The 144,179-nt window shown below is 43.2% G+C and overlaps 1 protein-coding gene, 1 long non-coding RNA gene and 2 other non-coding genes across 4 annotated transcripts; 2 read left to right on the top strand and 2 right to left on the bottom strand.

Moving 5' to 3' along the window:
* Positions 1 to 5,079: 5,079 nt before the first annotated feature.
* On the bottom strand, positions 5,080 to 5,216 carry LOC126030520 (small nucleolar RNA SNORA67). Its single transcript, XR_007503130.1, has one exon. It is a non-coding gene; the product is annotated as a small nucleolar RNA SNORA67 (small nucleolar RNA).
* Positions 5,217 to 20,129: 14,913 nt separating this feature from the next.
* Positions 20,130 to 32,412, top strand: LOC126008121 (uncharacterized). Its single transcript, XR_007495517.1, has 2 exons — positions 20,130 to 20,197; positions 32,338 to 32,412. It is a non-coding gene; the product is annotated as an uncharacterized LOC126008121 (long non-coding RNA).
* A 3,650-nt stretch (positions 32,413 to 36,062) lies between these two features.
* LOC126032347 (U1 spliceosomal RNA) lies at positions 36,063 to 36,233 on the top strand. Its single transcript, XR_007503853.1, has one exon. It is a non-coding gene; the product is annotated as a U1 spliceosomal RNA (small nuclear RNA).
* A 9,228-nt stretch (positions 36,234 to 45,461) lies between these two features.
* Positions 45,462 to 110,071, bottom strand: HLF (HLF transcription factor, PAR bZIP family member). Its single transcript, XM_049772545.1, has 4 exons — positions 109,913 to 110,071; positions 107,454 to 107,789; positions 53,507 to 53,727; positions 45,462 to 46,034 (listed from the first exon to the last, which is right to left on the bottom strand). Exons 1-4 carry the CDS (start codon positions 110,016 to 110,018, stop codon positions 45,819 to 45,821), a joined length of 879 nt encoding a protein of 292 aa, XP_049628502.1. The 5' UTR covers positions 110,019 to 110,071; the 3' UTR covers positions 45,462 to 45,818.
* Between the last annotated feature and the right edge of the window lie 34,108 nt (positions 110,072 to 144,179).

Genomic DNA, 144,179 nt, shown 5'->3' on the forward strand with positions numbered 1-144,179 from the left:
TGTACTGTCTGCTTGGCCAGGTTTTATTTAAAAAATTTTTTTTTGCTTTGTTTTGTTTGTTTTTTGGGCCATACCTGGAGGTCTGGCTCTGCACTCAAAAATCAATCCTGGCAGGCTCGGGGACCACATGAGATGCTGCAGATCGAACTCTAGTATGTCCCCAGGTTATCTGTGTGAAAGGCAAATGCCCTACCACTGTGCTCCAGCCCTCCTTGGCCAGTTTAAATGAAGTTTTAGTTTATTTAAAATTTTTGGGGGGGCCAGCGAGGTGGCGCTAGAGGTAAGGTGTCTGCCTTGCAAGCACTAGCCAAGGTAGGGACCATGGTTCGATCCCCCAGTGTTCCATATGGTCCCCCAAGCCAGGGGCGATTTCTGAGAGCTTAGCCAGGAGTAACCCCTGAGCATCAAATGGGTGTGGCCCAAAAAAAAAACAAAAAAAAAATTCTTTTTGTAAAAACATGAGTATTTAATTTAGTTATTGAAAAGCACCTAGGTATTTTTGGAATAGTTTAAATAAGCATTTCTATACTTGCAACTTTATTGTAATTTGGGGAGGGGGGACATTGCTTTTTTTTCCAGCAGTTTCAGGGAACTCAGGGGATCATTCATGGCAGGCTCAGGGATGCTAGGGTTTGAACCTGGATTGACCATATGCAAGAAAGCAATTTATTTTGCTATATTTGTACTATAGCTCTGAACCTACTACAACTTTTTTAAAATTCAAATATAAATAAAATATTTTTAGTACAGTTTTCTTTTTCTTTTTGGGCCCTACCCTGTGACACTCGGGAGTTTCTCCTGGCTTTGTGCTCAGAAATCGCTCCTGGCTCAGGAACCATATGAAATGCCAGGGGATTGAACTGAAGTCCGTCCTAGGTCAGCTGTTGGCAAGGCAAATGCCCTACTGCTTCGACACTGCTCTGGCCCATCAGTACAGGTTTTTTGTTTTGTTTTGTTTTGTTTTTGTTTTGGGTCACACCCTGCGGCCTTCAGGTGGTTACTCCTGGCTCTGGTGCTCAGAAATCTCTCCTGGCAGGCACGGGGGGACCTTATAGGATGCTGAAATTCAAACCACTGTTGGTCCTGGGTCAGCCGCTTGCAAGGCAAATGCCCTACAGCTGCACTCTCTCCTGCACCAACAATCAGTACAGTTTTAACATCTGAGTTGAGTTATACTGTGAGTATAAAAATATGTACCAGATTTCAAAGATTGGATAGCACAAGAAGAAAATACATAATTAGCTAAGTTTACATTGGTTGCAGATTAAAATAATATTTTATATATTGATTCTATTATACATATTCTAACATAGAAGGCTGAGACTGGAAAGATAGTACAGGGTTAGGAGATAGCTTTGCAAGCATTTAGCTCCAGTTCCATCGGCAGTACTCCTGTTTTCCTGAACTTCTCCAGGAGTGATCCATGTGCATAAAACCTGGAGTAATCCTTGAGCAATGCTGGGTATGGTCCCCAAATCCAAAAAAGTGGATAAAGAATAAAATGGGGGCCCAGGGAAATTGTTCAAGTGGTAGAACTTATGTGTAGCATGTATTCTTATGTGTAGCCCTGAGTTCTGGGACAGGTGGCTGGGCTTAAGCACTGAATCAATAGACCCAGGTTGTCAAGTTGAGAGTCACTAGAATTGGTAGTGGTACTGTACCATGCTCTGCAGCATGAGATTCTGATACAAATGTAAAAAGTACATTATTATCTTATTTATTTTTGTTTTATTTTTTGTTTTGTTTTTGTTATTGTTTGATTTGGTTTGGTTTTGGACCATACTCAGCAGCTTCCAGGGATTACTCCTGACTCTGTGTTCAGACATTGCTCCTGACAGGTTTAGAGGCACCATATGGATGTCGAGGATCAAACCCAGGTCGGCCTACTTGCTGTGCTATAACTCTGGCCCCATACATTATTATCTTATTAATTGTTAACTTGGGTTTGGGTGGTACTCAGCAGCTACTCCTGGCTCTTTGCTCAGAGGCAACTCTTGATGGTCAAACTTGGAGATTAAACTTGAGTCTCCTTTATGGAAAACACGTGCTTCAGCCTATTGAGCTATGAGGAACCTTTCTAGTTCCTCACTTTTCTTTTACTAATTTTCTTCCTCTTTTACTTCTCTCTCTCTCTCTCTCTCTCTCTCTCTCTCTCTCTCTCTCTCTCTCTCTCTCTCTCTCTCTCTCTCTCTCTCTCTTTTCAGCTGTTAGGCTTTACCTAGTAGCCACAACAAACATATGTGGTTGACTTAAATATCTTGCAAAAATAATTCAGCTGCTGCTTTATCTTGGAGAAACTGACAAATTTTACATCAGGAGCAGCCAGCTCTGATTTACACTTTGAGGAATATTCTCGGTGGAAAGATGAGTTGGATCTCAGCTGGGGAAAGTTACACTAGTTAGGAATGATGGCAATAGTTTAAGTGGGAGCTATAGACAGCCCTGCCTTAAGCTTGGAACTTCAGGAATAATTACAGAGATGTTAAGGAAAGTTAATTTAGAGCATGCATCAAAATCACCTAGAGGGCTTGTTGAAACAGATCGCTGTGTTTTAATAGAGACAGGTTCAGGAGAAGGAGGGTGGAGTCCAAGCATTTTTATTTCTTACTAATTTCCAGATGCTACTGTTGCTGTTGATGAGATCTGCTAGTTTTACTCCAAGGGGACCTCTCTTCAGCAGGGTTTGGACATTAGTAGGATGCAGCAAGAAAGGAAGAAATTGTGGGGTTCTCATTCTGGCTATCCAGGTGGAGAGGAAATGGGGAATAAGCTTGTTGGGATGAAAAGACAGGGGTGATGGGCAGAAGCAATAGCACAGGAGGTAGGGTGTTGTTTGCCTTGCACATGGCCAACCTGGGTTCAATCCCCAGCATTTCATATGGTCCCCCAGCCTGCTAGAAGTGATTCTGAGTGCAGAGCCAGGAGTAAGCACTGAGTACCACCCAGTGTGGCCCCAAAACAATAAAACAACAACAACAACAAGATAGGGATGTATTGATATTGAGGTCTTCCAGAAGAGATGTAGAATGAGTAGTTAGATCAATGAGTCTGGGAAGTTGGAGAGTACAGCAAATAGGGTGCTTGCCTTGCAAGTGGATAACAAGGGTTATCCCGAGCACCTCATATGCCCCACCATCAATCTCAAGCATTACCAGGAGTAATTCCTTAGTACAGAGCCAGGAGTAAGGCAGGAGCACAGCCGATGTCTCACAAAAGCAATGAAGGGGGGAAAAGTAAGATTGAGAAAAAGTGTTGGAATTGCAGCAGCAAGAGATATTAGAATAGAGTTGGCAGTTGAAGCTCTAAGCTTACTAAGTGTGCTCAGAGAGACCTCGAGGAATGTGAAGAGATCCTGAAGAGTCCAGTGGAGGGAGCTTTGTTTTGATCAGCTGTTTTCCAAAAAATAACAAACTCTTGAATGTCTTCTTCAAAGGGGTGCTTACTCAAGTCTCTGCATGTAAGACATGTTTACCATTCACCTAAGCTATCTCCTTAGACTTCCCATTTGTCATTTCTTTTTGTTGTTGATGTTTTGTTTTGGGGCCACACCCAGCGAGGCTCAAGGGACCATATGGAATGCCAGGAATTGAACCTGGGTCCGTCCAGGGTTGGCCGTATACAAGGCAAATGCTATCATTCTGGCCCCACCATTTGTCATTTTTAAACCTATCTTTTGTATTTGATTACAGAGAGGTGACAGTTTTGTAGGCTTTATATACTTCTTTATTGGAAAATGGTTTGTTTGGGGGCTTAGGGCCACACATTTTTTTTTAAAATAATAAATGATGAAGCTGGATGGCGGTGGATGGTGATGGGATGCATGGGGGCCTTTTCCCTCCAGCTCAGGACCATGTGGCTCTCCCCTTCAGCTGTTGGGGTGGCAACAAGGAGAAAATCCATTCACAAACAGGCTTCAGGAAATATCAGCTTTATTCATGCCCTATCTCCACAATTGTGGTCTATCATAACCATTTACGCTGGTTTTCTATTCAGCCTACATTGTACTTTCTTCCTCAGCCATCTCCTTCCTTGCTTCCTCCTCCATGCTGCCTCCAGGTCCATCCTTCTCTTCGGGTTAAAGACCTTATCTAACCTTTCCAAGACCCCTCCCAGAAATGGGAGGATCTATTAGCAGGTAAGATTACACCGGAGGAAATGGGGGGTGTGGTTACAATTTTGATGTTCAGGTCTATGCTCAGTTTGGTGCACAGGGGTTGCTTATCGTGTGCTCAGGGATCAAAACTGGGGCTACCACATGCAAAGTTTGCATTCCAACCCTTTGAACCATCCCCCATCCCCTCAATATATTTAAGGTTTTAGTTAAAGATTAGCTTGACTACACCAATAAGACAGAATAGTACACTTTATATTTTGATTGTTAGTAAAATAGGCTTGGTCAACTAACAGAGACATTTTGAGACTTAGCTGAATTCTGTATGCAGTGGGATTCTGATAGTTTTTTTTTTTTGTGTGTGTGTGTGTTGGGGCCAAACTCGGCAGTGCTCAGGGGTTACTCCTGGCTCTGAAATCAGAAATCGGTCCTGGCAGGCTCGGGGGATCATATGGGATGCTGGGGATCGAACCTGGGTCTGTCCCGGTTGGCCTATCACTCTGCCTTTCACTCCAACTGGGGGATGCTGATAGTTTCTGGGAAAATAGATTTGTTGAGTTGTCAATTTGTCCCTTGCCAGAATACACAGGAGCAGCCCAATAGAGATGAGTCATTCCGTCATTTTTTTTTTTTTTTTTGGATTTTGGGTCACACCTGGCAGTGCTCAGGAGTTACTTCTGGCTCTATGCTCAGGGGACCATATAGGATTCCAGGATTTGAACCACCAACCTTCTGCATGCAAGGCAAACGCCTTACCTCCATGTTCTCTCTCAGGCCCCGAGACTAGTCATTCTTGCTGAGAGCACCTTCTAAGGTGGTGTTTTTGCTAACTAATCCTTTTTTGCTAAGGAGCCAAAACAGGTTTACCTCCCCTGGAATTTTTTTTTATGGTAAAAAAAAAAGAGAGAGAGAACTTTAACATGTTGAGATGTTAACCCTATCCATGAGACACATTTGTATAAGCACATGCATGTAGGCAGCCGCAGGCAGGCAGAGAAACGAAAACATCTCTCCCGCTAAGGCCCGAGGCATGCACATCTTCTTCCAAGTTGCTATGTTCCTGAGGAGCACTGGCAGGCCCCTTGGAGAGGGAATCACTTTGAGTTACCTCCCCTGGAATTTAAATGTTTTGTTTGTGTGTTTGAGATCAGCAGAGATCAGGACTTTCTCATGGCTCTGTGCTAAGGGATCACTCCTAGGAGGCTCAGGGGTTCCTATATCATTCTGCTCCCAGCACACTAAGAGTGTCTCTGGTCCCTGGAGTGGTTGCCACACTGACAACAACCAAAACCCAGTTTTGAATTTAGGGCAATGAAAGGAACAGAAAGTAAAATAGTGAGAATAGCAGGGTGTGTGATAATGCAAGGTGTCTGTCGCCCATGCCACGTATGTGTACCACTCAAAATGGTATAAACCATTATTACAAAAAATGAATAACTCACATCACTTAGGTATGTGAAACCTGAAATTCTTACTCTATCACTGTGGTACATTTGTCCTCCTATTCTCTCCAATGCCAGTTTCACACACCTCAACTTTCTTATTCTCCTCTCTTCTCTTGGATTAATTCTGCGGATCTACCAGAGGAATCTGCATCTCCTTTCTCTTTCCCTTCTAGGTCATAGGTGCAAGTCTCCTCCTTCCTCAGACAGGAGATTTATTAGTGGCCCCTACTAACAGTGGTCCCTCCATAGCAAACACACCCTTTCACATGCCCTTGCATGTGAAATAAGCCTTCTTAACTGGCTCATTCCCACTTAGACAAATTAATGCTGGAACTTTACCAGCCAGTTCAACGATTTCAGTGGTTCTGTCCTCTGCTATTCATGCTTTCTTCCAACTGATTTTCCCTCTCCACTTTTTCTCTCCTCAGATATTCCCCTTCCCTCTTGCACCCGTTCAGATCCAGTTCTTCCACTTTACCATATTTATCACTTTTCCACTCCATATTGTCTCTGCCTAAAGGTCCTCAGGTGGTCTTCTCTGGCCTCACCTTTCTGTGGTCTCTTTTTGTTTGTTTGTTTGTTTGTTTGTTTGTTTGGTTGGTTGGTTGGTTTTGGGCCACATTTGGCAGTGCTCAATGGCTACTCCTGGCTCTGCACTCCAAATCGCTTCTGGCAGGTTCCAGGGACCATATGGGATGTGGGGGATTTAACCCCCATCTGTCTCAGGTCAACAGTATACAAGGCACACACTCTATCACTGTTTTATCACTCTGGTCCCCTAATTTGGTTCATTCATACTGAAGTGCAGGTAATGAACATTTTACATATGTGGCCACAGGCTCCAAGAATTCTAGTATCTGTGAAGCTGGACTGATGGCAACTGTGGGGCGTGTCAGGCTACCAGGCTGTAGAAGACCAAAGGATACAAGGAGGCTGCTTAGCTCTCACTCTGAAAAGACCCAGAATTCTCAGCTCAAAGACTAGCATACCTGGAGTATTTTGTTGGTTAGATGACTCCACAGAGATCAGTGGAAAGTGGTTAAGATGGCAATTTGAAAACTAGACATTTTTGATAATACATTGTAGAAACTCTGGATATAGTTCTAGGTCATATATTTGTTTGAATAAAGTAAATCTGCAAAAGTTTCTTTTCCTGGCTGTGTGCTAATTTTGAACCTCCCTCCTCTGATGTTTTCTCTTTACTTTTTAACCTTTTGATCTGGCTAGCTCACTTAGGCACAAAGGTTGTGCCTAAATTCCCCTGGTTGAGGCTGGAGAGATAGAGCACTTGCTTTGCACAGATTCAGTCCCCTGAGCATATGGTGCCCTGAGCATAGCCAGGAGTGATCCTTGAGCTCAGAACCAGGACTAAGTCCTGAGCACTGCTGAGTGTGGCCCCAAACCAAAAATAAACAAATAGATGAATAAATAAACAAATTCCCCTGGCTGAGCTGACTTTTCCTGTGTCCTTACTGGAAACAGAGCATGCTATGAAAGCCCGTCCCACAGTTCAGGAAGATGACTGGTTTCCCCTTTTGGTTAGCCCACATGTTCCCCTCTTCAGCATTGCGTTAGAGGGACATCTGGGGCATGGGGTCAGTCAGTCACCCAGACTGCGGGGATTACTGTGATTTATATTGGAAAGTCTTGCTTCTTAAGAGTCACTCCTGAGTCAAAGTCGTTTATGATTTGAGGTTGCTGTTTCAAGTCCTCTTTCCCCGTAAAAATCTCTCCTGGATGATGATGGGGTCTGTGGGTGACTGGGAAGAATGCTTTCAAGTCTGTCCCACATCCTGCTTCGATTGTTCCTGAGGGGGGCAGGGGGCGCAACCCAGCACAGCCTTTCTGACCCCTGAAACTGACAGTGATCTCTGGAATATTCTTCTCTGGTTTGCTCTTTGCCTGAGCTATCTGGAGACTGCCATTTTGCTTGCATTCTGCAGATAGCAACCTAGGTTAGTTAATTGCACTCCATGTAGATTGACTTTTTTCCAGCAATGCCCTTAGGCCTGGGAGTTCTCCATTAGTTTCCCTCTTTCAAATAAATTCAGTTCCCTCCCACAGATCAATGGAGCTTGTCGTCCCTCTGGTCTGCCTCCACCACTACGGGTACTGCAGGGGGACTGAGACCTTTTCTCCACAGTGGCATCTTTGCTCTAAAAGTGGGTGCTGGGGAGAGGGCTTTAGAAAGTCTCTGTCTTCTCAGCTTGTCCTCCCCAGCATGGGATTTCTACCCTGGGACTCAGCTGGGCCATGGCCAATTAGGGCTTCAATTTTTAACTTTTCTGTGCCTGGAACAGTTTCCATACTAAAGTGGGAGCTGGATGAGACTGCATGAGATTGATACCTGGCTATCTGGAAGAAAACTTTGGCAAAATAATGTTGTGGGGGGACAAGGCAAAACTTTTTTTTTTTTTTGGTTTTTGGATCACACCTGGCAGCGCTCAGGGGTTACTCCTGGTTCTATGCTCAGAAATTGCCCCTGGCTGGCACAGGGGACCATATGGGATGCTGGTATTCGAACCACCAACCTTCTGCATGAAAGGCACACGCCTTATCTCCATGCTATCTCTCTGTCCCAACAAGGCAAAACTTAACTGCAGACTGGGACTATTAAGGGAAGATGGACTCCCAACTCCCAACTTCTCAGCTGAATCTAGTACATACAGATAGAGCTTCATAGGCAGTGGAGTTCAAGGGCAGGGGCATGGACTAGCTATGGCTCAGATAGCACCAGTATTCTCATGATATGGTAGACATGTATCACTGACTTCAAGACAAAACTGAAGATATAGAAATTATATAAAGAAAGCACACTCCTTCAAATGGTAAAAAAATAAAAAATAAAATAAACCAAGATGGCAGAAATTACTGTCTTTTTAAAAGTGTCTTGTTTTTAAACAGAAGTTATGGGCTTATATAGATCAGTTGAAGAAGTAAGTTGAAATAGCAAAAAGAAGTGGGTCAATGGGAGAGGAGTTCATTCTCAAGGCTGTTCAACTGGTAAATCATCAGGGATCAGTGTCAGATTTTTGTAAATCTTAAGATAATGTCATCAAATAACATCTGTCTCCTGGAGGTCTATGTAAGAGCCTCAGAAGAGACCTGTCCAGTGGGTCTTTTTCTCTTCCCCAGTATTCATGATGGTACCTAATTTAAACTTAAACACAATTCATGAGACTATCCCATGGAATCTCAAATGCTTGCTGACAATCTGTCAATACCTGCTTCCATTTCTATGGGAATTGGGATATCCAGTCTAGCCTGGCTACTTTCTACTGAGTAGGGGCAATATGGAGCAGACAATTTATAATGAAAGAGAGATATTAAAAAAAAAAAAGGATAGTATGGGATCCGGAGAGATAACACGGCGGTAGGGCATTTGCCTTGCATGTGGCCAATCTGGGAGGGACCCGGTTCTATTCCCAGTATCCTATATGGTCCCCCAGCCTGCCAGGAGCAATTTTTTTTTGTTTGTTTGTTTTTTGGGTCACAGCCGGCAGTGCTCAGGGGTTACTCCTGGCTCTAGGCTCAGAAATCGCACCTGGCAGGCACAGGGGACCATATGGGATGCTGGGATTAGAACCACCGACCTTCTGCATGAAAGGCAAACTCCTTACCTCCATACTATCTCTCTGCCCCTCCCAGGGGCAATTTCTGAGTGCAGAACCCTGGACAATGCTGGGTATGGCCCCAAAACCCAATCAGTCAATCAATCAATCAATACTTTAAAAAAATGATAGTATGGTATTAATATCCAAAGAGAGTAGAAATGAGAGCCAGAAGAACCAGTCCATTGTAGAAAGCTTGTAACAAAGAGCAGTGATTGCAGATAGAGTAAAAAGGGATCTATGACAAAGATAATTGGAACTGATCACTCTGGACAAAAACTGGATGCTAAAAGGGGCATAAAGTGACATGCGTGGTATTTCTTCATTAACAATAGTGCAAGCCAACATGTTAAAAGGAGAGAGACAGTGAGAATGAGAGAGAGAAGAAGGAAGAGAAGGAGGGAGGGAGGGAGGGAGGGAGGGAGGGAGGGAGGTAGGGAGGGAGGGAGGGAGGGAGAAGAAAATTGTCTCCCACAGATACAGAGAGTCAGAGAAGAGGGAAAGGGGGTGGGAAATAAGGGACATTGGTAGCAGGAAATGTGCACTGGTGAAGGGTGTTGTACATTTTATGACTGAAACTCAATCATGAACAACTTTATAACTGTGACTCAAGTAAAGAGTTTATTTTATTAAATATAAAAAATAAAAGAGATTGGGCCCGGAGAGATAGCACAGTGGCGTTTGCCTTGCAAGCAGCCGATCCAGGACCAAAGGTGGTTGGTTCGAATCCCGGTGTCGCATATGGTCCCCTGTGCCTGCCAGGAGCTATTTCTGAGCAGACAGCCAGGAGTAACCCCTGAGCACTGCCGGGTGTGGCCCAAAAACCAAAAAAAAAAAAAATAAATAAATAAATAAATAAATAAATAAAAAAAATAAAAACTAAAAAAAAAAAATAAAAGAGATTGAAAAATAACTGGTTCTTTTGTAGCAATCAATCTAGCGCACAAAAGGGCACTGTTTGGTTTTGGGATTTTCCAATTATTTCAATGATTTTTCCTCTGCAAAAAAAATAAGTGCAAAAAGGCAGATCAGATTTGGAAACTGAGGCATATCAGAAGATCTGTATCTACTCTAATATTCCTTCCAAATGGCCTGGATCCAATAAAACAATTTGTAAACCTATCCCATTCAACTGCTAACTGTGTTGTGTGATGGTCATGCTTATTCAACAATCTGTACCCAAGTGGGTAGCTGGCTGTTAAGTTTTTCTCTTACCTCCTTTTATGATGGTTTTAGGTTTTCTTGAATTAATGTCCCCATTTAGCACATTTTCCACTTTGCATACAGAAATTTGATAGCTAGTTAAATAATGTCTGTTTACAGGCCTAAGGAGATATTTTACAGGGAGGGAAAGTACTTACTGTGCCTGACCCATTTTCAATCCCCCAATATCTCATATGTCCCCCCCAAGCCTTGCAAGGAGAAACCCGTGAGTACAGTCAGCGAAGAGCTCCAAGCACTGCCAGGTGTAGTTCCAAAACCAAATACATAAATTATGTCTGTTTATACTGTTATTTTTTCCTGTGAGAACTGCCTACTATCTTGTTACTCTATCTTTCTGGAAGTCCCACCTCATTTTCTTTTTTTCCCCTTTTCTTATTTTGAGGATCAAACCCAGGTCTTCATACATGTGAGTCATATACTGTATTACTGAATCACATCCCCGAACAAAGTCCCTCTTCATTCATCTTTTTATAACTCCCCATAATGCTTCTCTGAAGAGCAGCAGAAATGTTAACATTACAAGTAAGTCCAACCCCAGCCAGCAGTAAGGTCTCTGTGCTACCCCTGGTTCTGTTTGCTCAGAATAAGTTAGTAAGCTAACAGTAACTGTCTCAGAGAGTTCTGATAAGGACAAATGAGCTCATTTAGGAAAAATGTCTACCCTGTCTGCATGTGCATCAGGCTCTCTCTTAACCAGGTCTCTCCTGTTCTTGTTCATCTCTCTGTGATGACAGTGTTGCCACAAGGGGGCACCAAGAACCTGATGGACCTACAAAGCACTGGTAGGACTTCATAGGTACTTTTCCAGACATCAGTAGATTGAAGTTGAAGACACTTTTGTTTGTTTTGTTTTGGGGCCATACCTGGTGGCAATCAGGGGTTACTCCTGGCGCTGTGCTCAGAAATCGCTCCTGGCAGGCACGGGGGACCATATGGGATGCTGGAATTCGAACTATCATTGGTCCTGGATCAGCCACTTCCAAGGCAAATGCCCTATCGCTGTGTTATCTCTCTGGCCCCCTGAAGACTTTTTGTTGTTGTTGTTGTTGTTGTTGTTGTTGTTGTTGTTGTTTGGGGGCCACACTCAGAAGCACTCAGGGGTTACTCCTGGCTCTGCACTCAGAAATCTCTCCTGACAGGCTCTGGGGACTATATGGGATGCCGGTTTGTTTTTTTGTTTTTGGGTTTTTTTTTCTTTTTCAGCTAAAGATAGAAATTCAAGACATTTTAAAAACATCACCAGTTTGTTTCCCCTAACAAGAGCTTCTTGAAGCCCCAGGGAGTTTTTTGTGAAAAGGAATGTCTCGTTCTACTTACTGGGTTCTGCTCCTCTGTACAAGGTGGCCTTCGAAGAGCTGGGAGGACACAAGGATTTTGCTAAGGAATAATCCAGTTTAGTAAGCTGGTATTTACTCATTGGTTGTGTGTGGAGCACCAGGGATTCCAGACAGCCAGGATGGGGTCATGCTTGTGTGAATAACTCTTCTTAAAACAATATTAAAAAAATTAATAGGAAGCTCTTGATCTGGCAGCAATAGGCATGTGGAATCTATCAGATTTAATTAATTAATTAATTAAATTAATCTACCAGATTAGTCCCTAGAACACTGCTTGAAAGGGTATCAAGCAGGGCCGGAGAGAAAGCATGGAAGTAAGGCATTTGTTTTGCATGCAGAAGGATGGTGGTTCGAATCCCAGAATCCCATGTGGTCCCCCAAGCCTGCCAGGAGTGATTTCTGAGCATAGAGCCAGGAGTAACCCCTGAGCACTGGCTTGGGAGCCTCTTTGTTCAAGGTTGACTATAGCTTTGTATATCTTACAACTAGAAATGTCCTGCATTTGGGACACACAGGAAAGTGGAGGGCTGAAGAGCCTGGTAGAAGGCAGCTGCAAAGCTGGAGACAAGTGGCAGAGGATCCGCTTCTTGGCTAATCATAGCTTTGGCTTCACACATCTCATAGGCCATGTGTCACTCATAGGTGCTTCCTTGCACCACTTCACCCATGTTTCTTCACATCATGTCCTTCATCTCTCTTGAGTAGAGGTTCCTGGTCTGGGCTTTAGACTTGGTTCTGATTCCTTGGGAGTCCTAACCTCAACAGGGGGCAGGGCACTATTTTTAATCAGGATTTTCTAGCTCCTGTGAAAACTAGAAAAGAAGAATAAAGATCCACAGACTGTCAATGGAGATAGATCTGATCCAGGAAGGGAGAATAAGGAAGAAGATTTATTGATAAGCTAATATTGCTGGCATGATATCTATGTTCCTGGCTCATTGCTGAGACTACATAAACATATAATAATTTCTCTTGAGTAGAGGTTCCTGGTCTGGGCTTTAGACTTGGTTCTGATTCCTTGGGAGTCCTAACCTCAACAGGGGGCAGGGCACTATTTTTAATCAGGATTTTCTAGCTCCTGTGAAAACTAGAAAAGAAGAATAAAGATCCACAGACTGTCAATGGAGATAGATCTGATCCAGGAAGGGAGAATAAGGAAGAAGATTTATTGATAAGCTAATATTGCTGGCATGATATCTATGTTCCTGGCTCATTGCTGAGACTACATAAACATATAATAATTTCTCTTGAGTAGAGGTTCCTGGTCTGGGCTTTAGACTTGGTTCTGATTCCTTGGGAGTCCTAACCTCAACAGGGGGCAGGGCACTATTTTTAATCAGGATTTTCTAGCTCCTGTGAAAACTAGAAAAGAAGAATAAAGATCCACAGACTGTCAATGGAGATAGATCTGATCCAGGAAGGGAGAATAAGGAAGAAGATTTATTGATAAGCTAATATTGCTGGCATGATATCTATGTTCCTGGCTCATTGCTGAGACTACATAAACATATAATAATTTCACACATACTTATATTTTTTATAAAAATATGGGAGATGAGAGAAACAGGACAGACTTAAATGTCACATCATTTTTACAGGTTTTGAGAATTTTCACAAAAAAAATTAATTACTTCTTGTGTTTTTATGAGACTTTGGTTGATTTTCAGAGTTTGGAAAGTCAATCCTGGTGGGTTTTTTTTTTCTTTTTTGGAAATTTTATGGCCTTTATGGAATTGTGGACAGTCAGAAGTCATTAACTACTCTGGTGGAAGTTGGAAACAAAGGGTGAAATTCTATTTTCTTTCTCTTCCACCTCTACCTTCTCCTCTACCTCTTCTTCCTTTATGTCTTCCTCTTCTACCACCTCCTCATTCTTCTTCACCTTCTCCTCTTTTTCCTTCTCTTTCTTTTTTTCCTTTTTTCTTCTCCTTTTCTTTTTTTATTTTAGACTTTAGTGCCACATCTGGTGGTGCTCAGAAGCTATTCCTGGCTCTGAGCTCAGTGGTGACCCTTAGAAAGAGTGACCTCAAAGAAACCTATGTGGTGATGGAGACTCAAACCAGTGCTATCAACATACAAGGCAAGTGTCTTAATTCCTGTGGTATCTCTCTGGCCTGCTGGGGAAGTGCTTCTAAGAAGCCAAATCAGATTGTTCACTCCTTGGCTTGTGGTCACTAAAGCCTGAGTGTTGTCTTTTGTTTGTTTGTTTGTTTGTTTATTTTTTGGTTTTTGGGCCATACCCAGTGATGCTCAGGGGTTACTCCTGGCTGTCTGCTCAGAAATAGCTCCTGGCAGGCACGGGGGACCATATGGGACACCGGGATTTGAACCAACCACCTTTGGTCCTGGATCGGCTGCTTGCAAGGCAAACGCCGCTGTGCTATCTCTCCGGGCCCGAGTGTTGTCTTTTTAATTTAAGGAGATGTGCCTCAACCAGTTGGTATGGGTCTGGAGTAGCCATTTGGCTAATTATGCAGACCACTCTTCAGTGGGGACATGTGGTGGCAGAGATCAAATTCTGGGCATCACATGATATATGCCACCACTTGAATATCTCCGTGACCTCCAACTTTCCATCATTGCCAGTTAATCTTTCCTGAAGCTGACAGCCTTAAGATGATTTAAGGCTTTACTCATTTTTTGCTGATTAAATTTAATTTGCTTAATGCTAGTCATTGTTCCAAGATGTCAATTTTGAATACTGACATCAATGCATCAGCTGATTTTGGGTTTTTGTTGTTGTTGTTGTTGTTGTTTGCTATGAGTTTCTTTTTGTGTTTGTTTGTTTGGGGGCCATACCTAGTGGTGCTCCAGGGTCACTTTTGGCTCTGAACTCAGGAATTACTCCTGGTGCCCAGGTGGTGCTCAGGGCACCATAGGGGATGCTTAGAATTGAACCTTGGTTGACCACTTAAAAAGCAAGTGCTTTACCCACTACAATATTTCTCTGGCCCCCAACTTCCATTTAAGTTGAGACAAGACTTCACAGAGCCCAGAGCCACCTGCTGCAGTTCCCTGAAAAAACCCTCCAGAGGGCACATCTTGTTCATGAATAGTTTTGGAATCTTTATTTCCAAATTGTGTGTCTAGTATTTCAAAATTTACCAGCAAGACTTTTTCTAAAAGAGTGCTGGTTATTTATGCCCAATTTATTTGCAGCAAATTTTCCTATTCTTTATTATTACCTATTTCTTTACTATTCCACATTATTGACTTCTTTTTTTTCCCCTTTGTTTTTGGAACCATACCTGGCAAAGCTCAGTGGTTCCTTCTGACTCTACTCAGAAATCACTCCTGGCAGGCTCAGGGACCCTATGGGATACCATAAATCCAAACTGATTCAGCTACATGTAAGGCAAGCATCCTACCCACTGTATTACCACTCCAGCCCCACATCATTTACTTTTTAGTGAAATATCAAGGATGCATCATTGTCCCATTTTGAAAATCGAGGCAAAATGGTTCTATCCTCACATTAAGAACAATAGTTTGGGGGGGGGGGGAATTAATCTAAAACTTTCATAAAATTGCCCAAGACAAGGGCTTGTGAAACTCACCATCCCTTTTCACTTGAGCAATGCTGCAAAGATAAGCACTGCAAGAAATTCCTCAGATTCATTTTGTGTTTCATTTTGAATGAATTTTGGGGGGTGGGGTTCAGCCGCACCCGGTGATGCTCAGGAATTACTCCTGGCTAGGCCCTCAGAAATCGCTCCTGGCTTGGGGGACCATATGGGACACTGGGGGATCGAACCACGGTCCATCCTAGGCTAGTGCGGGCAAGGCAGATGCCTTACCACTTGCGCCACTGCTCTGGCCCCTGAGTGAAATTTTTAGTTGTTACACATTCAGGAACTTTTTACCATTACCTAATTTGTCACAACCTCCACATTCAGTTATGCAACTCCCTATGGGTCACAACCCACAGTGGAATAAAGCCAAGGATTCTGGGGGAGCATAGTGGGGAGAAACTGGCTTCACTGCAGGGGCTGGTTTCTATTGGGAACATCAGAGACATCAAGCAAGCACCTCTCAATATATGGGGAATGGCATTGGGACTAGAGCTATTTATCTGTGCTGGGGTTCAGCGCTGGCATTCTTGCTTTGTTGTTGTTGATTTAGTTTAGTTTTATTTGTTGGTAATTCTGAGAGCACCTAGTCAGTAATTTATAGGCAGAAGGAGGAGAATCTGCCCATCTTACCCCTTAGAAATAGCAGTTAGTGAGAGTCACATGGACCAGTTCAGATGAAGCAAGTTCAGAGCTGGAGCCTCAGGGTAGGTGCCTGGACTTTGAATTGGGCCAAATGTGAAGTCACAGGACACCCAACTCCCCTTCCTAACTTGCTGCCCACATGTGGGAGGACTGGGAAGGAACAGTGGCCCCAGAAAGTGACATTTAGGTTATGTATCTAATTACATAGAGGTAAGATCTCAGACAAGTCAATTAGTATCTTTGAGTTTCACAGAAATGTTGAAATTAAACTAATTATTCTTCTAGAGTAGGTCTGAAAGAAAAAGATAATAGTGCGTAAGTCACTTTCTCAACACACTAGTTGGGCAATTGCATGTTGTTGGCTGTGGGTTTCTTTCTCGGAGCAATTTCCCCTCTTTCCCGCCAGATGGCGCCAGAGAGCAGTGCCACCTTTCCCTAAGCTTTTTTTTTGGGGGGGGGGGTATTTTTTTGGCCACCATTGGGGCGTGGCATAGTTTTCTTCCTCTCTGCAGTACTCAGGCTGGCATTTAAAAACTAGTATTGCACATAGACTTTGTGTTTTTAATCCATCTGCTCCAGGAAGAACTGTGAAACTCAGAAATACCTACTGCTAGCCAAACACCCATTTCTCCAATAAGATTTGTCAGTCGAATAGTCTCTGGGATAGAGCCAGGCAGTCAAGCCTTTAAAAGAAGTGAAGCAAGACTTAATTAGGATATTTTGGTTTTTATTGAAGGGAGGTGAGGGAGCAGGCATTCACCTGGCAATGCTTGGGGATTGCTTCTGGCTCTGTGGGGGTGAGCACTTGGGGGACCATATGAGATGTCAGGGATCAAACTCAGGTCAGCTATGTACAAAGCAGGTGTACTATCTCTCTCTTACACCTCTTTTCCCACTTATCTCTATAATAAATCAGAAGATCCAGGAGGAGTACAAAGCATTATCACTGACTTCTACAAAGCTTGACCATTTTTCTGGTGCCTAGTTCAAACTCGAAAATTCCTACATGCAAAGCCAGGTTCTCTTTCATGCAGCCACATCCCCAGAAAGAGCTCAGAGATTCGAAACGTTGATCAGGTGAAACTGGACTGATGGGAATATGCTGTGCAATCTTGGAAAAATTACTAGGTCTCTTTAAGACTCACATTTTTCATCTCTAAAATGGTTGCAACTGTGATAGCCACTTCAAAGGAGTGTAGCAAAGATACATAAGTTATTACATGTACCTACATTAGAGTTCTCAGCATAAAACGTGATCCAGAGTAAATATAAGTCACATCTGACTGTTGAGGATGTGAACCTTAAAGTCAGATAGTAGAATTCTGATTCGGCTCTTTGATGTAAACACTGCATGACTTTGCAAAAGTTATGTAAATTCTTAGTGCACAACAAGGTCACAATAATAGGTCAAAAGCACAGTGAGGGGAAAATGATCCATGTTGTGTTGAGTTGGTAAGAGACCTTGAGCTAGGAAGATGGATACACTGATTATGGGTGTTGTGTTGAAATTAGTACACGAGATATCAGTAACAGTACTGTAAGTCATAAAAATTTAATTTGGAATGTTAAAAATATTTTTTTGAAAGAGAGTACCAAGACTTAGGGGCAATACAGCTAATACAGAACTAAAGGCATTTGCATCCACAAAGCACCACCAGGGGTCACTCATGAGCCCAGAGAAAAGACCCTGAGCACTTCTGGGTGTGGCCCAATAGATCCTCTTTATCTCCAGAAAGAAATGAAGTTGTAGGACTGTCCAAAAAATAAAAAAATTGCAGAAATGTATTGTCAATGCCCCATACATTTTATTTTAGTCATAACTCCTTTTCAGATAGAGATTTGAGTGTACCTGCTCACAACAAAAATCCACCCAGACTTTTTGTTTAGACACGTCATAAAATCAGAGCAGAGAAGGGAGGATAGAAATAAGAGGTTTAGATCACTTCTGGCTTGCTAGTGATGGGTCACAAATTAGCTCAAGAGCTTCTTAGCCAAGGCAATAAAGAAAGGTTGCATGGAAGCTTTCAGGGCGCCAAACTAAAAGCAGAATAGTTCTAAAAACTCAGCTCTGCCGGTTCTGAGGAACAAAGCAGCTCCAGGGGACAGACAGAAGATGTGTTAAGTTCTAGCTGTCATCTTGGAGCAGAGGAATGAGTGAGTCCAAGAAGGAAAGCTGGGGCCAGTGAGATGCTACAGTGAGTAGCTCACTTACCTTACATGCTGCAAACCATGGTTTGATCCCTGTCTCCACATCATATGGTTCCCCCGAATCATGCCAAAAGTTATCTATGAGCATAGAATCAGGATAAAGCCCTGAGCATCACTGAATGTCGAAAGGAGAAGGCAGAGGAAGAAGAAGAGGAGGAGGAAGAAAATAAGGAGGAGTCCTAAACTAAACAGTGCGGGGTATGGCTAGAAAGCTAGTACAGATGTTAAGGCAACTCCCTTTGCATGTGGCTGGCCTGTCTCAAATCCTTGGCACCATATATGGGTCACCACCTCCACCCTTCACCTCCCCACATCACCGGGAGTGATACCTGAGCACAGAACCAGCAATAGGCCCCAAAACAAGACTGGATGTGGCCTAACACTCTCTCCCACCACCACCAAAAATCCTAGATAGAAATTTTCCAGGTGATTGAAGAAGACTGAATTTGTCCCTGGTGGGCACATCATGCCCATCCGTCTATAGAGCAGCTACTTGGCTTTCCTTCTTTTTATTCCATCCCCTGCTCGCTTCTTTTGTGACTGTGGTTAGTGCGGTGATGGTGGGAAATGTACGCAGGCTAAGCTGGGATGCTTGCAAGGGGCGGGAAGAGGGGCTCAGAATTGTCGGGGACTCACCAAGGTTTGTGTTCCCTTTCTTTGTAGTAGTGAAGCCACTTTCTGGTGGTAGCGCTGACTGGCGGTGTTCACGCAAGTGCCCACCAGGGGTCGCACTTCCAGACCCTGGCGCTAGCACATCATTGTGTTGCATGTCTCCTCACCACCACAACCACCACCCAGGGCTTGTGCTCTGTTTGTTGGTGGTGCAACCAGAAATTCAAAAACCTCCCTGCAATGTCAGGATTAACTCATCGCAGAGCTGCCAGGATTGTGCTGAGCACATGTGTGAAGTGGGGGAATGAATTTATGAGCGCAAACTTGCAAGGCCTGGGCTCTGGTCCCTCCCTGAACTATTCTCCCATTAGGTATTGAAATATTGGGGCCTCCTGCGGGATATTCTGGAGGTGTGCAGAAATGAAACTCCCTTTAGGCTGATGTGTCTGGAGTCTGGAGTGAGGGCAGGGTGGGGGGTAGGACACCCTGTCAGGGAGAAGCAGCTTTGATGGAGAGCATCTCTCCATTGTTTTTACTGTAAAGATCCTAGAGAACTGGGGGCCTAAGCAGCAGCACAGAGGGTAGACACTTCTTACACGTGGCCCACCCAGGTTCATCCCCCAGCATCCCACATGGTCCCCCAAGCCTACCAGGAGTGATTCCTGAGAGCAGAGTCAGGAGTAACCCCAGAACACTGCCGATGTGGCCCCTCAAATTTAAACAAGACAAAAAAAGACCCAGACAACTGTCTGGGAGTTATGTCATACATCTTCTCAACACTCCCTGTTCCTTTCTTCTTGCTCCTCCTCACTTTTTCAAATTCTTTTATTCCCTCCCTCTCTTCGCACCTTCTTTCTTCCCTTTCCTCCCCCAGTCTCTTCTGTCTTTCTCTGCAGGAGGCAGGTGGGATAAACCTGGCAGAAACCCATGTATCTTTCTGCTTTAGCCACCCAGAGGGGGCAGTCTTACAGAAGGATCCAGATTCCTACCTCCCCTTGGAACTTTGTCCTAAATAAACCTATATACAGAGACAGCTTTGCTGTTCTGAGGTATTTGTGCCCAGGAGGCTGAAAATGAGCTAATTAGTGATGGCAATTAGGCTCAGGTTCCTAAACACCCACTGGTGTTCTGGTCTGACTCTGCAGAGATTGAGACATCACCCATCTTCAGAATTTAAATCACCTTTGGACTCCTCCTGCCCACTCAGGACAGCCACCAGTGACACAGCAACCCAGGCCAGTGGCTCCTTGTAAGACTCTCCCAGGGGCTGGCTGATTCCTGGCACATTTGCATTGCTATCCTAGCAAATCTGGGGCTGTCCGGTCAAGTGGAGGTATTCTAGCTGCTCTGCAAAGCATGGTGGGAAGGACAAGGAGTGGGAGAGACAGCACACCTGGCTTCCATGTAGCACTGTCACAGAGTTTGGAGAGTTTGGGTAAGTCACTTCTGCTTTCTGGTCCTCAGTGTTTGCATCAATGTTTTGTTTTGGGGTTTGATTTTTGTTTTTGAGCTACACCCAGCAGCTATCAGGGGTTACTCCTGGCTCTGCTCTCAGAAATTGCTCCTGACAGGCTCGGGGGACCATATGGGATGCCAGAGATCAAACCATGGTCCATCCCGGGTCTGCCATGTACAAGGCAAATGCTCTACTGCTGCGCTATTACTCCAGGCCCTGCACCAATTTTTTTTTAAAATTGTACATTTGGGACGAAGGCACTTGTTTTTGCGTGCAATCCTCATCAACCCTCAGCACTGCATATCATCCCCAAAGTATGGTCAAGAGTGATCCTGGGCCCGGAGAGATAGCACAGCGGCGTTTGCCTTGCAAACAGCTGATCCAGGACCAAAGGCGGTTGGTTCGAATCCCGGTGTCCCATATAGTCCCCTGTGCCTGCCAGGAGCTATTTCTGAGCAGACAGCCAGGAGTAACCCCTGAGCACTGCCGGGTGTGGCCCAAAAACCAAAAAAAAAAAAAAGAGTGATCCTGAGTTAGGAGCAAGCCCCAAATACTACTAGGTGAGTCCCCCCCAACAAATAAAAATACAGGAATCAGAGAAATAAGGTGCTTGCCTTGCACATAGCTAAACAGAATTCCATCCCCCTGCACTCCATATGGTCCCCTGGAGTACATTGATGAGTGATTCCTGAGAGTAGAGCCAAGAGAAAACCCTGAGCACTGCCAGGTGTGGTACCCCCAAAATAAATAAATGCTCCCTCAAAATACAAAGACAAAACCAAAAAAAATGTACATCAAAAAATATATATATATATATTTTGTTTGTTTGTTTGTTTGTTTGGTTTTGGTTTTTGGGTCACACCCGGTGGTGCTCAGGGGTTACTCCTGGCTGTCTGCTCAGAAATAGCTCCTGGCAGGCACAGGGGACCATATGGGACACCGGGATTTGAACCAACCACCTTTGGTCCTGGATCGGCTGCTTAAAAGGCAAACGCCACTGTGCTATCTCTCCAGGCCCTCAAAATATATTTTTACATGTGGATTTTTCTGGGCAAAGGATTGAGAACGAATGTTATTTTCTTACATTGGCCTGTAACCAATGATGGTTTTAGAATGCCAGGTCCTGTGGGTTGGCAAATTCTTTGTTGTTGTTTGTTGTTTTTTGGCTACACCTGGTGACACTCAAAGGTTACTCCTAGCTCTGCACTCAGAAATCACTCCTGGCTTGGGGGACCATATGGGATGCCGGGGGATCGAACCAGGTCTGTCCTAGGTCAGCGCTTACAAGGCAAATGCCCTACCGCTTGTGCCACCGCTACAGACCCTGGTTTAGCAAATTCTTTTTTTTTTTTTTTTTTTTTTTTGTGATTTTTGGGTCACACCTGGCAGTGCTCAGGGGTTATTCCTGGCTCCATGCTCAGAAATTGCTCCTGGCAGGCACGGGGTGGGGGTGGGGACCATATGGGACGCCGGGATTCGAACCGATGACCTTCTGCATGAAAGGCAAACGCCTTACCTCCATGCTATCTCTCCGGCCCCGGTTTAGCAAATTCTAATCACCCACCTTTGTGCAGATTTTTAGCTCTGTGCATCTAGGAATGTCATAGATCTCACTGTTCTTCTGTTCAGCAAGCTTCTCTTGGGGATTGGGGAAGGGACTGAGTCCCCTGCTCCAGCCTTCTAAGGAAACCCAACTCCAAAGCGGAAATGTTAATGAGGTGCCTAGCATATACTAATGAGACAGACTCAAGAACACAGAATACCTGGATGTTTTTGCAGTTTTTTCTCCTGGCCTGGTTGGGTGCAGTGAGGGGGGAGGGCAAGAACTATTGAGAGGGATAGGAGAGAGAACTCTGTGGGAGAGAGTTTACTTTGCACATGTGTGGTTCTGGGTTCCATCTTCAGCACCAGGGGGGGCGGGGGGAAAGCAAAAATAAATGCTGAGAAACTAGGGGATTTGGATGGATATCCCTTGGGGTTTACATGGGGAACATGTTTTTCCAATAATCTTAAAGAACTCAAATTCCCTCTGACCCTCCCCTTTCACCCCCTACCATCAGGGGCTCTCCAGCCTGTGTTTTAATTGAAAGCACCTTTGGTCTCTAAATTCAACAAAGACAGGTGCAGGCTTTCATGGTCACCTCCAAAAGTCAGGTCTCCATCGCTTAGCACTCACCAACCCTTTTTACTCTTTTCACCCCCACCCCAGCCCTTCCTTTGGGTACCACTAATCTGTTCTCTGCATCTTAGAGTCTGTGCTTATTTTGCTGGGGGACTTACTTGGTTTCTTTATCTTTCACTTGGGAGCAATTTCATAGTGTTTGTCTTCCTCCCTCCGATGTGTTTCACTTTGCATCCCAGTCTCCATTTCCATGCATGTTGTCACCGATGTCCTGATGGCTCTTTTTGAAATAGAAGAATAGCGTTTCTTTGCATATGTACACCATGTCTCCTTTCCAAGTCGTCTGTCAGTGAGTTCTTGGGTTCTTTCCCTACCTCAGCTGTTGGAAATAACTTTGTCATGAACCTGGGCTGCATATGTCTTTCTCACTCAGTAGTTCTGTCTTCTTTGGACAACTACCCAGAAGTAGAATAGCTGGGTCATGAGGTATTCCCTTTCTTGAGTTTTTGAGGGCTCTCCACACCATATTTCCTTTTGGGGTGGGGGAGGCCCAGAGGCCTGGAAATGCTCAGGAGCTATGTCTGGCTTAGTGATTGCCGTACAGGTGCTTGGAGGACCACAAGATGCTGAGGATCAAATCCAGGCCTCCCACATGCCATGTGTGTTCTTGTGGTCAGGAAGCTTTTGACCTGATTTTCCACCTTATTTTCCATAGTGACCATGGAACCCATTCACATTTCCACCAACTGGATCTGAGGGATCCCCAAGCCCATAGATTCATGTGAACTGATGAAGGGTCTCCTCACTGTATGTCAGCTTTCTCGGCAAGAAGTCCCCTGCCTTGCAGGTGCCCAGGGATCTCACAGTCCCCCTTTCCTCTTCCTGAGCTGAGTTCCCTGGGCCTTTTTCCCATCCAGCACACATAGACAGTAATAGCTATTTTTTTGTTTGTTGGTTTGTTTGTTTTTGGGTCACACCTGGTAGCATCGTTCAGGGCTCTATGCTCAGAAATCGCTCTTGGCAGGCTTGGGGGGACTATATGGGATGCCAGGATTCGAATCACCGACCTTCTGAATACAAGGCAAATGCCCTACCTCCATGCTACCTCTCCTGCCCCAGTAATAGCTATTTTACAATGGAGGAAATGGTGAGTCAGATTAGGCCAAACAGTTGATCCAAGATCATTATTGTGACCTAGAAAGTTATCCGGATACTTTTGAAATAATCATAAAGATTTGGAGAAGAGAAATAAAGAAAAAACAATCTTTCTACTTATTTATTTGTTTGGGAGTTTAGAATTATACTCAGAAGTGCTCAAAGGCTATTTCTGGCTCTGTGTTTAGGGATCTCTCCTGGGAGTCCCCAGAGCACTATTTGTGGTGCCAGTGATGGAAGCAGGGTCAGTTGTGTGCAAGCAAGTGTCTAAATCCCTGTACTATCTCTTCAGGCTACTCTTCCAAATATAACATTCCATCAAAAAGTTCTTCATCTTGGGAAAGAAACAATAGTGCAATGGTATAGCTCGTTTGCCTTGCACTCGGCTGACCCAGGACGGACTTTGGTTCCATCCCCGGTGTCCCATATGGTCCCCCAAGCCAGGAGCGATTTTTGAGCACATAGCCAGAAGTAACCCCTGAGCATCACCAGGTGTGGGCCCCCCCAAATAAAAGTTCTCCATCTGTGGGGGGAATGGAGTAGTGGGATACTGGGGGTTGGGGGGTTGAACCCAAAAGCCAGGACTGTGGCAGGACTCCACCCTGTGGGGAGACCCACCATATCCCTGCACATGATTCATCTGCCTCTGGTTCATTCTAAGCATGCCCACCTCAGGCAGTCATTCATGCCATTTTACAAGATTCATGCCATGTATGCGGTGAGTTATAGTTATAGTGTGCTACATGCAGCTCTAGGGAGAACCCCTGATTTTATTTGGGGCATGCCCCTGGTCTTGCCTGGGGCCTATGGGTCAAATTTCAATTCTTTTAACTTAAAGAGAGAGTGAGAGAGAAAAAGAGAGAGAGAGAGAAGGAGAGAGAGAGAGAGAGAGAGAGAGAGAGGGAGAGAGAGAGAGAGAGAGAGAGAGAGAGAGAGAGAGAGAGAGAGAGAGAGAGAGAGAGAGAGGGAAAGGGAGAGGGAGAGGGAGAGGGAGAGGGAGAAAGGGAGAATCATGGAGTTGCTGAGGTTAGAACTGGCACCACCTTCTAGCTCATCCAGGCCGCTTGGAAGCCGGGAGAGATTTATAAACAGCCTCGCCACTGGCCCCTGCCAGAGCTATCACATTCAAAACCCCAGTGCATGCGATTCCCATTGCCTTCTCCTAAGCCTGCAGCCTCTAGAAGCAACTGAATGTAATAAGCATAGTTTAAGTGCTGTGTCTTTCTTAATTAAAATCCATTCAGAAGGGGATGCCAGAGTTATTTTCGTCCATGTGGCAGAGGAAGTTCCATTGGATTCATTCTGGCTTCTAAACAAAGTTCAAGGGAGGAGAGGTATGTGTGTGTGCATATGTGTGTATGTAGGCATAACCCTACCTACATACATGTACAAAGACATTTGGGAGTACATGTACACAGATATTTGGGAGAGTTGCCCAGAAATGCCTAGTTGGTTCGATAAGAATTTTCAAAGGAGTCTGTCTGAACCCCTGGGAATTTCTTCCTATAGTCCATCAGGCCAGTGAACAACCCTGGCATCCCCCCACAACCTTGCAAGCTGGTTCTGAAGACAGCCCCCCCCATACACACACAAGGCTTCTCTTTGTGGGGTGCTGCTCCAGCTCTCTCAGCAGAGGCCCCACATGCTTGGCAGCTCTCCTTGGAAAGACAGCACTGCCAGAGCAGCTGTGTCAGCCCGGCTTCCCCAGAAAAACACCTCAGGAACGCCAGCAGGGAGCCCTCTGCTAACCCAAGGGCTTCTTTCCATGGGACTACTCCCAAGAGTGAACCTCCCAGGAAACCACATCCCTGGGGGGGGGGGGTTTAGAGGGGGGAGCTCAGTATGGAAAAGCACAGACGAGTGGAGGAGAAGACATGACACACTGCAGCCAGTTTCTGAGATGTTCCCTGCAGTTTGCTTTTCAAGGGCAGGAGTTAGTCTCTGTGTGGGAGGACAGTTGGCTGAAAGATGAAGGCCTTTGGGGGCCTGCTTTTCATTTCCAGCACATTCTTCTTTCCCATCACCTGGCTCTGAGCCCTCTCACTGCTTATAGTATGAAATGTGTCTCGAGCTCTTGGTAATTGATAGGACTTATTTTTTTTGTGGGGGCGGGGGGCATACCTGGTGATGCTCAGGGTTTACTTCTGGCTCTGCACTCAGGAATTATTCTTGGCTGTTCTCAGGAAGCCATATGGGATGCAGAAGACTGAACTCAGGTCAAGTCAGGTATAAGGCAAGAGCCTTAGCTGCTGTATTACTACTCCATCCTCATGGACTCAACTAATCTAGCTGGATCATCACCAGCAGCCTCTCTTATATTGTCACTAAGAAAACTGCTATATGTAGAGTTGAGAAGAGTGATAGGGGCTGCAGATAGGACAGGGGTTAAGGTGTTTGCCTTGCAGGCAATTTGCCCTGGTTTTATCCTTGGTACTACATGGCCCGCAGAGCACTGCAGCACTTAGTTCTGTAGGTTACCAGAACCCCAGGATATCTGGCATTAGAGGGCCTGAATAGTATCAGATCCTCTGGCTCTAGCACTGAACAGCCAGTTGAGAATCACTGGGATCTTCTGAGTGCTAGATCTTCTGAGTGCTTTGGAAAGTCCCCCCCCCCCACCCAATGAGGGAGGTAGATAGGATATAAATAAAATATCTATGAAACTCAGCACCCACCAAGAAAGTGGGAGAATATTTACGGGTTTGAGATGAACCTCAAGAAAAAAAAGGCTGGGTTGGAGAGATTGCATGGAGGTAAGGCATTTGCCTTGCATGAAGAAGGATGGTGGTCTGAATCCCAGCATCCTATATGGTCCTCTGAGCCTGCCAGGAGTGATTTCTGAGTGTAGAGCCAGGAGTAACCCCTGAGTGCTGCGGGATGTGACCCAAAACAAAACAAAAAAATAAAAATAAAAATAAAAAAAAGATAGGGGCCAGGCAGTAGGATGTTGGCCTTGCATGAGCTAACCCAGGACGGACCATATTTCGATCCCCCAGCATCCCATGGTCCCCTAAGCCAGCGGTGATTTCTGAGCACATAGCCAGGAGTTACCCCTGAGTGTCACCAGGTGTGGTACCCCCCAAAAAAAGGAATGAAAAAGATAAAAGGCAAAGCAAGAAGTTGCAGACGTGGGTATTTCTGCTTCCCAACTCAGGGTCAACTGTTGGAATGCTAGAGGTGGGAAGGGAAGAAAGATGTTCAGCAGGCGGTACAAGCACTTTGGGCCAGAGTCCCTTGATGTGAGATATAGAGGATGGAAGAGAGGAATGATGAAAATCAAACTGAGTATTGGGCAAACTGAGTGTTGTTTCTGGGTGCAGGAATTCACCTTTGTACATCAAAGGTAGACAAACCCAAAGTTCTAAAGGAAATGGTGTGCTCCACTTTCTTGGCTGCTACTCAGAAGCCAGAACTGCCCACAGCTTAACACAGAGCTGTGCCTGGCACAGGGCTGAACCTACCCCCTTTCCTCAGGTCTACAAATTCCACAGCCAGCCCAACAGTCTGCAGGAAGAGAAAGTGGAGTGCTGCTAAGCAGATTAAGTCTTTTAGACTGGAAAAGAAGAAATTAATTTTAATTGGCCAATTAAGTTTTCTGCAGGCTCCTAATGAAATCAATTGTTGATACAATGGAGAGCTAGCTACCTTCCCTCTCCCACCAATAAAATGCAATATAAAATGTTTGACTTCTTTATAATAATGCCCCCAATACATACATAGATTTGTTGCTAGTAGATGAGTCATTTTCACAATCATGATCTTGGAACTTCATATCCAGTCGAACTAATGATTCTAAGCCCAGTGATTTTCAACCATTTATATTGTCACCATTGGGTAAGGACATGCCACAGACCTATAGCCAGTAAAGTCCAGGGATGCTGCCAGACATCCTGGGATACCTAGGACGATTCTCAGATTAAAGATGTTTTTGGCCTATATTCCAATGGAGATGAGGGGAGGAAGCGTCCTGAGACTAACAAGAATGGGGAGTTCATTTCTGCTGTCATACTTGTCAAAATGGACTTGGACCAGAACCTAGTTGATCACAATTTAATCTGGAAAATACAACTGGCAAATCTTAACTTGCCAACTTGCCAGAGACCGTCTCAGGGGTCTTCATTTCAGAGTGCTCGGGGAGTGAGGTGGATGAGCCAAAGATCTTAACAGAGAATCAAGATGAAATTCAGCTCACCATGATCAGGGAGCACCAGGGTCAAATTCAGGTCAAAAAGCCTCTTTTCACCTGGAAAAGAAAAACATGTCCAGTAACTACTATAAATGAAAGGAAATAATCTTTTCTTGAGTGTCACATAAAAAATCATGGCAGTGGAGCCTGAGCACAGTGGTAGGGCATTTGGTAGGGTTCAATCCCATGCATCTTCTATGGTCCCATGAACTTGCCAGGAGTGATTTCTAAGCACAGAGCCAGTAGTAACCTCTGAACACTGTGTGTGGCCCCCAAATCACATCAATAAAAAATTTGGTGAATCGTGTGTGATATAAAGAAAAAGAAATAAAAGTCTGTCATAGAGGCAGGCTGGGGAATGGGAGAGAAACTTGGAAAATTGGTGGAGGAATTGGCGTTGAACATTGTATGCCTGAGACTCAACCATAAATAATTTTATAATTATGGTGATCCTTCTTTGTGAAGAAGTAAAGGAGTGGTAGGTTAAACTCTTGTTTTCTTTTTTTTATTTCATTTTTTGTTGTGCTGGGGATTGAATCCAGGGCCCTCACACATGCAAATCAAGAGTTCTACTACTAAGCCCAATTTATAGATAAAACTTTTTAAATGAATCTAATTTTTTTTTTTTTGGTTTTTGGGCCACACCCAGTGACGCTCAGGGGTTACTCCTGGCTATGCACTCAGAAGTCGCTCCAGGCTTGGGGGACGCTGGGGGATTGAACCGCGGTTCGTCCAAGCCTAGTGTAGGCAAGGCAGGCACCTTACCTCTAGCGCCACCGCCCAGCCCCTAATTTTTTTAATATAAGTAATTTTTGTGTATGTGTGGTGCTAGGGATGGAACCCAGGGCGTTGCTAAACTTGTGCTCTCCTATTGAGCTAAACGCTGTCCTCAGAAGATTGCATTTTTTGTTTGTTTGTTTGTTTGTTTTGGGGTCACATCCGGTGACGCTCAGGGGTTACTCCTGGCTATGTGCTCAGAAATCACTCCCTGCTTGGGGGACCATATGGAATGATGGGGATCAAACCACGGTCCATCCTAGGCTAGTGCTGGCAAGGCACACACCTTACCACTTGCACCACTGCTCTGGCCCCAGTAGATCTCATTTTAAGAGAAAATATATAGAGCTGAACACAGGTTTGTTACAATAATTAAAAAGGAGATGACAATTCTATGTTCTTGCTTTAAGCACAGCGAGTTTGTCAATGACTGACTTGGTTTTTGCATATTAGTCTTCAGTAGGACTTAGTTGTTGGATTTGTCTACCTTTCCGGACAATTAGGAATTTTAAAACACAAGGGCAAATTTGGTAGAGATAATAAGACATCCCATTTCTGAAAAAAATAAAAAAAATCCAGACATTGCAATACAGATCAGGTTTTGATTTCTCTTTAGCATTCTAGAACCATTCTAAAGTCACCACTCTTTACTACTCCCACAGGAACACAATCAAAATTTCTATTGTATTTGGTAAGACTTAATTTTTTCCATCTGCATAAAAAGAGAAAATGGCCAAACAACAGAGGACATCGACATTAGCACTTCATTTATTTCTGTTGTTGTTGAGTGGTTGACATATTGTAAGATGATAGATGATCTAAAATAATTTTTCAAAGCTTATCCCTAAGCATTTTAATCTTTTCTGAAATTTTATTTGATTATAATTGAGGTAAGATGATCCTAATAGTGCTAATGTTTACAGTATTGATATGTAATATGCTAATGTTGACAGTATAATATGCAAAGTTAATGCACCTCATCATCGCCAAAGTGCTCAAGTCACTACACCAATGTCCTTATTCAAGATTAGTATTTTTAGAGCCAGAGAGATAGCACAGTGGTAGGGCATTTGCCTTGCACACTGCTGACTTGGGATGGGCCCATGTTGGATTCCAGGTATCCCATATGGTCCTTCAGCCTGGTAACCAGGATCGATTTCTGAGCACAGAGCCAGGAATAATCCCTGAGCGCCACCAGGTGTGGCCCACAACCCCCCTAAAAAATACCCCAAAGATTAGTAATTTTTTAAAAATCTCTCGAGACAGTAACCCCCATTCTTCCCTTATTATCTACGCTTGGTTGGTCAGCCCTGCTGCCTATCTAGCCCAGTCCTAGGTGTACATCTGTCTGGGGATGTTTCTGGAGAAGGTAAGTCTCATTGCTCTGGTGACTGAGTGCAGGTCTGTGCAGTAAGGCAGCCTACATGAAATCACAGTATCAAATACTGGTTCCATCCTGCTGTGTGGTTGTTATGCAACCTATACAGTGCTAGGGAACAACCTTCAGAACCTCATATGCAAGGCACATGTAGCACCATTTGAGCCACACAACCTCCTCCCAGTTCCTTTTATTTTTCTTTATTTTATGATTTTTTTAATCTCTAAAAAAAAAAAAAAGCAATATAAAATACAGAAATTCCCTGAAAAAAATAAGAGCCTGGCTTGAATGAGTAGGTTTGGAATCCATGAATTATGTAGTCTCGGCCACATACCCCCCAGGTGCTGACAGCTTTGGGAGTGGTGGTGGTTACATGGTAGACACATGTGAGTGGTAGAAGCCAGCTGTGGCAAATGGAGTTCTTGGGGTGGAGGCAGCTGAGGTTCAGCAGGAGAGCTGCTGCCCAGCAGGAGGCTTGAGAGCATTTTACAGGGAAAGCAACACTTCGGTTCAGCTTGAAGAACACGAGTGTCTGGACTCTCAGAGCCTGTGTTGAGGTCAAGAGGTGGTGGGAGAGGCAGTCAGGCTTTAAGCCTCCATGTCTGCATCTGCCACCAAAAATCAGATCATCTCTGCCTTTGGAGTCCACATAGAAAAAAGCAGAAGAGGAGACAGAACATTGGATAATGCTGGGAAGTCAGGGGTTGCCATGAGGCTGAATGAGTGATGGTACATCAGGTCCCTGTCCTCCTCTGGATGACACAGTTCTTGTGTGAAAACAGTAAGGATTGACCCTATGAAATTTCTCTCTCTCTCTGTTTTTGGGGTAATTTCTGATGATGGTCAGAGGACAACTGGGTACTGGGAATGAAACCTGGGATTCCCACATACAAAACACATTCTCCAAGTTTTTCAATCATCTCTCAGGCCCCAGATGAAATAGTCCCATAACAGACTCTGACCTGACAGATACAATGGGATCTTCAAAGCAATGAGGGGTAGGTTCAATGCATGGAAAGGCACCTTCCAGCTCACATAGTTTGTTGAATGGGGAGCTCTTAAGAGAATCAACCATGGCTATGCAAGGCCACAGTTAGTGGACAGTAGAGGGAACTGGAGAGAAACACACAGGAAGTCAAACTTTTTCTATGCATTCACCTTCCTGGAGCCTTGAATCTTAGTCTCCCCTAGAGCCTTTCCCCATTCCCCGTTTCCTCCATCCCTGGACTCACAGCTCCCTACTACCCAACACTGGGAGGGAAGAGGGATAGAAATCAAATGAAAAGCCTCTGGGCACACAGACAGCTCACCCCCAAGGGGCCCACTGTGAACTATGAGACCAAGGGAATCTCATCTCCTTCCCACTCTCCTACCTCCTGTGTTCCGGCTTCAATCACTTTTCTTCTATTTCTGAGATTCCTTTTCATTCAGAAGGAAGAAAGGCACTTTGGTCTCTTCACAAGGCTTTTGTATGTGCCTGCTTCCCTCTGTAATGTTGGGGTTTGTGGGGGCGGGGGCCGGAAAGAAGAGTGGAGGGATTTCTAAAATGCTGCGGGGCAAAGGTGAGGTGTGACAGCTCTTGGTCAGGAACCTCATGTTCTGGCCCTTAGAGCTGTGATGAGGAACATGAGCAAGAGGCTGCAGGAGGGGAAATTTCCCTCTGGGAAAGGGTCTGCTGAGAGGAAAGTAACTAAGCTTTCCTCTTGGGAATAGAGTCTTTGATCTCAGTGGTGGTGGATGCTAAATGATGTCCCAGGATGCAGACTGGGAGCAGGAAGTTAGAGGCATTTAAAAACTCTTAAACATGCATTAATGAGAGCAGAGGAAGTTGGAGCTCCCCACTTTGTTTGTGGGGAGTCCCAGAGGCACAACTCAGGTGTCTCCTGAATGTTAGAGCTCTAGTGTACAGGCCCCCTCTCCTTTGAACTTGGACACATCTCAGTCACAAAAGCTGTTGTCTTCTTTGGAATGGGAACATTCCTGCTGCAGCATTGAGGGTTGCTTGCAGCAGTGTTCAAGGGACTATGTGGTAATGAGGATCAAACCAGGGACTTATACAGGCAAAGCACATTTTCTGAGGTTCCTCATGGCCTTCAGTGTCCCTTTTGACTCAATACTGAGCAGCTGGCAGGGACCTTGAGATGCCGATGAGGGGCTCATCCTTAGGGTAGTGGTGTGTGGACATGTCAGGTCTTTAAAATAGCATGTGTAATTGCATTAGTTTCCTTCCTAGACTTCAGCCGCCTCCTGTGAACAGTTGAGGGACATTGGTGTTGGGAAATTATATGACATTATATGACTGAAACTTACTCATGAACAGCTTTGTAACTGTGAATCTCATGGTGACTCAATTTAAAAAGTTATACATATATGTCAAGAAGTGGTTGAAGTGCTGCAATTGATCTGAGAGTTAGGGGTACTACTAAAAATATTGAAGTCAGATGAGCAAAACAAGCATTCTATTTTTATTTTCAAAATATGTTAACTTGATGCCCAAACAGGATCAGCTCCATAGACACATTCTTTTCTCGAACAAGATGTAAACCAAGCTGTGAAAGATCAGGGGTTCACAAGCCCACTCAACAGAAAGCTGGCCATCTTGGGAGAGCACAGGCCAACCCCCACTCCACCAAAGCCTGCTGCTTCCATCACCTAGAATCACCATTTTCCTGATGGCCCTGGCTCATCACCCCTCTACAATTCCCTAAAGGGACACCAATCTGACCAAGCTTCAGGTATGCCACTTTGGGGGCTGATATCACCATGGCTTTTTGTAGTGAGTGTGGCCACTCTCCCCCAATATCTTCCTTCTTCAAGGAGACCTGACAGCTGAGTACAGGTTCTTAAAATTAGCAATATCAGTAATAGTGCTTTGAATTTCTGAACAGTTTCATTTGTTTGATGCTGTCCTCCATATAAGAAAACCCCAGTTTAGCAAAAGGACAGCTAACAACAAGATCTTACTAAACCTTCTACCACTGTATTAATGACTTCATTTTAGATACAATAATTTCATAAATGTACTTGCTACTCTACTTTTACAATTTTTTCTTCTTTATTTTATTTTTTAAACTTTCTTCTCTTCCTTTTTCTTTTCTTTCTATTCTTTTTCAGTTACTTGGCTTTCACTTATCTGGAAACAAATATATTATGGTCAACTATGTCAACTATATCAACTCCTCACAAAGCCATGAAGGGTTGGTTGTGTTGTAACAGAGTCACCTTTCATCTCCCCAGATTGCTATGGAGATTGTCTGGCCATTGGCATCCTTTATAAATTTCTCTTAGCCGCTCCAAAAGTGCCAACTTTGGGGAGGTGCCACACCCATTGGTACTTAGTGTTTTTTCCACTTCAATGCTTGAGAGTCTTGGAAGATCTCAGGGGACCTTGCAGTGTTTGGGATCAAGCATAGGTCACTTGTATATAAAATACAGCCTCATCCCTTTAGGACTATTTTTCTGGCTCCTTAAGTGCATGCTAATTTGGGATGGTCTTTCAAAAATAAGTGGTGCTGGGTGGAGGGAGCATCCACAATACACCACTGTCAATTCATCTCAGAACAGAGTCTTGAAGATTTAGTGATGGTTCTTAGGGGCCAAATTTCATGTTGTAGCATGCACGAAAGACTGGGGTTGAATCCAGTTTCCATCAGCAAAAATATATGATTTCACACTGTAAAATGAAGGTAGTAGATGAGCAATTCTCTAACAGCCCTCCCCCAAATCCATGTCCTCTTGTCAAATACATTAGGAGAGAAGCTATGAAAGCAACCAATACAATATGAAAGAACCACCATATTGAGTGGTCTCTTCAGGCTTTTTTTATGTTACTTATTACCTTATTTTTATTTAGTTTTGTGGGTTTTTTAATTTGTTTTTTTTTTTATTAATTTGTTTGAGGGGGAGATACACCCTGTTGTGCTCAGAGATTACTCCTGACTCTATGCTCAGGAATAACTCTCAGTGCCTTCAGACAACCATAAAGAATGAATGCAAGGCAAATGCCCTACCTATCACTCTGGGCCACTCATTTTGATTTTCAAAGCCCAGAGAGAGATCACTGATTGTAGTCACATCCTTCAAGAAATTGATTCATCTCCTGTGAGGTCAAGGCAGGGGTTGGGGCTAGTTCTATTTCATGAGCTTAAAGGTCTATTTCAAAAGATGAAGTCATGCACAAAGAAAGTCACCTCTAGAAAAGTTCAATATTCTGTCTCTGTTAAACATATTCCACATGGTGACAAACAACCTGATTTGAGATTTTCAAAAATATAAATTTAGCTAAATAGATCTTTCTGCTATTTATCTAGTTTCAGCTCTACCCATCCACCCCACCCAACCCCCTTCATGGTTTTGCTTTAAACCTTAAGCCAATTTTCTTTCTTTCTTTCCTTTTTTTTTTTTTGAGCCAATTTTCTAATTCAAATTCTAATTCAAATGACTTACCTCCATGCTATCTCTCCCGCCCCATCCAAACTTTTGCTTAATTTTATCTATGAAGTTTCAAATCAAGTCCTGAAAAATAATCCCAGGGTGTAGTTTGTTTGTTCGTTTGTTTGGGCTTGTTTGATTTTAAGATTTGCTGAAAATTAAATTACCACCACATCCAATTAAGTCCATTTAGAGCATAAATAAATATCAATCTCTGACATCATTTCTATACAGTTAGTCAACGTTAGAAATAAGAAAATGAGCATGGAGACATTGGTCCTTTATTCTTCTTTATTTGGGGTGGGGGTGGGAGATTTGGCCTGAGCCACATCCAGCAGTGCTCAGGTGCTCAGGAGTAACCCTTGGAAATTATCTACATGGTGTTGGGCAGGCATCCTTAAATTTTTTTCAGTCATGGGCCAGAGAAAAGGGACAGAGTATAAGGTATTTATCTTGTATGTGGCAAACCCTAGTTGGCCTAGTACCACTTGTGGTCCTCAGAGCACTACCAGGAATGATCCCAAAGCACAGACCCAGGAATAAGTCCTGACTGTCGGAAATAGCTCAAACACCAAAACTCTTTCCACTTGAGACCTCTTTTCACCTGAGAAATTTGATGCATCCAGGTATAAAAGTATATAAAATAGATTTACAAATGAAACATTTACTGATAATAAAGTTAAAAGAAATGTATTTAAAACACATTTTAACACTTTCCATGATCACCATAGTTAGCTATGTGTCCCCATATGGATTCATTACTTACAATTTACTTCATTCTTTCATTGGTAGGGCACCAATATCCCGTTTCTGTCTCCCTAGATTTGCCATTTCATTAAACCTTTGCTTTTTTGCTTTTTTTTCCTCCTCAAAATTTTGAGCCACACACAAATGATGCTTCAGTGATTACTCCTGGCAAAGTGAGAGGGACCATTTGGGGAGCAAAACCAGGCTGGGTTTTTGCAAGGTAAGTGCCCTACCTGCTGTACTATCTCTCCAGCTCCTAAAGCTTTGCTTTTTAAGGTCAATAATTATTTACCAAAACATTTTAATATATGTAGGTGGTTTGATCAATTGTAAACCAGCAATAAAGCAAACATCAATTATACTGAGTTCAAACATTTAATGATTTGAGGAAATAAAAATAATTATCTCATTCTACAGATAATAGCTAAAAATAAGATGGAGGTAACCAATACAAGACTTTTAAGCACAGAAATATATTACATTAGGCTTACATTCAATGAGAATAAAGAATAATTAAAAAAATAAACAAGTGATATGCAAAAATTCCAATTGCATTCTTTTCATGGAATTTAGTAAGTATCAAATCATCAGGGGGTTTATAGTTCATTTGCAACATTTTAAAAGTCATGGAGTGGTGGAGTGGTTTATTTTTAAATGTCAGTATGTATAACAAAGCAGCTATTTCATCCTTTGCAATTATTTAAACTTGTAATGAAAAATTTTAGATGTCAACTTTAAAATGTGCAATGTAGGTTCATGGTTTAAAAAGAATTTTCCAGAGTCTAAGTAAAAGAAAAACGCTGCAAGACCAATGATCCAAAAATTGTTAGGCTTCCTTTTTATGTGATTATCTGAATATCTGGGTAGGGTGGCCAGGGCAGAGAGGGAGGCTGGGAGAACAAATAAAACCAAGAAAGCTGACCTTAAAGTTAGTATTCCCATGTACCCACAGGCAACTGGACAGCTTTGGGCAGAATTTAAATGTAGGGTAATAGTAAGTGATAAGCTGAAGGTCCAACCCAGCAGGCTGAATAGAAGTCTCAGGAGCATACTAACCTGGCAGGGGCGATACCACAATCATGAAGGTGGTTTCCTCAGGGCGAGGCTCACCCATTGCACTCCAGGTGTGCTGACCTCTGCAATTTTTCCAAATGTGGGAAACTCGACTGCATAATTTGTAGTAGTGGGGAAAAAAAGAAAAAAAAAAAAGTCATCTCAGGAACACTGTCCAGAGAAAATAGTGTCGGATCCAGGATTTGGGTCTGGATTCTGACAAAGAACTATCCTCCACTTCAGTCTAAGGAGGAGGTTTACAGAGAGGCCAAGACTTTGTATAAAGATACAGATGTTAGAGGAAGTTTCTCCTATTGGAATTGACTGACCACTGCAATGACAATTGTCTTGTAAAGGTCTAATTTAAAGAAATGTTTTTTTCCCTGACATTAACAGTTTAATGACTCAGAGATCAGGTGTCTTCATGCTTGGGCAGAATCTCTGCCTAAGCCAAGAGAAGCAAAGGGATCATGGCAAAGCTGAGGGTGTCTAGAGGCCCATGTCATATTCCACTGGGAAGAATTCACACCAAACACAAGAGAGGCTGGAAAAAGTAGTCTAGGTGAATGTTCCAGAAGAGAAGGCAATGGATTTAGCAGACTGCTCACATATTTCCTTTTTATTTTATTTATTTTTTTTTTTGCCGAGGGGGGTGCGTCCACCATCTCCAGTGATACTCAGGGGTTACAGCTGGTTCTGCATTCAGGAATTACTCCTGGCTCGGGATGCTGGGGATTGAACCTGGGTCAGGACCCATGAAAGGTTAAGTGCTTTCTCTGCTATACTATTACTTGGACTCCTGCTCACATATTTCTTACTCTCATCATGGATGAGGTCAGCTTGAACCTGAGTCCACAAGTGATCAGCAAGAAAATCATCATCAGGAAGACTAAAGCAGGCCTAATGGCAGATAGACCAATCAGATAGAGCCTTGGGAATAGCCTCTGATATCTCTGTGTGAGAAGAAGCAACTTTTCTCACCTGGCAAGGGTCACTTCCATTCAGTCCCTTCAGAAAGTAAAATTCACTCCACTCTCATATTATAGACAATGTCGTTAAATACAAGTCATAATTTGGGGTTGAGAGATAGCATGGGGGTGGGGCCTTGGTTGATGCCTAAGCACCACCAGGTGACAGTTTTAGTGACCCCTTAAACTGTGCTGGGTGGTCCTGTTGATCCCTAGTGCTGCAAGGCCTGAGTGACACTACAATTCTCAGACCCTGGCAAGGAGCCATGTGGCTGACTGGCTGCATTATCACTAGAAATGGTCCCTAAACTCCCTAAACACTGCTTGGGAACCCTCAACCTCAAGATAATATTGGTAATGCTTCATGGACTCTATGTGTGGGGAAAAAAATCAATCTAATAAGATTTAGCTCATGAAGTAAGCCATTCTCCATTCTGTTAACTTCTCCTTAAAAGAGATATAGCTTAAGTCAAGTATATGCTGAATAAAAATGTGTCGACTTGGGGCGTTTGTCTTGCATGCTTCAGACCCAAGACAAACCTGGGTTCAGTCCCTAGCATCCCATATGGTCCCCCAAACCTGCCAGGACCGATTTCTGATTACAGAGCCAGGAATAACCCCTAAGTGCCACTTTATGCGGCCCCAAAACAAAACAAAACAGAATATGTCGACTGAAACACACAATACCTGATCTGACTCTCTTGTTAGGCAAGAGGGATTTGCTTTCACTATTAATGAAAAATCTAAATTCGCTGAATTCCTATTGGATTCTGGGCACTTATATGTTTTTCATGGAGGGTCTCACTTCATCCTAACAATAAGCCTATGAGGGGAGATTATTATGTGCAAGTTTCACATATAAGACTCAAGGTAACTATATGAATTTTCTAAGGTCACAAAGATGGTGAGTAACAAAATTAAAGTTCAAGTCCAGCCTTGGCTACTCCAAATTCAACGTCCCAACCACAGCCATTGCCTTTGCTTTGCTGAGTACCTAATATATGCAGGAGGCCATAGAGGTAGTTTCCAACATTAACTCTGGACTTAGGTTTTGTATCTGGGTTTAAATTCCACTTAACTTCATGTCCTGTGTCTGTACTTCTCCTGCAAAGCAGGTTAAAAGCAGACCCTAATTCAGAGAGGAGGAATTAAAAGAAGTGCTTCAGGGCTTAGTAAGAATCATTTTCCTTTTTTTTTTTTTTTGGGGTCATACCCGGCAGTGCTCAGGGGTTACTCCTGGCTCTATGCTCAGAAATTACTGGCTCAGGGGACCATATGTGATGTCCGGATTTGAACTACTGTCCTACTGCATGCAAGGCAAACAGCCTTACCTCCATGCTATCTCTCAGGCCCAAGAATCAGTTTTCTATTGTGCTAGGCTTTAGAGGTGGCCAAGAAGTCAGATAGAGGGAGTTCTAGACCCATGTCCGTCCCCCCCCCCCCACTTCCTTACACTAAAGTCCAAATTAAGTAAAGGAAGTGACCCAGCTTCCTCACTTGGGCCTTTTCAGTAATTTGTTGCCAAGAAATCATCTATACAAAGGTCAAAGGTCAATCATTCTCACCTGATTCCTGGCCAAAGGCACCAAGAGAGATTTCTAACCAGTGATTTTTCGAAAAGGAAAAGGAAAACTGTGCTTTTAAAAAGAAGATTGTGATTTTGAAGTGTATGTTGCTTTTCACTTTTTTTTTTAATGTAAATGAAAGAGGGACCAGAGAGATAACAGAGTGGTAGGGTGTCTGCCTTGCACACAGCCAATCCAGGACAGTGGTTGGAATGCCAACATCCCATAAGGTTCCCCGAGCCTTCCAGGAGTGATTTCTGAGCGCAGAGCCAGGAGTAACCTAAGAGCCGCTGGGTGTGACCCAAAAATTTAAAAAATATGTAAATGAAATGAAGTCACAGGAACAGCATGTGTTGGGCCTGGGGCCTTTCAGGGTCATCCAGCAGCCACACAGCTCCATACCAGCAGCTCTATGGCATGAACCAGTGTTAACATCAGATGCCCAAAGATAATCCAAAGATAACCTTTGTTCCTCCTCTTCTTTTCCTTCCCCTTTTTCTTTTTCTTCCTTTTTGGCCACACCCAGCAGCATCCAGGGGTTACTCCTGGCTCTGCTCTCAGAAATCTGGCAGGCTTGGAACTATATGGGATGCCAGTGATTGAACCGGGTTCATCCCAGGTCCAGAGCATGAAAGGCAAATGCTGTACTGCTGTGCTATTTCTCTGGCTCTCTTTTCTTTTTATTGATGATTGCTCTAAGGCCCCACATACCTGGTTATAGTGACCTCCAGAAGGTACCACAGATCCCAGATAGCAGTGGCTCTAAAATGTGTGGTGATGCTGGGGACTGAGGGAACTGATGCCAACAATGCAGGTGTTAGAGCAGTGTCAGTTCCCTATTCAGAAACAATTTTAAGGGCTAAGATGGCTGTACTTATTCCTCTGAGAAAGGGAAATATTTGGTGATGAGAACCGAGTGGAACCCAAAATATAACAACTCCATCTAAACTGGAAGGGGCCACCCATGCTCATGCTCCCTCCCGTCTCCTCCAGAGCAGAATTGTTCTTTGCCTTGTTCACAGGAAGCAGAGTGAGAAATACTGAGGAAGAAAAATTGTCCAAAGGCTGGAGTGGTAGCACAGCAGTAGGGTGTTTGCCTTGGACGTGGCTGACCAGGATGGACATGGATTTGATCTCAGGCATCCCATATGGTTCCCTGAGTCAGGAGTGATTTCTGAGCTCAGAGCCAGGAGTAACCCATGAGCACCAGATGTGCCCCCCAAACCCCCCAAAATAAAAAAAGGACAAAGAAAAATTGCTCGGGACATACCTATCTGGGGTGTCCCTCAGCAATTCTTTATGGAGAGTCTATCATGTACCTGCTTTGCCCTTTTGTCCTCAGAGATGGATGCTCTTCCTGCATCTCACAGACAGACTTGAGTTCGAAATCCAGAAGATTCCACTCAAGGGCATAGTTACTGAGTAGTAGATATGAATGCAGAATCATGGACCTCCTCATGGAAGCCCCAGTTCTTGAGTCAGAGAAGTGGGTTTCTCCAGTTGGCCTGGTTCTGCCAGGTACTGAGCACCCCAGGGTGCTACAAATGGCTCCCTGCACCAGAACAACCATAAAGCACCACAGTCTGTTTCCTGAGGGATAAGGGGGTCTTCATTCCTTTTAGCATCACAGGTTCTTTGGTGGGATGAGGAGCACTGTGGACATATCTTACAGAAAAGTGCATGCAGAACTGCGTCTATTTTCAGGTAATGATAGAAGGTTTCTCTGTGGATCTCCCAAGGGCCATGAATTCAAAGGCAGATCAAGTTCATAACTTCTTGGCTCTAATGCTGTAGTCACACCTGGGAGTTAGCTAGAAGCTTATTACAAGTTCAGATTTTTGGCCTCTTCCCTGACCTGATTCAGAGATGCTGTATCTAGAGTCCTATGGTTCACAGTTGGCTTTTGCGTTAAAGAAAAATGGGGGGGGGGGGTGTGTTTGTGGGTCATCCTGTTCCCAGGGAATATTCAGGAGACCATACAGAGAGAGGGATCAAGTCTGGGCCTCTTACACATAAAGCCTGTACTCAGCCTATTATTGAGTCATCTTTCCTACATCCATCCAACATGACTTTTCCATATTCAATTAGAAAAATCCTTGGGCAGTTGCTGGGAACCAATTCTCTATAGGAGGCCCATGCGATGGACCAGAATGCATCCAGCACTTCCCTGTGAAGTTGGGTAAACAGCTTTGCCTTTCAAGAGTTTCATTTTTCATTTCTGCAAAATGGGGGTCAGAACTGTCTAGATCACATAGGGTTGTTATGGGCCTGAAGAGCAAATATTTCATATAAGTGTTTAGCAGAGAGTAAATGCACAAACTCAGTAAATATTCATTTATTGATGAGTAGACAGTGTTACCACTCCTTCATCTACCTAGTGGCACTAACAGTGGTGTACGGTTTCTTGGTGCTGGGGACAGGCTAATTTCTAGAAGGTTGTCACAAAACTACATGAAGAAAAGGGATAGAGTTTATTAAACATTAAGAATATAACAAGACAAAATTGGCCATAACAACAAACATACCACCAGTATCACAGTGCACAACAAACTGACCTCATGAGAACTGGTACCTATTTAACAGTCGCCGTCTTAGTGGTGTTGCCATATAGATAATTGTGGATTATTGTCATGTCTGGTCAGATGCTCCAAAATGAAAGAATTCAATTCTTGAGTTAAATATTCTCTCTTCTTCTCTGTGTGTCTCTCTCTTATACACACATACACACACACACACTCTCTCTCCTCTCTTTCTCTCTCTCACTCAACCCTCTGAAAATGTACTGACGTTAGCTGCCAAATCGAAAAGATCAAGACCTAGGATAAGGCATTGCTCATTTTAATAAACAGCAAAGGCTGAAGAGATAGCACAGCGGTAGGGTGTTTGCCTTGCACGCAGCCAACCCAGGATAGACCCTGGTTCAATTTTTGGCATCCCATATGGTTCCCTGAGCTTGTCAGGGGTGATTTCTGAGCGCACAGCCAGAAGTAACCCCCGAGCGCCACCTGATGTGACCCAAAAACCAAAACAAACAAACAAAAAATCCAAAAAAACACCCTAGCATAATAATAGAGATACTGAGGCAGACCTTCTCTTTCCAGTGGAGGACTCAAGAGTCCCAGAAGGAAGCGGACTAAGAACAAACAGGGACCACTAGCACACTGGTGTTCACCTCCCACCTCTCTCCATTCTCATTGGCAGGCTATCTCTATCACTGAGAAACTGAAAAAAAGTTTGGGTGTTTCCTAAGAAGTAATAAAGGGAAGGATCTGAGATGAAGTAATTTGGTTTTTGTTTTAAGTAAAATATCACTTTACATTTTACAAAATAATCTGTTGTTTCACCATTGGGCAGGCAGGGGGAGGGCTCCACTTATGACTCTGTCAAACAGACTGCAGAAAACCACTTGTTTATTCCCATCCCAACCAAAGCCAGAATCCCCTCAAAAAATATAGACCTTCTACCTAGAAAGGTGGCTCCATAGAGGACTGCTGTATCTGAATTTTTTTTATCACATCCAGCAGTGCTCAGAGATCACTTCTAGCAGAACTCAGGGGACCATATATGGAGTCAGGAATTGAACCCAGGTTGGCCAGGTATAAGACAAGTGCCCTACTCCATGTACTATAGCTCTGGCCTGGTCTGCTATATCTGCAAACAAATGTCTACCAGTCTTCTCAGAGGTCTGAATAATGAGCAGTCACATCCTCAAAAGGAAGAAACCATCACTCACAGCTGTCTGTTGCCCTGACTACTTCCACAAGGATCATGTGCAGGAGAGGCTAGTCAATTTGGTCCTTCTTTCCAAGTCCAGTCCAAAGAAATGATGGCCCCTTCAGGAAGTCTGAGGCTGCTCATCCCCAGTCTTGTTGAAATGATGTTGGCATGATGTGATTTTAATTCATTTTTAATGGTCAAGTAATTCATCTTTGAGAAATGGTTATGATCAAAAGGTGAAAAATGACAACAGGATTCTTAAAATAGTTGCATTCTGCAGAACTCATTTGATTCTGGTTGATGGAAGTCATTCCCAGCTAGGCCCTGACTTCCCACACACTTATTTCTAGCTAAGGGTTGCTGGCTACAGCAGCAAATTCAAGAAAGAGTATTTTTGTTTGGGGAAAGTGACCCATGTATAAGGCACCTGTATAGACTCCAAAGTTTAAGCTATTTTTTTTTTTTGTTTTATTTTCTGGGCCATACTCAGCTGTGCTCAGGGCTTAATCCTATCTCTGCTCAGCATCAGTCCTGGTAGTCTCTAGGGACCATATGTGATGTCAAGGGTCAGATGCATGCAAGACAATTACTCTATCTGCTATATAATCTTTCTGGCCCAGTTTAAGCATTTTTTTTGAAGACGAGGTAGGTTTTGGAAACCTCTTCTGGCAAAAAAAAAAAAAGAGTAAGTTTTATATGATCTTTTTATTTCTTCTACAGAAAACACTTGTGATGCTTATTTGATACAAACAGCTTAATTCTAAGAAAGACTAGTGCTCAAACACAATTTCTTTAGCTACTATTTGACATGTCACTGAACTGGGATGGTCTATGGTATAACCCTTCAGCTGTTCTCCACTTAAGCTATGACTAGCTTCTGTTATTTTTTTTTTTTTTTTTTTTGGGTTTTGGGCCACACCTGTTTGATGCTCAGGGGTTACTCCTGGCTATGCGCTCAGAAATCGCCCCTGGCTTGGGGGGATCCAACCATTGTCAGTCCTACGCTAGTGCTTGCAAGGCAGACACCTTACCTCTAGCGCCACCTTCCCGGCCCCTAGCTTCTGTTTTCAACACAGCCAGCCTCTTATCCATATGAAAAGACCAGCTCTGCAACCCCTTGGGTCTCTTTTCAAATATCAGTTGTTCAATTCTGCTCACAGATGGCCAATGTCATGTATTATTTGTTGAGTTATTTACCTGGACAATGTATTTTCATTCCAATCCTTTTCCTTGCTCCCACTGTAATCTGTAGCTTAGGACAAATGCAAATCTATAAGAACAGCCTAACAGTCATCTTTCCAAAGATCATGATACTATGAGAGAAATACTGCTGATGAATTGACAAGGAGACCACCAGGCCAAGAAGGAATTAAAGAGATCCTGAAGGTAGGAAACTCGAAAATCCCATTGATAAAAGGTAATTTAATCTAGCACAAAAAAATTTCTTTGCAATAACAGCAGACTCTCTTGACATTACACAAATGAGTAAAACAAAAGTACAAATCATCTTTGAAGTCAAAACACCTGTCAAATGTTATGAACCACACACATAGCACCGATAATCAACCTTGTACTGCCTAAGACGCATGGGCCCACAGAGAACAGAATTGTTTGGGGTATTTGCAGTGTTACTCCATTCCTGGAACTCATAATTTTGAAGTGAACATTTTTGTGGCAGATGCTTTTCCTAATAAAACACTGTATCCTCCAATAAATATTTGACTAGCGTTCATGTTGTGCTTTTTTTGGGTGACGTTAACTGACTTCTTTCTGACACCTAATAGAAAAACAAGAAAGCTCCTTCTATACTTTGGAGCAGAACTCGTCACAGCAAGCCTGGATACTGTAATAAAATTTTAATTCCAAGCAGAAAACATGCTGATGTGTTTGTAATGGGCTTAAATATTAAAAACTTCCAACCCCCCCAAGCACTTCTTTTCTCTGTACAACACTGATGAATATATATCTTTGCTATATAATTCGAAAACATGGAATAGTTTTCCTTTTCTCTTTGCTATATATAATATATGTCTTCCAAAATACACGGTCAGTATTTATATCTGAAAAATACTGTACAAAAAAAGAACCTCCTATATTTACTCTGTATAAACATTAAACAATTTGATAGTCTCTCCTTTTGGTCTATAGTAAACATTTAAATTGATTGGGTCAACCACAGTTTGTGACAACAACACCATCCCCTTCTGAGATACACCAGTGTCTTTTACATTCAGTTTTCAGAAGTCCACTTGATAAGAGCACATTATGTTCAAAAACAAACAGAATAAGAAACATAAGCTTCAGAATCATTAATTTATGAAGCATTCAAAAATGACACCACTAGGAAAAGGGGATCTTACAAAATATCAACTTATTAACTTAACTGATTTTCTTTTAAAAACAGCAAGGTGTAATTCACAAAAATATATATATTACAAAAAACAGGGAAAACGAACTTGAGAGTCACCGAATGGACTCTCGAGGGTTATGGAAAACTAGAAAAGTGGGAGGTAGGGTAGGGGAGCTGGAGGAAACAAAACCGAACATACCTATGTCCAAAACTGTTCCAAGTTGCATTTCTGGCTCATAGACTGAGAAAGTAACCCCTCCTTTTAGACCTGGCGTTGCCCTCTGCTTCCCTGACCCGGGGATATTCTGGGCATGCTCAAATGCATTGCTTTGATTTTCGGTTTTTAAAAAGACGGTGAAATTCTTAGGTAGGGAAGACATCCTACGTCCACTAGTAATACTCAGGCAGCATGCTCTAGCGTACAATAGGATTATTGCTTTAGGTACAGACAGTGCAAAAAACACACTCTGTGTTCTAGGATAGTACTCTTACTTATCTGGGAGGGGGGTGGTTGGTAGAATTAAAAGGAAACTTAGTCGATAGCAGTAAGTATGGGATCTAATTCATCTAAACAGCACTTCAAATTTGAAGACGAGGATCACGGAACCGAAGAGGAGGAAAGCAACCTATAACTGAATAACTGCAGTGTAGTGCTAAATTATTCTGTGCACCTCATCAGCATGTTTAAACTTACAGATTAAACTGAAACAAGAGTTTGCAGTGTCTGGAAAAAAGGAGATAGATTAAAAAAATTGTTATCAGGGTCCTGCTTAGAGAATTCCAAGCCGAGGGGGCCCGGGAGAGGGCAGAGAACCAAGAGGAGGAGAAGCAACGTGGAAAAGCGCGGGAGTGGAAAGTAGGGGTGGAGGTGGCGGAGAAACCCCACTTGATGGAGGTCTCCTGAGTCCAGTAAAAACATGGGCACCTTTCTTTGGGGTGGGGGCACTGACAGAGGAGGGCCTACCTGCATGGGGGCGCGCAGACCCCGACCACAAAACAGGCGCACAAGCACGTGGACACGCACACAACACACCAAGACGGGAGTGGGTCGCGTGGATGCCTCTGGTAAAGTGCTGATGTCAGAAAGGTGTGTTTGGGGTTCGGTGCGGTGTCCCGGGCCAGGAAACGAACCGTCCCCATGCTCGGTAGTCCTACAGCGGCCCGTGGCGGGCCTCGTACTTGGCCAGGATGTTCTTGCACTTGCCCAGCTCCTTGCGCAGATCGGCCACCTCCTGGCGCAGCGCCGAGTTCTCCTTCTCCAGGAAGGATGCTCGGATGGCGATCTGGTTCTCCTTGAGCCTTCGGGCGTCGCGGGAGCGCTTGGCTGCCATGTTGTTCTTTCTGCGCCGGGCCCAGTACTTGTCATCCTGCTCATTAGCCACACGAGGAAAGAGACACGAGGTATTAGATTTCAGCAAGCAGGGCTCTCTCCACTCCTGTGGCCTTGCACCACTCATTGTGCAAAGCTGAGACTCTGATCTGTGGGGTGCAAAGGAGCTCCCACTCCCGGGCAGGGGCACACCTGCCTGCCCACTCCTGTGACAGGGGGCAGGGGCAGAACATGCAACCCGGGAGAGAGCTGGGGTTTTGCATTAGGAAACCAAAGAGCTCATGCCATGGTTTTGTTTTTTCTTGTTTTGGGTCCACACCTGACTCTGTACCCAGGAATTACCACTGGCGGTGCTCAGAGGACCAACTGGGATGCTGGATATAGCATAAGGGTCAGTTGCAATCAAGGCAAGCAACCTACCAGCTGTATTATCAATTAAATACCTTCCCCCCTTTTTTGGTTTATAGGCCACACTGGATGATGCTCTGGAATTAATCCTGGCTATGCGCTCAGAAATCTCCCTCAGCAGGCTCAGGGGACCATATGGTATGCCAGGAACCGAACCACTGTCAGTCCTGGGTTGGCCATGTGCAAGGTAAATGCCCTACCGCTGTGCTATTTCTTTGGCCCCAATACCCCCTTTTTCTTTTTTAATAAAAGAAATAAACCTATCAATGTATTGGTTTTCAACAGATATGCCAAGACTATTCAATATAGCCGTGTCTTCAAAGGATGCAGAAACACATGCAATTTCTACTGACAATAATAAGCAAAACAAAAAAAAATAACAAATGGTACTATATCTAATTTTTTGTGTGCAAAACTTAAGCAAAATAATGAAAAGATACCCTATTGGCTGGAAGACATTTTTGCAATACAATACCATAAAAATAGTACAGGATATATACAGAAAAGGATATATCCAAGATATATAAAGTTCTAAAGTGATTCACATCTTAAACAACAGCCCCAAAGTTCCTTTTTTGTTGTTGTTTTGTTTTTGGGCCACACCTGGTGACGCTAAGGGATTACCCCTGACTCTGTGCTCAGAAATAGTTCTTGACAGGCTCAGGGGACCATATGGATGCCAGAGATTAACTCGGATCCGTCATTCTGGGTGGTCTGCGTGCAAGGCAAACGTCCTACCACTGTACTATCACTCTGGCTTTTTGCTAAAAATTGTACTTGATTAAACCGTTTCTTTCACGGGATCTTTTTTTGCCTTTTTGGAATAAACTGATACCTGACTATTAGAAGATAATCAGGAGTCCTCAAACTTTTTAAACAGGGGGCCAGTTCACTGTCCCTCAGACCACTGGAGGGTCTGACTATAGTAAAAACAAAACTTATGAATGAATTCTTATGCACACGGCATATATCTTACTTTGCAATGAAGAAACAAAACAGATAAAATACAGTATGTGGCCCACAGGCCATAGTTTGAGGACCACTGAGACAACTCTACCAGTTACTCATTTAGTTGTACCTATCATTGATGGAGCCATTCTGCTTCTAGGATTTTTATCCTACTGCAAACTTCCCATGTGTACACATAGATGCAAGCACCCAATCTTTACTGCAGTATTGTTTATAATGGGGGGGAGGAATGATCAGGAGATTTAATAACTACATTATAATAGAGACATACAAAAGAATGCTCTGCAGCTGTTATAAATAATGATCCAGCTGAAGCAAAAAGATGTTCATGATATACTACGATGGGGTGGGAAACAATGGCAATTTGCAGATAAATATTTATGGCCTCATCTTGTTTTGGTTAACAATTTGTCATGTTCTTCATTTCTCATATAAAGAACTTCAGAGAAATTCATTTCAAGGTATTAACACTGTCTTTAGAGTGGGGGACCGAAGGAGAGCAGTGAAGTAAGAAGAGAGCCTTTCTCATCTTCTACATGCTGTTGAATTATGAGAATAGCATATACTGGTCTTGTACACTTTGGTAATTAAAATCAGAAATGAAAAAAACTAAACCAAGCTTCCACATGCTGCCAATCCATATACTTGTATTTGATGTTCGAGTTTAAATAATTTACCTTAATTTCCTGTTTAACTATGCTGCAGGCCTTAATTAACCCAACTAATATTTAACTGAGATCAACGTTGAAAGAATTTCTCCTTCTCCTTCTGTGCCACCCCCTGGAAGGAAATCTTCTGTGGAAGAAAGAGAATCATCAGTCTTATTTCAGACCTTCCTAATTCTTATGGTGTCCATTGGGGAATTTTGCAAACTCCCTTTTCTCCAAACATTTTACAACAGCAAATTCCTCCATTCCAGCAAGATGAACCACCTGCAGTTTGTGTCTCCGAGTGGCGGATAGGTAGCTACCCCCACCCCCAGGATTCCAGGGAGTAGTAGGTATTTGAGGAACAGAGTTGACACCAAGACTGCAAGAAAGACTCAAGATCGGTGACCCAGCCTCAGATTGGCCCATGACACTAAGCAGACAGACATGTGTCCTACACAGAGATAGAAAGATGGCTCAGTGGCCATCTTTTAGCCCCTGCTCTAGAGCAGGTGCTGATGCTTATAAAGTGTTTGCTGGTTTATTATACATATCATTACCATATGTAATATAATGGAAAGTAAACAAAGTCCTTGTTTATCTTGAATTTGGGGAGAAGGCACACCCACTAATACTCAAGAGTTACTCCTTGCTCTGCACTCTGGAATTACTCCCAGTGGTGGTGTGGGCAGGGGAGGGACCAGCAGAAGCCGGACTTCCCAAGGTCTCAGAGCATATTATCAACAGTGCAGCTGCCGTTTCTGTACAACTTTGATGGCACACCAGTTCCTACACCAATGCCAACCACCCTGTGTGAGTATGCCTGTCACATGCCTCACTGTTCCTGGGAGTGCATTTTCCGGAATCATCTACTCAAATCTGCAGGCAGAAATACAGGATCAAGGAAAACAGAGAACTCTTAACATCAAGTTTTTGGGGTTGGAGCGATAGCACAGCAATAGGGCATTTGCCTTGCATGCAGATGACTCAGGACAGACCAGGGTTCAATCCCCAGCATCCCATATGGTCTCTCGAGCCTGCCAAGAGTGATTTCTGAGTGCAGAGCCAGGAGTAACCACCGTGTGCCACTGCCGGGTGTGGCCCCAAAACATGCAAACAAAAAAAATCAAGTTTCTGGGAAAGGCTTAGGAAAAGAGGACAGGAGTGGTGGTGAAGTGTTTTGCATTTTAGACCAGGAAATGAGGGAAAGGGGTCAGGGAGTTGGATTAAGAAGGATCAGGGACCCCCCATCTGACTTCAAGGTAACAGCCCATTTCTGTTTAATAACTAACTTCTCCTGTTTCTGCTCTCTGAAAATTTTAATTGTTATAATGAAATCATTAGACTTATTTCAGACCTTTATAATTCTTACGGTGTCCACTGGTGTCCTTATGTATCCATCAACATCCTTACAATGTTGCAGTGCCCTCACCTCCCTGAGATCACATGCCCACCACACGTAAAGATGAGTTAGGAAAAATTGGGCAGTGAGACTTCTCAGGGGGAACAGGGGAGCTGGGGATGGTTGAATGAAAGAGGAGGGCTGGGCCCGGAGAGATAGCACAGCGGCGTTTGCCTTGCAAGCAGCCAATCCAGGACCAAAGGTGGTTGGTTCAAATCCCGGTGTCCCATATGGTCCCCCATGCCTGCCAGGAGCTATTTCTGAGCAGACAGCCAGGAGTAACCCCTGAGCACCGCTGGGTGTGACCCAAAAACTAAAAAAAAAAAAAAAAAGAAAGAAAGAAAGAAAGAAAGAAAGAAAGAAAGAAAGAAAGAAAGAAAGAAAGAAAGAAAGAAAGAAAGAAAGAAAGAAAGAAGAAAGAAGAAAGGAAGGAAGAAGAAAGAAAGAAAGAAAGAAAGAAAGAAAGAAAGAAAGAAAGAAAGAAAGAAAGAAAGAAAGAAAGAAAGAAAGAAAGAAAGAAAGAAAAGAAAGAAAGAAAGAAAGAAGAAAGAGAAAGAAAGAAAGAAAGAAAGAAAGAAAGAAAGAAAGAAAGAAAGAAAGAAAGAAAGAAAGAAAGAAAGAAAGAAAGAAAGAAAGAAAGAAAGAAAGAAAGAAAGAAAGAAAGAAAGAAAGAAAGAAAGAGGAGGGCTGTGCTTAGCTAGGAAAGCCAACTGTAGCCTTTCATTACCCCTGATTGCATGGGGAGGGGGAAATAGGACAATGACTGGGGCTGCCCTAGATCTGGTACCCTTCTCTTCTCTAACCGTAGTGCAGATGCTGTGTGGATACTTAGTTCCCACACCCAGCAAGCACTCACTCAGTTTCAGTTCCACCCCTCATCTTTCTGAGGATCTCATGTTTTACACTACTTCAACTGTCCTTCACTCACATATTAACACCTTTTTTTTTTTTTTTTGGTGGTGTTGGGGGCCTACCTAGCAGTACTCAGAGCTTATACCTGGCTCTATTCCCAGGGATCTTTCCTGGTGGGGTTCAGACCATACTAAATGCTGGAGATTGAACATGGGCCAGTGCATGCAAGGACAAGTGTCCTACCCACTGTATTATCTCTTTGGCTCCCCACATACCTTTTTATCTCTCTCTCTCTCTCTCTCTCTCTCTCTCTCTCTCTCTCTCTCTCTCTCTCTCTCTCTCTCTCTCTCTCTCTCTCAGGGATCTTTCCTGGTGGGGTTCAGACCATACTAAATGCTGGAGATTGAACATGGGCCAGTGCATGCAAGGACAAGTGTCCTACCCACTGTATTATCTCTTTGGCTCCCCACATACCTTTCTCTCTCTCTCTCTCTCTCTCTCTCTCTCTCTCTCTCTCTCTCTCTCTCTCTCTCTCTCTCTTCCCTCTCTCTCTCTCTCTCTCTCTCTCTCTCTCTCTCTCTTCCCTCTCTCTCTCTCTCTCTCTCTTTCCAAACAAGGCATTCCTTGAACGTGGGAACAATATCAGCACTCACTCACACTGGCATCTTCATGACTTGGCATATACAAGCATTTGCAAAAAACTTGTTCAGTGAATCAATGGATGTTTTAAAAAGTGTTAAGATATCAGTTATAAGACCAGAAAGATGACTTAATGGGCTGCACTTGTGTTTTGTTTGGATTAAAAAGTTCTTAGCTAGGAATCCCAGACTGTCAATCCTGAATTCTCCCAGGAGGCACAAGCAAAGGCAAATGAATGGCCCAAGAGGAAGGGATCACAATCATCAACTCATTAGATTTGCTTTCTTCATGCTGAGGATCAGACACCTCTCTTGCCCACCTTTAGCCCACTCCTCTCTGTCAGCAGTGAAAGATGTTCCAGCTCTGCTTCTTGCTTTACACAGGCCTGTGGTCTGTGGCCTGAGGCTTTGCTCATAACTGCAGTTAACTAAGTACCCGTAGCATCAGAGTATTTCTGCCAGCTTCCCACCTGCATATGAAAAGGTCAGGCCTGTCTGTGGCAGCAGCAATATGCATAATTCCAGCCCAGAAGGCTTTTGCCTGGCCTCTTGGTTGCTAGGGTTACCCAGGCTATTAAGTAAACTGGCTCTTTCCTTTGAACTTTTAAGTTTGGAGCCCCTGTGAAGGTTTGGCTGGAAGTTTCATCTACTACTCAGCGGTCTCCATGGAAGAGAAAACCCATGCTGAGTGGGCTCCCTGATTTCTTTGCAGAGATGCGTTCTAAAACACGCAGCATGGAATAACTAAGAACACAGGATGAAGGAAGCTTCTAGAGAGAATGAGACATGGTGACCCATCCCCCAGCATGCTTTCACAGGGCGGAACTCACCCAGTCTGTGGTCACAAGGCCCATCTCCAGCAGCCTGATCAGCGGCTTGGAGACTAATTTTGTGGCTGCTGTTTCCTGGCGGCTTTTTCCTCTGTAGATGCTCAGGCTGACAGCTCTCAGTCTGTCATCCCCTAACATGCTTCTTAACACACTGTGACCTTTCTGGAAGATGCAGGGACCAGGCTGGGCCCAGCCCTAACCAGTGTCTATCTAATTTCCTCATCTCCATCATTTCTCTGCAAAGTGGCAGCTTTGATTTAAAGCATCTCTAAGATCCCTGTTGACCCAGAGACAAGCATCTAACCCCACGGGGACAGGGAATGTGGTCAGCTCAGGTCTGTGGCTGATGGAGGTGGTGGAAATCAGGCAGGTCTTTGCCCTCCCATACTCCTTCTAGTTTAGACAAGCAGAGGCGACTGGTTTAAATCTGTTCTGGAACAAGGTTCCAAGATCTCATTTCCCCCCAGCCTGGGAAGCTCTACCACTTTGAAACAAACATATTTAGGTTTGGGAAATGGGGATCAAAAATGAGGAAAGGACTAATGGATGGCTTGGTTCCAAGGAGTTGAATGTCCGTAATCACATCTCTATTGTCTCTAGGAGTGGAAAGGAACATAAACTAAAATGCTAAGCAATAGCTAATCAAAAATGGTTATATTTTGGTTTCAGTGGACAAGGCTTACATGTGGAAAGGATTAGCTTTCTAAGAGACTGTACAATGTGCTACATTCATTTAAAGCTCTATCTGACTTCCTATGTTAAAATGATTTGCCTTTATAAATTAGATGTCCCCTCAATATAGTAGGGGAAAAATATGAGAATTAACCTTTGATTGAGAATTTCATGATTTTGTTTGGTTTGTGGAGGCCCACATCTGGTGATGCTCAAAAATTTCCTCTGCTTAAAGGACTATATGGGATGCTAGGGATTGAATCAGGGTCAGCCATATGCAAGACAAATTTCTCAACTGTTAGACTATTGCTCAAGTCTCATGTTATCCTTCCTTGAGCTTTAGAGTGAACAAACTGCTTCCCCTTGCTGGTCCTCCAAAAGTGGCCATGTGGAGAGAAAGTCTTATCTAGGCACTCTTCCCTAAGGTCTAAGGAAATAGCAGTGATTAACAATCAATAAATTCCCTAAGGAATGGCATCCTTTAGAGGACTGAGTTTATTTATGGACCTTTGCCAAAGAATCTCTCCTTCAGCTTTGAGTTTGTTTCAATTTTGTTAGGTTTTTATAAGTTTCCCTGAAGAAAGTAGCATCCTTAATGGGTTATCAATCACACGAGTGGGTTATTGCCTCTCTTTATTCTGGTGTCATCAAGCCATGAAAGGTAGATTTCAGGGCTGGCATGATACTACAGGACTAATCCTGCTTCAATCCCAACTACCATCTGTGGTCATCTTAAATTGAGTTTAGAGCCAGGAATAGCTCCTGAGCACCATCAGTTGTGTCTCAACCCTTCTCCCTGCCCAGCCAAAAAAGAGATTTCAGAGTTACCTAGGAAGCAATCCACTTTCCTAAGGTCTCCACTAAGAACAAGGTTCAGAAAGCATCAGGAATCAATGAACTTTGAGATCTTCTTGGGTTCATTGGGACACACCCAACTGGACTCCTGCCTCTGTGCTCAGAATTACTCCTGGTGTGCAAGGCAAATGCCCTACCAACTGTACTATCACTCTGGCCCCAGGTCAGTTGCCTTTTCACCTGCCTTTAAGCCCACCCTCCATTCACCCAAATCCTCATTACCAGTTCCAATTTACCTTCAGATCATCAGGGATGAAGACTTTGCGTGCTTTCTTAATCATGGGCTGTGGCTTCAGTTCCTCTTCTGAGAACTTGCGTTTCCGAGGATCAAACATTTCCTGCCCAGGGATGCTGGAGAGGGCAAGGTCAGCTGGGTCAGGCTCATATCCCACGGGGACCTGGATGGTGTCAGGATCGATGGGACTTGGTGTATTGCGGTTTGCTGGCAGCAGCTGACCTGGAATAACACATGGATTGCATGTAATTCATATACATCCTAGAAGTTCCACTCCATAGCAACTTGAGATGCTCCAGGAGGAGTGTCAGGAATTGTCCAACAAGGCCTGTGCAGATCCCAACCTGCCTGTGGTATTTAAGGGACCATGCAATGTTGTTGAGCATTGAGCTCCAAACCTCCAACATGTAAAACATGAGCTCAGGCCCGTTAAACCATCTTTCTGTCCCAGGAGCATTTGTCTTTTTGTCTTATAGGAAGACAGATTCATCTTCTCTGAAAAGCCTCCAATGTAGTTGGCTCTGGTTCTGGCATTTTCTTTTCTTTTTTTTGTTTTTTTTTTGTTTTTGTTTTGTTTTTTCGGTCACACCCAGCAAGGGCTCAGGGGTACTCCTGGCTCCATGTTCAGAAATCTCTCCTGGCAGACTCAGGGGACCATATGGAATGGATGCTGGGATTTGAACCACTGACCTTCTGCATGCAAGGCAAATGCACTACCTCCATGCTATCTCTCCGGCTCCAGGCTCTGGCATTTTCAGAAAAAGCAGGGCTGGCACTCTTTCTTCTAGCACATTCATGAAGCACCCACTATGTGTCAGGCATGCTACCAGATTCAATGGAGAAATACCCACTATTCTGAATTTTTATTGCTAAAGATAATAATAACCTCATTTCCCAGGCAAGTTAGGGCATCAGATCAAATTACCAGCCAGTGAGAATATGGAATTTGGAAGATGGAATTAATTGCCCACTCAGGTGCTATGATGGAATCACACTCATGGGCTCCAAGATTTGTGTATGAGAGTATTTGTATGTGTATATGTTTGTGTGTGGTGTGGCAGAAGTAAGTCATATATGACACAGAGGTGTTCAGGAATGTTTTCTAGAGATGATCTGAAAAGTTGCCTCTTGATGGGAACAGTAATTAGTGGCAAGGTCATCCAGGCACTAAGATGACACAAGCTTATGTTTCTGAGGATTGGTTCTAGAGAGCTGAGGCCGTGAGGCAGAGCATAAGCTGGAATAAGAACAGGTGTAGGATCCAGAGATGTGGGCGGTGGGGACATTATAAAAGGCTCTGCCTATCATTTAAAGATTCTCAGCATCAAAGTGACAGCAGAGCTCAAGTTTGGCAAGAAGTCGCAGGCAGCAGAAAGAATGGAGTGAAGGGGAAAGACTGGAGCTGGCAGGCAGCGCCCAGGCTCCCAGGCTGTGGGGAAAACCTAAGTATGCCTACACTGAGATTGACAACAGGGATGGTTCCAGAAATCCCTGACAAACTACAAGGACATACTAGAGATGCCCCTTTCTTCCTTTTCTTTTCTTTTTGGAGTTTTTGGGCTACATGCAGCAGGGCTCAGGGGACCACATGCAGTGTTTAGAGTCGAAACAGGTGCAGTCAGTACAAGACAATTGCTTTAACCTCTGTACTATCTCTCCAGTCCCTGGAGATAATCCTAACTTCCTGAGTTTCTAGAGCAGCGTTTCCCTAAGTGAGCAATACTGCTTTTCTCACAAGACACTAAAAATATCCAACAGGTCTGTAGTGGTCTGGATGCAATTGAAAGTGGTATTTTTTGTTTGCGTAAAGAAGTTAGATTTCCAGGTCCTTGCTAAGTTATCTTTTTTCCTAAAAAAAGAGGATTTGGGAACTGTAGTTAGTTCCATAGGCTAAATCCTGAAACACAAATATCCATAGGTTTATTGCATTTCTGAACATGTCTGACTGAGAACATGAACCTAATAAGAACACAGTTTATTTGGGAAGTTTTCAGTCTTCTAGCTTCATCTGAGTTTTACATAGCTGTGTTCACATCCAAAGAATGAGGGTACTGCTTCTCTGTTGGGTCTGTTTTCCTCCTCCTGTTCCTCCTCTCCTCACTGCCAATAGTTCAACAAATATGTGAAGTATCCTTTCTTATTTTGTTAAATCCTGCCCCTGGTTGAAGAATGAAGCCACTGATGGGCATCCTGGCTAACCTGTGAGCTCTTATGCATCTGTTTTCCAGAAAGCCAGGTGGGGAGTCTGCAAAATAACTGTTCTGAGTGACCTGTTAGGTCTTCTCTCTGCTTTGTGTTCTCTTTGTATCCTTTTCACCAAGGAGAATGCAGAGGGATGCCATGTATTGGCAGAGGACTAGTTTCTCATTAGCCAGGCTGCAGCTTAGCTCCAGCTCCAGAGCCTGCTGAATTCCAAACCGGATGGTTTCAAGTTAGATTTGATCTTGTGCCTCTTGACACTGTCTCAGAAAATGAACCAAATCTGAGTCAAATGGGGATTTTATTTTCCCTTTAGAAACTCTTTGAACTAAGCTTCTAACATTCAATCTTTAACAGCTACTGTTGTAGCACTTTTCCCAGCATGTGTGTGTGTGTGTGTGTGTGTGTGCGCGCACGCGCACGCGCACACACACACACACACAATCAAACACACTGGTATGTGCACCTTCTACCTCATGGAAGCATCTCTTATTATTTCCAAAATCTAACCCTGCCAAGTGACTTTACTTCCTTCCTTAGGAGTTCAGCATGATTTTTAATGCTCTAGTCTTGATTGCTTTATAAATTTTTTTTGGGGGGGGGTTTGGGCCACACCCGGCGTTGCTCAGGGGTTACTCCTGGCTGTCTGCTCAGAAATAGCTCCTGGCAGGCTCGGGGGACCATATGGGACACCGGGATTCGAACCAACCACCTTTGGTCCTGGATCGGCTGCTTGCAAGGCAAACGCCACTGTGCTGTCTCTCCGGGCCCTATAAATGTTTTTAAGCTTCTTCAGCTTCATACATATACAGACATACACACACCCTCTACCAGATCATCATGGTCTTTCATATTTTATTTATTTTATCTCCACCCTGACTGTGGTGTCTGCTTTGGAGTTCAGCCTCATCTCATGGCAGCCCTCTGAGAAGCTGAGCTGTGACATTCATTCATGGACATTCTAACAATAACATCACATTTAGGCAGAACCCTTCTCCACTTTCTTTCTAGTCCTTTCTTAGAACGCAAGTAGGTCAGCCCTACTCTAACTAAGCTCAGAAATCGCTCCTGGCAGGCTCGGGGGACCATATGGGACGCCGGGATTCGAACCACTGTCCTGCATGCAAGGCAAATGCCCTACCTCCATGCTATCTCTCCGGCCCTTAAAATTTTTTTCCTCATTTTTTTTAAGGCACTCTTTCTCTCTAAAGATCATCCCATTATGTTTATAGTGTTGGGGGTTGGGTAGGGGGTGATCTAAACCACTCTTGGTGATGCTCAAAGCTTATTTCTGGTTTTGTGCTTTCCCGACTGAACTTAGGGGAACCTATCATGCTGAGGTGGGACCAGCATGGGACCAGCCCCATGTTTATATTTTCTACAGAACTGATTCTTCTACACTCAATTTTAGCCCACCCCCATTCCAAAATGTCCACAATATCATTAAGTTATAGGAAGGAGAATCTTGATTACTACTTCTGTAGATTTTAAACATTTTTTTAAATTAATTTTTGTTTTTGGGACATACTTGGTGATGTTCAGGACTTACTCCTGGCAGTATGCCAGGGATCCCACTCAGGTCAGCTGTGTGCAAGGCAAATACTCTATCCGCTCTGTTTCTATTTCTGTATCTATTGCTTTTGTTCTGATTTTCAACATTTCAATATATAAAATTTTCTAATTTATGAATGCATGGTTATATTTCTAATTTATTGTACCCTTTTTGAATTTTGGGGAACACATGATGGAACTTAAGAGACCATGTGGTAATGTAAATCAAATCCTGCCTCTGCATAGGCTCAGTAAGCTCTTTCATTGTCCATTATCCTCTATTTTTATTTATTTATTTATTGATTGATTGATTGATTGATTGATTTTTGGGGGGGCCACACCCAGCGATGCTCAGGGGTTACTCCTGGCTGTCTGCTCAGAAATAGCTCCTGGCAGGCACGGGGGACCATATGGGACACCGGGATTTGAACCAACCACCTTTGGTCCTGGATCGGCTGCTTGCAAGGCAAACGCCGCTGTGCTATCTCTCCGGCCCTATCCTCTATTTTTTAAAAATACCAAAAACATTGCAAATTTTAACACAAGTAGAAATGTATCCAGAGTGTAAAAGTATAGAGCCAAAAAGGTTGTACAGGAGGTAAGACCCTTGCCTTGCATATGGCCGACCCTGGTTTGATACTCAGCATCCTATATGATCCCTGAGAAGAGAGACAAGTTTAAACCCTGAGTACAGCTGGATGTGGCCAACCTCCCCACTGACAATAAAATGTGTGAAAGTTTAGTTCTTCCTCACTTAAAACACATCTCATGGTTCTTCCCATCTTGAATTGCAAGATAGATATGAATCTCTCACAACTGGTTCTTAGATATAAATATTTAACCCAAATAGTAAGACTTTACCCACAGATCCTACATAACTTTCTAAAAAACCACACACAACTTCCAATACTATTAACAAAATATATATTTTGCTCATCTATGTGTTTATTGTTGTGGGGGGGGGGCACGCTTGGCCATGCTGAGGCAGCCCAGCCATAGAGAATCTCCACCATTTTAGTCACATCCCCAGGCAGAACTTTGTTCTTTTTAAAGGGTTTGTAAGATTTCATAGTTTGAGCTTACAATATAAAATATAATCAATCCCCAACTGATAAATTATTAGATACTTTTATAAGGGCCATTCTCAACGATATTCTCATAGTATAGCCTAGATTTGCTGCTTGGTAATGGCTGGGCTGAGGCTGGCAATGTTGGAGAATACAGGACATCAAACTCAGGCACATCTAAACTTAGTATAAACTCAGGCATGTATGGAAACAACCCACATGGCCAACTATGGATCCAGAAGATGCCTTACATATACAAATAGAATAGTATATTGCAGTTCTTTTCTTTTCTTCTTTCCTTCTTTTTTTTTTTTTTTTTGTTTTGTTTTGTTTTTGGACCATCTCCCTGAGGCACGCAGGGGTTACTCCAGGCTCTGCACTCAGAAATCGCTCTTGGCAGGCTCTGGGAGACTATATGGGATGCTGGGGATCAAACCCAGGTCGGCTGCATGTAAGGCAAATGCCTAACCTGCTGTGCTATTATGCTGGCTCTATATTGCAGTTCTAAGAAAGAACAAAATCAAGCAGTTTGTAGCAACATGAGTGTAACTAGAATATATGCTGGGGGCCAGAGCAGTAGCACAGTGATAGGGCATTTGCCTTGCATGCGGCTGACCCAGGACAGACTTGGGTTTGATCCCAATGTCCCATATGGTCCCACGAGCCAGGAGCAATTTCTGAGCACAAAGCCAGGAGTAACCCCTGAGTGTCACCAGGTGTGGCCCCCAAACAAAGAAACAAACAAAAAAACAAATAGAAAAAGGAAAATATGCTGAATTAAGTCAGTCTCCTCAAAACAAACAAACAAAGCCAGGATAGATACAGAGAGCTCGCTTTCATATGAAAACATAATGGTACACAGCAAGGTAGCAACAAAGGACCAAGAGCAATGTAATAAAATAATTTATTTATCCAATTGAGCTTGGGGGAATGGTTCGAGAAAGAGAGGGGTTTTGGGATCCTTGGAAGAAGGAGGTGGGTACATTGATCATGTTTATGATGTTGGAATCATATACATGAGAAACTATTATAAATAGTATTGTAAATCACAGAACGTCAATTTTTACAAAAACCAGGCATTACACTACATAATGCCATATCCATAGCCTACGAGTATTTGTGTCTATTGTTTTTGGTTTTTAGGCTATAGCTAGTGGTACTCAGGGCATACTCCTGGCTTGGTGCTTTGGGATGCACTAGATTGTACTTTGGGGACCATGTAATACCAGAGACCAAAAGCAGGGATCCCGCATGCAAAGCATGTGCACTTGCTCTTTGAGCCATGTCACCAAATTTTTGAAGATTCATAGCAGTAGTACTTATAATGCAAAATTCCTGTAGTTTAAATTTTTAACTGTGTTGCTAAAACATTAATCTAGTCTGATACAGCCAAGCATTCTCTTTTTTTTTTTTAACTCTATTTATTGATTGATGGGTTTTTGAACCACACCCAGTGGTGCTCAGGGGTTATTCCAGACTCTGCACACAGAAATCACCCCTGGCAGGCTGGGGGAATATGGGATGCCAGGAATTGAACCGGGTCTCTCCTGGGTCGGCCACATGCAAGGCAAACACCCTACTTCTATGCTATCTCTCCAGCCCCACTATTGTTCTAATTTTGAGTATTTCCTCTATAACAAGTGAGACCAAATTCTTACATGTTTTTTTGATATTTATTCCTTTTTCTGTTTTCCAATTCTTAATATTTTCTGTCCCTTTTGAAATGGATTTTATTATTTTGTTAGAACATTTTATGGCCTATAAATATAGTTTTACTCTTTTATTTTTAGAAAGTTTTCTTCAAGAATGTTGTTTTGGGGCCGGGTGGTGGCGCTAGAGGTAAGGTGCCTGCCTGGCCTGCGCTAGCCTTGGACGGACAGTGGTTCGATCCCCCAGCGTCCCATATGGTCCCCCAAGTCAGGAGTGACTTCTGAGCTCATAGCCAGGAGTAATCCCTGAGCGTCACTGGGTGTGGCCCAAAAACCACACACACACACACAAAAAAAAAAGAATGTTGTTTTATAGAAAAACAAAGTTTTTCACTATTAAAGAGATCTTACATTGTAAAATAATATCTTTAAAACTTTTTAATGACTTTTAAATTTTATATCTTCCTTCAATTATATTTCATTATTCATGTGTCTGATATATAAATTTATATGCATATTACTCTATGACTTTTCTCTAATATAAAAATGATTGATTTATATTTTTAGAATTTTAAGTAATCTAGAACATTTTTATAGATTCAGTAAAAGGGACTTAAAACTTGACAAAATCTTTTATTTTTTAAGTGCAGTTTTGTTTTTGTTTTTGTTTTTGTTTTTGGGCCACACCCGGTGGTGCTCAGGGGTTACTCCTGGCTGTCTGCTCAGAAATAGCTCCTGGCAGGCACGGGGGACCATATAGGACACCGGGATTCGAACCAACCACCTTTGGTCCTGGATTGGCTGCTTGCAAGGCAAACACCGCTGTGCTATCTCTCGGAGCCTTAAGTGCAGTTTTTGGGGCCATGTGTCATGGTGCTCAGAGCTTACTCCTGACTGCACAGAAATCATTCTTGGCAGTGCTTGGGGACCAGATGGGATACTGGGGATTTAGCCTTGGATAGTCATGTGCAAGGCAAATGTCATGGTACCTTCTCTCAGGCCTCTTAACGTTTGACAATTACCTTAATATGACAATATTAATATAGAGTGATACTTGATAGAGAAAATCCTTTCCCCCCTTGGTGTACTTTCTAGAACATTTTCTTGTTATATTTAACATTACTGGGATTTTATATGAAGAGTACACAAAAGACATAGGTTAATTTGAGAACAACTAATTTCTTTAAATTTAAATTGGGGGGGGGGATTTTAGGCCACACCCAGTGCACTCAGAAATCATTCTTGGCTTGGGGGACCATATGGGATGCTAGGGATCCAACCAAGGTCCATCCTGAATCAGCCATGTGAGGCAAATACCCTATCGCTGTGTTTTGGCTCTGGCCCCTAAATATTTAAAGATTTAAAAAAATATTAAATACTCATATTATTGATTTTACATTAAAATTGTAAATCATCTCATTATATCTACCAATTCAAAAAAATTTTTTTTGGCCAAACCCAGTGGCACTCAGGGGTTACTCCTAATTCTGCTCTCAGAAATCACTACTGACAGGCTCAGGGGACCATATGGGATGCCAGGGATTGAATCCATGTCTGTCCCGGGTCAGCCACATACAAGGCAAACACCCTATTGCTGTGCTATTGCTCTAGCCCCTACCAATTCATTTTATAGTTATTTGTGTGTGTGTGTGTGTGTGTGTGTGTGTGTGTGTGTGTGTGGTCTAAGTCCTCTAAGCAGTGCTCAGGAAGGCCTCAGGACTTCTGTGAGTTCTGCTGACTTGGTTAGACAATTGTATAGGAACTAAGGACATGATGCCTGGGTCCTGTAGTCCAGTGGATCACTAGGAAGTAGTTCCATGCTCAGGCTGTGGTACAGGGAAAACTTTCATGAACTCATGTGGTATGTCAACGACTGAACCAGAGTTGGGTGTAATTAAGGCACATGCCTTAACTCTTTATGCTAGTTCACTGGTCCAGTTTTCTTCACTTTAACCCTTTGTATTTTTCCCCTTTAACTTCACCCTTTTAATATTTTCTAATAGTTGACACTATGTCTATTTCCATTATACTTCCTAGCTATTGATGGCATATAAGAAGATAACTGTTTTTGAAATACTGGATCTAGGCTGGGCTCGTAGTTTTGCATATATGAAGCCCTGACATACATCCAAACCACAATATTTATTTTTATTCTAATTCTTCTACATTTTAATTAAATAATCTTTTTTTTTTTTTGGTTTTCCGAGCCACACCCGTTTGATGCTCAGGGGTTACTCCTGGCTAAGTGCTCAGATATTGCCCCTGGCTTAGGGGGACCATATGGGATGCTGGGGAATTGAACCACGGTCCTTCCTTGGCTAGCGCTTGCAAGGCAGACACCTTACCTCTAGCGCCACCTCGCTGGCCCCTTAGTTACATAATCTTATCATCTATGAACATCTATGAACCTCTATGAACAGTTGTTTCTTCCATTCAGAAGTACTCATTTTTACCTTTAAAAAAAATCTGTTTTAGCTGGCTCTACAAATCTATGAATGAAAAGGATGAGATTAGAGATTAGAGATCTCTGTTGAACCCAAATAGTAATAGAAAGAGCTCTATGTTTCACACCATTCCATGAAGGTTTGTTTTGAGACTTTTAGTAGATATAGTTTAACAAGCAAGGCAATTCCAGCCCTTCAGCCCCATTGCACTAAGAGGTTTGCTTTTAATCAGAAATGATATGGTTCCTCAAATGCCTTTTTTAGATGATTAAAATGTGTTTTTGTCCTTCACTTGTCTCAACTTGGGGGGAGGTATTTTTGTTGTTGCTGTTTCTGGCTACTGTTGTGCTTTCTTTTTGAGGCTTTCTTTCAAAGACCCAGAAGCTAGGTAGACCAGATAAACCTTATAGTCTGCTGAAACATTGGGGTTTTTTTTCCTCCCCAGAAACATCACAGGGGAAACCTCCCCACTTCCAATTTCCGAAAGCTCTAGTAGTCATATGCATGACCCATAGCAACCACCAGCTCATTTCCCTAACTCCTGGGAGTTACTATATTTTTCAATACTGGCATCCCAGTAAGAACACACCAAATGAGATGTGAAATTATTATAGAAGCCACCTAAACTCAACAAACAAAACCAAGTAATAAAATGTTCAACTAGCAACAAATAGCTTAGTAAATCTTTAGACAATGACTTAATGAACCCATTGTGAAATATGACCAGTTTTCAAATTTTCTTTTAATGAAGCTTTTTATACTTCTATTTAGTTGTAACAAGTAATATTAAGAAATTATTTGTACCTGCCAAAGAGCAATCCCAGGAGAGGGTAGGAAACTGGGAACAATGGTAGAGGGAATATTACACTGATGGTGGGATTGGTGCTAGAACACTGAATGCCAGAAATAACTGTATTATGAGCAACTTTGTAAACCACGGTGTTTAAATAAAGACTTTATTATTATTTTTTTAATCCTGATTAAAGTCACTTCTAGGAGCCCCAGGGAGGATTTCTGGGGGAAAGGGCAAAACAAAGGCTGCAATCTGGAAAGAGATTAGAAGTTACTTTCATATTCCAACTGCTCGTCCACTTCAACTTTTGTCACACATCAGTTCTGACCAAACCACCCCACTGAAGGTTCTTGTTTTTTTTTTTTTTTGGTTTTTTTTTTTTTGGGGGGGGGGAGGGGGGGTCACACCCGGCGGTGCTCAGGGGTTACTCCTGGCTGTCTGCTCAGAAATAGCTCCTGGCAGGCACGGGGGACCATATGGGACACCGGGATTCGAACCAACCACCTTAGGTCCTGGATCGGCTGCTTGCAAGGCAAACGCTGCTGTGCTATCTCTCCGGGCCCAGGTTCTTGTTCTAACACATGTTATAAGACTGATGTATGTCATGTTCAGCTGATAAGCTGAATGGAACAGCAACAATCTGTGTTCTGTGTTCCTTCCTCTCAAGCCAATGATTTATTTCTTTCATTAATGACTAAATCAAGAGCAAAAAAAAAAAAATCCAGACTAACTGCAACACCTCCAATCTTTCTAAGGGACTCTTCCTTGGCAGTTAAATAAACAAAGCAATTGATTGCAGTGATAATGTCAGGACCAATACCAGAGTCGAGTGCTGATCACTGATCTAGTGCTGAGTCTTAGCTAGTGTCCATCCATCATTCTCTAAATAGGAAGACAGGAAAAAAAAATAGGAAGACAGCACTTGGTTTGGGCTAAAGCATGCTCTATTACAACTGATTGGTGAAATCTCTTGAGATTTCAAAATTAGATGTTTAAACAAACCTGAGAACTGTTCTACAGAACTGAATTTACCACAGTAAGGAGGAGGATGGTTGTGGATTGGTAGGTTGAGGAGATGAAACCTCAGATGATGAAGAAGGAAGTGTACCCTAGTGGAGAGTGTGGTTTTGGAATGCTATATGCATGTAGGACCTGTGAACACTATTATAAATCACGGTGCGTAAAATTAAATAATTAAACAACAATTTTGTGTCTGATCTTTCTCTCCCGCTCACTCTTTGTCTTGACTTCCCACTTTCCATCCCAGAGAGTCCTAATTTGGGCTCTGCAATAGCACCTGCCCACCCACCCCCTACCGATCTCTAGGCACCCACTACTTTCAGAGGAAAGATTGTCAGCAGGACTTACAGGCTCATTCTCTATTTTCAAACCCCTACTTCTGAGAACTACACAGCACAGGCAGTCTATTAACTTAGAAGTCTATAGCCACACTCTGAGTGAATAAAGCATGCTCATAATATGTAGAGATTTAAATAAAAGCTTCACAAGCATAGTATATGGGTAGGGACTATCTGGAATCAGAAGCCCACTCTTTAGCCTCTATTCAGATCATTTTGTGTCCCAAGGAACACTCTGCAAAAGTACCTATGTCCTTATGGCTAGAGGTTTTCTATTCCTCACCTCCTATTCCACTTTCCTACCCTTTGACTCTGAATGACCTTGTGACTTACAATGGTCAACTGAAAACACATAGCAAGCAAACAGGATACTCAGTCCCAAGGCTGCCTCTCAAAAGACTGGGTCCCTTCTTTCTAGCACTTCTGCAGTTACCATAAAAACCTCAATCTAGCTTATTGGGGAAGACCAAGTAAGAGTAGGTCCAAATAGGGGCCAGAGAGATAGCATGGAAGTAAGGCATTTGCCTTGCATGCAGAAGGTCGGTGGTTAAAATCCCTGCCAGGAGCAATTTCTGAACTAGAGCCAGGAGTAACCCCTGAGTGCTGCCGGGTGTGACCCAAAAACCAAAAAAAAAAAAAAAAAAAAGTAGGTTCATATCATATAGGTCAATATAGGTCAGCCCATCACTTGATCCCTAATTAAATTATAAGTTAAGATAGAAAGGGCAGACCTGGGTTTGAATTCTGATTCTGCCAGGATATACCTTTGTGTCTAAAGACCAAGGACGAAATACTTACGATTGAGCAATAAGTCCTTATTTAGGTACGCTCAGGACTGGTGAAAGTGAGGCCAACACTATCAGGGCAACAGACAAGTGATGTACAAGCAAAGCTATTGTGCTTGGCAGATGCTGAGCACAATTAACAGGTAATCTGATCATTATTGTAATAGGAGGTTTCTGTTTTCTGTTTTAATGGACAGGGTAGTAGTTGAGTTGGGAGTGAGTCAGACCTTGATTTGAATTCTGATTCTGTGACTGGTATGCCTTTGTGTATAAGGGATTGGAAAAATAATATCTCTCATTTATTTATAAAAGCTATTTTTATGAGTGAGGACTACTAGTCCCTGTGTATGTGTGTGTGTGTGTTTGTGTGTGTGTGCACGCGCGTGCGTGCGCGTGTGCAAGGAGTGATGGGAGTGGCAATGGTAGCCTGGTGTCAGGGACTGAGCCATGGTCATATATAAGGCATCTATCCTGCCCTCGAGCCACAACAATCTTGTAGTTGTTTCCCTTTTTAACTGCTCTTCTGAGTTTTAGTTTCTTTATCTGCAAATGGAGATTACGATAGCTCCCCAATAGGGTTGAGCAAGTTGTGAATGAACTCATGGATCTATAAATAAAGTGCTTAGCACAATGCATAGTACCTAGAAAGCACTCAGTGCATAAACACAAATTCAAGATAGAGACACTATGATCACAGTAAAAGCAAATAAACGATATTTCATGTCCGATCCTCCTAATGTACTACCCCCAACTTGTGTCCCCACACCATGTAGTCTCCACACCCCTGGCACGAGTCAAAAGTGTACACCTAATGGGGGCTGGAGAGAGAGGACAGGTTCTGGCCTTGCATGAGGCTGATCCCAGTTTAATCCTGGGCTTCCCCTACGGCTTGCTGAGCATTGCCAAGACAATTCCTGATCATAAATCCAGAAGCAGCCTCTGAGGACTGACAGAGGTGACCTCGAACTGTCACATAAAAATGCAGACTTAATGGGGCCAAAGCGATGGTGCACTGGTAGGGCGTTTGCTTTGCATGTGGCTGATCCAGGACGGACTACAGTTTGATTCCTGGGCGTCCCATATGGTCCCCCAAGCCCAGAGAGATTTCTGAGCACATAGCCAGGAGTAACCCCTGAGTGTCACTGGATGTGGCCCTAAAACCAAAACAAAACAAAACAAAGCAAAAATGCAGAGCATTTCCCAGATCAAAACTCTCCCAAAACTATCAACGGTCACACAGGGTAGCATTCAGAATCCTTCCATTCAATGTGCCCAGCAACTTGGCCTTCTTTTAGTTCCTTGCAGCACCACCCCCAAAACATAGTACTCAGGGGACCCAGAAGCACTTCCAGCAATACCTGACCTATTAGGCTGGACTATTCAATGTTCAAAACCAGAAGTTTTGAAGAGTGGGGTTCTGGGGTTTGAACTTGGGTCCCTGTATATACAAGACACATGCCCATGATCCCCAGAGTTATCTCCCTGTCCCTATTTTCCAGGTCAAGTAAGTATCATATTCTTTTATCAACTCTGATTTTACTATACCCCAACTCACTACCACTTAAGCCATTCAACCCACTCAAGCCATACTAATCAAACCATTCTGTTTAATTACCTTTGCAATTTATCTGTCTGATAATTACACAATTAGCTTTCATATTTGCTTAATGCTTATCATCACCTTCCTTCATCTCACACATAAGCTCCAGGGAAAAGGTTGGCAACTTTGTCTTATTTGTTTACTTTCAATAATACTTTTAAGATGCTGTATTAAATGTTGCCTAGAATATTTTTCTAGCTTCCAACAGAAGAGAGAGAGAGACAGAGAGACAGAGGCAGAGAAAGACAAAGAGAGATGGAAAGTAGGAGAGGGTTTAGGAAACTAAAGAAGGAACATGGGGGGAGGTGCAGAGAGATAGCATGGAGGTAGGGAGTTTGCCTTGCATGTAGGAGGACAGTGGTTCAAATCCCGGCATCCCATTGGTACCCCAAGCCTGCCAGGGTATAACCCAAAAAACCCCTAAAAACCAAAAAAGGAGGAGGAGGAGGAAAAGGAGGAAGAGGAGGAGGAGGAGGAGGAAGAGGAAGAAGAAGAAGAAGAAGAAGAAGAAGAAGAAGAAGAAGAAGAAGAAGAAGAAGAAGAAGAAGAAGAAGAAGAAGAAGAAGAAGAAGAAACACGGAAATTATGAAGAAAGGAGGAAAGAAAGGAAAGGAATGGGGAAGGAAAATCCAACAGGTGAGGGAAAAAGAGAATGAGATTGGAAAGGGTTGGATATGGTTCAGAGAAGTACCTCCTGGAGTCCATCATTTTAGGACCTGGTAGGATCCTGGAATGTTTTAAACATGCTTCATATAAGCAGACACACATAGGAACACATGAACACAGGTTACATGACCACCGCAGATACAGATATACACACCTACTCTCATGCCAAATTTGATAAGGGACTCAGGAGGTACTGCTTGTGGTGCTGGAGACACTGAGAGGTGACTACAAATGTCATGGGTATCCACGCAGCTCTTCTCTAAAAGCTCAGTTCACTAGTGCCAGCTGTTGCCAGCAATTTGGGAGGAACAGACCTCTGGAATGCCAAGTCCATCCACTGCTTAGCCTCATCCAGGACTGCCTCTTGAGAAGCCAGTGAAACACAGGCTCCCCAAGCCAAGGGGCAGGGGAATGGGAGAACTCTGGCTCTCTATCAGGATTTTTGGTGCATTCCCATTCCTCACCTGCACAGCAGCTGTGGGAAAGCTCAGTGATCCCTGTTTATATCGATAGAAACAGAAGAAGGGAAACAATACTTAGACTAAAAGCAATCAGGCTAAGGTTGCCTAATTTGTATGTACACACGCCCTTCCTTTTGACTTTAAAATTAGAGGGTTCTTCCTATTGGGAAAGTGACAGTGATGAGGGTGCTGGGAGCAGCTCCCAGTAATATTAAGCCCGGTGGTTCTGGGGTGTCCATGTAGTGCCAAGGACTGAACTCAGAGACTCTATCACTTGACCTATCTCCTCAGCCCCTAAGACTTAGATTTTCGTCATGAGAGTCCTTGAGGCAAAACAAAGATCTCTGTTCATCCCCAAAGAAGTCCCTGTTGTGTATGTAAACATTTTATGGGATTATGATGTTACTGACCCTACCCTAGGGTGAGACCTGGCATTCTGCCCCCACCCTAGGATGGTACCTGATTCTGTTCCCACCATTGGGTGGTACCTGATTCTGGGGGGTAAAAATAAGGGTCTGTGGAAGGCGAGGGGGCTTTTGGCTGGAACTGATGCTGAGGCTTTGGGCTTCAGTCTTGTCCACCGAATAAAACTAATATTTCCACAAGCCTGACTGTCTGCGAGCTGTTTACCCACTGCTTCACCTCAGAACTGCCGGCTGAACAGAGTGGCAGACGTGTGCTCTGAGCTGGAGGGGAAAGACCTCATCCTCCATCCCTCCATCAGTCAACCTCTTCAGAGGCTGACTTGCAACAGTCCCTGCCTCTTTTTATTTATTTATTTATTTTAGTTTTTGGGTCACACCCAGTGATGCTCAGGGGTTACTCCTGGCTATGTGCTCAGAAATTACTCCTGGCTTTGGGGACCCATATGGGATGCTGAGGGATCCATCTAGGCTAGTATGGGCAAGATAGATACCTTACTGCTTGCACCACTGCTCCAGCCACAGGCCCTGCCTCTTAACTGGGACTCAGAACCCAACTTAACCCCCATCCCAAGCCATCAGTTCACCCTACAAAGTGGGGTCTGTTTGTGTCCCATGGGTTTTAAGTGTGTTCTTAGACCATAGGTAACAATGCTCAGGGTCACTTTCAGCAGTGACAGACACATTAACACTGGACTCTGGCCTGCACAGGGCCTGTCCTTAGTCTCCTGACCTCTCCTGGGCCCTACTTCATAATCTCTGAGAGAGAATAAGAGTTGGGGAGTCAAAGAGATCAGTCCTGGAGCACTGTGGCAGAAATATTAGGAGGGGGGGTTTCCAGTTGTGTGATGCCAAGCCCAGACCCTTTCTACCCCTCTATACTATTCTCTCCAAGATGCAGAAGAGAAAGAATCCTGCAGATTTTTCCTCTCCAGCCTAACTAGTTCCTGAACAACAAAGTCCTCCCCCACCAAAGAAATCTGAATAGCCACCTTTCATGGACAATTGCTGCAGGCAATCATGGGCCATCACCCTCATATCCCTCTTCCTCTCTCACCTCTTCTTCCTCCACCCTCCTCTCTATGTCTTCCTTCTCCCAGGGCCAGCCTGTGCTCAGGACAAAGCTGTATTTCACAAAGCCAGGGATAACTCAGTCAGGGCATCTTCCCATATTCCTATTCAGTACTGATATCTTTTCTTTTCTTTTCTTTTCTTTTTTTTTTTTTGGTTTTTGGGTCACACGTGGCAGTGCTCAGGGGTTACTCCTCCTGGCTTTACGCTCAGAAACCGCTCCTGGCAGGCTCAGGGGACTATATGGGATGCCGGGATTTGAACCACCGACCTTCTGCATGCAAGGCAAATGTGTTACCTCCATACTATCTCTCCAGCTCCTATCATGTCTCTTCACATAAACCTGTACTTGATAAGTATTTCATTGCTGAGAAAGCACAAATGAAGGGGGTGGGGCAGTCATCAGGGGTGCCTACCTTGAAAGTCTGGGAACTCAAGTACATGCACTGGAATTGCCTGGTCCCTGAGCACTGCCAGGATATAGCTATGGATGCACCTGAGCACCGAATGTATAATCCTTCTGCTCTCCAGCACTGCCAGCCTAAGCAGCACTACTAGGCCTGACCATGAAACTACCCTTCTTGGATGCCAAGTGTCGCTAGGAGTGGTGGTCCCTGCCCCTCTAAGAGTTTATGAGCCTCATCCCAATACCCTAGAATAAGCCTAAACCCATCATGGCTTCCAGTGTGCAGTCCTTATACTCACTTGTCAAGCACAGAAATAATGTGCTGTGCTAGATAGGAGCAATTATGTTGCTGTAAAGGTGCTGTTCCCTCCCTTGGCTCCCACCCTCCTCTAGCTGAAGCCCTCTCCCAGCCTGGGAGGTCACCCGGGCTGACCCTGTGTCCGGGACAAGCACTCTGCCCTGGACAGTACACCCATGCCCCAGAATGGCCCTGACTTGACTCGGCAGCTCCCAATTTGGCAGGGACTGGGCTTGGATGACAAGGCCTTTCATTCCAAGAGTGTTGATCATCACACCTCTTGCCAACAGTGTCAGCAAGAACACGCCTGCTGGCCTGGGGAAGGCTGCGGGACAGACGAGAGAGGAGCCCTTGAGAAATCCCTGTAGAGGCAGGGGCAGAAGCATCCACTGGTGGGCACAACCTTGGTGGCCCACTGCCCTAGGTGCCACTGCTGAGGCAGGTACCGGCCCTCCTCTCCACTGAGTTGTCCCAGCTTCTGAGCACAGAGAAGCAACATGTGAGGTAGCAGAGTTTGAGGCACAGGAGACACAACTCAGGTCTCACCACATACCTCAGAGGTGAGTCAGAGGGTTGTGAATGGAAAGCAAGAGTCTCTCCTATCTGTTTCCCAACCATCCTTTCATTCAGTCCCAAAGTCAGGGCACCAAGGAATGAGAAGACTCCTCTCTCAGACCCAATATTTCCAGGGCAAAAGCCTGGGAACCAGAGTTTCTATTCCCACAGACCACAGCTTGCTCCAGCCTTTCGTACCCACACAGTCCCATGCTTCACCCCTTGTTCCTCAAAGGGTGGAGGCCTAGAGCCTTCACAGCTGTGCCAGGGAGTTTGGCTCGTTCCTCCCTGTAGCTCCAGGCATGAGGAGGTAAGCAGAGTGAAAGAGTGGAGAGGGGAGAGGGCATGGTCCTGGGCATGCCCATAAGATACACAAATGATGCTGCCCAAGGAACGGGGTGGAAGGTAAAAGGGGACGCTCATGTTGCTCAGCATCGTTTTGCAGTTGCAATTCCTAAGCTTCAATTCTCCTGTCTCACAACTTTTCCATAAAGCTCGGGTCCTTGGACACGTTTCACAACAGAGGATGTGAGCCACTCAGTAGTTTATTGAGAGGCCTGTAGGGTAGGGAAATTTTCCTATACATGGATGTACACGGAATCTATTATTCTGAGTGAAATAAGTCAGAGAGAGAGAGAGAGAGAAAAACACAGAATGGTCTCACTCATCTATGGGTTTTAAGAAAAATGAAAGACACCCTTGTACTAATAATTTTCAGACACAAAAGAGAAAAGAGCTGGAAGTTCCAGCTCACCTCAGGAAGCTCACCACAAAGAGTGATGAGTTTAGTTAGGGAAATAACTACATTTTGAACTGTCCTAATAATGAGAATGTATGAGGAAAATGGAGAGCCTGTCTAGAGGACAGGCGGGGGTCGGGTGGGGAGGAGGGAGACTTGGGACATTGGTGATGGGAATGTTGCACTGGTGATGGGTGGTGTTCTTTACATGACTGAAACCCAAACACAATCATGTATGTAATTAAGGTGTTTAAATAAATTAAAAAAAAAAAAACAAAAAAAAAAAAAACCATTTTACCAAGAGGGGAAACATACCCCTGGCCCCATTTTATGGCAAACCTGTACCATTCAAATCAACACCACCAGACTCCCAGAATCTTTAATTGCTTGAGTGGGTGAAAATGTGTATGTAGCCTGGTCGTGGGCAGTTGGCCACTCTCCAAGTGTTGCCACTGCTGTACTGAATCCCATCCTCTTTGGATACCTGCAGGTGACATTTTCCTTTTGCAGGCAGTGGAGAGAGTGAAGAAATGACCAACTTGACCCTGCTGGCTTCTGTTGCTGAGAACCCTGGCACCCACCACACAACAAACACCAGCGCTGTGTCCGAGCAACAACAACCCTTCCTCCTTGCCTAGCCCCCGAAACCAACTCCATACACAGAGCGAAAAAAAAAAGCCAGGATTGTTTGCAAGCCCTTGTTTTCGGATGTCTATGAATAAGTCTCAGGTACATCTGCGGTTCTGTGGCTACTCAAGGAGAGCCACAAGAATGTCTTCCTGCCCTAGCTGAGTTCCCTACCCGAAGCAGCCCAAAACAAACATTTCCGCAAGCCTCCTGACCTGGGCTGCTGGCCAGTGTCCCTGTCATTCTTTCACATCAGGTTCACACAGAGTCCAGGGCTGACTGGAGCACAGCTGGCCACTGCCCCTGGCCTTGCTGCCAGTTCCACAGTAACTCAGCCTCCCCTCAGGGCCCATGGCTACCATTTCTTTCTCTGAGAGGTGTTGGGCCTCTCAATTCACTGTTGCTTCTTTCTTACCAGAGTTCTACTTCCACCACACATCACATGCATGGCAGGGAGGAATGAGGCTGTGGGTGGCCCAGTCATGGTGATTCCTTCTGCCCACACAGCAAGGGGGGGGGGAGTGTAGAAGGAAATTGGAGTCACATTCTTGCTCAGTGGTACAGTGGTGAATTCTCCAGAGAGTTGGGGGTGGGAGAGTGGTCATCAGAAACTGTCTGGCCAGGCACTGGTTTCTTTACAATTGCAATCACTTCCTTCTGGAAGGAATCACTGGGCCTTCTGACTCATGCAATCTCATCTGCTCACAGGAGTCACTGAATTTTTCTTTCTAGAACGTCTCTATCATGATCAGAGTCTATTTCCAGAGTGACTAAGGTAACTGTTTCCCAGTCCAAACTCTACCTGAAAGCCAAGGACTCCCCTTCTACACCCTATCCCCCTCAGCTAGGATCTTTGCTTCCACCTTCATGCTCCTTGTTCTGCTCATGCAAACCTGGTCTATCTTGGTTCAGATCCTAACTTTGCTGGATTCCAGGAAACTTGCTTCATGTACACCTTCCCTTCTCTAGCTGTGTTATAAGCCATCAAGACAGAATTCAAAGCCTTTTCTCCTGGCAGAATGTGGGTAAAAATGGCTTCTAACTTCTCTCACATAAAATCCAGTTCATAGATGCTGATCTAGAATTCTGATCAGACTGTGGGACTCTATAGTTTTTAAGCAAGCACCTACAGTCAAGCTATGTAAGAAATCTCCCTGGTCCCAGACCTTTCTAGTTTCCTGCACGACGACAATTAACAAGGTCTTGTTGACTAAAACATTCATTTGCTTAACAAATATTTATTGAACACTTACTATGGTTTAAGCTCTGAGAATAAATCAATAAACCTCCATCTCTGGGAGCTGGCAATCTGGAGGTGGGGGCCATTAAGCAAGCAGATGGTATGAGCGGAGGAATGTTAAGTGCTATGAAGAGAGCTTTGCTTAGGGAGCGAAAGGTTGGGGTTCAAAGGTAAATCATGAATCTATGTCCTTGCAGGGAGCATCAGAAAATGTTTCTCAGAGAGAGCTGGCAGCTTGGCAAGTCTTAAAATTGATCAGCTAAGTTGATCAGCTAAAACTGATCAGCTAAAATTGATCAGCTAAGGACAGGGGGAAGGGGGAAGGCAGAAGAACAATACATGAATCTTGAAGGAGTGAGAGAATTCATGTGTTTTCAACTGAAAGTAGTTGATCAGCTGGAGCTCAGCAGGCAAGGAAGAGACTAGAAAAAGAAGCAAGTCTGATCTTCAAAGAAACAGTCAGCAATTAGTGAAATACCATTATGGCCACCAAGTGGAGGAGGAAATGGAAAATGGGGTGAGTTACTCTCTTGACCCAACTGAGTATGGGGGAAAGAGAAACAGCGAGATGGATTCTTTTTGGTGTGTGGCCTGGACAAGGAAAGGGATGCAAAAGAAGTCAAGTTCAGAGTGAAGCAAGTGTATTCAGAGGGAAAGATAGTGTTTGATCATGATCAAGTTTGATCAAGTCGATCAAGTCTGAGGTGTCTCTAGAGGTCCCCCAATGATAAAGCTGGATGCAGTTTTCAACATTAGGATGCAGATCTCAACATTAATTGAGGCCTAAGATTAGTTGAGGCCTAAAATTCAGAAAAACAACCATAACTAGATATAGATGTAATAACCTTGAGATTCCTCCTGCCCAAGAGAGAATACAGAAGAAATTCAAAGACAATCCATGAGAGGAATACTGACATTTTAAGAACAAGTAAGATAAAGAAGATTCTAAGGTAGATACTTTGGAGAGACCCAAAACGTAGGAGATAAAGGAGATCTTGGACAAGTTGGTAAAATAGGATTGGCCAAGGAGATGGTTTGTCTAATTGTTAAACCTTCATGACAGTCACTGCACCTCTTAACCAAGGAGCTACCTCCATTAAACAAGTGAGAAACACTATGACTGGACAGACAAGGTCAATTTAGCTCAAGGTCAGATAGCTAGTGAGCTGGAAAAGCCCATATTAAAATTTGGACTGACTTCCAGACCCTAACTGTGTACTCTCCTCCTTCACCTGTCCACCAGCAGAATGAATGTGCAAGGCAGGTGTGCAATCATTTCTTTTAAGCCATATTCGCCTGCCCTCTCCACGTGGCAGGAACCTGGGGGTTCTCACATGCTTCCTGGAGACTCTTTACTTTCCATTCTCAGTGGGAGGACTCTGTGGAAGCATCCTTATGCTTTGACTAACAGCCTCCCAGAGAGATTGCTTTTTGCTGATTATTGGACCAGCTGCCTAAGGTTCTCACAGCATCTTTATATTTGAAAAATCTGGGTCTGGCAAGTGTATGTTTGGAGGCACTGGCACTACAAGATCATGAGCTAGGTAGTGAAAACATCTACAGAGAGACTTGGTAGACCAAGATCTGAGATATCTGTACCATAGGCTATGCAAAAAACATAGGATAAGAAGACGCTCTATTAGTTAATGATAATTCTGAACAGTTCTGAAAATAAGTGTTGCTAGGCAATAGGAGCTGCCTGGGGGGTTGTGCTAAGTCAGGAATATAGATTCGGGGATGGGGGGGAGAACCAGCTTAATTCCAGGGAGTCAGCGGGTAACTACACGAAATGGATTCTGTGCCCCAGGTGTCTCATTTGGGAGGTGAGCAAGCTCTTGATAATGCCAGCCTCTGCAGATGTGGCTGGGCACTTTAGTTTCAGGGCGGTCTTCAATGTCTGTGTCCTGCATGCATCTTGGTAAGGAGTTATCACTTTCTCAAAAAATAAAATTACAGATTGATCTCCGTCACTGAAGAAAGAGGAAAGGAAAAGACTAGAGCAGACACTGTTTATGATTCTAACAGGATTTATCATGCCATGAGCAAGCATCTGGTTTTGATGTTCAGAGACAAACCAAGTCCTGGGAAAGCTGAAACATGGATCCTTCAAAAAAAAATGGTCAACTGACCACGGGTTGAGAAAAATAATCAAACTGGAGGGACTTTAAACACCATCACGAGTTCTTAGTCATTTGGAGTGCAGGATGGGTAGAGGGAGATGCAGGTACACTTCACACACATTTATGAAAGTTAGTTTAATCATACAGTTTCCTAACATACACTAGATTACTCTTCTAGGCCAGACAATTTCTTAGAAATGTGTTGTTTCAGAAAAAATTGAAAATTTCCAGCTTGCACTAAGATTAGCCAAGCTAACCCCATCTGGCTGCTCCCTAATGTTGTCTATGGAGAAATCTGTATGGAACAAAAATCTCTCTATTTCCTGGGCATGAGGCAAGGTCTGGGTACTTATTGGTTAAACAGATGCTAGATATTAAGTCATTGTCAAACCTTCATCCAGGTTCTTAACTTTGATCTCTGATTTCTCCCTTTAACAAGGCCCAAGAGGACCACCCAGGAGCAGGAAGCCCTACCAGTCTTCAGTCTTTGGGTGGACTAAGAGTCTCCCAACACCTCTGAAATCCTTGGCCATTCCAATATGCTGACAACTGTTCCCAATCCACTCAGAATTCTTAGCACAAAACTCCTGATCCTTCGCGAATCCTGGAAGGGAGTGGGTTGATAAGAGCAACTGGAAAGATACAAGAGACAGTATTCATAGCTGGGAGTGGGCAAGAGTCATTTCCTCCAAAAATGAAAAGAAACACACTATTAGATAAAGACAACCTCCATAGTGTGTCTATGTGTGTGGGTGGGTGGGTATGCATACCACACAGCTAACTAAAGATACAATCTTTTGCAGCAGCTCAGTGGACAACACAGAGAAAATTAGGAGAAAGCATGCCTGGAGGAGAAGGATCTAAGTCCTGAAAACTGGTGAGCATTTTCTGAAAGAGTGTGAAGATCAAAGGTCAGAAAATCTCTGTAGATACCTCTTAGTAGAGGTTTTGTGGCAATGCAGGGCCTGATGTTCTCCATCTCCATTCAGGAAGGCTAACCAAAGCAAGGGCAAAGAAACTTTGAATTCTCCATGCTGTAAACTGTGTACCAATGTGGAGATTCATCATGCTCAAATAAGAAAAAGCAGTATTGACTTTTCATAAATACCAACTTTGCCTACTTCTAAAGGATTTTTAGCTATGCTAGGCAAAATCAACTAATCTGATCTGGAAAACCTGTAAAAAGAAGAAACAGATGAGAATAAAATAATTACAAAATTATTTTTGTAATTTTTTTTGTAATTTATAATTACAGTGTGAAAGCACCAATCTGCACCGATGGTAATGCCTTGATGATTTAATCGCACATTATTTTCATCAATTCAAATTCATCTCATGGCTATGTCCAATTGGAAAAAAGTCTTCCAGTTTAAAAGGCACTTCAGAAGAAGTAGGTTATTCTATTTCTCCCAACTGACACCATCACGGGGAGAACAGTTTGGATCTAAAAGGCTCCAGCATCATCCTTTTATAGCAGCAGCTCTGAATTTGACACCATTTGATCCAAAGATGGCAACCAATTTACTACCTTGGTTAGGACCAGAGTCACCTGTGGAGCTTTTCAAAAACACAATTTCTCAGCACCCTTCCCTTCTCATTCAGAAATCTGAAAATAGGGGTCTTGATTCTGTATCTACGTATTTAATGAATGAGGTAATAGCCTTGTCACATGTCATAGCTTTTGTGGGAGTATAAACACAGAACATTTTATGAGAGACTATACATTCTAATCCAGAAGCCCACATCTACAAATGTAAACTTTTGTTATGGCAATCAAGGATGAAAATGAGTTATTTATGGCAAACATAGACAATGAGAGTCAATGAAACTGGTAGATCTATAGGTACTAATATGAAAGGATTTCTGAAACACATTCAGTAAAGAAAAAAAAAAGTAAGTTGCGGGCCAGAGTGATAGTACAGTAGGTAGAGCACTTGCCTTGCACACAGCAAACCCAGGCTCAAATCCCCACACCTAATATAGATTTGATTCTCCAAGCCCTACCAGGACTGATCTCTGAGTGCAGGGCCAGAAGTAAATCTTGAGTACAGTTTTTGGGTGTGGCCCCCAACAAGCAAACAACAAAAGTTAAGTTGCAGAATGTTACCTACAATAGACACCTATATCCATATTATGTTTACTATTCTATGTATAAAATGCATAATGTGTATATTGTATATTTGCAAACACAAAATTATCTAGAAGAGTATTAAAAGAAATACACTAAGAGCTAGAAATAAGATACAGAAACTCAAGCTGTACACCTGTGTGGTTCTGAAGACATTTTGTTTTTGCAACTAAATATCTTTAAGAGAACTTATTTTTTTGTTTGTTTGTTTGTTTGTTTGTTTTTGGGTCACACCCGGCGGTGCTCAGGGGTTACTCCTGGCTGTCTGCTCAGAAATAGCTCCTGGCAGGCACGGGGGACCATATGGGACACCGGGATTCGAACCAACCACCTTTGGTCCTGGATCGGCTGCTTGCAAGGCAAATGCCGCTGTGCTATCTCTCTGGGCCCAAGAGAACTTATTTTCAAGATCTCCAGGAATCATTCTCATGCTCAGGCTCTCACCAATCTTGAGGCAATAGACCCTGTGTATGTAAATAGCCAATCAATTCAAGTGTAAAGGAGAGCTGCCCCCAACCCACTGAGACTATTTATGTGTTATGCCTTTGATCTGCCAGAAGGTGGCACCCCCTGGAGAAATCATCCAGTTTTTCAGCCAAAATGTTACAATCCATTTTTCACAAACCCAGGTATATTTCATTTCACAATATTTGTTATTTGCCTATTTGGGGGAGTCACTCCAGGGTTCTCAGGGGACCATGTAGTGTCAAATATGAATATCTGGGGCTCCCCAGATGCAAAGAATATACTTCAGCCCTTTGAACCATCTCTTTGGCCCAAGTCTTTTATTTTTTTATTTTTTTTTATTTATTTTTTTTTTTTTTTGGTTTTTTGGGCCACACCCGGTGACGCTCAGGGGTTACTCCTGGCTATGCACTCAGAAGTCGCTCCTGGCTTGGGGGACCATATGGGATGCCGGGGGATCGAACCGCGGTCCGTCCTAGGCCAGCGCAGGCAAGGCAGGCACCTTACCTCCAGCGCCACCGCCCGGCCCCCAAGTCTTTTATTTTTGAACAGAAGATTCTTTCCCATTGTTTCTCTAAAGGGATACACATATACATTTAGGCATGTGCATTTTTGTTTTTGGTTTTGGTGTATGGATGACCTTTAAAGGCTCTCAGGGGGTTACTCCCCCCACCCCCACTCAGGGGTCACTCCCAGCAGTGCTTGGGATAGCACGTGGTGCTGTCTAGCAAACTTAGGTCTTGGGTCCAAAGGACCTTCAGCCCAAGGCCATATGAATTATGTGTATGGTGTGATGCTATGCATCAAAACCATGCATTCACACATTCAAGGCAAGTATTCTAACACTGTCCGTCCCTGGCCCCCTAAATGCATTTTTTCCTCATAGAAATCTACTGGTCATTCATTATTCAGACACAACACTAGGGAAATATTTTCTCAAAGAGTTAGCTGGCAATGCTAGCTCAGACCTCCCACCTTCTCCTCTTGTGCTATTGTCTGTTGTCTGGTTTACTGGTTTCTTTATCTTATATTTGAGTCAGTTCCCCCAAACAGGTGACAATCATCCACAGAGAGCATCTTCCCTTCTGCATGTGGCCATACCTTTAGCCCAAAACAGGAAACAGAGGGTTATAGGGCAGCCCAGGGCAATTACCAGGAGTTTTCCTACCCTCCCACTAACTCTAATTTTCTGGAAGTGGGTGTGTTGCCACAGCAACTGTCAACTCATATCAATTATGCCGCCTCTATAACCTCCCAGCATCTTCTTTAAACATACCACATTTGTGATAAGTATCTTGGCTGCCCTGAGAAAGCAGAGCCCCAGGCCCTTTCTCTGGACAGGAGGGAGTTTATCCCGTTGTGGTTTAATTACCATATATGCTTTTGTGTTTCTCTTTAGTTTCCCGAGTTTTTAAAATTCCAGTCCCATGTCTTAACACTGTGAACGAATTATTTCCTGTGCAAACTGAACAGAAATTAACTCAATAGCAGTCAAGAGAAAAGTGAGTCACTTACATGTATCCTTCCTATTGATATAATTTTTGCTCATTCTTCAAAGATGCAATTCAAGGATCATTTTTGACCTTTCTCTTCTCCACTCATGTGGACTATTCTTGCCTTCCTAGTCGAACCTCATACGTACCCTGTAATACTTCATTCACAATAATATGCCCATATCCTTGACATTCATTAACTTTTCAAGCTCAAAAGTAGGCATCTTCCTTGTTTTTTGAATTCTGAACACCATGTAAGGCCTTATCAATATCTGGTCCTCAGTCAATGCTTGGTAATAAAGTAAAGATATGTTCGTTTGTTTGAGGGTCTCCATTAATTTGAAGCTATCTAGCAGACATGAAAGTAATAGTTACATTTCATGTCTAAATGTAAGTCTTTTTAAGGGAGAGACCCCAAGTGGTTCAGTCCTACATTTTGGCACCAGCCTCTTTGTTGTCCTAGAGGAGCTTCAAGAGGCCAGGGAAATAGTACAGGGATTAGAATATGTGCTTTACATGCTCCTGACTCAGGCTTGATCCCTATTAGCAAGAATGGGCCCCAAGGCTGCCATGTGAAGTCCAGAAGGCCACTGAGCACTGCTAGCATAGCCCTGGTATTCCCCACTGGCAGTTTCCAACCAAGCAGCATCACATCCTCAGGCACTAGCAGTGAATCACTCACCCAGTAGATTGACTATGTCCAGGAGTGGCACCCTGGCTCTGTGAATATCACCCCTCCAAAAAACCCAGAGCCTAGAAGGTCCTTGGAAGGGAACCTTTTTCATGTGGGGGAGGCACCTTTAAACTCAGAAGATGAGTCCTTTCGGCCAGTCTGACATCTGGTCTACACTCGGAGAAAAGAGGCCACATCCTCGCTCACATGGGGATCTATTTTTGCATCCTGAACTGCTGAAATTTTACTTGTATGACTTGCCTCACACACAGGAAAGGGAAGGGAACTAATATTTACCAAGAATGGCTGCATGCCCTGGGCTGCCTCACATACAGAGCTTCCCAGAAGATCCTCCCCCACGTTTTGAATCTGCGAGAAGATCTCACCCAGCATGTCTCTGAAAAGCACATGGAGATGAGCAGAGTAAGCACCTCCTCCATCTCCCAAAACGCAGGGCAGATGCCCGGTATCACCACCAACTCATACCCTCTCCTATGCACAAACCTTCCAGGTTTATGATGAATCAGATGGAATCTAGGTGCTAAAGGCTGAGACTGTCTTGTCTGAGCAGTTCTTATATTTTTGAGACCTGTAGAACAGATCCTGTGTATTGACAGTAACCTAAGACACTTCCAGAATGTCCCTAAATCTTACTGTACCCCTGTGCCAACCATTTCTTGATGCTTTCTTTGAAAGTCTTCTTGAAGTCACTATGAATGGGAGAAAACTACAAAAGTATAGAATTCCTTTTGTTTACTTATTTTAGGGGGGTTTGGGCCACACCCAGCAGTGTTCATGGGTGTGCAAGGGTCACTTCTAGCAGTGCTCAAGGAACCACATGTGGCATCAGAAGATTGCAACTGGGGTTAGCTGCATGCAAGGCAAGTACTTTACCCCCTGTGCAATCTACCTGGCCCAAGATTTCTTTTAAATAAAATCCCTCATGTTCTATAAATAAAACCTGGTTCGGGACTTTGAGCCTCTCCCTGTCTCCAGAACCTGCACAGGCTTGCTTGCATTAGAATCTGGCTGATTCTAGTCACCCCATCATCTTCTAGCCACATACACAGAGGCTCCCAGGCCATACATGTTCTGGGTAGTACCAACACCCAGGGGTTCTTCTGATCCTCCCTCTAGGCACAGGATCTAGGGAATGATCCAGTTTGCCAGCTAGGAGTCCTGCTTCCTCCCACATTTTACTCACTTCTTTGGGCCTTGGGTTTCCTATTCAATAAAAGAAAAACATGGCAACAACAGTGCTTAGATTATAATCACCTCACAGTACCCAAAGGTAGTTTTTATGACGTAAGACACATAAACCACCTAGGCTAGTCTCCAGACTAGAGACAGCTCCAGTAGATAATAACAGTTTCCTTTCCTTACCCATTCTAATGGATATCCTCCATATTCAGAGAAAATGGAATTGTTTACAGGTGGATGTCCAAATGTCAAGTTCAATAATCAGGAGAGAAAAGGCACCTGGAGATGTTCCTGGCCTGTCCTAAAGGTCCTGGTATGTGCTGGCATCATAACATGCTTCTGAAGGTTTTAGGTTGAAAGAAGTTCTTCAATTTTGCCCCCCAGGGCACTCCTAGTGGAGCTCATGAGAACCATATATTGCTGGGAATGACCCTGGGCCTCTTGCATGCAAATTATGTGCTTTTATGTTTTAAGTAATCTCCCCAGACCTTCTTTCATAATGGTTTTGTGTGTTTGCTTTCCTTCTTCCACAAAAGAAGATCTCACTAGAGTAAAGGAGAACATCTAGAAAGTCTGTGCCAAGCAGTGGCCCACCTGACCTGTGACAAAGTGTAACAGAGGAACGCTTACATTGGAATAAAGAAAACTGGCCTTTTAAGGATAGACTCAAAATAGGTTTATTTATTTATACATAATGCTAGTTGGGACTAAGACCTGAAAACTCAGACTTGGAATTTTTCTAAATCCTCAGGAGATAATACATTTCTGTGTGTGTTCAGTTTATTAACCCTTAGAATTTATAAATTTGCCATTGATTTGCAACACTATATAAATTTTGGAGTAGAGTTTCTCACCTTTCTGTGTGTACTAACCTTTTAAAAAGTCTCCCAAGACTACAACTGAGTGAATAGCATTTAAATGTCTAGTTATGTTTATATATAAAGATCTATATTAAATATATAAACTGTCCTGGATGATAGGAAGAAAAGTGTTTGCTATGGCTTATTCCCACCCACCCCCAGCTATGGCTTATTTTTATTTGAGTGGGGAACCAGTTGGAACTATACCTGGTGGTACTTGGGCACTACTCCCAACATTGGGGGAGCATGTGGAACTGGGGATCAAACCAGGGTTTCCCCTATGCCAGGTAGGCACCTTTATACCTTTACCATCTCTCTAGTGACTTTTTAAATTTTATTTTAATATTTAAAATATTTCTCAAAATAATTTTCAGGCGCCTCCATTGTCTGGATTATTTCCTGAAATATTGGGTCTAGAGGACGACTATGCTTGCCCTGCAAGGAGAGCTGCTGTTTCCATGAGGTTCTGCATGAGGTGCTATAAAGTTCAGGCTATACCCAAATGTGGGCACCCAGAAAGTAGGGGCTGAGCATAAGCTCTGTGAATGAGGTGTTAAAGATATCAGATGTCCAGGGACTGAAGACAGGAAGAGAAGCTCAGAGGGCTAAAGGACATACCCTGTCTGTTCAAGGAACTGAGATTGATCACTGCACTTTGTACTCCGCACCCCTATGCAACACTGGAAATGGGCACTGGTAGGCCCAGCAGCCTTCTGTGACAGGGTCTGAGCACTGAACTGTCTAACCTGGTTGGCTGTGTATGGTCCCTTGAGTAATGCTCTTTGCCCCACCCTCAAATTACTCCTAGCACCATATCACATATCAGGTGCAGTGAGCGCCCACCAACAGCACCCCCACTGTACTATTCCATGGTTCGCCACAACTGCTACAGATGCAGCCCATGGCCTCCCTGTCTTCAGTACAGTCAAGTGTGTTTTAGTGACCACAGTTGCTGGTTGGCTGAAGTTGAGCCCCCCCCGCAACTTTGCATGCTGACGAACTACATAGAGATGCATACTCAGACCTCTATTAACCAAATTCTACAGCATTCCCTCCCACTCCTGTACCCAGCCCAGCCCTAAATCTGCCCTGTTCCAGCCTAAAGTATGAATCTAAGAACTCTTAAAAATTGGTTATGTTTAGTTTTGTTTGGGGACCACTACCTGACAGTGATCAGGAATAACTCCTGGTTCTGCACTCAGGAATCATTTCTGGCAGTGTTCAGGGGACTATGTGGTGCCAGAAATGGAACCCAGGTATGCTGCTTACAAGGAAAGTGCCCTACCTACTAGATTTTGCACTGGCCCCAAATTCTTAGAAATTCTTAGAGAGAACATGCAGAGAGGAGCTCTGTCGACTTCCAATTATGTCTCCATCATTGAAAGATGAAAAAATTGGGTGGGAAGTGTGTATAATTATATATTTTTATCTGTGACCATCTAAATCATATATTGTGTTTATGCATTTTATCTGTGACATCTAAATGTTTATATAAAAACACTCTTTGTCTGAACCTATTTATTAACCTATCAAGCACCAGTCAAGAGGCTAGAGCAATAGTACAGCAAGTAAGTTGCTTACTTTGCATACAGCTACCCCAAATTCAATCCATGGCATCCCATATAGTCCCCTAAGCATCATCAGGAGTGATTCCAGAGTGTAGAGCCAGGAATTACCCCCACAGGTGTGGGGTGTAAAAAAAAATAAAGGCAAGGGGAAATGGTTCAAAAAACTGCAGCATATGATTTGTATGCAGGCTGCCTGGGTTCCATCTCTGGTACCACACGGTTCCCCAAGCACTGCCAGGAAATGGCCCCCAGTACACTGAAGCAGGAGTAGCCCTGCGCATTGCTGGGTGTGACCCAAACTCCATCCTGTTTTCCAGAAAGTCAAGTGTTCACAGGGAGAAAAGCAGCTCGATTGTAAGCAAGCACAGGCCTGCTCACTGCCTCCTGGGATCACCCTGATTCAGCTGTGCTCTAAAGGCACTCATGTCATTGTGTCTCTTTGCAAAGACACCTCACAGCAAAGAACAAAACCTGCCAATACCATCAGAGACATGAGAACAGACAAGCACAATCTTCTTAAGGAAGGCAATGTTTCAAAATTCCTCCATTCAGTCACCATCCCTCATACTTAGGTGCCACTGACAAAGACTGTGGGCCTGGCCACTGAGAACTGGGCAAAACAGAAAGTCAACAGGTGCCTCCATGAACACATAGACATCTATGCTTTAGGGGTTCCCTGTTCCAGCAGCTGCTTTAAGCAAAACTGAAACATTCCAGAGAAAGAAGACCACACTAAGCAATGTCAGGTCCCAGCCCACAACTGGCTGATTCTCCAGGTAGCTCAGGTACAATAACCCGAGATATAGCTTTCTTGTCATTCTCAGGCACGTGTGTGCTGCTTCAGTTGATTATAAAATCAAGTTCCATTCCCTGGATACATTCTCCAAGTGAGGACCATGGGGAGAATCTATGAGGGGTGTTTTGCTAAGTGGCAAACGACACACAAGCAGGTACCATGGCCAAGAAAGCAAACTGTACACTTAAATGCTGAGCTCAGACCATCTCAGTCATCTGTTGGCACTCTGTCTATTATAAGAAACAAAACAAAATAAAACCAAAACTACCTGTCTGGCTGACTATTATCAAAAGAAGGGTAACCAAGTTCAGGGCTTGAGCAATAGTACAGCAGGTAGGAAGCTTGCCTTCCAGGCAGCCAACCTGATTTTTTATCTGTGGCATCCCATATGGTCTCCTGAGCACCACTAGAAGTTATTCATTAGTTATTAGTTATTAGTTATTCATTAGTGCTGGGTCAGGAGTAACCCCTGAATATTATCAGTGTGGCCCCAAAAAATCAAAAATGTAAAAACAAAAAAGGGAAACCAGGCTTCAATTAAGCTTCTAAACTTCCAGCATTTCTAGATGCTTTCTGATTGAGTACCTCTCTGAACTGCAGTGCGACGCTCATCTCCCTCCGCTTTCACCTTATCTAACCTCACCTGCAATGACAAATGTGGACTGCAACAGCCTGACTCTGTGCAGGAGCGTTCCCTGCAACCCCCTTTTGAGCTGAAACAGCCAGCAGCCAGGGGTGAGCTTGGCATTTGCTTTTAAGCTTATTCCCAGCAGGTCTCTGAGATAGGTGCACTGGAGTTCTGTCAGCTTGCTTCTGCAAAGTAGGCAAAACATTCCCAGGTGACTGAGAAGCAGGAGAAGGCATGTGGTCTCCAAGTTGTGGGTCATCTTTTACAATACGGGGATGGGACAAGGAAACACCTTGCCCTTTGAGAGCCTGCCCTTATGCAGCAGGCAAGCACAGGCCTTTTGCTGGGCATGGTTCAATCTTGATCAGTCCCTGCATGGCCCTGACAGCAAAGACAACATTTCCATGAAGTGAGGAGATCAGATAAGGCCTGGCAGTTGGGGAATCCCTCTGCGGAAGAAAGAGTTTACTTTAAATAATTTGTCCCAAGAGGGATCTGGTTTCAAATGAGAGCTGTCAGTAATTCCAATTTATCTTTTATTTTCTAAACCAGATCCAATTTTCTCCAAAGGAGAGTTGAAAATGCCAGCACTAACTTTATTTTCAAGCCCAAGACAGGTCACAGGCATGGCTCCTAAAGAAACATGAAAAAAATCCAGTGCGACCACCTTTTCCTCCCAAATCCTCTTTTTGCTTTTGAAAGAAGATTTTTATTTCACTGGAGGGCATAGCTATTGGCTTGGTCCCTGAACAAAGTGGGATGGAGGTGGAGGTGGAGAAGGAAGGGCACTGCAAAATGGTAAAAATGCAAGGGGGAAGAGAAGGAACAAAAATAGATCTGTCAGGGGAAAACTGAATGGACGCGGTCCATTTGTTTATTTTAACAGTGTTTGCCATTCCAGGAGGCTTGCTGAAGTTCCTTCCTTTCATGGCTGGCCTTGCACCAAGCCTGGAAAAGCCTTAGATCTCTGGAAAGAAAGAGTTGGACAACAAAGCCAGTCTATCTGGAAGGGTAACTAGTCTGTCCAGAGTTTCAGGACTTTGGGTTTTGATGTTATTGCATTGATCTGAGTTTCTCCATCCTCAGCCCTCCCAGATCAGGGTACTGACTTAGAAAAGGTTTCAGGAGAGCCTGTAGGGTGGCAAGAGTTACCTCTCAGGCTCTGCGGCTGCCTTGAACAGCAATGTCTCATTTCCTGGACACCTTGAAGATGACCAGGATGGGGATGATGCAAACTGGTTTTAAAGGTCCTATCGCTCAGCACTCATCAGAGGGAAGCGACACTTCTCTAACTTACTCCCCAAATAGACACCACCATGGATGTTCTGCCAAGGAGTGATGCGAAAGTGTGTTCCAAAGTGAAATGTAAGCTTGGCCCAGCGCCCAGCCCTCTGCTGTATTCTGCACAGTGAGCTGCAGGCTGGCGTACTGGAGGAGCACATTTCTCTCCACGTGACTGCGAGAGCCAGGCAGCCCAAGCAGATTTCTTTGTGTTAATAGAATGAGATCTCTAGACTATACACACTAGCAGCCCTGAGAAAATGTGAGCCAGACATAGGGGCCCAAGGAAACCCAGGGTGCTGGGCATAAAAGAATTACAGTTGTAGGCAAACTTAGTTGTATATGGGTTAAGAACTTCAAGAAAGAGAGAGGAAAGGGGGGGAGAGTGAGAGTCTGAGAGGGTTAGAAATAAGGAAAGACTAGAGAGCAGATAGGGAGAGAGAGGGGAGAGAAAAAGAGGAGAGAAAAAAGAGAGAAAAGAAAAGAGAGGGCTGGAGTGATAGCACAGTGGGGAGGGTATTTGTCTTGCACACAGACAACCTGAGTTGAATCCCTGGCATCCTATATGGTCCCTGGAGCCTGCCATAGTAATTTCTGAGTGCAGAGCCAGAAGTAACTCCTGTGTGCTGCCAGATGTGACCCAATACCAATAATAATGATAATAATAATAATAAAGAACAGAAAAAAGAGAGAGAAGATAGGGACAGAGGAAAGTGAAGAGAGAGCATATATGGGGAGAGAGAAGATCAGAGAGAGAAAAGAGATGGAGGAGAGGAAGAAGAGCAAAGTCAGAGCTCAAAGACAGGGCCAGGGGTGGGCTGAATGCTGCTCAAGATGAAAAAAGGAGTGTTGGAACGGAACCCATGCAAATGCTTGTTCCTTGCTCATCTGTCTCCAGATCTGGAGTAGGCCCGAGATCCAAGTAACCACCCCAACAATGAGACCACCTAGTAGTGCAGGAATGTCTCTGGTGAAATGATGAGAGCTGGGCCCTCAGGTCTGACTTCCACCAACTTCTACTCCCTCACCTCATGTCAGAGCAGGAACAGTCAACTGAATAGCCTGGAAGAGGGTCCCTGGCATCCTACACATCTACTACAGGCAAATCTGTACCCCTCAGAAGCCTGCTTTTGTGGTTAACATCTTTCCCACTGCCTTTTTTGACTTTAGAAGGGAATCTACTACTCAAGCCTATCAGACAACATACTGGGAAATTGGCTGAGGTTGGTGGTCAGCTCATGGGCTGAATCAGAAAGGCAGCAGCACCTACTTACTGAGCCTCTTGGAAGCTGATATGTTGACTAGATATGGTACTCTCCAGGCCCTTTGCAGGTGCTCAACCTTAACTTTCCAGTCTGAAGACTGAATTGGAAGATATCAGGGAATAGGAGAGAGATCAAGACTCTAGCTAGGAATCTTTTGTGGGATCATGTGTGGGACTGCAGGGCATGACAGAGCCAGAAAGCTTCTTTGGATGCAGTGGAAGATCCTAGACGTAGAAGATCACATTCTTGAGCTTCCTCCTCTGCAGCAACCCAGCACAGGCTCCCTTATCCCAGGGTAGGCAATGAGCCATAACCAATGATGGAACAGCTGGGTTGATGAGCACTTCCCTGTTCCAGGTAAACTTCAGCCTTAGTTAATAATCTGCAAACCAGTTAATCAACCTCAGGATAAATGAAAGTTAATCGTCTAGGAGCTCAAGTGCATTCTTTGAAAATAACAGGAAACTGCAGGAGCAGAGGAAGTCAAAGTGAATACTTTTAGAGATTCTCCAGAATAATTAATTAAGCTCAAGACCACTTCCTTCACTAGCGTACTCTGGACCCATGACTTGTCACACAGTGAACTCAGATATAGTGAGAACAAGATAAGTGTTCAGTAAATAACTACTACCATCTCAGCACCAGTATGGTTTGTGAACTGTAGGTTAGAAGACAGGGATGTCTCCACAGCATTTGGCTGACCATAGGAAACACCGAGGGAGCTGGGAAAAGCCCCCCACCCCCATCCCCTCAAGTGAAAATTTTGAAAGTTCAAATATCACTGGCAAAACAGATTAATAGCATTGAAACTGAAGAACAATCCAAATCTAGAGAGAAATTTTGAACATTCACTGCATGGACAAATGGAGTAGAGGGGGAGTGGGGTCCATGATTCCCAGGAGAAGGAAAATTCTCCAAGGCCTTCCTTTAAAAGAAATAATGAAAAAGGTTTCAGCACTCTTCTTCAAGGTTTGAGAAGCAGAGAGTATGAAGGGCCACAGGTTCTGGTTCCTGTCCTACCAAATGCCCAGTTTCCAGGGAATCTGCAGCCTGGACCAAAGGCCACAGTCCTCCAGTCCTCCAGTTTGTGGCTGCCTCCACCAGTGCTGTGGAGACATGAGCCTGAGCTCCACAGCTGTATCTACAGGATCCTGATGGGGATGGTAGGAATTAAAGCTTCTGTCCACTGTACAACTCCTGCCCTGTGACCAGGGGGCAAGGTTCACAGTCATTTTTTTCCACTCTCTCTGCTAAGCTAACCAGAAGTCTCCAACAGAGAGTAAAGCAATATAAGCTAGTGGCTTGAAAAGACTTTCTAGGGCATCAGAATCAGTACTAGCCTCCTGGATCCTCTGCCCAGAAGAACAACAAATACCAGAGACTCTTCCCAATTGACTTTATCAAGGACAGCAAATACTTGGCACCAAAACTGCCTCACCCTCTCTATGGCAGACATTACTAATGCATCACAGAATTCCTCCCACTGAGTCCACACGTCACCTCATTCTTCTCAGGATGATGTCCCACACACCTCCTAATCAATGCAAGCTGGCTAAAAAGAGGGTCCTCCAGGCATGGCAAGTCTTCCAATGGGTAGCATCACCCAGATGAGCAAATAAAGCAGCCCTTCCAGAAAAACTACAATAAAGAGTAGGCTGGAAGCTGGGGGGAGGGGCATATTTTTATTCCTGTCCTATAGTTTAATTTTCTTCAAAGAAAATAATGTATTTTATTTTATTTGAAGCCCCATGATTTACAATTCTGCCAGGCTGACAATTCTGTTAGGGTTTCATGTATACAACATTCCACACACCTGCCCTCTACAGAGTGACTACTTCCTTCCACCATTGTCTCGGGGCTTCTTTGACTAAGAAAGTATGCTAAGAAATCCAATCCTTGGAGCCTACATCCAGGTAAACTGTTCTCACTGTTCTTGAACAGTGAACACCAGAAGAGAAGCCAGTGGCTCTCGTTCAGAATAAAGACCTTTTTTAAAAAAGCAAACTTCGATTGTAGTTTTGTTTCTTCTCAAAGGTGTCGTGTCTTTTGCTTTTTAGCTTTAGTTTTTAAAAATTCATCGTGTGTGTGTGTGTGTGTGTGTGTGTGTGTGTGTGTGTGTGTGTCCCTGGAGGACCATACCTAGGGCTTCACACATTTAAGGCAATAAGTTCTACCACAGAGCTATATACCCAGAAACTCAATAATCTTTTAGGGGTAGCAGAATATCTCAATCCATCTTCTTGCTTTAGATCAGTGCCATTACCTAAGATACTTGCCTTTGTTTGTTTGTTTGTTTTTTGGCTTATTTCTGACTCTTTGCTTAGGGATTACTTCTGGTAGTGCTGGGGATCAAATCAAGGTCATCCATGTACAAGGCAGCTGCTCTGCCCACTCTACTATCTCTCTGAACTCTTGCTTTGTTTCTTTCCAGGGTTTTGTATACAAACAAGACTTGCATTTTTTGCACTAGAACCTGGGAGTCAATCTTCCAGCCTGCAGTAGTCTAAGAGCACAGAGTGACCAACCTAAAACTAGATTTGCATTTTACAGACCGGGAAACTGAGATCCTGAGAGATACAGGGATCTTGTCCAGGCACGTACAACAACCCAATCCTAACTCACAGCCACTAAACCCTAAACTGGAGACATCAGGTCTTTAACTGACCTACTTTTGAAATTGTGGCTCCCTGGTTCCACCTTGTTGTTATTTGAGATAACAATCTCAAATGCAAGAGAATAATAATGCTAACCCAAATTGTAGTACTTTTGGCTTTAATTTACTTGGTCTCTCTTCCATCATCTTTCATTCATACGGATCTGTAAATCCCCATTATACAGATGAAAAATCCCAGACAGCTTGATGATTTACTTAAGGTTAAATTTCTATTTAATTGCATTGCTGGAACAAGAAAATTAGACCTATTATCACACTACAAGAAACATCATGGATCTTGCAAAGACTCAGTCCAACAATTCAGAAATCTGAGATCTCAAAACAAATGAGCTAACAGTGTTTTTTTTGTTTTTTTTTTTTCAGTGTGTGTGTGTGTGTGTGTGTGTGTGTGTGGGAGCGTGGGGGCCACACCCCATGATGCTCAGGGACTAATCTCAGTTTTGAACTCTGAGGTTGCTCCAGTAGATAGTGTAAGCAGTTAGGGCACAAGTCTGGCATGTGTGAGGCTCAGAGGGAGTGGCTCCTATAAGACAATAATAATCTACATCAGATTCTATCTCTGAGTTAAAACTTACTGTAAGGGGGCCAGAGCGATAGAACAGCAGCTAGAGCATTTGCTTTGCACACAGACAACTGGGTTTGATCCCATCATCCCATATAATCTTATGAGCACCACCAGAAATGACCCTGGAGTGCAGAGGCAGAGACAGACTCCTGTCTGTCACTAGGCGTGACTCAAAATTAGAAAAAAAAAAACTTACTGAGAGATAATTTTGAGTAGATATCTGCTAAATTAAATTCATGAGAGTCCATGTCAATGTGAAGTCATTTAGTCCCTTTGCCAATCCTCTGACTTGCAGGACTTGAAACAGGGCTCAGCAGAAAAGTGACCAACTCAAGGAATCAGCTTTCTGGGAGAAAACAGGCTCTAACTACAATTTACTTGAGTGCTGAAAGGGTCTACCATTGATGTACTTGATGCATTTAGGACTGTGTTTCTCTGTGTATCGTTCTCAAAGTGTGTTATTTCTGCCTTGAAAATGATTTCATCCTGATCTCCATGGTTTTTGGCCAGTGAGATATGCCCAAATTTATTTTTAAGCCGCTGTAATCAGAATGGAAGGGCTGGTGAAAAAAAGAGAAAAATGTACTTTGGCAATGTGTTCACAACATTCAATCCTCTGGGGAGCAGACCAAATTCCAGGAACCAATATATTTCTAATATGATCTGATTTCCTCTTGCATTTTAGATTAAGTGCTTAGCACCATTCCAGCTTCAACATATCCTGGGTATTGTCGGGCTTCATATACATTTAGCTGATTTAAACTTAGGAGCATGTGCTCATTCTTTTATCAAAATAAGCAGAAGGGAGCTGTAGCTGGAAGCATCCCAAGTAAGAATAGAACATATTATCTAGCTTGATGCCGATGCCTGTGGTTATCCTTAAGACAGGTCTCTTGTGCCTTGTATGCTGGTCCTTTAGAAGTTTCATCCTGCCACCCACCTGCACAGCATGCAATGCTCTCTATCGGACCCATTGCAAGCATTCCTCATCAAATATCTCCATGGTTAATCCCAACCCTTAACTTCTAGATCTCCCTACTGTGCAGAAACTATTTTTACATGTTTCTTCCAAATAATATACTTTTGTTCTGTTCTTCCTCATGTTTACAGCCCACTTTGACAGACAGGTTCATTTTCCTGATATGGAGAGCTTTTTGTCCTTTCATCATCCTGTGAGCAAGGCTCAGAAGAGAGTGTTGAAGAGACTTCTACACTAGGGGGAGCAGAAGGCCAGGGAGTTGGCCACCAGAGCTGTGAGATCCAGCTTCCTACTCCAGCCCATTCCCAACAATTAGGAAAATGTCCCTTTTCCACCTTAAGACCCAAGAGTAACTCCAGAAAGAAAAAAAACCCAGGTGATAGATTTTACAATGTATTGGAAATTCTTGAGGACACTGTGTAGTTCCTTCCCCAGCCCAAATTCCTTCAGGCCAATAAATGAAGCTGGAGAACACAACTTCATGGGAAGCTCATATGTAGGGCAACTATGCATAATAGCAGGTAGTTACACTGTACCAGGACCACCAAGGCTCAAGGTGGGGTCCAACTCACAATTGCCAGTATTCAGGATGCTTATCACATGCACTAATCCCTCTGGCCCTCTTCCCTACCAGAGCTCAAAAGATAAAGTGCAGGAGCCCGAGACACTGCCCAGCACTCAGGAGTGCAAACTTTGCACACTTGAGGTCCCAAGTTCAAATCCTCCAGCACTGAACACTCCACTCTAAACACTGCCAGAATGGCCCTTGTGGTACCTGCATCACTGGGCTACAGCATCACTAGGCCTGTGATTTAAACTTTCTAGCCTGGTCAGCTAAGTAATGCCACAGGATGCAAATTTCAGGCCAGCATGGCTATAACATAGCTGCATTTCAATCTAAGTGTAAGATGGCAAGCAGAGCAAAAGCAGAGGAGCTGATGCTACCATTCAAATATGAGCAGTATACCAAGTGTACTACCCATATCATCTCATTTACTCCTCCAGAATTCTCTGATGCTGGAATTATCATCATCTACAGAAACAGTGAAATAATAAAGGTAGAAACTATGACTAGGCCATTAAGGGGCAGAGCCTAGATCTAATTTAGGGGGAGAGTTTCACTATTACATTATGCTGCCACTCTCTGAGAAAGAGGAGAATGAGAGTTTTGGAAGAAAACCACCATTTGGTAGGGATGGTTATATCTTTTCTGGTAATGAGAAAGTGAATCTAAATATTCTTTTGATTTCCTAGGCTTAAATAAGAACTTAAACTTGAACACATTAAAATTTACTGTCTTGGAGCAAATGGGGAAGAGTAAGTAAGACAAAGATAATAATTTGGTAAGAACGACAATCCAAACTATTGAAACAGTCAAATCAATATCAATGCCCATTCATCCTCTTAAAAAACTATTCTGTATTTAAATTAAATGTGCCTCCTGAAGAAAAAGATAGCAATTTCATTTTAGTCAATTTATGATCAAATAATCACAAAATCTGAATCAATGTATATGAAGAACAATTTGCCCAATACCCATCAGATAAGAAGCTGATATCGAAAATATACAAGGTACTGGCAGAACTTAACAAGAAAAAAAATCTAACTCCATCAAAAAATGGAAAGAAGAAATAAACAGACACTTCCTCAAAGAAGAAATACAAATGACCAAAAGACTCATGAAAAAATGCTCCATATTACTAATCATCAGGGAGATGCAAATTAAAACAACAAATGAGGTACCATCTCACTCTACAGAGACTGGCACACATCACAAAGACCAAGAACAATCAGTGCTGGCAGAATGTGGAGAGAAAGGAACATTTTTGCACTGCTGGTGAGAATGCCATCTAGTCCAGCCTTTATGAAAAATAATACGAAGATTCCTCAAAAAAATGGAAATTGAGCATCCTTATGATCCAGCTATACCACTCCTAGCAATAAGTCCTAGGAACACAAAAATACAATTCAAAAATCTTTTTCTCACACCTATATTCATTGCAGCACTATTTACAATAGCCAGACTCTGGAAACAACCAGGATGCCCTTCAACAGATGAATACCTAAAGAAACTGTGGTACATATACACAATGGAATAATATGCAGCTGTCAGGAGAGATGAAGTTATGAAATTTTCCTATATGTGGATGATGTACATGGAATCTATCATGCTGAATGAAATAAGTCAGAGAGAGAGAAAGACACAGAATAGTCTCACTTATCAATGGGTTTTAAGAAAAATTAAGGACATTATTCTAATAATGCCCAGAGACAATAGAGATGAGAGCTGGAAGGACCATCTCACAATATGAAGCCCACCACAAAGAGTAGTGGTGTAGTTAGGGAAATAACTACACTATCAACTAATATGAAAATCTTAATGAGTGAGAGAAATAGAATGCCTGTCTCAAATACAGTCAAAGGTTAGGAAGGAGGGAGGGGGACATTGGTGGTGGGAATGCTGCACTGGTGAAGAGGACTGTTCTGTTTATGTCTGAAACTCAACTACAATCATCCTTGCAATCGTGGTGTTTAAATAAAGATTTTATATGTAAAAAATAAATCAAGGTATATAAATTTTAGGTATAAAAAGAAACAGAATGTAAGGAAACTCAAATTGTTTCTTTACATCTTGCTTTTGCAATACTGAAAATTCAAGCTATTCAACTTCAGATTTCTTTTTTAATATTTGAGGGCAATGTTTGGAATACCATGCATGAGGCAGGGCCTGAATATGGGTTTCCTGCACACAAAGAATGGTGCTTCAAACTTCTACATTGCCCCAGACCCTCATCTTCAAGTCTCAGAGGAATCTAATAGCTAAGTTGCACTAAGTGGCTTATTAATTTGATAAATGTAACTTGTTACGCAAAAATACGCTCTTTTTTTTACATATTATTATTTTGTTTGTTTGTATGGGGCCACACCCAGAAGTGCTTGGGGGTTATTCCTGGCTCTGCGCTCTAAATTACTCCTGGCAGTGTCAGGGGGACCATATAGGATGCCAAAGTTCAACACCGGTTCAACTGTGTACAAGGCAAATGCCCTACCTGCTGTGCTATTGCTCTTGCCCCCTGACATGTTATTATTATTTTAAACAACATTCACCAGTCGTTGATCACTTGAAATAGTCTACTTCTCCCTGGGAAAGTATATTACTATAAAAAAGCCAATCGTAATACAATGAGGTTTATTAAATTCATATAGTCATGTCTACAATTTTTTTTCTTCTTATCCTCAAAAGACTCATCATGCTTTATTTCTAGCTTTAGTTCTGGTGTTGTCTATTCTTTCCTTTATAAATATTTCAGTGACCTTTGGTCTCTTTAAAACAGTATTATTTCATGGGGTAGGCATGTTGCTCAGAGGTAGGATGTATGCCTTGCATGTACGAGGATCATGGTTCTCTTGGCCTTGCAAAAACTGACTATTATTATAAAACTGAGCAGTATTATTCAGACTGAATCTGAGGTCCTGCTCAAATCCCCCCCCCCTTTTAAAGTTTTCCTGAGTGAAAGTCTCATAATATTTCTCAGTAATAGTGTAGGACCCAAGTCGCAGCATGACAAAGGTAGTAAGGTGAATGAAGTTTTCTCCTCCATCCTTAATAAAGGTGGAATCCAATGTTCGCCACACTCAGTAGCCAACCCTTCCAATCTCAAAGTCATGAGGTCTCTCTTCGGGATAATCTGATTATGGCATATCTGGATGAACTTGTTCATCTGGTTTGCACTCTGGATTCCCATTGGCTAAGTCTTGGTGGCATTCCTCCCCTCGGATAAACCTTCCTTTTTCCTATTCAATTCCATTCAAGAGGCATTTACTGTGCGTGAATTGACATCCTCTCTTAACTCTTTCCATTAGTGCAGAAGCACTTGGTGAGCAAACTGTGGCTGTCCATGCCTGGGCTCCCCAATGAAGACATCGAAGCAGACTGCTACCCAGAGCTAATTAGAATCGAGAGCCCGGCTCTTCCCCACTCAAGGAGTTTCTGCCAAAACACTTATTTCTGTTCATCCATTTATGCAATCCCACTTTCTAGGAGAACATTTTGTCACAGATGATTTAGAGTTGTAGCTCCCAGGAGCGCCTTTCTGTAGCATGCACTCATTGTTTTTAGAAATCCAGGGTCTCCCAGGCAAGATTGGAGAGGGAAAAAGGTTTAATTAGCCACCAACCATCTCTCATTACAGGACCCCCAAATTCCAAAGAATCCTTCCAAAAATCACTAATGGAAGGGGGAAAATATAGATTAAACTTCAAATAACGGGGCCGGGCGGTGGCGCTGGAGGTAAGGTGCCTGCCTTGCCTGCGCTAACCTAGGACGGACCGTGGTTCGATCCCCCGGCGTCCCATATGGTCCCCCAAGAAGCCAGGAGCAACTTCTGAGCGCATAGCCAGGAGTAATCCCTGAGCCTCACAGGGTGTGGCCCAAAAACCAAAAAACAAAAACAAAAACAAAAAAAAACTTCAAATAACAAAACTTTTAGGAACTATGTTCCAGCCATTTCTGAGGAGAGAAAATGAGATGGATTCCCATTATGAGCTAGGTGGATGGGTAAGGAGTTGAGATAGTAATGATATTTGCTCAAGTCAGAAAAAGAAAAAAAACAAACATTTTGGGAATTTTCACATTCCGTTATGGAGTGTCTCTACTAGAAGCCAATTTAGCAGAAACAAGTACTGTATAGTTTTTCCCCAACAGACACTCCATTCTGCCAACACTCCTGTAATTGTCTACTGTACAGAGCTGGTGGGGAAACTGCATACATTGACTGTTATTTTTTTGCTTCGGAGAACTGGTTCAGTGTGGCAATTCCTTCAGCTTTCTACAAATCTTGGCTTGCAGTCAGAGCAATCTCCAGGGGTCCTGGAGCCCCCAGACCCTGTTTTCTCCCAAGAGGTCCCTTTCCTTCAGCTAGACATTAAGTTCAACATATGCACACTCCCAGCTACCATCTTCAACAGGAAGTTCAATTAAATTGGGTTTCAGAGAAGAAGGGAGCCACAAATATAAGGTCAAGACTAAAGAATGCAAAAATCCTAATAATGATTCCTTTGTCTCTCAGGAGTAAAATTAATAAGCTGGCCAGAAACTTGGCTCAGTATTTTTAGTTTTGATATTACTGTTGCAGGTAAGCCATAAAACCATGCACTATTTGTATCACTGAGGCATTTAACACCTTCTTTTTTCTTTCTTTCTCACACTCATTGATTACAAGCTAAGGAGGAACCACATCTAGAGAAATTAGTTCAATACGTTTATTTGCAAACCTAGAAGCTTTATAAAACAGATGCCTTTAAAGTGATGAATGTTAATAGGTTGGGTTTATTAAAATCTATTTTTCTACTCCTGTGAGACCAGGCCTGCTTTGGGCTATAAAATATTCTAAACCATTCAAATCCTTCAAACCGTTTCCTTGCCAAAGAGTATTTCCCCCAATCACCAAAATTATGGGCTTCACAAGTGAAACCTAAACCCTGTGTTTTTGAATTACTTTTTTTTCTAGATCATTAGAACATTGTGTTTTGAAAAGCTGTTTGATGTTCAAGGGAGCGTATTTATTTTCAAAATAAAAATAATAAGGAAGTCCCGGTTTGCCAGCGGAAACTATTGTGAAGTATCTAAAAATGTTTTAAATCCAACCTTGAACCCAAGTGGAAGTATCCACATGACACTTCCCGGCTCAAAAACCTTCAATGGTTCTCTACTACTTACTGGATCGAGTTCAATTCCTGCAGCCTGGTGCTCATGAAGCTGCCAGCCTGGCTGGCAGCCACTACTTCAGACTCATCTCCTTGACTCCTTCATAAGAATTTTCAACAGCGGCCAAACTAGATCCATACCTAGTTTCTTAAACATCCCATGGGCATTCCTGTCTCAGCAACTTGGCTAACCAAGATCTCCTTGACAGAAGACCCAATTCTTCCAAGAAACCTTGCCCCGGGCACTTTTGCCCAGGACCTGGGCCTCCTGTGAGACCTGACAGCTTCCATTGTCTGCACTGTTCCTTTATTTTTTTTCCTAATATTTTCCCTTTCTTGATGACTTTTTTACTCTTTGCGTTTTCATAATCATTTGAAGCTTCTTTAGGCCCCACTAGGCATCAGCGACATTATCAGAATATTCTGTCACTCATCCTTTTAGTTGAAAATTCGATCTCCCCTACCAAATGACCAGTTCCTTGAGACCTGGCACTAAATCATGGCCTGGCTGTTTTCCTTGGGGTGCAGCCCAAAGTGAAAACAGATGTGATTTCTGGGGACCGCCCACGTTGCTCCTCCTTCCTTCTACTTCCTGCCTTGCTTCCTCCTGTTCCTACCATTTACTACAAAGAAGCAACAGAACTGACTAGTGGAAAGTCTGGCCCCTTTTTGTGTCTGCATCATGCTAGATCTTTCATTCTCTCTATTGTTTGTTTTTGGATCATACTCAGCTGTGCTCAAGACTTATTCCTGGGCTGGAGCTATATAGCACAGCAGTAGGGCGTTTGCCTTGCATGTACCAGACCTGGGACTGTCCCAAATTCAATCCCTGGCATTCCATATGATCCCCCAGCCTGACAGGAGTGAGTTTTGAGTGCAAAGCCAGGAATAACCTGAGTGCCACTGGGTGTGATGGAATCTCCCCCATCAAAGTTCCTCAGGTTTGACTCCTTTTAGAGCTCAGGGAACCACCTAGGACACTGGGAATCCAATCCTAGGTCAGCCTCATGCAAGGCAAAATCCTGTACAATTGCTTCAGCCCTCTTTCTAGTTCTTGAGTGTTAGAAAACAGTGATAAACCCAACAGAGAGTTATTTCTTTGTATATAAGACACAAAGGAAGACTAATGGAACAGTTGGCTGAAGAAGGAATGACTCTGAAATGCTTCATATCTTGTTCAAAAGCAAGATGTAACAAATAAGAGTTATTGGGGGTCAATGGATGAATCCTTCTCCTTCAAATTCCTAATGGACTTTTTTTGGGGGTGGAGAAGTCTCCAGTAATGCTCAGGGTTCATTCCTGGTTCTGGATTTAAGAATTACTTCTGGTGGTGCTTAGGGGATCATAGACCACCATAATGACTGAACCTGGTTCAGCATCATGTAGGACCAACTGTTCTACCTGCAGTACTTGCTCCAGCCCCAGTTTAACAGCCTTAATGCTTTTCTTACCTCTGAGGTCATTTTATCATATTGAAGAAAAATTAGGAATGCCCATCATTAAAGATTTAATAAAAACATCATTTGATTGATTTAGTAGCAAAATGCCAAGGAAGAGAAATCTAATCAAGAACCTTCTTTAGGGCCCGGAGAGATAGCGCATTTGTGTTTGCCTTGCAAGCAGCTGATCCAGGACCAAAGGTGGTTGGTTCGAATCCCGGTGTCCAATATGGTCCCCCGTGCCTGCCAAGAACTATTTCTGAGCAGACAGCCAGGAGTAACCCCTGAGCATCGCCAGGTGTGGCCCAAAAACCAAAAGAAAAAAAAAAAAAGAACCTTCTTTAAACCACAGTTTTTGTGTTTAAGTAGTGTAGTGTGTATATCTGTGTGTGTATATGTGTGTGTGTTTGTGTGGATGTGTGTGTTTTTAATCTAATCTAATGGACAAGGAAGAAATAGTAAAGGTGGCAGTAGTTAACTAAGGTTTCTAAACTACAAAGGATTTAAGAGGCAAACTAGAGCAGACTGATAAGCAGAGAAGTAAAAAAATCTTAACTAGAGGGCTGAATTGGTCGAAAAGAGGAGACCCAAGGAACTCTGCATTAGGTTCTCTGCAAAAAATGAGGCCAGATGGCAGCGGGGACACTCTAACTGAGCGCTGCTGTGTGCCAGGCACCTTGTCTGGCTCTCCCCACACACTGGGTGGCCCATCTTCCACCATCCTGTGAGGCAGGTCTCATGATGATTCCTAAGTTCCAGGTGAGAAATGGAGAATTCAGATCCCTTAGATCAGTCAGAGGACTAGAACTAGTCACCTGGTTTGCCTGGAACTAAAAACAAATATGCAAAGCATCATTAGAAACTAGGTTGTTTATTATTTTTAATTTTTCAGCCCGAATAGTTGATGAATTATTTTTAATTTTTCAGTCCAAACAACTGATGAATAATATGCCTTTGTGTTTCCACCAGTTGAAAACCACCAATGGAGGTGACCTCCCCGCCCCGCCCAGCAGGATTCACACCCAGGCTGGTCTGTCTCTGGATCCTGAGCTCTCAACACTGCCAACGGCCTGGCAAGAACCATGTCACAGATGCAGGATGCTCAAAGAAATTCTGTGAACTCTGAGCCAGCAAACACCTGGGTCTCCAGGAAAGTCAAGTTCTCTTCTAAAACAAAGGCTTAAGAGCCTTCAGCTCCAGACTACTGCTGGTGTGCACCAAATATAGTAAATGAGAACTATCAGGGACAATATCCTCAACCATTCTCCTGATGAAACCAAACGCAGGCACTGTACCTCCTCTATTTTTCTTTCCAATGTTTAAGAAATCTTATTACTTCCCCTCCTACCTTCCCTCTTCCCTCCTTATACACTGCTGAGACGAAAGAAATGATTCCTGGGCAAAAGTGATTAGTGGCGGATGGAAAAGAGGTTTCAGAGAAACCTAATAAATCATCCCTCTGGCTTTTCATCCTCTAGCTTTTGACATCAGGATGTTATCAAGGCTCTGTCCATCCCCTTCCCCCAGCTCTTGCCTTCTCCTTTACCTAATTCCATCGGTACATGGCTATTTTTCTAGTCTGGTAGGCACAGTACTGAACTGGAAAGGTTTCTGCCAAGACCCTTGGCAGGAGCTGGTCTGTAGGAATCCTGCCCACCGCAGTGATGCAGAGAAGATGGGGCCTCTGGGCAAAGAGGCAGGCAAGGGGGGGGGGGCTGGAGTTTGGGATTCGGCAAGAATGTTGGACCAAGCAGGTTTCCCTGGCATGTGAACTGCCCCCACAGACTTCAACTTACTTTTGCCAGGGTCAGGAATGACAACTGCTCCCTGGCACTTACTCTTGTTCTCTTGGGAAGGGGAGCAGAGAGCAAGCCAGCACCTACACTCCCCCACCCCTAAGTTGGACAAGCTGCACTGGGCACCGCCACGTGCCTGGAGCACACGGTCACACAGGCAGCCAGCCAGGGTTGCCAGGGCTCCCACAAAGAGGGGGGTGGGGGCTGGGCATCCAGAGGTTGGCTGTTCCCACAACCAGCAGAAGAAGAGTTGCTCACCCAGAGGCAGAGGTGTTGCTTTTTTTTTTTTGCTGGCTTGGCATTCTGGGTGTGATTTGCCCCAACCCAGAATGGGGAAAGTCAAGCAGGGCTACACAGAATAAGGACAGGGTGTGCTAAAGATGAGAAGGCACATCTTATCTTTGCAGAGCAAGGGGACTGGATGGCACAAATCTCTAACTAGAGAATGGGGCTGATGGAGATTCAGTCTTTGCCCTCCTGTGGTCCCATTGATATCTTTTTGGTTAGACCACATTTGGCAGTGCTCAGGGCTCACTCTGTTCAATGATGTCTCTTGATGGGAGCTCAGAGGAAGATATGCAGAGCTGGGAATTGAACTAGAGAGTTGGCTGAATGTAAGGCAAGTGCCTTTCTTCCTGTACTATCTCTCTAGTTCCACCATCTTTTTTTTTTGGTTTTTGGGCCACACCCGGCGGTGCTCAGGAGTTACTCCTGGCTATCTGCTCAGAAATAGCTCCTGGCAGGCACGGGGGACCATATGGGACACCGGGATTCGAACCAACCACCTTTGGTCCTGGATCGGCTGCTTGCAAGGCAAACGCCGCTGTGCTATCTCTCCAGGCCCTAGTTCCACCATCTTAGCCACAGCTCCATACACAGCATGTTCATGGATCATATACTGGTCCTACTTTGTCATGTGTTCAGAGCCCGACTAGCTCTCCCAACCCTATTAATTATAAATAAACGGAATGAAAAGCACTTTCCAGTCCCAGCCAGGATCCCCTAACATGACTAGTCAGAGTTCCAAGCCTACGAACACACCATTAGAGTAACCCACAGTTCTTCCAGAGAGAGAGAAAATCGAGCCTCAACTCAGAATGCTGGAAAAATCCAAACCACCCTCCCCCAATCTCGGCAGGGCCTCTGACATCCTAGATTCCCGCCTGCTGAGCTGTCCTCCCTCATCACTCAGCTCCTGAGCCCAGTCTTTTCCTTACCCACCAAAATCTGAGCACCAAAGAAGATAGGCAGACACTAACATGAATGCCCCACTTCTTCCTTCTTCTCAAGCACCCTCAGTTGCCTCCTCTTCCTACACACCTGCACATGGAAGGTCCTGTGCTTCCTTCTGCAGCCGGTCTCCACTGTAACCCAGGCTCTATGCTCAGAACCCAAAGGAAAGACTTCTAGAATCTCAGATGAACCTAGGCCTGAGAGTGGTAGGATACCCTGAAGCGATTCAAAGAAAAACCACCAAAGGAAAAGATTTCAGATCTAGTTTTACAAGCCTCTGATTTAAAAATAGCTCTGCCTTTGTCTGCTATAGATGACTTTCCCTAAAGGGATTTCTGTCCTTAAAGCCATCGCTCTGTTCTTAAGGCAAACAGTCTTATTTTTCCAGTAGCTATCGCATACCTCTAGGAGGGCCATCCTGGACACCACCTCAGATCACATAAAAAATGCAAATATGAAAGTGGTAGGCTATTCCTGCCTTTTCTGCTGAAAGTCCTCTGCTGAATGTCCAGAATGTTGCTCCCCAGGTGAGTAGGAAGCCTGACCAGGTGGTCATAGAAACTGGGAACCACCGTTCCTCCTTCCTTAAAATGTCAGCCTCAAAAGCTTAGTCATCATTGGGACCAAAGTGATTGTATAGCATGTAAGGAGCTTGCCTTGCGGTAGCCAACTCAGGTTCAAGTTTCAGCAGCCCATAAGGTCTTTCGAGTCTACCAGGAATGATCCCTGAGTGCAGAGCCAGAAGTAAGACCTGAGTACTGCTAGGTATGGTCAAAACAACAACAACAACAACAACAACAACAACAACAAAGAGCTCTCAGCAATCACCCCTTAGTCACAGAAAATTTCAAAGGGTCTCTGGATTATTTGAAGAAAAGTCTGTTTCTCAAATATCTAATCCATTCTTTGATCAGAGAGTAGAGAGAGTGGACAAAGGAACAAGGTGGGTGGAGAGAGCAAGAAAGGAGTTGCAGAGAAAGTCATAGTAGTAATAAAAATTAAGAAGATAAAATAGGGGCTGGTGGGGTGGCGCTAGAGGTAAGGTGTCTGCCTTGCAAGCGCTAGCCAAGGAAGGACCGAGGTTCGATCCCCCGGCGTCCCATATGGTCCCCCCAAGCCAGGGGCAATTTCTTAGCACTTAGCCAAGAGTAAGCCCTGAGCATCAAACGGGTGTGGCCCGAAAACCCCCCCCCCAAAAAAAAGAAGATAAAATAATCTTGGAGTAGATCTAGACATACATTATGGGTCAGCTTGTCTTCATTTCCTTTCAACCAGACAGGCTACATTAATGACACAATGCACATGATTCAAAAGATGTGTGCTGAGAAAATAGCAGAAAGAAAAGTCAAATTAAAAAACTGCTAGGCAATCATCCTCTAATTCGGATCGATGTCTTAGTCTTATCACCGAAACATGTACATCTGCACTCTGATTAACAAGGAGAGTTCTTCTGGGCAACCTGACATCTCTTGATCATCTCAAAAGTTTAGCCATCCAACATAGGAGTCCAAAAGTACCCATGTGTGAGACAAGATCAAAATTCGATTAGCCCTTTTCACTGAGGTTGTTTTCTGCCTCCAGGGGACATCTAGCATCAACTAGAGATATTTTTAGTTGTCATAACTGAGATGGGGGTGGTGGTGCTTGGAACCCAGGGTAAGAAGCCAGGCATGCTGGCATACCAAGCACCTGACAGTCCTTGTCATGAAGGGTTACATAAAATGAAGCAGGGCCAGTAAAGAAGTTGAGACATCTTTATCTAGAATGGAATGATACAATTCCTAGAAGGCATAGACTAAATTTGCATTTCTTCCAAGGATTTCATTTTCTTGGGGTTTCCTAGGTATTTCTATTCTGATCACCATTTGTGATGTCACAAAATCCATCAATAAGTTTCTTCCTTTGGAGGATTGCTTGGGATAGGTCATCCACCCAGGCCTTGTCCCTTAGAATTTTATTTTGTGATCCTATCACACTAATCAATACTGTATGAACATAGTGTTAATTCATCTGAGTTTGAGATGTTGGAACTTTATGTTTCTTTTTGGTTTCTAGGCCACACACCCTACAGTGCTCAGGAGTTACTCCTGGCTCTGAGAGCAGGAATCACACCTGACAGTATGAGGGGGGACCATATGAGATGCTGGAGAATTGAACCCAGGTCAGCCACTCAATTGGTCCAGCCCCCAATTTTGGAACTTTTTTGTTCTGTTAAGAGTCTCATTGAGTTTTCAACTCAAAAGAGAAAATTATTCTGAAGTGTTTCCCAGATCAAAAAGGCTCTGAATTGAAGAGCTTCGTTCTAGATCTCTGTGTCCCCTTAGATCTTCGTGCTTTTTTGGTCTCAACCTAACAAAATAGTCTCCATTGAAATTCATGAGCTCTGTTTTATGGGCTCTAAGACTTATAGTTTCACTTCCAATGTGTCGGAGAATCACAGACTCAAAAGTACTTCTAATGCATTCTGACAAAAGGCTTTTCAGAGAGCCTCAAATTTCAAAACCCTAAATTCTAATTCTCATAGAAACCAAGGCTACCCTACATTTTCATGCCTCTTCAGGGGAATAGAAAAGTCTCTGTAACATGTCGTATGTTCTGTGTTTGGCAGGGGACTGAAAGACAGGTGTCAGCTGAGTTTAAAGGTTTGGGTAGAACACTCCAATAACTACTGGTCTCTCCAAAGTTATATAATGTATCTACCTTAAAGAAGGCATTCCAAAAGACAGGGACATATTTGATTTCTTGTGCAATAGTATAGCAAGTAAGGCACTTGCCTTGCACATGATGATCTAGGTTCAATCCCGGCACTCTATATGATTCCCTGTGCACCACCAGGAATAATCCTGAACGCAGAGCCAGGAGTAACTTTTGAGCACCATTGGGTATGCCCCAAAAAGTAACAATAAATTTTTTTTTGGTTTTTGGGTTACACCCAACAGTGCTCAGGGGTCATTCCTGGCTCTACACTCAGAAATCGCTCCTGGCAGGCTCAGGGGACCATAGAGGAGGCCGGGACTTGAACCACCATCCTTCTGCATGCAAGGCAAATGCCATAGCTCCATGCTATCTCTCTGGCCCCCATCAATAAAATTTTTTAAAGAGTGGACTCACAAAGATCAATGATTATAACTGCTCTCATTAATACCTAGTGCAAGTATTTCAACACTTGATACATATGGTCTCAATTTTCACAATAACACAACCAAGTAGAAACAACGCCCTTGACACCAAGGAAAATGAAGCAGAGAGGTCATTCCTTTCAAAAATTGTTCAGAATCTGCTTTGCACATGGTTGACCTAGGTGTGATCTCTAGCATCCTGGAGCCTACCAGGAGTGATTCCTAAGTGCAGTGCCAGGAGTAAGCCCTGAATAAAGCCAGAGGTGGCCCCAAATAAAAAAAAAATCACCTAGAAGGGACAGTACCAATAGTACAGCTAATAGGACATTTGCCTTGCACATGATCCTCCCAAGTTCAATTCCCAGCACCATATATAGGTTTCCCAAGCCCAGTCTGGAGTGAGGCTGTGCTCACCCTGAGCATAGAGTGAGTAATAAGCCCTGATCTCCATCGAGTGTGACCAAAATACATAAATGAATTAAATTAAATCACCAGTGAATTCTTATTCTGTACAGTTCAAGGACTGAAGGCCCTACTTCCTGCACCAACCTCCACTCACTTCCCACCTCTTGCTCCTTCTTGCTAGTTTTACACACACACACACACACACACACACACACACACACACACACACACACACATGTGCGCGCATTATTTATTTCAATGGTATTTTGTTCCTGCGAAGAAAATGCAGACAATATCATGCCCACCCTAAGTAACAGATGCTCCAGTTCATACCAAGAAGCTTTACCCCAAGTTTCTGTAGCCTTCAGGGGGTGGTCAGGGATATAGACTGAACTCCACTGAAGCCAGAAAGCTTGAACTGTAATTCCAAGTGGGTTTTGAAGAAGGGGCCCACTCAGCATGAGAGATGCCAACCCACCTCTGACTGCTTCAAGGCATAGGGTGTCTCTTCCACAGAGGGCTCTCCCTCCTCTGCACCATTTCCTTCCTTCTCAACTCCCTTACTCTGTGCACCACCAACATTCTCCATGCATTAAGGACACAGAGTTCAGGAATGATCTCTAGCACAAATCTCCCATTGTCCTGCCTTCTGTCCTCCCCCGTGGCTCAGGGCCTCAGCTCAGCCACCTTCCTGACAATTTATCTGGCTAAATCTTTGTTCCTGGTTGCCTGGGCACATGAAATGGTCTTTCTTCCTGTCTGTTTGGTACTGCAGGGTGCTAGCGGCATGAAGCCTGAGCCGCTCCACCTGCATTAGTATCTGAACGCTTTAGCTGTGGGTTTTGAAGCTCCTGGTCATTTCAGGTGATGCTTTTTGTGTAATATTTCAACACCATTTACAGCCAACCTTGTGGCTTTACAGGCTTTGAGAAAAGTGGATTCAATGTGATAGAGAAGGACAGAAAAATGATGGGAACCCTTTGGTGTCTGAGAAAAGGGAGAAGAGAGATGGGATCTGGTGCTAAATAAGGCAAAGTCAGGCTTGAAATTGGATGCCATCCGATTTTAGATGCCATCTCTCAATCAACTGCAACACAAGATAAGGATGAAAAAGCCAGAAAATGTCCAAGCCCCAAGCTCCATTTCTTTCATCCCTTCAAGTCAAAGAATGTAAACCCCATTTATAGACAGTTCTATCCCCATCCCAACCCCAAATCATTCATCAAAATCCCATTTGTGTATTGGGGAATGAGCAAAAGAGGCAGGAGATGAGACAAATGCCTCATTATTCAGACCATTCACTAAGAGTTAGTGGTTCTTACAGCAGTCCTCGAGTTTAGCCGCATCACTATCTCCACACCTATTCCCAAGGAACTGGTTTAAAATGCTCATTCCTGGGCCCTCACTGCAGAGCTGAAACAGTCAGAATTTCTAGAGGCAAGGCCACAGAAACTAAGTTAACAGTCTCTCTGGGTGTCAGGGATGCTCCCACTTGGGTCTACCACCCTCGCCCGCTGTGACTGAAATACCAAGCTCCTTTTCTAGGGCACCCTGAAATCTCCCACTAGCCCCTCCCCTTTTGCCCTTGGCCTTTTCAAAAGGGAGGTTCTTGGAGAGGGCTTACCTGGTCGGATGGGGCTCTGCATACAGTTTGGGGATGGGAGGCCAGGGTGCAGGGGTGCAGAGGCCCTGCTGCTGAGGTCCATGACAGAGGGGGCTGCTGAGGGGGCTGGCTGCAGGGCTGGAGGGTGCGGGCTGTGCTCATGCTGCGATGGGCTGGGGGGGATGCCATTTTCCGACAAAAACTCCTCCAAGTCCATGTATTCCAACTGGAAAGTATCTCCATCGTAGGGAAGGGTTTTGTCCCATAGGGTGGGTCCCAAGAAGGCCGACTGGGGGACTGTCGGGCTATTGCTCTCATCATCCAGCTTCTTTTCTTTGTCTTTATCTTTACTAAATGCTGTGGGAAAAATGGAAAAGTTGGACTTGAAAGAAAAGAAAGTGTCACCCCGGGGGGTGATTGTGGTCATAGTTATTTTATCACTCCTCTGGCCTCTGCTCTGAAACTACTTCTCAGACACACCAAGAATCTTCTCTGGCTGCTGGCTTCTGTGGATCTGGAGTTAAAAGTTCAGGCAGGACATGGATCTCTGTTTTTTAACATCTTCCTATTTACTTTGGAAAGAAAACACTAGTCCTTGGGACAAGTCAGACGAATCTAGGATATAAACAAGAGAACCCGGCTTTCTACGCCTGCTCTGAGACTTATTTAAATCTCCAGTGGGAAAATGACACTTGCCCTTCCATCTAACTTAGGTTCTTTTATTATTTTTTTCTTTTTCTTTCTTAACAAACAGCCAATATCCAGGCATGACTTATCTACCAGGAAACTCATTACAAGAGCAATCTGAAGACGAATTCAGACTTACACTTTAACCAGAGACTCTCCACCCTCTGATACCAGGTCCAAGCTTTTATGCTTTGACTGGTTCTTCCCAAAACCTCAAAATAAACTTGTCAAAGGCCAAGAGCCCCATTAGCAGGAAGGTAGTGGAAACTGACAACTTTCTGGGACAGTTAGCTTCCAACCCCCCTGGGGGTATATTGCATTTTACAAAAGGAATTTAAAAGGAAACAAAACAAAAAGTGTTTTCTTCATCCTCACTCCCAAACGTGCAAAGGGCCAAGCAACTTATAAAAATGTCAAGACTACAACCTATGCAATACCCTGGCTAATGAAAACACTCAGGTGGGGAGCAGGCATCAAATTTCTACCTAGAAGAGTACTCACCCCATTGGATCTTGGGGAGAAAGGTCAGTGGCTTTATTTTACTTTAGTTTTTACTATTTGGGGGCCACACCCTTGGGGTGTGGGGGTGAGTGAGGGACCATTTGGTGCCCGGTTCCAACTGGCCTTGTGCACGCAAAAACAACCCGCTGAGCTCTCTCCCTGCAGCCCCTCCCTCTTCCCTTCCGTCTTTAATCAGCACTCGAGATTTTGCCAAATCTAGTACTCAGGCGCCGGTGGAATCTGGGATTAGGGAATTTGGTTTCGGAGTTTCTTCCTTAGAGAAACACAGCCGCCACCGCCATCCAATTTTCATCCTCTACAGTCTCATCTCCTGCTCATCTCACTTCAAACACCCACAGATGCAAAAGGCTGCAGGCAGCACCTTCCCCTCAAGTGCTACTCCGGAGAGGAGAGTCAAATGGGGGGTAGGTGGGAAAGGGGAGGGGGGGAACCTGGCTTTACAGAGCTCGGCAGGCTTCAAGCCAGCTCCTGGACTCCAGCAGCTCAACAGGTTGTATGCTCAGCTAAGAGAAGAGCGAATGAACTCTCCAGCTCTGTGCAGCCAAAGAATCTTTCAAGACTTGACACTGCATCGCAAGGTTTGCAACGGTGCAAGAAAGCGAGAAGACATCCTCCCCTTAAGGACACAGCTCGGGAGGCACCAGGTGGCACCTCCTGGGTACATCACCCCCTCTTTACAGCCAAGGTAGCCTGGGGAAAGGAAGGAGGGAAAACTTGGGGGGGGGACTTACCTAGAAAAGGCTCCAGCCAGAAAAGGCTCCAGCGCAGTTAGTTCCACGTGAGCCCCAAATCCACGCTGGCTCCCCTCCCACCGGGAAAAGTGCCCCGGGAAAGTGTCAGCGCCGGAGGCCACTCCCCCCCAGCGCCCAGTCCCCACCCGCTAGCCCCGCTTACTCCTCCAAAGCACCACCCCAACACCCGCCAGGCCCAGAGTCGGAGCCCCCACCTCACCCCTCCGCTTTCTCCAGCCAGCCCGCCCAGCTCAGCCCTCCGGCAGGCAGGCAGGCAGGCAGGCGGCTGCACTCTGCCAGGCGGGTCCATCTCCAGCTGGGGGACAACCCTGACCTGTCAACTTGTCCCTCCCATCTCCCTGCAGAAGCGGGAGCCCCGGGGAGGCTGGGTCCCCCCTGCACTTTCTTAGCTGTCACTGCCCAAGAGCCCCCTCCCATCTTTTAACATGCTGATGATGAAGGAAAGAAATGCTGCAGCAGGGGGTTGTCCCGGGCTCTGATCCCTTCTTTCCCAGGTCGGGCAGCCAAGGCAGCGCTCACCGTCTTCGTGATGCAGGGGAAGCTTCAGTGGATTCTCCAGCAAGGACCTGAGCACGCCGTAGGGAGGCGGGATGAAGGTGGGGTTCAAGGGGAGCGGTCGGGACATGTTTCTCCGTCCTTCGCACTCAATATTTGTTCTTTAAAAAATCAAAAAGAAAGTCAAAGAAGCAACGCCCCCCAAAAGATTGCTGAGTTTTGTTGTTTTTGTTTTTTTGGTTTTCTTTCTTTCTCTTCGTCCTTCACCCCAAAAAATGCACACTCGTTTCCAAGACAGTGGAGAGAAAAGAGACAGGCAGGGAAGAAAAATTTACAAAAAAAAAAATTTTTTTTTGGAGTGAAATCTTTATCAAATAGAATCTGCATGAAAAAAAAATTTGCAATTTCCAAACTTTCAGGTTGCCCAGAGCAGACAAGTCCCCCCCCAACCCCAACCCCAGAGAGCGCGCCAAGTGACCGCGGGAGTCCTCCACGACGTGCAAGATGCTCTCCCGTTGCAGCCCAGCTCCCCAGTCTTGCAAAAAATGTTCCAAATTGCACAAATGCACGCACAAAAAAAAAATAGTAAAAGAATAAAAATCAAGAAAAAATACGCACACGCAGGGTTGCAAGAGGAAGAAGGGCCTGGCAGGCACCGCGCGCCCCGGGCCCCCCTTGGCGCCACCAGCCCAGGCCGCGCGCCGGCCCGCCCCACCCCCCGCCCCGTGCGGGCAGCCGCTGCTCCCCCGCGCTCGGCGGCCCCGCAGCGCTGGGCTCAACGCATCCGGCCGCACATGTGCCACGGCCCTGACAAGAGTGACGTCAGGGCCCGCACCGCGCGCCCATAGGCGTGTGGGGGCGTGGCCACGCGAGGCCCCGCCCCCGCCCCGCCTGTCCCCACCCGGGTGTTTCGCGTTGTCGCGCGCGTGGATTTTTTTTTTTTTTTTTTTTTTTTAGGGCTCTTGCGGCGCTCGCTCGGGGACGGTCCAGGGGACAGACAGGTGCGGATCAGATCTCACAAGCCCCCCAGCTGAGCCCAGCACCTGCTTTCTCCAGGGTGGCAAGAAGAATGACACCTTTGATGTCATTTGTAGTTTGCAACCACAAATGGGGAAATGAAAGCACTCTACATCCAGGCCGCACCCCAGATCTCTGACTTCGGACCTTGGGACTATCAACTAACTCCTCTGGGATGGTCCCCAAAAGCTGTGGGAATGATTTGCTTTCAGAAAGAACTGAAAAAGAAATACCGCTTCTAAATCATTCGCACCCAAGTTGAGCACACCCTGTCTTGTTCCCTGCTCCCACACCCTCGACAAAGAATTATTTGATCGAGGAGAGAAAGTCTGGGGAGACTGCAGAAAAATAATAAAAGAAAGTGCGAGAGGGAAAGGCTGGTCTGAGAGGTGTGAAGTGTTTCCCACACCATCAAGGGCTTAATAGTGGGGTAAATATTTGAATTTAATGAGATCATCTCTCTCTCCCCTCTCTCTTCCCCTCTCTCTCTCTCTCTCTCTCTCTCTCTCTCTCTCTCTTCTCTCTCTCTTTCTCTCTCTCTCTCATCTCCCACTCTTCCTTCTTCCTTCTTCCTTCTCCTCTGACCACTCCTCAATTTCTGGTTGTTGCTGGGTCAAGGTTCAAGGACTATCCAGCCCTGGAAATTATTTTGTATAATTTTCTTGGGGGGGGGTGCTTCATAGCCAAAGTAGCAGAGGCTGCAGTATCTTACTCTGCCAATTTGACTCTGGCATGAACCCCAGGTGAGGAGCAGAGTCTCAAGATTTGGCATTTAAACAGAAAACCCTCCAGGTAGGCAAGCAAGGTCATCCTCTGTACCCCTTTGCTCCTCAGGCTTGAATGAAGGCAGCAGAATCTGGAGACAGTTTTGCAAAAAAGCAATAGATCCTAAAGGCTTTTTTTCTGAGTAAAATGCATAAAGTTTTGAGCTTTCCAACCCTGGAAGAGTCTCAATGAATGCAGAATGATCCAAGCAAGGGGACTTCTGGCACATAGGAGCTATGGTTTCCTTCATAAAACAGCAAATGGGATCTCTATATTTCTCCTCACTGGAAAACACCGATGAAACACTAAAACCCTGTCCTAAGCGTTTTGTTGTTTTGTTGTTTCAGATATCAGCTAGATTTGGAGAAAATAAAACATATTTAACTAATGCCGCTTATTTATTGAGTGCTTACTAATATGTCAGGGACTAACCGAGATGGGAGATTAAAAAACTGTGACATAACATCTTCAGAATTCAGTTTAGGGGCTGGAGAGATAGCACAATGTTGTTTGTCTTGCAAGCAACCAACCCAGGACTTAAGGTGGTTGGTTCGAATCCTGACGTCCCATATGGTCCCCCGTGCCTGCCAGGAGCTATTTCTGAGCAGATAGCCAGGAGTAACCCCTGAGCACCGCCGGGTGTGGCCCCAAAACCAAAAAAAAAAAATTCAGTTTAAGGGGACTGGAGCGATAGCACAGCGGTAAAGAATTTGTCTCACACTCGGCTAACAAGGGACGGACCCAAGTGAGCTTTTAGGAACAATTTCTGAGTGCAAAGCCAGGAGTAACCCCTGAGCAATGCCAGGTTTGGCTCAAAAATTAAAGAAAGGAAGGAAGGAAGGAAGGAAGGAAGGAAGGAAGGAAGGAAGGAAGGAAGGAAGGAAGGAAGGAAGGAAGGAAGGAAGGAAGGAAGGAAGGAAGGAAGGAAGGAAAAAGGGAAGGAAGGAAGGAAGGAAGGAAGGAGGAGGAGGGGGAGGGAGGGGGAGGGAGGGAGGGAGGGAGGGAGGGGGAGGGAGAGAGGGAGGGAGGGAGGGAGGAAGGAAGGAAGGAAGGAAAAGAAAGAAAGAAAGAAAAGAAAGAAAGAAAGAAAGAAAGAAAGAAAGAAAGAAAGAAAGAAAGAAGAAAGAAAGAAAGAAGAAAGAAAGAAAGAAAGAAGAAAGAAAGAAAGAAAGAAGAAAGAAGAAAAGAAAGAAAGAAAGAAGAAAGAAAAGAAGAAAGAAAGAAAGAAAGAAAGAAAGAGAAAGAAAGGAAAAAGGAGAACTCAGTTTAAGACTTGGCATATATGTCAACATTGTGATAGAGAAATTTAAAGAGGTAAAAATGGATAGAATGGACCTTTATATTTGGGGAGGAACTAGGAACTCTAGGAGTGATAGGTGTTCTAAGCATGGAGCTGAAGATCTTTCATGAACTTCTCAAATTTCTCGAATCTATTACATTTTCTCTTTGCAAAACAAGTAACTGCCTTTCTACCATATTTTGGAGTGGTAGGGGCTATTTGAACCCCCCAGGCTGAAGAAATAATAGATGGGGCCGGGCGGTGGCGCTAAAGGTAAGGTGCCTGCCTTGCCTGCGCTAGCCTTGGACGGACCACGGTTCGATCCCCCGGTGTCCCATATGGTCCCCCAAGCCAGGATCGACTTCTGAGCACATAGCCAGGAGTAACCCCTGAGCATTACCGGGTGTGGCCCAAAAAAAACCAAAAAAAAAAAAAAAAAGAAATAATAGATTTCAGGGCACTGGGTGATAAATAACTTAGCTAAGCACTCTGCACTTCCATGCTTTAGGGCAGCAGTACCGTCCCTGGTGTCATAGTATGTCTCCAGCCTGTTTCTGGCAGCTCTCCTGTCTGTGATCTTGATTTGATTTGTTGTAGTACAAGCTATGGCTGGGGGTGAGCACCAGAAATAAAGGTGTATGACCCACCCCACTAAGCACTGGAATTAAAAAAGATGGAAACATCACAACCAGGAATTTTACCCTCTGGTGTGTACATGTGTGAGCCCACAGCAACCTACAACAACAATTTGAATGTGAGCAAGAGCCAGAAGTAAAAATATGTGTGATGCCCACTGATCATCTCAGCCAAATTTGGGAGCATAGCAGTCTGTAATGTGGCCAGGCGGTATTACAACAATCATTGCAACAATCAGTGGAAGAAAGGAGAAAAACAGATAACAGATTTCACGTGTGCTCAGAGATGTGTAACACAGGTCTATGAAACAAGATACCACCATTCTTCAGGATACCAGAAATGGTGTTCTTGGTTTCCCGCTCTTTTCTAACTTCTCATGAAATCCTTCTCATTTGGTTTCTTGACATAATCCTTTCTTTACCACTGGAGCAAGACTTGAAAACTATATTTATCATTGTGAATGGATCTTTAAAAACTCATTTTAGGGGCCAGAGTGATAGCACAACAGGTAGGGCATTTCGCTTGCACATGGCCAACTCAGGTTTGATCCCAGCATCCCATATGATCCCACGAGCCTGTCAGTAGTGATTTCTGAGCACAAACCTAGGAGTAAGCCTTGACAAGTGTGGCCCAACCCCCCCCCAGAGCCCTCATTTTATTATGTCTTGTCATTTTGAATCTTAAATGAGCTCAACTCAGACACTAGTACAGCAGTACTTCTCTCTCTCTCTCTCTCTCTCTCTCTCTCTCTCTCTCTCTCTCTCTTTCTCTGTCTCTCTGTCTCTCTGTCTCTCTCTGTCTCTCTCTCTCTCTCACACACACACACACACACACACATACACACACACACACATATATACCTCATCTATCTCATACATCTCCCCCACCCCATCAAGGTCTCTTTGCTTTTTTGCATATTACTTCAGGAACCAATAAGAAAACAAGGAAAAAAAAAGAATCAAAAGACTTTCTGAAATAAGGAAACTAGTCTATATACCTGGTAACAATGAAGCATTCCTGTTGCTCTAGAATCTTATCAAAATGTGGTAGTGTCTATTCTAATAGATAGATCAAAGTACTGATTACTACTGTGCCTTTAATCTGAGTTGTACTAAAAAAAAAAAGGACACTAACCTCTTTCTATATGTGTGTGCTATTGGTTGTTTGTATATCTTTGCAAAATCTCTAAGTCCTGGCCTTTTTAACATTGGGTTAAGAAATAATTTTTGAGTTGGTTAAAATATTCATTATTGACAATTTTAGAAATATTTTACATTAAAATTTTATTTTAAAAATTTTTATTTTATATACAGGCTCATGATACAGCCTATATATGTATATATACACATATATAAATATATTCTTTCAATCTGTGGCAAATAATTTTATCATCCTTTTCTTTTGGCTTTCCATGATCAGAGTCATTCTCATTTTGAAAAACTTCAATTTATCAATATATTTTATCATCATTACTTTCTGTGATTTAAGTAACCTCAGATCATCTCAAGTCTTAAAGGTGTTTTTCTCTAAAATTGGTGTCCTGTAGGGCTCAAAAGGCTGGAGCTCTTCCTTTGCATATGAAAACCTCAAATTTGTTAACAGGCACCATATAGTCCCTCAGAATATGGCAGAGTACTATTCCCCCACTCTAGGGGCCAGAGAGATAGCAAAGTGGTAGGGCATTTGCCTTGTACACAACCGATTCAGGATCCAGGATGGAAGGTGGCTCGAAACCCAGCATCCCATATGATCCCCTGTGCCTACCAGGGACGATTTCTGAGCAAAGAACCAGGAGTAACCCCTGAATACTGCCACCGGCATGACCTCCCCCCGCAAAAAAAAAAAAAAAAAAAAAAAACAAGATAAAAAGAACTATTCCCCAACTCTAGAAGTAGGCCCTGACTATGAATGATGTATCCCAACAATACTAATGTGGACTCCAAAATAATAATAACAAACTTACAGTTTTTTCCATTTAGAATTATGATTCATCTCAAATTAATTAATTGTTGTATGGTGTGAGGTAGAGATTGAGGTTTTTTTTTTTAATTTTATTTACTTCCAATTATTTTCACAGCTACTATTGAAGAGGTGTTCATTTCCCCCTTGAATTGATTTATGTTCATTTGTTGAAAATTACTTGGTTCTATGCGTGACTAAAATTTTAACCCATAGTGAAAACTAAAGCTTTAACTCTGAACACAGAAAATAGCTATTCCTAAATTTCCTGGGCTCAGCTTTATAAAAAAAATGGAAAGGTTCATTCAAGCTCATGACAGACATGAATAACGCACATTCAATGGCTCATTTGGCTTGTTGCAAGACACCCTACAGAGTTGTTCATTTAAATAAGATCTCAGATGGAGAGGCAGTTATCAGTTTGCTTTTTAAGTCTCTGAGTAAATAATTGAGTCTATTAGACACTTTGGGTTACAAGTAGAAATACCTCAGTGCATGTGTGGTTTTTTTTGAGGGGAAATAAAACTTAAGAATTTTGCTAGAAAAATTAAAAACAAACAAATACTGAAGAGTTGAAAAATCAGTGGCTTAAAATCTATGTATTACAGAAGAAAGGACACCAGAGATCCCTGAGGTGTGGAACTAATCTTAAAAAAAGCCAAAAAGGAAAGAAAAAAAAAAAACCGGAATAATAAAATTAAAGAGAAAAAAATTAAAACGTGACAAGGTCCTAGATGAGTAATTTCTCAGAATTAGGTTTTAAAAAAAAATGCCCATTTGCCACTTCTCTGCCCTGAAGCTATGGAAAGCAGCCTTCTGAGCGACCAGCAGTAGCCAGTTGTCCGTGACTTCAAGAACTTGAATTGTGTTGCCCAAAAGACTCAAATAGGAATCAGCACCTTCTTGGCACAGGTGCTGCAGGTCTACAGAGAGATCTTTGCAGGCTGAGCAGTATGTGTTTCAGACTACTGATGGCTGTGAATCTTGTGGAACACACAATGCCGACACTGTACCCCACAGAGGCTAAGGTGGATGGGGCTGAACATTGCGGCTCTGCAAGGCTTTACATACCAGCCAGCCAAATCTCTAGATGAACCTGTTTATCCTGTTGCCAGAAAGGGCACATTATCCAGGGAATTAATTCAGAAGTGAAAGGCGTCACATGGGACTTCAACTGGCTACACCTCACCCAAATTCTTTGTCTCCTTCCTGAAACCTCTAACTCAGCTAACGCACCAAAAAAGGAAATTTGTGTTTATTTGCTCAACCACTGGAGACCCTCTAATCTGGTTCTTCTAGGGCAGGATCCTGCAAATGGAAAAAAAAAAAAAAAGAATCAGCCATGTGTTGAGAATGCTAAGCTCTCTTTCATATAATAATATAGGTAAAGAATTGGTGTGATAGGAAATTAGATGAAGAAAAAAATATCAGAAAGAGATAAGAAAAAGAGGAAAGAAAAAGAGAAAAACAAAGAAAAAGTGAGGGAGAGAAGGAAGGAAGGAAGGAAGGAAGGAAGGAAGGAAGGAAGGAAGGAAAGAAGGAAAGAAGGAAAGAAGGAAAGAAGGAAGGAAGGAAGAAAGGAAGGGAAGGAGGGAGGGAGGAAGGAGGAATGGGAGGAAGGAAAGGAGGGAGGGAGGAGTAATATAAGCATTAAAGGGAAAAGGAAAATATCAGGCAAGGTTTAGCTGTAGAATGAGCATAGGTGGGGTTTAGGTCAGACCTACCTTGGCATCTACAACTGCTCCCATGAATACAACAATAAAAACAGCACAGAGAGAAGGCAAATAGATTATGTGATTGACTCATTTGTTACTTCATTGTATAGGTTATGTGTTTAGGTTTTAACTATATCCATTTGTTTTGTTTAGTTTTTAAACAACACCCAGAAGTGCTCCAGACACATTCTTGGCTCTGTGTTCAAGGATCACTCCTGGTAAGGCCTAGGTACTGATACTAGTGGTACAGTACTGTGGTACTGGAGAACAAACCTGGGTGGAATGTGAGCAAAATTAAGTCCCCTACCCACAGTACTATCCATTGTTCAGGACTTATACATTTTATAGATAAACATTGAAAGACCCAAAGATCTGGTCACTCTATGGCCAGTGCATAGTTCAAAAGTGAGCTGAAAACAATTCTCCTTAACTCTAAAATTTGTGCTCTCAATCTCCATATTTCAAGTAAAAAAACAGGCATTCATCCATTAAAGTCACTGGGCTTTCAATTGGTTAAAATTCTGCTTCTCTCTTGCAACCTTGGACCACCTCTGCTCTCTATTATCTTTATATATAACAGAAAAAATGTCTGTGTTTCCCAGCTTACAGTGTCTTTGGGAATACTACCAGAGATAATGCTATGGAAGTAAACAGTAAATTGTAAAGGAATAAATACATGTAAGAGCTTGTTAATTGGGGCAATTTTTGCATGTTCTGATCCTCTGCTTCTTTGTAGGATGTTCCCTGCCTTTCTGGTTATTTAGTCTCTTTTATCAGAGGCTGTTTTCTTTTTTCTTTTTTTTCTTTTTTTTTTTTTTTTTTGTGGTTTTTGGGTCACACCTGGCAGTGCTCAGGGGTTATTCCTGGCTCCAGGCTCAGAAATTGCTTCTGGCAGGCATGGGGGACCATATGGGGCGCTGGGATTCAAACCGATGACCTCCTGCATGAAGGGCAAACGCCTTACCTCCATGCTATCTCTCCGGCCCCAGAGGCTGTTTTCTATCCAAACATACACATCCTCTTTCTTCTCACCCAGATTCCCATATCACTAAGGAAACTATGTTTTATTGATCTCCCAAAGAAATAAAATTTGGAGTGCAATTAAAAAATAGATGGCCAGAAAGGTAGTATAAGAGTAGGGCATTTACCTAGTTCAATCCCAGCACTATATATCGTCCCCTGAGCAGTACCAGGGGTCATTTCTGACCACAGAGTCAGGGCTAGCTCTTGAATACTTCTGGGTACTTCCACCCTCCAAAAATTAATCAAATAAAACAAATTCCAAAGAACCCCTCAGCTGAAATAGGACAAAGAATCTCACTTTCTGAATAGTTGAACTATTAGAAGCAGAGTATTGCAATATTCAGGCTCTTATCTTCAATTCATTCAAAATCCAAGATACATTACGCCGAACAAAACTGACTTACATTTACTGTAGTCTAAAATACAATGTTCAAGCTGCATGTTAACTCTTCTAGATGCAAGGAAAGGAAGTGAGGAAAAGAATTCTGCTCTCACGGATCAATTGGTGCCAGGATCAGAGTTCCTAGATGTGTTGAGAGAACTGGAACTCTTACGGGATGCAGGACAAACAACTCCCCATATGTCATAGCTTTGTCCTAAAAATCAAGGTTCTATTCATAGGCATTACATCACAACACTGTATAGAAAGGTCTTGGATAGTCTTATGTGAGTCATTTCCTAAGCAATTGACCAACCTGATACCAATAAGCATGTGTCTTTGTTGGGACACTGGTCATGGTTTCAATCACTGAGATCAAGAAAGCTAGTTTAACTTGGGGTAGGGGAGACAAATCATGTTTGGTAAGGCTTTTCTGTAGAAAGAACACCTGGCATGTCAGGTTTCTTGAATTTTTTTGTTGTTGTTTTTTGTTTTTGGGCCACACCCAGCGTTGCTCAGGGGTTACTCCTGGCTGTCTGCTCAGAAATAGCTCCTGGCAGGCACGGGGGACCCTATGGGACACCGGGATTCGAACCAACCACCTTTGGTCCTGGATCGGCTGCTTGCAAGGCAAACACTGCTGTGCTCTCTCCGGGCCCAGGTTTCTTGAATTTTATATGCGTTTTAAAATTTTGTATCAGGAGCAGGAGCAATAATACAGTAGATAAGGCACTTGCCTTGCACACAGCTGACCTGAGTTTGAACTTCAGCATCCCATATGATTCTTCAAACCTTCAAGGAGCTATCACTGAGTGTAGAGCCAGGCATAACACTTGAGCACTGCCCCCCCCCAAACAAACAAAAACAAACAAGCTTCATGTCAGCTAGAGAGATTGCACGGCAAGTAGTGTGCTTGCCTTGCACACAGCCAATCCTTGGTCCCTTATATAGTCCCTCAAGTCCTCCCAAGAATGATCCTTGAGTGAAGATTCAGAAATAAGCTTTGAACATTGATAGTGTTGCCCCAAAATGATAACAATAAAAATCTTTATGCCACCTGGACATCATGCTTTTTACTCAGTATAAAACTCTCTCTGGCCTTGTGATTCCATCACAGAGTCAGGCCAGTAAGTTTAATGGCCTTGATGACAGATAGTGCTAGAGAGATGCTTACAGCCTAAGACTTCTTTTCAGCAAAGTAATTGAGTGGACTTAGAGTTTATTATCCTACAGACTTGGAACCAGGTGAAGCAGAAGGAAGAACTAAAAGGTTATCCTTGGCTGGAGGTGATCTTAAATTGTATTTTCTCACAATGACAGACAGTTTGTTTCTTTTTTTTTTTAAAGTTAGTTTAAAGAACTATGGTTTAGGAGCTAGTGAGATAGCACAGCAGTAGGACGTCTGCCTTGCATGCAGCTGACCCAGGACGAACAGTGGTTTGAATCTCGGCATCCCACATGGTTCCCCAAGACTTCCAAGAGCTATTTCCGAGTGCAGAGCCAGGAATAACCCCTGAGAGACGCCAGGTGTGACCCCCCCTTCAAAAAAAAACAACTATGGTTTACAAATTACAAAATTGATTATTGAGTTTTAGGCATATAATATTTCAACAGCAATCCCACCACCAGTGCCAACTCCCATCATTATCACCCCCTCTCCACTGCCTGCCTCCTAGGTAGACCCCCTAGGTAGGCCCATTAAAGTTTAGTGGTTTCAGCTTAGATCTCATGTTTTCAGTGTTGTTCTGTCTGTGCTTTGAATGTATAGCTATATCACCTCCTACATCCACAATATACTGGAAGCTCCAATCCCTGCCACCACCCACATTACTTCTCTATCTCATCTTCTTTCTGTCTTGATTATTTTCTTCTCTGTCCTGCTTCTCCTTAGGCTCTGAGGTCAAGGGTGATCTAGGCATCCCCCTCATCCCATTTACTTTTTCTGTTAGAATTATATTATATATCTGGGATGACTTCTAAAGCATAATGTCTTGCAGATTTGTGTTTTTGCACAGTGCCTGGAACACCACTCCTGTCAACAAGCTTCTAGCACACACATTCACATCTATTCATGCTTGGGGGGGGGGGGCGGTGGTTAGGCAGAGAGATTGAAGATGGATGAGCAAGTCTACTCTCTTGAAGCAACACCCTAGATACAGAAAACACTTGTGGAAGGGTTCTATTGAGTCAATTGCAGGGCTGGGCACTGAGATTTAAAGAAAAAGATCTGTGGTTCCTTGCTGCAGCAGGGGGACAGCCACTTAACAGATACCTGTTTTATGGGATCAGTATCTTTGAAAGATAGTGAGATAGAGAAGAATGAAGAGTGGAGCTCAGGGGATTTTCCACAGAAGGTTTTTTTTTTTTTCTTTTTTCTTTTTTTTTTTTTTTTTTTTGGTTTTTGGTTTTTGGGTCACACCCAGCAGCGCTCAGGGGTGACTCCTGGCTCTACCACTCAGAAATTGCTCCTGGCAGGCTCGGGGAACCATATGGGATGCCGGAATTCGAACCACCATCCTTCTGCATGCAAGGCGAATGCTCTACCTCCATGCTATCTCTCCAGCCCGAGAAGGATTTAACCCAAAGGTAGGTTTTGTAAGTAGATGATGACTTGGTACTAAAGCAGGAAAGGAGGGAATATGCCAGGCTCAGGGCACATACTTGGAAGAATACAAGCTGAACCACATGCTTTTTCTGTTTTCTGGAATGCAAAATTACCAGAGGAAGAATGAGAATGATGATTGAAATAAGAAGCGTTGTTTGCCAGTCTTGGACTGGATTGGGCACCGTGCTAATAAATGCTTGACATGCGTCATTGCCACCTATCTTCAAATCAGACCCATGAGACAGGTCCTGGCATGCTCGACTGATGAAAAGTCTTACATGTGTCTTGTGCCCAATCACCCTGGCTCAAGCAACTGCAGGAGGAAGCTATTTCCTCACCTCGCTGTCTTTTGCTTCTCTCTGTTGTCTTTATTTTCTCTGCAAACAGGCTTCTTCCACGCACCAGGGCATGTGACTTCCCATAGCTTAGAAGTGTCACATCGTTGGCTTTTTTCCACCAAAGAGGCACTGACACTCTTTCTCAGTTTTAGTTCCAAAAACTCCCAGGGAAGGGCTCAGCTGGGCTTTGCTGCCGTCAGCTGCCCATTCTTGGACTAATTAACACCGGCCTATAGATGGCAGGAACGCGACCACTCCAACGAAGACCAAATGGTTGGAGTGGGAGGCAAAGCCATTCTCAAGGCAAACAAAATCACATATGCCTCCTGCATTTTTCATTTATAGACGAGGATTTTGAAGTTTTGAGAGGTTGCGAAACATGTTGAGATGGCATCGTTCAGAAGTAGCAGAAACCAAAATCCAATCTAACCGTCTTTCAGAGGTTCTCTCCTAAGAAGGATTGAACCTTCTATCCCAAGGGCCATCTGGCAATGTCTGGAGATATTTCTGCAGATTGCAACTCAGTGTTGGTGATTGGTTGCTTCTGGCATCCTGTGGATATAGAGGCTAGAGTTGCTACCAAAATTTTACAAAATTCTACAAAGGACAGGCACATCAGTGTTAGTTCAGCTTAAAAATGCCAAGCATGCTATTGCTGATACATCTTTGAGCATTGAGTAATCATATCTTCCCCTTGTTCTTTCCATCTCTTGAATTACCTTAGGTGGAATACAGGTCTCTTTCCCAAACTTGCATAGAAAACCTGTTGGCTTACTTTAAATGTCTTTATTAGGTTTTATTTGTTTGGTGCTGGGCCTTTTAAGTCATAATCAAGTTGTTCAAAGGCACTTCTAGTGATACTTGACCAAATGGGCCAGATGGTTCAGTGCTTGACATGGGGAAGAGGCTGCCCAGAGGCCTCACATGCAAAATGTGTATACTCCAGTCCTGTGAGAGTCTTTAACTTTAGATTTTAATTCTTTTTGTTTTGGGGGGAGGTTTGGATGGGGGCACACCTAGCAGTACTCAGGGGTTACTTCTGGCTCTGTGCCCAGAAGTCACTTCTGGCAGGCTCAGAGACTATAGGAGATGCCAGAGATCGAATCTGGGTCAGCCATATGCAAGGCAAATGCTGCTTTCACTGTGCTATTGTTCTGGCCCCTAATTTTTAATTCTTTTTTTTTTTTTTTTTTGGTTTTTGGGCCACACCCGGTGACGCTCAGGGGTTACTCCTGGCTATACGCTCAGAAGTCGCTCCTGGCTTGGGGGACCATATAGGATACCGGGGGACCATATGGGATACCGGGGGATCGAACCGCGGTCCGTCCGAAGCTAGCGCAGGCAAGGCAGGCACCTTACCTTTAGCGCCACCGCCCGGCCCTAATTTTTAATTCTTAAAACTTTCCCTTCTAGGGAAAGTTACCTTGTTTCCAAGTTCTTAATTCTGCTTTCTTTGATTATATACATGCTACCTAAATTCCAAACAGTGAATATATTAATATTAAATCCTTTTTTTTTTTTGGTTTAATTTTGGGCCACACTTGATGATGCTCAGGGGTTACTCCTGGCTATGAGCTCAGAAATCGCTCCTGGCTTGGGGGACCAAATGGGATGCTGGGAATTGAATCTTGGTCTGTCCTAGGTTAACTCATGCAATACTGATGCCCTACCACTTGTGCAACCGCTTAGGCCCCTAAACCTTTTTATAAAGAAATATTTCTTTATCCAACCTAAAGTTGATCATCTAATAAAATACTTTTACTATGTGAAGATTATAGGCTATACCTGCTAAGAACCCTTTTCCCTCCTATGGGGGAGATAGATTGACTGCGGGCATAATAATACTTTTATTTCCCTTTTAATTTAACTTCTCCCTTCTCCTGAATTCTGAAGATATTTTATCTAAAAGGATAGAAAGAAGGTGGAACTTAAAAACAGGAAGGCTGGGCCCGGAGAGCTAGCACAGCGGCGTTTGCCTTGCAAACGGTCGATCCAGGACCAAAGGTGGTTGGTTCGAATCCCGGTGTCCCATATGGTCCCTCGTGCCTGCCAGGAGCTATTTCTGAGCAGACAGCCAGGAGTAACCCCTGAGCAATGCCGGGTGTGACCCAAAAACCAAAAAAAACAAACAAACAACAACAAAAAAAAACAGGAAGGCTCAGAGAACATGGGCGGGGTCTCCTAAAGCAAGACCCCCCTAATTTTGGTCAGGGATAGTATAGCAATGTGTAGCCAGAGAAATGTTCTTTGGAAGACAGAGTTGGTAAATTTACTTATGTTCTATGCTCCTTTAAGGTGACATATCTTTAAGTCGGGTAGGACCATGAGAGGAGATGAAGGAGTAGTGGATTTTGGAATTTTGAAAAGCAAAAATCATTAGATTTATAGTTCCTAAATGTGGGGGCAGTCTATATAGCACCTTATGAGGAAGTCCTAGCATTGGGAGGAAGCAGAAGGGCAGGAAAGAAGGGCAAAGTAAGTTCACACCTGTTGAGGGGTTTAGACAGGAAAGCAGGGTTAGGCAATTTAGGGTTGGCTACTTTGAATAGATTTGAAGGTATCTATCTATTCCAGAAGGATGATCTCCAGTTGCCTATTTCTTGTCCCAGAAATGATTAAGGTAGAATAATTTACCTCTGGGATAGTGCAGGCCAGTGGAGCTAGCAGCACATCTCTAGTTTTGGTTTCTTTATATACCAAAAAGATGTTCCTGGGACTGGAGAGATAGTAGGGTGCTTGCTTTGCACTGCTTACCCAGGCTCAAACATTGGCAACCTAAATAGTCTCCTGAGTCCCACCACGAGTGAATACAGAGCCAGCAATGAGCCCTGAGCACTGCTGCTTATGCCCCCCCCCCAACAATTTTTTTTAAAAAGCATGCTCCTATCTGAGTCTTGACAAACTCTAAGAACTCACTATGCTCCAGAGAATAGTCTTCCCCCAACCAGAGATATTTTAATTTATCAAACCATCATGACATACATAAAGCAGAAAAATATAAACCACATAGCTTGGTTAGCAAACAATTTTTTAATTTATCTAAATAAGCTTAGATGTCACAGTGCTACATTAAAGCCCCAAATATCCGAGATAATACATGCAAAGTAACCATTGCAATCTAACCCTAATTATAATTCCTTTCCTCCACTCTCTAACAACCCAACTTGCTTTTTGTAATTCCTCTCCACTAGTGGCACCCTTTCATTATCATATTAGAAGTCATAGATTTGAACCTTCTTTCTTTTCCCTTACTCAGTTTGAGTTTTAGAAAATCAAATGCAGTATTTAAAGTCAAAGCCAGGGTGCAAGTACGCCTCTCTTTTCTGTTCTCCATGTCAAATGCCTTTTAGGCTTTTTACAGACCTCCCTTCCAGGATTCTAACATCATCTGTACCTATCACTCTCCACTCACACCAAAACAATCTTTTAAATGAACTGATTTGACTTGGTTACTTTTTGCTTCTGAGACTTTCATGTCCCAATCTTCATATTCATTTTCAGTTCCTACTAGTTTCATACCTGCACTTGATCTCTTGGCCCTATCAGCAGATGGTAAGGGTGACACTGAAACTAGATCACATAGACTAGACATCCACATCCTGGCTCCACCATCTGTTACCTGGGTAACTTTGACCGAGCCACTTCAAATCTTGACGGTGCTTCAATTGCCAGGTCAGAGTCAACTGTACTGACAGCACAGGTGAGAATTAAATGCATTTTAGGAACATAAAGACTAGCCCAACAGAGAGAAAGCTCAGCAAATCTCGAGTGGTCATGTTTTTCACATGTAATGAATGCCACATGCTGCTTTCAGTAGGCAAAGTTGAACCTTTAGGGTTCAGCTTAATGTTACCCTCCCCCCTGCATTTCCCAGGAGACATGTCTCTTGAAGCTCTTCTTAATGTGTCCATTGGCTCCTGAACAGTCCAACAGTCCATCTTGTCATTGTATTAATTTATTAACCTCATTCTTCCATTTCTTGTGTTGCTGTTACTGCAATGAACAGGGGATGTCCACAGTCTTGGATAAGATGTTGACACATTTAGTTTGGCTGGTGGTTGGGAGCCCATATCAGGTGGCAGGACATGCACACAAGGCTGCACTGCTCATCCAGTTAGATGGGATACTCCTGTGTATTCTGTTAGCATGAACACTCCAAGGGTTGCACATCTAACACATGGTGCTTGCATACTTTTGTACATCAAAGGTTACTCTCCCCCATCCAATTGTGTTCACATACATTGGGCTGTGATGCAATTGAAAGCCACCTATGATAAGGTGGTTTCTGCACTGGGGTTATAGACAGAAGGAGCTTTCAGGCTCATGCTCAGCTCAGGTGGTGATCCCAAAGGAGAAAAGTCACAACCTTGTACATGGAATGTGTTCTAAGCCTCTGTGTTGTCCCTGCTCTGAATTTTCTTCTTAATATTCCGCTTTACCTCCCCCTGTACCTACCACACAGCCTATATTCAGTGACTGCAGGAATGTATAAATAAATTTCATGTGTATGTGTGTGAATAAATAATAATTGGGGGTAACATAAAAATCAAGAGTCATCTGCCTGGTCATTTCAAGATGCTGATCATTTTGTTTATGCAATATATTCTTTCACTCTCACATTTCAGTTATTCTTACAGGCCTATTTTTGTTTTGAACCAATGAAAAATATCATTTTCAAAGTTCACTCGCTTGGTCCTTCCTCCTTGCCTGTCAGCTTTTATCCAGGTCTAATTGTTAGTCGTGTTTGTTATCAATGCTTCCCAGATTCTCCATTACCTCTCCAGCTTGGGTTTCTGTTTACCAGCTGGGGCTAAACCCTGACCATTCAGCTCTCCTTCCTTATTAATTCCTGCACCCATTGAATCAGGAAGAGGACTATCCAATAAGACCTGCCACCATGTTTCTTGGCTCGTGGTTCCTTCAGTTGCTACCAAGTCAGTGCTTAAGTAATTATAAGTCTCCAATGACTAGTAATCTGGGTATCTCATACCATTGCCTAATAAGCCTGGATTTTTGCTAAGACAATGACAGGCAGTCTATAGTGTTTCCGATTTTATTTTTTTAGCCACAGTCATAGGTGTTCTTGATCAGTAGCTGTCAAACTCTTATATTGACATTTTGAAGAATTCATTAGCTGCAGATTTCTAGCTCTGCTGCTGCTAAAGATTCGTGTTTAGTAGTCTAGGCAGCACCCATGAATCTGCTCTTTTAAAGACAACTATCATTTTCTAAACCTACCATAACAAGAGGCCATCAGAGAACCTTTTCACAGTACCAGAGACCAGAGAGAGAAAACAGGATGTTCATAGGATCTTGTTGCCTCTAATGATTCTGAGGAGAATTCTCCCCTGCCTCTTTGAGACATGACTTTGCTGAGCACATATCGATTCATTCTATGCTTCTACCTTTCACAGAACTTCTGTGTGTATTTATGTGTATGTGGTTTATACATAAGAGAGAGAAACACAGGGAGAGAGGCACAGTGAAAGAATAAAATATCCGCCTTCTCTTATGAGGGGCATAGGATTTAGAACCCACTTCCTGTACAGGTTTATTTCATCTCTATCATCTCAAGATCTTTTATTTAATCTGAAAAGTCTGGTCGTTTTGTTATTGTTTTTATTTTTTCAGATACAATATGAAGGACTAGGACAGAAAGGAAAAAATGTTTTTGGTCAGGTACAGATTAAAGACACATTGAGAAGCAAAATGTAACCCATTGTACTAAGTTCTAATATCTGACGCTAACATATAAAAACATAACGCTTCCCTATAGGTCAGGTTTAGATCTCAGATCCAATTTAATCTTAACATTAGTTTTGATGAAATCTATAAGTTCAACCCCCAAATATTGGAAAAGTAAAAATGAAATTAGAAAAGAGAGTAGTTCTCCCCCTGACTGAGCATATCTTGTGCTCCACATTGCTTTGGTGGCAGAAGGGGAAAAGGAGATCAGAAAAGATGGATTCATTTCTCTGCTCCACAATGTCTGCTCTCTGTCTCTTTCCATCTCTCCTCCTGAAAGTCTGACCTTTTACCTTCCAACTCACCAAAATAAAACTAAGACACTAAAAGCAAAGTTCTAGGCTCAGACCTTGCCTCTTGATCCAAAAGCCTATTACTTGAAAAATACATATTAGGGGCTGGAGAGATAGCATGGAGGTAAGGCATTTGCCTTTCATGCAGAAGGTCATCGGTTCGAATCCCAGCATCCCATATGGTCCCCTGTGCCTGCCAGGAGCAATTTCTGAGCATGGAGCCAGGAATAACCCCTGAGCACTGCCGGGTGTGACCCAAAAACCAAAAAAAAAAAAAAAAAGAAAAAGAAAAATACATATTAACATGAATAAATAAATAAATCCCCAGAAGGATGGAAGTGTTTCCTCTTCTTTGAATTTATTCAGAAATTTTGTTCATTAAAACTTAAAAAATATATACCTTTCCTTTCTATAATCCTTTTTCAGGTTTTCTCCTCATAAATCTTATCAGCATAAAGTTAGATTTGAGATAAGGCTCCTCCTCTTTCTCTTCCTGTGGGCTAGTCACCTTCCTCATCCTGTTTCAAACCAAAGAAGTCTTTGAAACCAAGGATCAACAATAATATTTCCTTTTTCTGCAAAGTATGGGCTTCTTAATTTCATGGCTGCCACCCGTGTCTCCACACACTTCGTCTCCTTTACCGTATGTTTATTTCCTGGATACCTAATCCTCCAACTCTCAGTTACAAATCCTTTCACTGGTACCCCTTCTTTAAACAAGACAATTTTACTTTAGTACCATTCTCAGTCTCTTCACTTCCATAGTAAGACCAGATCCTAGGCCTTCTCTAGGGCTTTGACTCTTCTTTTAGGATCAGGACTCAATCTTCAAGTTCAGTGTCTGTGCCTCTAATTATTGTCTCTTGTAACCAGGAGCAAAAACTGGCCCAATGTTCATCTCTACTAGGTGACATGTCTCTTATCCTTTCACCCTGCTAGACATTCTCCTCTCCATGAACCTATTTTGTAGAACTCCATGAATAAATCTCACAAATATAGCATGCTTAGAGACAAAGGCCTGATCCAAAATGTACTGCGTTGAATAGTATAGTATCCACAATGTTAGAAGCCAGGTTGTTAGTAGTTGACGTTGGGCAAAAAAACCAGAGACAAAAAGAGGACTGGTAAATGTTTAAGAACTGGCTTTCCCCCCCAAACAAAGCCAACATATATAGTATTGGCTGTTTTTTCTGATATTGATAACACTGTATTTAGCAATTTTGAACTGCCAGCATGGTGTCACTTAATACAGAGTTGGGAGAAACTGTATGTGAAATTTTAACTAGACAGAGAAAAGATGGAAATAACCTTCAGAAATAGATTTTACTCTTCATTCTTGTGAAATGTAGCAGGATATTTAAAAAGTGGTGAATTCTGAATATCTGCTACCTTTGTGTTCCAAAGGAGCTTTGTGGAACCCCATTCACAAACAATTTAAAAGCTTCAACAGTGAAAGTCACCTGAGAAAGTAGAGATAGGTTACTTCAAATGTCCAACTGTCCATCATCCTTGAGCCTTTTGCTCTAGCCTGCACAAAATACTTGATGAGTTAATTCTCAGGGTTTGTTGTTGGTTGTTGTTTAAAATTGGGTGACTCCTAGATGGTGCTCAGAAGACCTGGATCTTCTCCCAGTGATGCTCATTCAATCTCACCAAGTGATTCAATAGGAGGATCTGGTGCTACTCAGGTCCTGCTATGTTAAGGATTACCTGGGTCACCATAGTGGAACTTGGGAAACCTTTAGAGCCATACCTGATGTTTCTCAGGGCATCAGGTGGTACAAAGGAATCAAATCACGATTACCACATACAAAACATACTCCTTAACACTACTGTTTTTCTGGTCCTTCTTTGTTCTCTTTTTCAGTAGTCTATTGAGGAATAATTGACATCTTAAGAACCACACATGGTATGTTAAAAATTAAATACACAATCTGTCATTTTTATCCAGAAACCATTGTCTACAACAAGATAATGAATAGCTCTACAATACCCCAAATTCTTCTGTGGCTATGTAAGACTTCATTTCTCCTGTCATTTGCTATACCCCTTCATTTCCTGGTCACATTGATTAGCTTTTGGTCACAATTCATTGATGTGTATTTTCTAGTATTCCCTCCTCCTACTCCCCCCCCACCCCAGCTCTCACTGTAACTTATTTTTTTAGAAATTTATCTCATATATTTTTAATCCTGACTGTGTTTCACAACCAGTTTGTAAAACCCTAACAATACAATTACTGTCACTTGCAAACCACTAGGAGCCAGTTTCAGCTGGGGGTGATACATGAATGGTTCAGAATATGTAAAAAGCTTCTTAGCCTGAGGTGTCCCAGTTCTTGGTTAGATGCTGGTTATATGGAGATTTCCATGTAGTTTAAATGTATTGAGTAAAACACTGGCAATTTGTACCATTTTCTGAATATATGTTATATTTCAACAAACATGCAATTCCCCAAAGTTGTAAGATTTTGAAAAGATGTTAGGTCACATTACTTCTCTATTTAAAATAGTTCTTAAGCTTTCCATAACACTTTGGTTAAAATCTTAGCTGGTTACCTCAACTTTCAAACCCCTGCATTGCAGATTCTGGTGTCTGGGGTATTCCTAGCATTACGTATACATAGTAAGTTGTATCTAGTCTTTGTATATGCTGCCTGATCCAGGGAAACTCTCTCAAGAATCCTACCACCTTCCTGACCTGACTTGCTTATCTAAAGCCTGAATGCCCTCTCTGAAACTGTGCCATGCTTCTTCTCAAGCATGTTTCTTTCCAAGCACCCTTTGAAATATGTGCTCCACTAACATGTCAGCTCCATCTCCAGGCATCCCATGTCTCTTGCTCATTGATATGGCCTGGACAATATTCTTGTTATCCTTGGGCATGATGGTAATTGGTGTTCCAGGGAACTGGTGGTCCAGGGAAGGGTCTTCCTGTTGAACAGAAAAAAAAGGGGAGCAAAATTAGGCCTCAGGTGCTGATGGCAGTCCTAATGGTCCTTAGAACCTCACCACAGGCTCAAGGAAGCCTACAGAGGACTCAAATTTTGAATACTCAGAAATTTAAAAGGGCTTCTGACTTTACATAATAGCCCCCTTTAGCAACTTTGACTACAAAACTAAATAGCTCTAAAAAAGGGAATCTGAAAGGCTTTATAAGACTCTTGAGAGGAAGGAAAGGAAAAAAAAAAAAAGAGCATGGAAAACCCCTTAGAACTGATTGTAAGCCAGCCAATGGATGTCTGGCAAAAACTGGCATCTTTTCACTGTTCCACCCATATCATGGTGCTATTGTTGCTTGATTTAATGAATATCCTGACTGAGGGTTGAGATTCATAGGCCTGAACTGTCTAAGAAAGAGCTGGTACCACAGCACTGTGCTAACACATCAAGTTTCTGCTACTGAATAGCTAATGAAATTCATTCCTATAGGCACTCTGAGCAGAGAGAATGAAGGCTTAGATTGAAAGAGGATCTATCTATGACAGCAGCAAGACATCAATAATGCCCCACTTTCCCAAAGAGCAGGGACCTTTCTAACGTCAAAATACAGTGAGATATTGTGAGCAACCTTGTCTAATTATAGGTATTTTGTTTCCTATTAAATCTTAGTCACACAGGGCCAGAGAGATAGCTTGGAGGGCTGGAGGGCATGCTTAGCATGTGGAGGTCCTGGGTTTGAAGAAAAACTACATGGTTTTCTGAAGATGGGGTTTCTTATATACCACAGTGGTAATGGGCCTGAGCAACTCTGGTCTGAAAGTCACCAGTAGTGGCCCCAGGATCCCCTGAGCACTCCATGGAAGGAAAACTCCCCACCCCACCAACTAAAAACTAACAAACAAACACTGTTCTTTGGGTTTCCAGGCATTAAAAGGACATGGTGAGTAAAGTTAAGGAACCAAATGTACATACTTCTATATTATCTTTCTTTTCTTTTCTTTTCTTTTCTTTAAAGCCAGTCAAATGAGCAGTGGGGCGGGGGTTACTTCTATATTTTCCATATCTGCTTTGTCCCAAACACTATGTTGGTCACTAGTCTTACTATGTTATATACATGGTCTTACATTATGGACTTCAGATTAATGTGTGAAAGGAAATATGTCAGCATATTAGCATAGAGCATAAAGCAGCTTTAATAAGTAAACTAAAAATACAGGGGTTTCAACAGATTAGATTTTTTTCTTTTTCATATACAAGTAATAACACGTTAGACTTTCTTGGTAGAAGATGCCTTATGAGACACAGGGAGACTTCTTCTGATTGTATATCTTGGAGGACTCTGTGGAATATATAGCATTTGATTACTGCCCTGGGTCACCATCAAGCTTCCACCATCATGCTGGAGATGAAGAAGGGGACATTCCAGAATGAGTCTGTATCAGAACTAATGTGGATTTGCAGATGTACAGAGCCAGGTGAAGGTTGTTCATAGAAGAGGGTTAGCCAGATCCAGGCCCAGATCAATTTCTCAGATCCAGGGGATTGAAAAGACGGTGCAAAAATGAAAAACATGGACCTTTGTTGTTAAAAAGTCTTCCTTTCTCAATAAACTGCCCATTAATTACACATTCTAGGATTAATAATTGGTCCTGTCACCCCTAAGATGCTGCTGTTTCTGAATCCAAGATGGCTGTCCCTTTGGATACTATTGTTTTTTTTTTTTTCATCCAAAACAAAATCAGGAAAATGCAAGGTGACTTCACTTTGAAGGGAATGCTCTAGACATGCCACACAGCATTTTTGTTCCATAAATAGCAGTGATGTAAATAATTCAGAACTTTCTCTCTAGTGAAACAGTCTGAGAGTAAGCAGACACACGACCTTCACAATAGCAGGAACTACATTGCTTTTCATTATTCCACCATCCCCTAGAATTTGCCATCTTTTACACATGCTGAAATGTAACTTACTACTGCATAGATCCACATGAGACATGCTCACAGTCAGCAGGACTAGGGAAAAGGAGAAAAGAACGTTTTATTTTCTGCTGCAGTGCATAATCTAGGCCAGAACTTGGTCACATGGTCAAAATGGCTGCAAGGAGAGCTGGAAAATATACGGAGTTAACCCCAGGTGACTCTCAATAAAGAAGGAAGAAGAAATTAATAGTCATTATACGCTCACAATAGTTTTAGAAAAGTTATCCAGATCATGTTGTTGCCTTATAGAAATCTCTCCAATGACTTCCTGCAACAGAAAAAAACAAACTGAAATATGAAGAATAACAAAGAAAGAGCAGTTCATGGTCTTTGAAGGAGGGGTTAGCTCAAACACTGAAGTCATCTTTGATGCTCAGCTTTGTAGCCATCATGCTATCAGATTATTCTGGACTTTCTACATCAAATTACCGTGTTTGGATTTCTGTTGGCCTATTATTTTTTGTCTCCTCCTCCTAAGAAGAATTTTCCCTGGGGTAGATAGTTCTCCCAGAGGTTGGAGCAATAGTAAAGCGGGAAGGGAATTTGTCTATCTGGGTTTGATCTCTGGAATTCTGTATGGTTCCCCAAGACAGCCAGGAGTAAATCTTGAGTGTAGAGCTAGGAATTACCCCTGAGTAATGCCAGCTGTGGCCCTCTCCCCAAAAGAAAAGTAAGAAAGAAAGGTAGTCTTCCTTGCACATTACTAATATTGGCGTCTAGAACAATGCCTGGCACCTAGCACTGTTGAGCATAGTTGCCAAGATAAATTTAACATTTTGTTAAATGGATGAACAAGTTTAAATACATAGATGGTATTTAGGGGAGGGGCAACACCCAGTAATGTTCAGGGCTTGCTCTTGACTTTATACTCAGGGATCATTCCTGGTGGGGCAGGGGATCATATGTAGTTCTGGGATTCAAATCCCAGTTATCAACATGCAAGTCAAGTGCCTTACCCAATCCTCTGGCCCCTGAATGTTATTTTTTGTTTGTTTATTTTTGGGACCACACCCTGCGGCACACAACAATTACTCCTGGATCTGCACTCAGAAATTGCTCCTGACAGACTTGGGGGACTGTATAGAATGCCAGGGATTGGACCCAAGTCCTTCCTGGGTCAGCTGCTCACAAGTCAAATGCCCTACCACTGTGCTATCATTCTGTCCCCCTGAATGGTGTTTTTAAGATAAAATAATGCAAATAAAAATAAATGACATTATAACAGAATTATGGAGGCTGAAAATTTATACATTAAAGGGTATTTTAAAAATGATAAAATCAGGGGCTAAAGAGATAGTAAAGGGGTTAAGGTACTTGTTCATGGCCAACCCCAAATTGCTCCCGGGCACTGCACAGTCTACCATGCATCTCTGGAAGTGACTCTCATGCAAGACACTGGATCTAATCCCTGAGCACCACTGAATATGACCCCAAAATTAACAAGCAAGAAAAAACCCTTGGGGTCGGTGAGGTGGCGCTAGAGGTAAGGTGTCTGCCTTGCAAGCGCTGGCCAAGGAAGGACCACGGTTCGATCCCCCGGCGTCCCATATGGTCCCCCCAAGCCAGGGGCAATTTCTGAGCACTTAGCCAGAAATAACCCCTGAGCATCAAACGGGTGTGGCCCGAAAAAAAAAAAAGAAAAACCCATTTTCTTATTAAAGTGACACATGTTGATTACATTTGAACCATATAAAATATTAAAAGATTTGAACACTAGAAAATTTGAACAATGTAAAAATGATCAAAAAGTAAAACTCACATTGAACCCCACCTTCAGAGTTAACTACTGCTAAACAGTATGTCTATAATGATAATTTATCAACTATTTCTTTAAGAGCCCTTATTCACTTTTATAAATATTTGAACACTTTGTTATGCTCTTAGGTGCAAAAAGATTTATGATCATAACTGTGTTATGATAGTTATGATACTCTGTTATCGATTGGGCCATTCATTATTAATAAGTACTTGAAGCTTTCCCCTTTCCTTTCTCTTCCACTTTGCTGAATACTCAGTTTGACATGCAAATTTGCCCCCATAAAGTTCAGGGCATTAACAAGTTAATTTTTTTTAAGGGCTCAACTTTCTTCTCCACTTCCCTCATAACAACTAAAGTACAGTTTACAGCCACCTGCTTTGTACTGGCTAATCTTAAATTCTATATAAATCTGAGATCTTGTAAATACTGCATATCCTATTTGAATCTTTTCCCCTGTAGTTAAAAAGACTGCAAAATTGTAGCAGTAACTCAATTCCTAGGAGTTTAAATTCTCACTACATTTTATGTGAAGTTGTCAACTCACTGCTACAAATTTGTTGTGCAATTTGAAGGACATTGGACAGCCTATTTTGATTTCTATGAACCCACCACACATACTTTAGTATTTGTGCTCTTTTTGAGATTTACCTACAGAAAAACAGACACTTCAGTGTTGACGTCAATCCAGGCTTTTGGGGTCCCATTTATTCCCCTAAGAAAAGAAATGGAAATAATGGTGGTAGCAACCATTTGAGTTCTTAGATGCCAAGAACTTTACATCATCCTTAATCTTCTCCTCATAATTCTTCACATGAGTGTGGCCTTTTCCCTTTTGCAGATAGAAGCATTGCTGCTCAACAATCAGTTACACGAGGAGAATTATACATGGTCATTACCAGTAGTGGTAAAAAGGGCACAGGGGTTGATTCAGTTCCATGGCACAGGGATGGATTCAGTTCCATTACATGTCTTTTATCTGCTTCGTCTACCTCTGTAAGATGACTTCTGGAGAAAACAGGATTTCTCTGCTTTTTCTATTTTGAATCATGTTTCAATTTTCTTCTCCTTTTGGATGCTCTGTACTAGTCTTCAGAGAGGACAAATTTCATGTGTAGTTACAAACATTCTAGAACCTGTCTAACTTCCAGTTCAGCAAGCAAATACAATTCCCTTAAATAAACCTTCCAGGAGGGTTGATGGAATCAAACCTCTTGTTATCTTTGTGCTGTAATTCCAGAATGTACCTTCGTGATAATAACAAAGAATACTTATACCAACATTGTTCTTCATCTGCTTCAAATGCCAATAAGTTTGGTTGTTTAGATTCAAACAGAGCTGTAGCAAAACATACTTAGTTGCAAAAATGAGACCTGTGCTTAGCATGACAACATGGGGAAAATTTTGTGAATTTGTTTTATTTTTTTCTTACAACTAACTAAAACATATAGTATGTATCTTTGGCAAAAGAGATATCTCCCTTGATTGAAGATATTTCTAACAATGTGAGCATACTTGTAATACAAGATTTTTTTTTCATCATTAGCTAAAAAGGACCTAGGAATGGGAATCTTTTTGGACTAATTTTGCAGCTAAGAAAAGATGAAGCAGGGCATTATACTTGTAGGACTTTCTGCAAATTCAAGTTTTTCTACTGACTTATTTACTCAACACGTGAGACAGAGTGCATGTGTGTTTAGAAGAAGGAAGAGGAAGAAGAAGGAGAAGAAGGAGGAGGTGGAGGTGGTGGACACAGCAGCAACAACAAAAGAAAAAAAGAGGAGGAAGTAAAGTAGAAGGAGGATGGGAAAAGGAGTAAAAGGAAAAGGAGGAAGAAGTGGAGGAGGAGAAAAAGAAAAAGGAGGAGGAGATGAGAAGTCATTTCAGAAGCAAATTTGAGGTGCATGCTTGCTTCAGAACCTCTTGATTAGAGCTCGGCTTTATTGGACTGGTTCACTGAATAGTAACCCACAAAATATATTCCTTAGAATGCTGGCTCACATTTAAAAAAATAACAGTTCTTCTCTACTTCTTTTCTCACTCTAGGAAACAGATAAAACTTATACAATAAGATTCATGTTCAAAGATGGGAAACCTGGATTATTTCTTTCTCAGAGGAATGCACCTTCATTATCTATTATGAATAGCTGGTGTGGGTGGGGTTTAATAGCTACTTGCATGATGAAAAAGAAATTTTTCAAAAAAAAAATAAATGCCGTTTCACTAACAAAATCCATCTCTCCTCCTCCCTCCCCCACACTCTCTTTTCATCCAATCATATGATAACGATTGAATGGAAGGAACAGCTTCAGAAACCATGTAGTCCAACAGCTTTCTTTTATATTTGGAGAAAAAGTGACTTTTTTTTTTTTTAACTACATAGCTTTTCCCCACACTACAAATTGCAAGTCAGTGGCTGATTGAGGCCTCCATTCTTTTTGGGAGGTTTGCCTACCTGAAATGAGAAAGAACGTGGAAACAGCCATTCAGTCACTTCTAGAAATGAAGTTCTGCTTGTCCAGAAAGCACCAATAGTTTAGTCAAGAAACGTGAAGGGAGAAAGAAAAGAGGCTGAAACAGATCTTTAGGAAGGTGGTCCATCTTCAAAAAAGTACATTTGTATCAAATACATATTTGTTTTTCTGTCATCAATGTGACTGGCTTGTTCATGTCAAATATTCAAGAGGAGACTCAGGCAAGGCATCATCACCTCTAGTTTTTGTGATCTATGCTCAGAGTAACCTCATTCTCTCTTCCTCCTCCAGATCCTACATTCTATCTCTTTCCATCTCTCTCTCTCTCTCTCTCTCTCTCTCTCTCTCTCTCTCTCTCTCTCTCTCTCTCTCACACACACACACACACACACATCTTTCTCTCTCTCTCATACACACATCTATACACACCTAATAAAAACTTTAGAGATTAGAACAAGGATCCATACCTGATATTAAGCCATTCATATTATGGGCTAGGGACATGCTGTGCATGTATGAGGTCCTGAGTTTCATCCAAAATATGAATTCAGTATCAGTCTAGTTTTACTTACAATGCGTTATTGGATATTATGAGCTGACTTTTGTCCCTTCTCTCAAATTCATACATTGACGTCTTAGTCTATAGTACCTTAGAATGTAAATATATTTGGAAATAGTCTTTCATTAAGTTCGCAACTTAATTAAAACATGGTCCTTAGGATCATAGAAATAGTATAGCAGGTATGGTGCTTGTCTTGCATGCTGCAGAACTGGGTTCTATCCTGCCTTTATATGGTTCACCATATAAAGTGATTCCTGAGTGCTGAGCCAGCTCTAAGACTTGAGCATCACCAAATGTGACTCCTAAACAAAAAATAACAACAAAAATACACACACACACACACATAAATACCACTCCAGGGAACACTATGACAATGATAGTTGGAAATGACCACTCTGGACAAGAACTGAGTGCTGAAAGGAGAGAAAGTGATATGTGTGATGAGAAGAGAGAAAGAGAAAAAAGAGAAGGAGAGAGAAAAAGAGGGGGGGAGAGAAAGGAAGATTGTGACAGAGGCAGGTACGGGAGAGCAAGGGGGAAGAAAACTGGGGACATTGGTAGTGTAAAATGTGCATAGTGAAGTATGTTGTACATCATCTGACTTAAACTCAATCATGAGCAACTTTGTATCTCATGGTGATTCAATTAAAGAATTTATTTATAAGTTTAAAAAAATATTTGAGAAAGAAAATGTCCCCAAATTAAGTTTCTTTTTTTTTTTTTTTTTTTTTTTTTTTGGTTTTTGGGCCACACCCTGTGACGCTCAGGGGTTACTCCTGGCTATGTGCTCAGAAGTTGCTCCTGGCTTCTTGGGGGACCATATGGGACGCCGGGGGATCAAACCGCGGTCCGTCCTAGGCTAGCGCAGGCAAGGCAGGCACCTTACCTCCAGCGCCACTGCCCGGCCCCAAATTAAGTTTCTTAATGTGGACCTTCATGTATGATTGATTTCCTTGTACACACACACACACACACACACACACACACACACACACCCCACATAAAAAGAAAGATTCAGTGAAATCAGGCAGAAAAAGTGGTATATTAGCACAGGAGAGATGTCAGAAGAAATCCATCCTGCTGCCTTCTATTTCAGTCTTTTGGCTTAGAACAGAGAAAACAAACTTTCATAGTTTAACATGTTGGTGCCAGTGCTGCAATTTGTGTTAAATAAACCACATTCAAGTGTGAGCCACTGGTAGGATGAACCAGAATGAATGTGTTAAGCCAGCATTTTTCAACAGTTTTCTACCTGCGGACTGGCACCCTTTTCAGTCCATGACCTGGCAGTTCTAACCACTGTAGTAGTTCATTCCTAGCACATGGACCTGAGACTGAAGACCACTGGTTTAAACCATCCAGTTTGTGGTCTTTTTAATAAAAATTATGTAGGTGCAGGAACCCAACATGTTTGATCAGTTTTTATATGCCATGAAAGTAAGGGTTAATCCCATTATTTAAAAAATTCATGCTCAGAATGTAAAGACAGTGTCATAATCCAAACCCCTCAGTTAGAGTGTAACTTAATTACATGCAGCTTACATGTACATGTGTGGGTTAACACACACATTCACACACATTTTCTCTCTCTAAAATAAACTCTGATGACAAAAGTAACAAATTACATCTCTTTTACTCAAACAACTAGAAAGCTAAGATGGAGTTGGAGTTGTTAGCACAGTTTGATCAGGGTGTGGGCTTCCTGTCTCTCCTTGTTTACCTAGTGTGTGGTTTGTAATTGGCTTGTTCCTCTTTGAGGTGAAGAGAAAGCAAAGAAGTTAGATATACTTCGTTGTCCTCATCTAAGGGGAAAGAATTACATCACCTTATCACTGAACAAGGCCAGGTTTCCTCTCATGGAACCGGTCATGCTTATATGAATAATAACAATAACAGCAACAAATGTTCAATGACCACCTGCCATGTTCCAGATGCTCTTTTGCTGAGTTAACTCTGCTGGAGCAAGGGGATTGCCCTGATTTGTTCCTCCAAGCAAGTTAATCCCTGAAGCTGAATGGAGTGAAATCTTTTCCAAAGTTTAAAGTCATCAGATAAGACAAAGAATGAATATTAAGGAAACAATCACAGCATGGCCAAGTCCTAAGGCTCTGCCTAGCTTCCCTGTGTTCCTTAGTGAGTTGGCTTAGTATCAGTCCAAATCAAGACTCATTTCGCATTTGTTGTCCATCTGTCTTAATAACTCTTTTTCCTGAACCTTTAAAAAATTTTTTTTCTCCTCACAGGGATAGTTGCCAACAAAAATCAAGTTGGGAATTATTCAAGTTTCTGAAAATTTGTTCCAAACACATTTCCATCCTTTCTCCTGCAAGTGATTTTGAGGACTTGAGTCAAAGCATGGGCATTTTTTTTTTTTTAAAGCATGGGCATTTTTTATTCTGCTGTTGTTCTGACAACTGTGGAGAGGTGTGGCAACCTTTTGGCTTGTTCTGGCTTGTGTGCAGCTACTTTTTCCCATTCTTATTGATTTAAAGAAAGCAACAATCTGAGACAAACTTTTGGTGCCTCTACTTAGGACTCTGTGTCTCTTAACTGAAGCATTTAGTCCATTGACACTGAGAGAGAAAGAATTGTCATGGGATTTAGTGTCATCTTAGTGTAGAAGTTTATAGTGTCTGTTGGTCTGTTTTGTCTTAAAGTAGAACTTTCAGTTTTTCTTTTAAGGCTGGCTTTGAGTCTGTAAAGTTTCTGAGCTGCTGTTTATCAGTGGAGCTATGAATACTTCCTTCAAATCTGAAAGTGAGTCTGGCTGGGGGCAGTATTCTAGGTGAAGCATTCAGTTCGTTCAGTTTTGACACTATATCCCACTACTGCCTTCTGGCCTTGAGGGTTTCTTGTGACAGGTCTGCTGTAAATCTTAAGGATGCTTCTTTGAATGCAATTTCCCTTTTTGATCTTTCTGCTTTCAGTATTCTATCCCTATCTATGGGAATTGTCATTGTGACTAGGATGTGCCTTGGAGTGCTTTTCTTCGGATCTCTTTTAGCTGATACTCTTTGGGCATACAGGATTTGGTTGCATGCCATCTTTAGCTCTGGGAGTTTCTTTGTAATGATTGATTATTGATTCTTCCTGGGGATTTTCTTCCTGGGCTCTCTGAGACTCCAATTATTCTTATGTTGTTTTTGTTGAATTTGTCAAGGACTTCTACTTTCATCTGTTCACATTCTTTGAGTATTTTTTTCCATTGTCTGATTGTTTGCTTTAAGGTTCTTTTCCAGTTTCTTCTGCTATTTGGAATTGTTCTGCCTCTCATCTTCCAACTCGCTGATTCTGCCTTAGCTGCTATTACTCTGTTTGAGAGGCTTTGCATTGAGTTTTTAATTTCATCTACTGAGTTGTTCAGTCCTATTATTTCAGTTTGGAGTTTCCTGATTGTGTCCTCTTCAGCTTGATCTTTTCTTTCTTTGAGTTCTATGAGCATCCTCCATATTAGTATTCTAAACTCCTTGTCTGAGAGGTTAACTATGTGGTTGGTACTCCCTGGGACATCAGAACTGTCATCTTCATTCTCTATGCCTGCTGTTGTCCAGTAGTTGTTTCCCCATTGACACGGTGGTAACTTGGCTTTTACTGCTTGTCGTGGTGAGATTTATGGGCTGGGAGATGTGCGTGGCAGCTGTGCGTTTCCCTGATGTGGAGGCTTTATAAAGGCACCAGGAAGGAGATGGTACCGTCTTGGACTGGGACCGCCTGCCTACCCGATCGCTGAACCTTGACGGGATTAAGTTGATTGAGTTCGCTGTGGTCTTTCTCAGCAATCTACCACAGGGATCAGAAAGCCCTCATATATTGACTATCCTCTGTGGTGCTTTTTCAGAAGCTCCTGGTTCGATGGAAGCCCTATAGAGCTATTTGTTCCTGGGGACTCCATAGAGCAATGAAATTGTTCCAGGGATTATTCTTGAGGCTCTGGTGCCTCTACTTGGATTTGTGTCTTTCCTGTCCATCTCCACTTCACCCCTTAGTATGAGTTAGTTTTCTCCTAAGAGAGTATGAACTGATCTGATGGCTTCCATTTTTCAAACTTGAATGCAAGTAGAAATTAATCCTGGCTTATAAAATCCCAGAAGAGCATACTTAAAGACTGAGGTATTTCTATTAACCAATCAAGAGTTCATTTTCTTAGATTTCATGAATTTGAAATAAATAGCTTATTGTCTAGATGGTAAATATGTAAAACATTATCTTGATATAAATTTGTACCAAGACATCTCTACCATCTTAATATAAAGACTTTATAAAGTATTTGATTAAGGAGCCAGAGTGGTAGGACAGCAGTAGGATGTTTGCCTTGCATGCAGCTGACCCAGGACGGAAGCGGGTTTGATCCCGGGAATTCCATATGGTCCCCCAAGCCAGGAGTGATTTCTGAGCACAGAGCCAAGAGTAACCCCTGAGCACCACCAGGTGTGACTCAAAAACTCAAAAAAGTTTTTATAAAAATATTTATCAAATATTTTACAAAATTCTTGTATCATTTACATAGTCATTTCTTTCTGGCAACTTGTTTAAAAGCAGAAGGAGAAAACATTCTTCAAAACTGTGTTCATTAAAGATGAACGCAGATCATAAATGGAAATATACATGCCAAATATACACATGGCTAAGACATTTATAGTAAAAAAAACTTCTTGAAGGAAATATTATGTAACTATTAGTAGTTCCCTTTGTTTGGAACACTTTCCCACCCCCTCTGCCTTACTTTGCTGCCAGCTAACTCCCACTTAGCTTCAAGACTCAGTGTACCTACCTCATGCACTTGGATGTCTCCCCTTTTCTGCTTAGATAATACCTGGCCACACCTCTAATATAGGTTGTTGAGCTCCCTGCATAGTAACTAATTGATTTTGCGTGTCAGTTTCCCTTACCGTATTGCAATTCAAAGCCCAACTTTGGTGCAACAAGTCAAAAAGCAGGTGTGTGTGTGTGTGTGTTTGTGTGTGTGAGAATATTACTTCTAATACATAAAATCCAGCCTTCAGTTGAATCAAAGGCAACAACAACAACAACAACAACAACAAAAAAAAAAAACCAGAAGGGGGGCTCAGAGAGATAGTATAGAGGTAGGGTGTTTGCCTTGCATGCAGGACAGTGGTTCGAATCCCGACATCCCATATGGTCCCCCGAGCCTGCCAGGAGCGATTTCTGAGCGTAAAGCCAGGAGTGACCCCTGTTTGCTGCCGGGTGTGACCCAAAAACCAAAAATCAAAACAAAACAAAACAAAACAGAAGGTATGTGTGTGTTGTCTCTTTCTTCTAATACATAAAATCCAGCCTTCAGTTGAATCAAAGGCTCCTTCACCCCCTACTGCATCTTAATAACACTCCCCCCCTCCCCGCATTCAGCTCCCCACCATCTCTGTAGTCTCTGAGGGAGGTGAGAAATTTGCTTTTCAATCTTTCTAGGGGGAAATTTCCTTGGGGGCGAGTGGATAAGAGGAGGTTTAAAATGAGTGTCATGGAACATTCCTGCCAAACTCCAGGCACCATTAACAAACACTCAGTTCCTTTACAAAGTCGGGTTTCCATGAATGGAATCATCCTTTGTGAACTGCAGTTCTACCAATGGGAGTTGCAAATGGTCGCAGTGATGCACATTTATTTCTCTTTCCGGCAGAACAAAAAAAAGGAAGAAGGAAGGAAGGAAGGAAGGAAGGAAGGAAGGAAGGAAGGAAGGAAGGAAGGAAGGAAGGAAGGAAGGAAGGAAGGAAGGAAGGAAGGAGAGAGAAGTAAAGAAGAAAGAAAGAAAGAAAGAAAGAAAGAAAGAAAGAAAGAAAGAAAGAAAGAAACACAGACACAAAGAAAGAAAGACAGAAAGAAAGAAAGAAAGAAAGAAAGAAAGAAAGAAAGAAAGAAAGAAAGAAAGAAAGAAAGAAAGAAAGAAAGAAAGAAAGAAAGAAAGAAAGAAAGAAAGGAAAGAAAGAAAGAAAGGAAAGAAAGAAAGAAAGAAAGAAAGAGAGAGAAAGAAAGAAAGAAAGAAAGAAAGAAAGAAAGAAAGAAAGAAAGAAAGAAAGAAAGAAAGAAAGAAAGAAAGAAAGAAAGAAAGAAAGAAAGAAAGAAAGAAAGAAAAAGAAAAAGAAAAAGAAAGTAAAGTGGATTCAGTCCCAGTGAATGTCAAGGAGCTGAGATCGCGTCTGTGCTCCGTTCCCTTTCTGCCCGGCTCACACACGTTCCCCGTGGCGCTCCCTTTTGCCCGCCCGACCTTGGAGCGGAACGCCCCGAAGGGAGGAGAACCTGCAAATCCTCGTGGGCTCCGGGCGCTCGCTGACCAGACCCGCCCTACCCGCGCCCGCCCGGCCCCGTCACGTTGGCTGCAGAGCGCATCCCGGCTGCGCCCGGGCGGGGAGGCGCCGGGGGTAGCTAAGGGGAGCGGGTCACGTGAGAGGAGGAGTCTGACCTACTTTCCCCAGCCGCAAGCGCATGCGTGCTCGGGACCAGCGCGCTGGCCCGGAGGCTCACGTGGAATTGCACGTGCCGGGAGCGCAGAGCCGGGCCGCGAGGAGGGGAGGGCTCAGGGCGCGGGAACTGGACCCCGAGCGCGCGGGTGCGGGGTGCAGAGCGAGCCTGGGGGACTCAGGGTTAGTTTGTACTGCAGACAACGCTTTGCAGAGCGGTTGGGGCTTCCCTAGACGCACGGAATTTAGCAGGACAGATTTCTGAACCCCTGCAAAGTTACTGTACTGAGAGCCCTTTGCATGCACCTTTGCAAAGCAAAGTCCTTCGCTTTGTAGCACCACGACTTGAAAAAAACATCCTAGAGCTGGACCCCGGGCTCTAGTGATGCCCTAGCAAAGCAGATCCTC

The sequence above is a fragment of the Suncus etruscus genome, chromosome 1 (genome assembly GCF_024139225.1).
Source record: "Suncus etruscus isolate mSunEtr1 chromosome 1, mSunEtr1.pri.cur, whole genome shotgun sequence".
NCBI lineage: Eukaryota > Metazoa > Chordata > Mammalia > Eulipotyphla > Soricidae > Suncus > Suncus etruscus.

Coding starts and splice junctions, on each gene's coding strand:
- HLF (XM_049772545.1), bottom strand. CDS start 110,018: ATGTCCCGACCGCTCCCCTTGAACCCCACCTTCATCCCGCCTCCCTAC. Junction 107,790..109,912: donor TCCCCTGCATCACGAAGACG/GTGAGCGCTGCC, acceptor TTTTTCCCACAG/CATTTAGTAAAGATAAAGAC. Junction 46,035..53,506: donor TCATCCCTGATGATCTGAAG/GTAAATTGGAAC, acceptor GCTAATGAGCAG/GATGACAAGTACTGGGCCCG.